Source organism: Vipera berus, assembly GCF_964194415.1.
Source record: "Vipera berus genome assembly, chromosome: 15".
NCBI classification, from domain to species: Eukaryota; Metazoa; Chordata; class Lepidosauria; order Squamata; family Viperidae; genus Vipera; species Vipera berus.
In genome coordinates this window covers 9,547,940-9,669,835 of record NC_138218.1, presented here as the reverse complement: position 1 = coordinate 9,669,835, position 121,896 = coordinate 9,547,940, and the positions used below count along the sequence as shown (strand labels likewise).

Sequence of the window (121,896 nt, the reverse complement as noted above, 5' to 3'; positions counted from 1 at the left end):
ACGTGGGAAAGAAGCAGAGCTTTTTAAGAGCAGGGGAAGGGGAAGATATGTTTTCTGCCCACTCTTCAAAATGTGAGATGCAAACTGAAAGGTTACCATCTTTTCGGAAAACAGCCGAAGAAAATTCCCCTTGCTGGGAAGATTTTTCTTCATTTCGCCTGACTTGCTTCCACTTCAACCTGAGATGTTAAGCAGGGCTGGGAGGTGTCGGGGAAGAGAAAGCACAGCCCTTTTTTAAAAAAATCCTTAAAAACTGCAGCATATCAAGATTCACAGTGATGCAGAAATTCAGGGCGTTGTTGTTGTTGTTTTTAAAAAAAGTCTCTTAATCCCGGAATTATTTTTGGAAGCATTTCAAAAGTACACCAGGGGGACTTCGGTGCTGAAGTGTCCAGTTGTGAAAGCGTCACACCAACTGCGCCTGCACGTTTCCCGTCATCCCATCGCCGCCGGCTGGCTTTTGTTGAATTTGTTGCATCCTGGCGTACGCAATGGCATCTCCCCTGTGAAACACAACGGAGGTGTCGAGAAACCAATCCGTACAACTGCTGGTGCATGCAGAACACAATCAGATGCTCACAGGAGTGGGGAAGCCTCCAGACTTTAACGGCATCTGTGATTGGTAATGATCTTGTGAAGGGGGAAAAAGAAATATGGGGCCAAACCCGCACAAGCACAGGTTCTCCTGCTTGAGCAGGGGGCTGGACTAGAAGACCTCCGAGGTCCCTCAGAACAGCTCTATTCTGTTCTAAGTGGCAGGTAATCTTTGGCTTAATGACCACTTATTTGGTGACCGAAGTCACAACAGCACTGCAAACGCTGATCATTTTAATGTCCCCAAGGGGAGGGAGAAAAAAACAAACCTCTTACTTTTTACCCAGCGCAGACAGCCCATAGAGCACGCCCGTGGCAAAGGCGATGGCGTTGCCGAGCAAGGTGGTCAAAGTCAGGCTTAGAATAACCGGGAATACGGCCATCCTGGAAAGGAGGAGAGGGGAAAAAAAAAACAACAACCCACGATTTAGCCAGGAAAGAGATTTAACAGGGAAGGGAGACAGAAAAGTACAGCTATGATCACGTTGGTTATTGTAGTTAAGCCAACCGCTTGCGAATCGTGCACTTCTTCAGCAAATCCCCAAATCTGAACGTTTGCTAAACAAATGGAATTATTTTACTCGTCAAGGGTACTTCTAGTTAGGAAAACCATTCTCCCAAGGGGTTTTTTTTTTGGAAATAACAGGAATCGGTTCAAGGTTTCTCTGGGCAAAAGAGGCGTGACTATGGCCAGGCTGAAATGCTCGGTCATTGCAAGTCATCTGAGACTAGTCATACAAACACAGAAACACCGGGCAGGAAGGGACCTTAGAGGTCTTCTAGTCCAACCCCTGCTCAAGGCCAGAGACTTTGTGTCATCTCAGACAAATAGTTGTCCCATCTTTTCTTGAAAACCTACACGCAGATAGGTGGCTCAAAGATTAGAATAGAATACAGCTGGAAGGGACCTTGGAGGTCTTCTAGTCCAGCCCCCTGCTCAAGCAAGAGACCGTATACCATTCCAGACAAATGGCTGTCCAGTCTCTTCTTAAAAGCCTCCAGTGATGGAGCACCCACAACTTCTAATGGCAAGCTGCTCCACTGATTAATTGTTCTCACTGTTAGGAAATTCCTCCTTAATTCTAGGTTGCTTCTCTCCTGCATTAGTTTCCATCCATTACTTCTTGTCCTGCCTTCGTGTGCTTTGGAGGATGGGTTGACCGCCTCCTCTTCTTTGTGGCAGCCCCCCAAATATTGGAAGACTGCTATCAATTGACCCTTGGTCCTTCTCTTCGTTAGACTAGACATTCCTAGTTCCCTCAACCATTCATTGTACAGTTTAAACCTTCGAAAGTGAGTTTCTTTTCTAAGGCCCGAGGATAACACAAAGATAACACTCACCCACAATAGAAAACTGCCTTCTGCCATGGGCGAAGCTTGTCTACCCTGGCCGAGACAACATTTGCAAATTCGACGAACTGGCAACAGAACGGAGCTTCACATAAAATGAGAATGAAGGCGTTCAACCTTAGGAATAAGAAATTGGATTCAGTGAAGAGCAATTCTCATCTAACCTCCCGCATCTTCCCTCTTGGGGAAAAAAAAACCCACCCATTCTAGCCAGCATGATGTGTATGTGTATGTGTATGTGTGTATATATATACATACACACACACACACACACACACACACACATATATATATATATATATATATATATATATGGATCTTTGGTTATTCGGGTTTTTCCCCGCGTAGAACTAAAGGTGTAGGGGCGACGTTTCGACGGAATCCCATCCGTCATCATCAGGCTGGTGGCTTTAGCTTCCTTCTTCTGGGAGAAGCATGTGGCTGTTTGTTCCTCTTTTTAAAAAAGAGTTAGAAATGCATTTCAGTCTCCCTTAATTCTTTGTTAGTAATTTACACAAATATATGAACTGTCCGGTGTGACTACAGCCTGTTCGATGGCCTTTGAGATAAGGCTGAAAACAGGAAATAAAGATTTGCCCCATGTTTGGGGCCTAGCAAGGTAATCTAAGAGTTAACATATGACACACACACACACACACACACACACACACACACACACACACACACATATATATATATATATATATATATATATATATATATATATATATCCATCTAAAATACAAATGAAAATCAAGACTGCGGGGAAAATCGGTTGAGGAAAAAAGGGAAAATAAAAATAAAACAGGGAGACTTCCAATTTTTTGGAAGTCAGGGTGGTGCTGCAAATTGCATACTTAAAAGTTATATAATCTCAACTTTTGACTTAGTAGGTAAGAATAGTAAGCGCTAGCCACTTCCGTAACAACAAAGTCTTTGATCCTGAAAAATCCAAACCCAGCTTTCATCTGTATTTCTTTCGAGCAGAAATCCAGAAGTGATAGCCAACCAACTGGCTGCGTTTCTTTCCCCTAATTAAAATTTTACCATCTTCGCCAATTCCAAATTTTTCCAATCCGTTCCTCCCTTGTAGAAATTGAGGTGTCTTTCCAGTTTTCCACATATTAAGATTCTCCCTGCGGTCACAGCATACAGAATAACAAAATTCTGAATTTCCACCCACCCCCTGCAAAAAAATCTTTATCCAATAGGCGTAACTTTCCTAGCCCTTGCTTTGAGGCTGTTGACAGGAACATATTCAGACAGTAAGAGTGGGTGAATCCAGTCCCAGATTCGACCTGGAAAATTGATTTTATCCTTACATCATCCAGATTCCGGCCGCTATGTTGAGGGGGTAAATAGTCAGGCACATCCAGAGACCGGCAAAAGCACAAGCTGAATAAAAAGAAATGAAGAAGAAGTTGAGGACAAGGAAAATCACATAGGAGTTACAGATAGTCCTCCACTTATGATCACAATTCAACCCAAAATTTCCACTGCTAAGCAAGATAATTATTCAATGAGTTTTGCCCCGTTTTTTCAATCTTTCTTGCCACAGTTTTTAAATGAATCACTGCAGTTCTTAAGTTACTGAATATGGTTGTTAAATGAATCCATGGGCGGGGGGTTTTTTTTGCAGACATTTCATTACCAAACTAAGTAACATCAGTGCATTGATGATCATCCTTGGTCATTACCCAGCACTGATGACGTTACCTAGTTGGGTCATGAAACGTCTGCAAGAAAACCACCAAGCTCAGAGAGCACCAAGGACCCCACAATGCCATGAAATTAATTGAGGGCTTTTTTTTCTCCAACTTTCCTATCTTGCCTACAAACGGCTGGGATTTCCTGATGGTGTCCCATCCAAGTACTTACCCCATCTGACTTAGCCCGTGAGATCTGCTCGACTAGAGGCTGCCATTTGATAAAAAAATGTCCCTTTTTTTAAAATTGTCCCTACAGACAGAGTAACCAGGCAGGGCTGCTACCCAGCTGATGATTGTATTCCATTATCTTTGCAACACGATCTCCGTTGAACAGAGCATCCGTTCCATTTTAGCGTAGCTCACCAAGTAACTTAATCCCGATATTTTTCAAGGCGTCTGAGCCTTGCTCAGAAGACAGGCTGAGACAGTGGCCAAGTTGACAATTAACATGTCTCCCTTTTCAAAATAATAATAATAATTATTATTATTAATAATAATAATAATAAAAATTAAAGCTCATATGGGGTCTCCAAAAACAGGTAAAAATGAAATTTGGACATTTTTTTGGCCCTCTGTCTCTCAAGACAGGTAGGAAAAAAGCTTAGCATTGTCCTGTTTAACTTCCAGCAACATTCAGATCCGTGTTTTTTAACCAGGGCAACTTGGAGATGTTGGACTTCAGCTCCCAGAATTCCCCAGCCGGCTGAGGAATTCTGGGAGTGGAAGCCTACACATCTCCCAAGTTGAAAAGCAAACCTTGCAAGGCGTGTCTTGAGCTGCTCTTTGCAAACTGGACTCTGAACCTGAAAATGAGGAGGGGCCCAATCGGTTTGCACAACGGGACAATCTCGAATGCAGGGGACAAAGTCCAGCTGTGTATGTTGTGGGTCTAAATTGTGATTCCGGTCACATATTCCAGGAAATATCAACAATGCAAACGATGACTAGCTGCGCTGACATTTCCATAGGCTGAATGTGGTGAAGAAAATAAGAGGACGGGCTCAACAGAAAGTTTGGCAAGGGCTTTGTCCCGACCTGTGACCCCTTCGAGGGGCATTGGGTGACCCCTCCCATCATCCCCAAACAGATGACCGATGGGCATTGTCCTCCAACTCAGCGGCTGGAGAGACTGTCGACAGCAGTCAGAATTGGCAAGTTAGAAAGACGAATTAAAAACCGTCTTGATAGGGTCAATGGAACCTCCTTAGCCAGGGGCAGCCTACCTCAAAATACAGGTAGTCCTGCACTAGAGAGACAGAGGGAAGGGGCGGCAGAGGAGGCAGCCTTGAAGGGAAAGAGTGCCCACAACTCAAGTTTCAAAATGTCCAGAGATGCTTGGATGGGAACAGAGACCCTTCACACAATGTTGGCTGAAACACAGCCAGCAGTATTGCCGTTTCCATCGAGAGGTAATCAATATTTAGGGGTGGGTGGGTGAGAAACAGGGGAGCAATGTACAGATTTGGATTTGTGCAAAACGGATCCTTCCATGTGCTGGCGAGCGCACAGACAAACACACCATCCCTTCGCACAACTTTTGACAAAAGCACAAAGCATTTTCATCCATTAGGTAATCGGGAATCAACATTTAAGGGCGGAGAGGGACGGGATGCGTGCCTTCGGCTGGGCAAAAGAGATCATTATACACACACACACACACACACACACACAAACGCACAAGCCGTTTACGCACCTTTGGGAAAAGCACAGCCAGCAATTTAGGTGTTTCCATCAAGAAGTAAATCAATGTTTAGGAGGTGGAGACCAAAGGAATGCAGGCTGTTTGGTTGTGCAAAACAGATCGTTTTACACAAACACACACACACAAAGCAAAGTCCCAGCAGGACCTGTTTGGGGTTTTTTGGGGGGGGGTCCCAAGAGAGAATACTCACAGATGGCTCCTAAGATGCCAGCCAGCCTGCACAACCATCTGTACCACCAAGTCATCCCATCATCCTGGGTGGCAGCGGGTGCCCCGTCAGCTTCGGGCTGCTCCTCCTGGGGATTCATCCTGCCTCCTCCTCTTCCTCCTCCTCCCTCCCCCTGCGAGATGGACTGGCCACGCTGCTAGTCCTCAGTGCATCCCTGGTGCCCAGCCAGGGGTGCTGCCCACCGGCTGGCTGGCGGACAATGGAAAGCCAGCAAGCAGCCCTGCCCCCTTTCCAGCAGCTGAGGCTTCCCCACACATGGCTCCCTGTTGCAGTGCATGCTGGGTCCCCTCCCCACGGCAGAAGGAGGGCAGGGAAAAAACTGGGCTGAGCCCCAGATGTGAAGAGTGACCTGGCCAGAGAAGGCGATGCTGCCCCCATCCCAGCTGAAATGGACCAACAGATGCACAGATGCTCCGATAAAAGCTCGCCCTTCCTTGCTTGTTTTGTGACTTTCTACACACGCCACACCTTTTTCCATCTGAAGTTAGTTGGCCAGGCACCTGATGGCACAGACCCATAATAATATATCCACTTTAAAATAATAATAATAATAATAATAATATTCAATTAAGTCAGCTCTGGAAGGAAAAAGCGCTGGCACTGGCAGTTCACGACTTACAGATTTAGTGAAAGCTGATTTATGCTACCTCCAGATCTCTCTGGGAAATCCAGAATTCTTGTGTAAAAGTGCGGAAAGCTCTTTTACTCTCCCTGCCCCAAAGATAAGAAGAGTGTAAAAAACACACCCCATAAACTGTGGGGTCCTTGGTACTCTCTGAGCTGGGTTGTTTTCTTGCAGACATTTCGTGACCCAACTAGGGAACATCCTCAATGCTAGCACTGAAAATCAAGCTGAGAAAGCAGCAAGGACCCCCCACAGTTCAACTCTGAGCTACAAATATTCTCTTACGTTGGTACTTACTAGCTGCATTCACACAATTATTTACCCCCTTGTCCCGAGTATCCGTGATCCCTCAAATCCTAAACAAACAGGAATTCCTGAGTAGAGGAGACGAAACCAAGTGACATGTTTCCCGCAAACATCAACTGTCCCTTTTGAGATGAGTTGAGATTAAACCACGATAAAAGTCAGGAGAACTGTGTTCGCCAATGGTAGCTAGACAGAATTTAGAAGCAGGGTTGTTGTTTTTCCTCCCAACTACGCAAGATGTTTTATTAAAAGGCAGCTCACTTTTTCAGAGGCACCAAGTCCAGCTTTGTGTAGGTTGATAGAAACACCCAGAGAAGACAAATCGCTTTTTGCAAAAAAAAACACCCCAAAAGATGTATAATGGGAAGGCACCTTCTGGGCCAACCTGCCCAACTTAAGCAGGGGGTTGGACTAGAAGACCTCCAAGGTCCCTTTCGACTGTTCTGTTATTTCCTCCTTTGCGACGTTTTTCCACATCAATCTATTTGATGGACCAGTACTCCGCCCGGAAGCTGACATTGGCCAGGGCTTGGTTGAATTCGATCTCGGCTCGGCTGCCCATAGATTCCCAGTAGAAAAGACGGTTCCCATGGAAGACGGTAGTCCTCAAGGATTCAACGTCTCGAATCTGGGAAAGGGAAGGATGCTCGCTCAGTCTGCCTCCGTCGACGGCTTTTTGCAAGTCCTCGGCTTACGGTCTTTTTCGGTAAGTCCTGGACTTACAACCTCTTTTGTAATTCTCGGCTTACAACCGTCGCGATGGATTTCCCCATAGTTACTGACACCCCCCCCCCCACTTTTTTGAAATTGCAACAGCCACACGCACACATACACGACACGATCACGCGATCGTGTTTTGGACCACTTGGTGGCTGGCTCACCTCGAGAGCCGTTTGCATGTCCCCCAGTCACTTGACTGGTTTGTGGGTTGTTTTTTTTTAAAGATTTTTAAGACGAGATGGGACAGCCATTTGTCTGGAATGATATAAAGTCTCTGGCCTTGATCAGGGGTTGGACTAGAAGACCTTCAGGTTCCCTTCCAGCCTAGTGATTCTACGGTCTAATGTGTCCGTACCCCAGTCCATGCTTACCGAGACATAACCGGAGTGTGTTTCGTTGCCTGCTGTTTGGAATTCCACGTACACCGCATGGACGGCAATGCGCAGGTGGGGTGCCACGTCGATAAATATCCTGCAAGCCATTTGTTGTTCCCCATCCCCTGACGGTCCTGGATTCAGGATGAGCCCCCGGGGACCGAACAGCTGCCTATCGCAGGCTGCAGAGGGAGACAAAAACACAGAACACAGAATAACAGAGTCGGAAGGGACCTTGGAGGTCTTCTAGTCCAACCCCTTGCTCAATCAGGGAACCCTACAACGTTCCAGACAAACGGATGTCCAGTCTCTTCTTGAAAACCTCCAGCGATGAAGCGCCCACAACCTCGGGAGGCAATTTCCGTCGCACTGATTACACACCTCGGTGGTGTTTCTTCTCTGCCAATCTGCTGGTGTAGCGCAGCACAACGCCACTGCCCGACAACAGCCGACGTTGCCTCACTATCAGGGTGTTGGTTTGGGTGTTGACCATCGAGAGCTTCACTTTCTTACAAGCCATCCGCCACATTGTCCGGGTTGAAAACAGTAATATTTCTCCTGGATCAAAACAAAACAACAATAAAACAAAAAAATAAGGATGGAGAACTAAAGTAGGTTAAAAAAAAAATGAGCACCGCAACTTCGCACGCACACCCGTGTGCAACTAACCCCTGGCCCTATTGGCTGGCCCGGATTAGACAAGAGTGGCTGTGGGAGAGAGGTGGGCAGGCTCTAAATTTGATGTATAAATAAATAAAATGCAAATCGGTAAGCGGAAGACCTGGAAGCTGAGTGCGAATCCTGTCCTTTCTTCAGCAAGGGAGGCGAAGGAGAAAAGAGGTGGAGAAAACGAATTTGAAGCTTCCTGTGTGGTGATCAGCTCCAGCCTGCAAAATCCTCACCTGCGCTGCAGTTCAAGGAACTCTGCAACACCTGGATTGTGAGGGTCTCTCCTAAAGGCCGGCCTATGGCGACCGTGCAGATCCTGGCTTGCACACCCGTCATGTTGATCAATCCACTGGGACTCAGCCACTGCCTTCCGCAGATGCCTGGATGAAAGAAGGCAGAGGAGGAGGAGGAGGAGGAGGAGGAGACACGGAGATTGGGAACAGGTGAGTCACACACCTTGGAAATTGAATCATGGGGTGGAACGTAAGGGTTGAAGTGTGGGGTCCTGGGTGCTCTCTGAGCTGGGTGGCTTTCTCGCAGACGTTTCGTGGCCCGGCTAGGTAACGTCATCAGTGCTAGAGGGAGTGGGCTTTGCCCTCATCTTATATTTTAGTAGTTTCTGCAGAGATCTTGATTTATCTCCACCAACTCATCAGCAGCTAAATTTCTGCAAAGGAGCAAAAAAACAAAAACACACAAACCCCAAACCTGTAAATTTTGGATTTAGGTGACCCTAAAAATCTGAAAAAAAATAAGGGGCATATAAATTCCCTTGACTCTTTTTTCCCTTGCTGAGGCTTGCCTCTTGACCACTTTGCCGTTGAGTTGACGTTGACTTCTTGGCAATAAGAAGACAGTGGTTTTCCATGGATTTCCTGAAACTGTCCTGTCGCTAACATCCTCTCGTCAAACTACGATCCCACATCAGGACTGACTTGATGTAGCTCTACGTGTGGTGGACCTTCCTTGTTGACCTCAGTGGCGCTGAGCTAGGTTGCATTTTGCTGGACTTTCCACCAAAGCTAGTCCTGTCTGCCCAGGACCAATCCTGCCCCTGATTAAAGCCCTCTTAATGACCGGCAATGCTACGTAACTGGGTTTCTCTGAGGTTTCTCCCCAAGGTTTAGCCTTGGCTTCTTTCTTCTGAAGATCTTCTCCTTTGGACCATGGAAGGTCCAGGCCCTGGTCCTGCGGTCCTTTGAGAGGAAGAGTAACCTCGGCAGTGGTCAGAAGCTCCGCCCTTGGAGGCTGGGTGGCCGTGGGGACATCAGGCCGAAGGTCTGCCTTCACCGTGGTCACCTCGAAGCAGGGCGTGACGGAGCATGTTCTGACCATCATGGGCTTAGGAACATGCATGCACAGGAGAGGGTTCACCCGTGTTTCGGTTTGCGGGTTGATGCAGAAATCCTGTCGCTTCTGGATGCCGGTTCCACAAGAGACAGAGCACTGGAAAGAGAGAAGCTCGAGGTCACTGTCATTCCTCAGCTTACGACCAGTCACTCACCCGTTATAAGTTGAGGACTAATTCTATGCTGTTTTCTTGGCTCTACTAATGCCTTTTTCCAAATAGTTTTTTAAAAAAAAAATTCTCAGCTTGGAAAATGTAAATATTAACCAGGTTAGCTGTTTAGCTTTCGATATACTAGGTAAAGGTAAAGGTTCCCCCGCACATGCGTGCTAGTCGTTTCCGACTCTAGGGGCCGGTGCTCATCTCCGTTTCAAAGCCGAAGAGCCAGCGCTTGTCCGAGGACGTCTCCGTGGTCATGTGGCCGGCATGACTAGACGCCAAAGGCGCACGGAACGCTGTTCCCTTCCCACCGGAGTGGTCCCTATTTTTCTACTTGCGTTTTTACGTGCTTTCGAACTGCTAGGTTGGCAGAAGCTGGGACGAGTAACAGGTGCTCACTCTGTTATGCGGCACTCGGGATTCGACCCACCAAACTGCCGACCTTCTGATCGACAAGCTCAGCGTCCTAACCCACTGAGCCACCGCGTCCCTTCGGACGATATACTAAAGTAGAATAAATCCCAGTGGAGAAGTCTGTAAGTCAGGGCGCTTTAGGAACCAAGGATTATCTCTGACTAAACTAAACCATCACATTAAGCTGGAATGCGGCTTCTTTGTTTGTCTGTATCCCGGCTACTACCTCCGTCCATTTGGTGAAGCCCCATTCGTAAGGACAGACGCGGAGAAGGCAGGGCACGACGGAGAGGGGCTTCTCCGCTTCCGAACACTGGCCCTCGGCCACTTCCACCTCTCGGCCTCCGGAAAGCCGCACGCAAGCCACGGATTGGGTGGCCACTCCGAGCCCACACGAAGAGGAGCAGGGTCCACGGTCGGTCACTCTCCAGCTGTGGGTAGGGAGAGAAGATAGCCGTGATGCAGGGGCAGGCAAGTCAGTGGCCCTTGTCTGTCTATTATCTATCCTTCCATTCTCTCTCTTCATCCTTCCTTCGTTCCCTTCCTTCTGTAATTCTCTATTCTCTTTCTTTCAGGCTTCTGTCTTTTTTCTCTTAATCCTTTCCTCCTTCCATCACTCTATGATTCTCTATTCCTCTTTCAGTCTTCAATTTTTCCTCTTAATCCTTCTTTCCTTCCTTCCTTCATCTCTCTCTCTCTTTCCTTCCCCCTTCCATCTATGATTCATCTTTCTCTTCCTCTTGCGGTCTTCCATATTTTTTCTCTCTCTTAATCCTCCCTTCCCTTCCTCGGAATGATGAAAGTTGCCATATCTAAAAGGCCCCCGTGGCGGACATCTGATTCTCCCAGTGCCAGACAAAGTGGGCAAAACACCAGACAGATTCCTGAATCCGGATAACTTTGGATTCACCCTCTATCTAAACCCTTCCCCACCCCCAACTTGCAAATTTTCATCCAGGAAAAAGTACTGCTGGGCTTGCAAAAAAAAAATTGCAAGAAAATTCAAACCATCTTGGGTCAAAATTGCCTGGATGTTGTTGTTTTTTTTGTGCTGGTAGCGCATTCTTTGGGCACGCTCCTTCTCACCACTCTGATGGCCAAGAGAACGGAAGATGGGCTTGCAAGCTTCCCAACGTACAAGCACAAAGCCGGTCACCTGGGGGGGCAAGGCTGCAGGTGGCACGCTTCCAGTTCTCTGGGGCGCGGGGAGGCCCCACAGGCCGTGTCTGGCAATAGGTCTTCCTCTTCCTCCTCGGTCTTTCGCGCACAGTACAAGGCCTTGCGCATAACGCCTTCGCCGCATGTAACACTACACGCACCTTGCTTGTAAAACCACCTGAGTGGAAAGGAGAAGGACAGGAGCGGGTTGAGGAAAGGGGGACGCACGCTGCCAAATATTCCCATTTCGGCCGCTGTTCAGGGGCCACTTTCCAAGACTCGAGGTCCAGGCCGGGAAGGATGAAGCACAGGTGGTCCCCGACTTAGGGCGATCGGGGATCTAGACGTTCCGATGCTAAACGAGGAAGTTGTTCATTGAGAGGTGCCTGATTTTACGGACTTTTCCCCCACGGTGAATCCCTTGCAGTGGTTAACTGAATCACATTGTCGTTAAGAAAATCTATATTTCTTATGGAATGTTCTTTTTGGAAACCAACCCGGAAGGTCATAGATGACCATCACACACACACACACAAACGGACGCTGCAACTGTCACAATTACACAAAATAATTATAGCGTAATTGTGACCGTTGCAACGTCGGTGTGTGTGTGTGTGTTTGTGTGTGTGTGTGTGTGTGTGTGTGTTCGAAATTATTATTCTACTTAACGGCCCCGGCTGTAAAAAAAAAATAATCGCAAATCCAGTTGATCACGTGGGAGATCTGATTTACAACTGTCACAGCTTACGACCGTGGCAGGCAGGTTCCATTACAGTCGTAACTGGAGGACTGTCCTTATAAGTGGGGAAAGTCCGCAGAGCCCTCACCTCGGCGGGCATGGCTCCGGGTTGCAGACTTGTAGACGGCTGGCTGGCTTCTGGGTCTGGTTACAGCGGTTCTCCTCAGCTTCCTCTTTCGTGTCGAAAACCAAGCAGACGTAACTCAGCCACGTCCGTCCTGTGGAAAGGAGCAACTGGGTGCTTTAACCAGGAGACCCAACTGGCTACGTTCTTCAAATTTCTCCCTTGGGGCGGTGGGACCAATGCAGGAAGGACATATCAACATGCAAAAGACCCCCTCATCCCAAGAAAGAAAGGATACATGAGCAGCAGGGCTGAACGAGATACAGCAAACGGATCGATGGTCAAGGAATCCAGAAAAAATATATATATATCCTCACCTCCCCCGCAGGAGACCGGACACTTTCCGGCCAAAGGACTCCAGACATAGACAGAGCGATTTCCGATCCGTTCTTGGTCTTCCAGACCATCGGGCTTCAATCCCTGCTTCAGGAGGCAGCATAAAGCACAACGGCATCACAAGGAGATTGGTGGAAAGAAGCAGGTTTTATTGACATCGAAAGGCCCCAAAAAGGAAACCCAAGAGATTAAAGACAGTCCTCAAGTTACACTGGGTTGCTTACCGGTTGTAACTTAAGGACTATGCTGTTTTCTCATCCCCAGTACAGTGGTGGTTTACAAATGCCTTTCCCCCCATCCCCCAAATAATTTTTCTTTTCAACTTCTCAGCCTGGACATTTCCAAATGATCCCCAATGCAAATATTAACCAGGTTATCTGTTTTCCATAGACTAAAGGTTCCCCCGCACATGCGTGCTAGTCATTTCCGACTCTAGGGGCCGGTGCTCATCTCCGTTTCAAAGCCGAAGAGCCAGCACTTCTCCGAGGACGTCTCCGTGGTCACGTGGCCGGCATGACTGGACGCCAAAGGCGCACGGAACGCTGTTACCTTCCCACCGGAGTGGTCCCTATTTTTCTACTTGCCTTTTTACGTGCTTTCGAACTGCTAGGTTAGCAGAAGCTGGGACAAGTAACAGGCGCTCACTCTGTTACGTGGCACTCGGGATTCGACCCGCCAAACTGTCAACCTTCTGATCGACAAGCTCAGCGTCCTAAACCACTGAGCCACCGCGTCCCTTTTCCATAGACTAGACTGGGCTAAAACTCCACTGAGCTTCAAGTCCGTAAAGTCAGCGCCCTCTAGCAATCTTACCCTTGTCTTAGCATGGTGGCTAAACAAGCCATCACGGTCAGTAATTGAACGGTTATCAGCCAAGGACTATCCCTACTTCGTCAGGCCAGAGATACGTACGGTGTTCCATCCCAGCGGGCAGACGTTCACGGAGCAAGGCTGCAAGGCTGGGGGCTTCTGATCCTCTGGGCACAGCCTCTCGTCCACGGTGGATTCCAGCCCATCAACAACCTGGACACAGGTCATGTTCCAGACAGCCACTCCCAAGCCACAAAGGGCAGAACATCTGCCCAGCTGTGATTTCTTCCAACTGGATGAGAAGAAAGAAGGAGTCCAGAATTGGGCATCCTTTTCCCTGTCTTAAGGGGATCTTCAGGAGAAGACTCTGCACATGGGCAGGACTAGATACAAGAAGGATTGCGTTGAAGTGGAGGCTTGTATTTCGGTGAGAAAGACCTGGGTTGAAGTCCCTGTTGGACCGTGCATAATTGTGAGGCAGTCCTGCTACCTTACAGCTAATTGCTTGCTTAGACCTAACTACAGCGCCACGAATCCTTGGCCACTGCTTTAATTCTGGAGGATGTGGCATCCATCTCATTCCCATTTGATGAGGGAGACAGGTTTAAATTACCCTTAGGGAATATTTTTATCCTGGATAAATATTTTTATCCTGTCACCTTAGAAAGTGAGCACTGAAGATGTCACACCTAGTTGACATATCTGCAAAAAAATCACCAAGCTCAGAGCTACTGCACATAAACAGGGAGCAAGCCACTAGCATGGATGATGTTACCTAGCTGGGTCATGAAACGTCTCCAAGAAAATCAAGCCAGCTCAGAGAACACCTAAAGGTAAAAGGTAAAGGTAAAGGTTCCCCCGCACATGCGTGCTAGTCGTTTCCGACTCTAGGGGCCGGTGCTCATCTCCGTTTCAAAGCCGAAGAGCCAGCGCTTGTCCGAGGACGTCTCTGTGGTCACGTGGCCGGCATGACTAGACGCCAAAGGCGCACAGAATGCTGTTACCTTCCCACCGGAGTGGTCCCTATTTTTCTACTTGCATTTTTACGTGCTTTCGAACTGCTAGGTTGGCAGAAGCTGGGACGAGTAACAGGCGCTCGCTCTGTTACGCGGCACTTGGGATTCAACCTGCCAAACTGCCGACCTTCTGATCGACAAGCTCAGCGTCCTAACCCACTGAGCACCTAGGACCCCACAAAAAACAGGTGAATTCGGAAACTGGCTACAAGAAGTTGAGAGGAGAACAGATCGGATGGATACTGGCCCAAATAACCTGGCTTGGCAATTCAGAACGGAAATGGTCCAAAGCTGCTTTTTACTCACTGTGGTTGGCAGAGTTTTACAAGGCATCTTTGCTGCCTAGAAGGAGGCTTTGGCCTCTTGAGGCAATAGAAGTCATCCACCTTCTCCCCTGTTGACTGATCAAAGCAGGAGTAACGGACTTGCAGGGTACCTGCAGAGTAACATTTAGGGAAGCAGACAGTGAGGACAATCAACCAGTGGAACAGCTTGCCTCCAGAAATGGTGGGCGCTCCATCACTGGAGATTTTTAAGAAGAGACTGCTAGACAGTCATCTGTCTTGAGATGGTGTAGGTTCTCCTGTTCGAGCAGGGGGCTGGACTAGAAGACCTCCGAGGTCCCTTCCAGCCTCTATTCTAATTTTTGAGCCATCTAATTTACGAAAATAAACGGGGCAAAGATAGAAAAGAAGGGAACCGTCTTAAGCACATGCCAGTTGCCAAGCGTCCAAATTTTGATCGCCTGACCCTGGGGACGCTGCAACGGTCGTCGGTGTGAAAAATGGTCGTAGGTCACTTTTTTTTTTAGTGCCGCCGTAACTTCAAATGATCTTTAACAACATGGACTCATGAAAGCAGCCTCTCTCTCTCTCTCTTTAACGTGCCTCTTAAAGCCACCACATCATCCTCAAAGCAAGACCTGCCTGCTTTGCAATAATTAATAGCAGAGAGAGAGAGAGAGAGAGGAGAAAAAAATATCTCCTTAAAAGACCAAAAGTTTGGGGGGGTTCCCCCACACGGTTAAACGGTGCGCAAGGTCCCCGTTTACTAATGTTTACTGTGTTCCCCGAGACGTTTCCTCACTCCCCAAATACTCGAGGTGCCCTGTGCCAAAGTTAAGAGATAGAAAAGGAAATAAAAGGACAGTTAAGCAACTGACCACTCCCACAGGTCGCTGAGCAGGGGCTGAAGTGGGCCGTCCATCTGTGGGTCTCTTTCTCGCTCGGTCTAAAGTAGCTGAAGGTGATATGGGGGCTGGTGGCACTCCCATACTCCTTCCCGTATTTCCTATAAACCTGGATGGAAAAGGGAGCAGACGTGATGTCAGGACCCACCCCAATCCATGTCTTAGGAAAACAAAAACTCTTGGGAGTCAGTTCTAGTCCAAAAGGAATTTTTACTAGGACATGTTTGGTTGTGGAAATACAAGACAGGACCTGGTATTGTTTTACAGATTGAAACTTTATAAGGAGTTCCCGGTTCAACCCCCCCCCCCCTTCCCTCAAACCCATTTGGTCAGCCCCCCCCATCATTTACTTCGTGTCATCCCTTTCGTGGGAAAAAGGGAACTTCGGATCTTTACGGTTATTGCCTTCTTCCTTTACAGATTCAAATGGAGACACAGGCCAGATGCCTCCTTCCCTACCCCTCCCCTTTGTTCCCCCAGTTCAAAAGGTTTCCCTTGGTCTTTGAAATAACCTAAGGCAGGCTGAATCCACATCCGCTCCTCCTTCCTCGGGAGATGGCAGAATCCAGGAGGGGGGGAATAACGTTTTAAACATACATTTATGAATGTGATATAAATGGATTCTGACACGTGGGAATAGGAGCCAAACGTACAGTTAAGTCCTCAACTTAACCACAGTTTTGTTTAGTGGCCGTCCGAAGTTGGAACGCCACTGGGGGGGAAAAAAGTGAGTTACGATAGTTTTTCACACTTAGAGCATTCCCCACCCCCACCGTAGTCCCACGATCAAAATCCAGATGTTTTGACTCATATTTTTATGAGTGCTCCGGGGGAGACCTTCTGACGAGCAGAAGTCAAGGGGGAAGCCATGATTCCCTTAACAGCTGCGGCAAGGAAAGTCCTAAAATGGGGCAACGCTCGCCGTCTCGCTTAGCGGCAGAATTTTTAGTCGTAAGTCGAGGACTAGCTGTGATTCCATCAACGGCGACATTATCCCGTTTGCCAAGATGGTTCGTTTTATTGATTCCATTGATTTGCCTTCCCTTCAGGAGCCCAGCTCCTTAGCTGCCGCGTCGTTACTATCTTACCTGTATCTCCACGTCTTCCTGGACTGGCCCAGCCATGTGAATCTCCTCCAGGCTAGGCAGATTATCATCTGTGAGAAAGACCTTGTATTCCAACCGGTGGTCTTCCAAGATCGAAGGGTAGGTGACGTTTGAAGAAATCAGCCCTTTCCCAGCCACTGTGTACTGTCCTTGAATTTTCACAGCTAGGATGAAGAGAATAACCAGAGTGGGAAGGGACCTCGGAGGTCTTCTAGTCCAACCCTCATCTCCAGTAGGAAGCCCTACAATAACGTCCAGGGATGGAGCAGCCACAACTTCTGAAGGCAAGCCACACCCTTGGTTAGCTGTTCTCTCTTATCAGGAAATTTCTCCTTAGTTCTGGGTTGGTTTTAGGATCTCTCCTTGCTGAGTTGCCATCCGTTGTTTTCTGGTGCTTTGGAGAAGGAGGACAACTAAGCTCAGAGAAATAAGCTGCTTTATTGCAGATATTTGGGGAAGAACTCCTACAGCGGGACATCAGACTCAAGCCCTGTCAGTTTGAATCTTGTCCTCCCATCCTTTAAAAATAAACCCCGAATATTCTCTTCCTTTACTCAAGAGACCAGAGACATTTGTCCCACGGCTGGCTGGGGAATTCTGGGAGTTGAGGTCCACAGGTCTTCCAAGTCGGTCTTCCAAGAGGTTGGATGCCCCTGCTCTAAAAGCTCCAAGGGATCTCCTGCCATGGGACAATCCATGGAGGTGTCCTTCTAGGCAAGCGCCCTTATCCTGTTAAACCAATTCTGGGCATCGGTGACTCACCCATGTGGGTGAAGAGGGGTTTCCGGTTAACCACGTGGATTGAGGTGATGTTAGGAGACAGCATCAGAAAGGTGGTGTACTCTGCAAGAGAAGGCAGGGGTGATACGGTAGAAGATTGTTGTGAAGACCTCAACCAGGACAATGAAGAGCTTGAGTAACTTGGAAGTAGAGAAAGTGAGAATGGAAGGAGGCTCTACATCTCCTACCCAGCCTTTGAGGTTCCTCAAAGCATCCAGTTGGCCACTGGGCCACCCCAAAGGCTGAGTGAGGGACCTTCACAATCCAATCCCGCAGAATTGAGGCCTTTGAACTCTAGTGCTGGAGAAGACTCCTGCGAGTCCCTTGGACTGCAAGGCGATCAAACCGGTCAGTCCTAGAGGAGATCAACCCTGACTGCTCTTTAGAAGGCCAGATCCTGAAGCGGAAACTCAAATCCTTTGGCCACCTAATGAGAAGGAAGGACTCACTGGAGAAGAGCCTCATGCTGGGAAAGATGGAGGGCAAGAGAAGAAGGGGACGGCAGAGAACGAGGTGGCTGGATGGAGTCACTGAAGCAGTAGGCGTGAGCTTAAAAGGACTCCAGAAGATGGTAGAGGACAGGAAGGCCTGGAGGAACGTTGTCCATAGGGTCACGATGGGTCGGACACGACTTCGCAGCTAACAACAACAAGGTTTATTCAGATGTCCTCAACTTAGAAACCATTTGTTTAGCAACCGTTCAAAGTTAGACAACACTGAAAAAAACACAACTCTACGTCAGGTCCTCACGTTTACAACCGCTGCAGCATTCCTGTGGCCACGAGAAGGAAATCTGGGTGCTTAGTAGCTGATAAATGTATTTACAAGAGTTGCAGAATTCCGTAGTCACCCCAATGCCGTTTGGGACTTTCCCAGCCGGGTGCGAAGAGGCAAAGCGAATGCCCAGATTTCCTTAATGACCACGTAACAAGTAACGTGGTGATTCAGTTAACAGCCATCAGAAAAAGGTTGTAAAATTGGGGTCGGCTGAATTAACCACCCAACTGTGGTCGTAAATCAAGGATTATCTGGACATGGGCTTCGGGGACCCAAAAAAGGGGCAATAGAGTGGATAGAATGGGGTGATACCTCTGGCTTGTCCCTCGGTGAAAAGGCCCTTCACATTAATGCACGATGTGCCGTCTCCCCCGCATACTTGACATGGATCCATCTTCTTTCCGGAATCCATCCGGCCGTCACATCCAAACGTCTGAAGAAAAAAAGAGACGAAAAAATGAGCTGAAATTATCTTGCTGGGAACAACAGATCTAGAAGCCAGCGTGGCCTATGGAGTCCTCTGTAAGTGCTGCATCTCCCAAGAATTCTTTGGGCCACGCAAGGCTGAGAATTCTGGGAGATTCACTCGCAGAGGATTAAACTGTTTCAACCTCGACTCTACATTAAGAGTTTTGGGAAGACTGAGGATTCCCGAAGCGTGAGGATTGTGGGCCAAGAAAATGTCCACGGTTGAACGGTGGGCAAGAAGGTCCCCCCACTCCAAAATATACAAGATATGGAGGGGGGAAATTACTACTCCAAAAGCCACTCTATCCTTTGATGATCTGGGAAGAGGTAAGAAGAAGAAGCAGAATTAATAAGGAGGCATTAACCGTGACTGGACATTTAAGGAAGGAAAGAAGAGAATTTGGAAGCCCTTCGCCCTTACCCTGCAGCTGCCCATCACACACAAAGCAAGCGTATCCTTGTCCGCCGGGCTGCTTTTCTTGCATCTTGTCCCATCAATGAATCGGTCCCCACGGCTCACCATGAAGTTCTTCCCAGCTGCCTGGCACATATATTGGCACAGAGCATCTCCTGGAGGTAGAAGACAATGGGGGAACTCAGATAATGGAGGAGGAGGAGGAGGAGGAGGAGGAGGAGGAGGAGGAGGAGGAGGAGGAGAAAGAAGAAGGAGAAGGGTTGCTGGAATTGGGTATGTGTAGTTTAACGAAGAGAAGGGTGAGGGGTGACATGATAGCAGTGTTCCAATATCTCAGGGGTTGCCCCAAAGAAGAGGGAGTCAAGCTATTCTCCAAAGCACCTGAAGGCAGGACAGGAAGCAACGGATGGAAACTAGTCAAGGAGAGAAGCAACCTGGAACTAAAGAGAAACTTCCTGACAGTTAGAACAATTAACCAGTGGAACAACCTGCCTCCAGAAGTGGTGAATGCTCCAACACTGAAAGTTTTTAAGAAGAAACTGGCCAGCCATTTGTCTGAAATGGTATAGGGTTTCCTGCCTGAGCAGGGGGTTGGACTAGATGACCTCCAAGGTCCCTTCCAACTTATTATTATTAAGGAAGAAGAAGAGGAAGAAGAAGAAGAAGAAGAAGAAGAAGAAGAAGAAGAAGAAGAAGAAGAAGAAGAAGAAGAAGAAAGATTTTATGCAATGAGTAGGAAGCCATCCGCTGCTCCACCAGACCCAAAGCTTCTCCAATACAATGTTCTGACCCAGTCTGGTGGCAACACTGAGCCATCAGACCTTCAGCAGACTCGTGTCCTCCATGAATTTATCCAGTCCCCTTTCACAGCCATCCAATGTACTAACCATCACCCCCACCCCCTTATAGTCATGAATCTCAGTATCCATACAGCCCTTGCTCTCTGAAAGAGGGAGAAAACCTCCCCCCACCCCACGCACTTTGCTTTCTCCAGGCCAGCTGCGATTTTTGACCCGGAGGAAGAAGTCCCTCCCTGCTTTGTCACCCCCAAACCAAGATACCTTTTGCATAGCTGGCTGCTGAAACCCACTTGTAAAAGGAAGGCAACTGCTGAGATAGGTAGAGGGGCTTCACATTGGTTGCTGAACACTGCTCATCCATGAAGTCCATCTGGGTCTTCAGGCAGGGCTTTGGGGAAGGAGGAGTCAAAAGCTCAAGGCCACATTCTCTCGCTCTTCCCTCCTCCCCCCCCCCAAGGAAGAGATGGACTTTGCTTTTGAGGGGTTAGTCCTCCCCGAGAACTTCTGACAAGGCCTGCAGATTTTTCCGTCCCTTCCAAGTGGACATATCTCCCGGTGGAACACCAGACTGCAAGTTTGCACTTCCCTTGAGTGTGTAAACAGGGGGAGGACGAACAAATGAAAAGACAGGCTGAATCTTTGCTGCGTCTACCGTCTTTTCCAGGACGTGCCCATTCTGCGTCTAGGAGAAGCCAGGTTTTGGAGCCTTCCTCGAGATACGAATGGCCCAAGGCAAATGGGAGCACACTGCTCCCCACCTTAACGCTCCTTCAGACTAAGGTTGCAAACTCATTCTGACGTGCAGGAAATCCTGCAAGGCAATCCAGGCATACGGACACCCAACCGGTCACTTCTTTAGAGATGGAAAGCGGTCAGGAAGATCCCGATCTAAAGTCCACTTACCTGCCAATTACACATCTCGGCTTGCAAGGCTTCCCCTTGGCACGGCTGCCCACCAAAAGCAGGTCTGAAAAGGAAAGGAACATCTGGATCCAGGTGTCCCTGACCTCTGGAACAGCTGTATCTCCTGGGGATTTGGATGGCCTGGACTCTGAGGACCATTCAGACGGGATCAAAGACTAGGTAGGTTGGGAATTGTAGGTCAACAACATCTGGAAGGGCAAGCATCTACTCTAACCCTTGATCTGTGCCATCTAAGCCCTGGATGAGAGGCATGTGTCAAATTGGGAAGATGGAGGTCTGGTTTTACCTGGGGTTGTTGCATTGTCGCTGTCTCGATGTGATGCCCCCTCCACAGCTCCGGGAACAGGAATGAGAGGAGCTCCAGCTGGACCACTGTCCATGCACCGTGCTAACTGGAGACAGATCTTCTAGAGAACTGCAGCGTCCTTTGGCGCACCACTGAGGGAGAATCAGCCCAGTTATCCCTCCCAGAAGCGGATCAGGAGGGAACCACAGTTTATGACCATCCAGCTTCCCATTTTCAAATTCCTTCCAGGACCACCTGGCAAGAGACAGCCAGAGCTGCTGGGCCCAAGCTGGGCCTGAGTCTGAGCGTCGTGCGGTGAACCTCTCGCCAGCAAGAAAATCCGATTTTACCTTGTTGGCCCCACATTCGGTTCCATCCAGAAGCGGGACATGGAGCCGAGAGCAGGTGGACTGATCGGCCGAATTGGTGTGGCAGGAGAGAACTCGGCACATGTCCTAGGGAAAGGGAAGGGAAGAAGACGTTCGTGACTCATAAAGTCTATTTCTGTCGCCTCCACACAAATGTCACAAAGCTAAAACAAACAGCGAGACCAGGGTACAGTCTATACTCCCCTTTCTTTCTTTTAAAAGAAAAACTGGCTCAGCCAAATATCAGGAAGGAAGGAAGGAAGGAAGGAAGGAAGGAAGGAAGGAAGGAAGGAAGGAAGGAAGGAAGGAAGGAAGGAAGGAAGGAAGGACTGAAAGATGCTGAAGTCAGAAAGGAAGGAAGGAAGGAAGGAAGGAAGGAAGGAAGGAAAGGAAGGAAGGAAGGAAGGAAGGAAGGAAGGAAGGAAGGAAGGAAGGACTGAAAGATGCTGAAGGAAGGAAGGAAGGAAGGAAGGAAGGAAGGAAGGAAAGGAAGGAAGGAAGGAGGGAAGGAAGGAAGGAAGGAAGGAAGGAAGGAAGGAAGGACTGAAAGATGCTGAAGTCAGAAAGGAAGGAAGGAAGGAAGGAAGGAAGGACTGAAAGATGCGGAAGGAAGGAAGGAAGGAAGGGAAGGAAGGGAAGGAAGGAAGGAAGGAGGGAAGGAAGGAAGGAAGGAAGGAAGGAAGGAAGGAAGGAGGGAAGGAAGGAAGGAAGGAAGGACTGAAAGATGCTGAAGGAAGGAAGGAAGGAAGGAAGGAAGGACTGAAAGATGCTGAAGGAAGGAAGGAAGGAAGGAAGGAAGGAAGGAAGGAAGGAAGGACTGAAAGATGCGGAAGGAAGGAAGGAAGGAAGGGAAGGAAGGGAAGGAAGGAAGGAAGGAAGGAGGGAAGGAAGGAAGGAAGGAAGGAAGGAGGGAAGGAAGGAAGGAAGGAAGGACTGAAAGATGCTGAAGGAAGGAAGGAAGGAAGGAAGGAAGGAAGGAAGGAAGGAAGGAAGGAAGGACTGAAAGATGCTGAAGTCAGAAAGGAAGGAAGGAAGGAAGGAAGGAAAGGAAGGAAGGAAGGAAGGAAGGAAGGAAGGACTGAAAGATGCTGAAGGAAGGAAGGAAGGAAGGAAGGAAGGAAGGAAGGAAGGAAGGAAGGAAGGAAAGGAAGGAAGGAAGGAAGGAGGGAAGGAAGGAAGGAAGGAAGGAAGGAAGGACTGAAAGATGCTGAAGTCAGAAAGGAAGGAAGGAAGGAAGGAAGGAAGGAAGGACTGAAAGATGCGGAAGGAAGGAAGGAAGGAAGGGAAGGAAGGGAAGGAAGGAAGGAAGGAAGGAAGGAGGGAAGGAAGGAAGGAAGGAAGGAAGGAGGGAAGGAAGGAAGGAAGGACTGAAAGATGCTGAAGGAAGGAAGGAAGGAAGGAAGGAAGGAAGGAAGGACTGAAAGATGCTGAAGGAAGGAAGGAAGGAAGGAAGGAAGGAAGGAAGGAAGGACTGAAAGATGCGGAAGGAAGGAAGGAAGGAAGGGAAGGAAGGGAAGGAAGGAAGGAAGGAAGGAAGGAGGGAAGGAAGGAAGGAAGGAAGGAAGGAGGGAAGGAAGGAAGGAAGGAAGGACTGAAAGATGCTGAAGGAAGGAAGGAAGGAAGGAAGGAAGGAAGGAAGGAAGGAAGGAAGGAAGGAAGGAAGGACTGAAAGATGCTGAAGGAAGGAAGGAAGGAAGGAAGGAAGGAAGGAAGGAAGGCCAGCTGTTTGAATGAACCCTTTCAGCCTTCTAAAGCCTCTTCTGTCTTCAGGGTGAGGAAGCTCCACCTAACCCAGAAGCAACAGTTTCACCTACCACATCATAGCTGAAAGTGCAGGCCGAAGCCCCCGAACCGAAGGCAATTTTGCACTGCTCCTCTGCCCCAAAATACAGGCCAGGCTTTGCTTCCGGCAGACTGCTCTTTAACACAGGCAAATCATCTGTGCAGCTTGCTTGGCCTGTACTGGTAACAAACCAGAAGAAACCAAGGTGGCCGGGTTAGTTGGAAAGAATGCAACAGGCTGCCTCAAGAATGCAGGTGGGGTCCTTGGTGGCCCCTGAACTTGACTGTTGTCCTGCGGACGTTTCATTGCCCAACTAGGTAACGTCATCAGTGCTAGAAGGGAGTGGGGTCTGTTGAGTGGAGGAGGAGGAGGAGGACTGTGGGGACCTTAGTGCTCGTTGAGCTGGGTGGTTTTCCTGGAGATGTCTCATGACCCAACTAGGTAGCATCATCAGTACTAGAAGGGAGGGGGTTTGCAGAGAGGAGGAGGAGGAGGAGGAGGAGGAAGATGGTGGTCTCTGAACTTGGCTGTTTTCTTGCAGACGTTTCACTACCTAACTAGGTAACGTCATCAGCGCTAGTGAGTGTGACTGCCTTCCTTTTTATATCTAATAACTCTGAGCAAAACATTTTTAACATAAGCAAAATGTGACTAAGGAAAGATCTTGAATCTTCTCTCTGCATCGGATGAGGATCCGCGGAAGAGAGAAAGCACAGCCTTGAACCTTTTACCTGACGAATGCCTGGAGCTGCTCTCGGCTGCAGACTGACCAGGTCAGATCCAGGCTGTTGTGCCCCCCTTCGGAGCCCATAATGTGTTGGTCTCCCGCGCAGCGGTTCCCTTCCCCATCATGGTCAATCCCAAAGCTGTCATCCAAGCAGAATCAAAGGAAGGGTCATAGTTGGCCTTGAAGGTTGCCAGTTGTCCTTCCTAGATACGGAAGGCTCATTCAGGTCCTTCTTGCCCACTCACCTGTGGGCGATCTCATGGGCAATGGTGATGCCCAAGCCAAAGCCGGTGTCCTCTGTAATGATGCAGCTCCAAGACCTTGAACAGGCCCCTCCCTTCGAAGTGACGCCTCGTACTTGCTTATTTCCATCTGGGAGCTCTAGATCAAATCTAGGCAGAGAAAGAGACGAGAAGAGAAGAGAAGAGAAGAGAAGAGAAGAGAAGAGAAGAGAAGAGAAGAGAAGAGAAGAAAAAGAAAGAAGAAAAAGAAAGAAGAAAGAAGAAAAAGATAGATAGATGATGGATGGATGGATGGAGAGAGAGAGAGAGAGAGAGAGAGAGAGAGAGAGAGAGAGAGAGAGAGAGAGAGATGATAGATGAGGGAAAGAAAAGATACTAAGGTAGGCTCAGAGTCCCACCAACTGGGCGGCTTTCAGCTAGATCTGGATTGCAGTTTCCAGAGTTAGGGAAGTTACTCAAAAGAAAAACGACTCTCCCCCCCCAGTGTTTACTCAGAAAATGGACAGTCATGTGATTGATGGACACTACAGGTGAGTTTAAATGTGGTCCGGTTGATGACTATCTGAACTATGGTCACATGACCAAGGGGAACGACCAATGGAACTCCGAATCCAGGTTGTAAGTGTTCCACACGTAGATCCGTCAGAACTTTAACAGGTCCCTAAGTGACCAGTCAGATCTACCTGCAGGGGCTACTTACGACCTGGATTCTAAGTGACCAGTTGTAAGTCAAAGACTAGGGTACGTATACTCCTAATACTTCACCCACACACCACGACGGCTCTGGAGAAGAATATTTGTCTCCCCAGTGCTGAGCTGGTTGGCCTGCTAACCGTTCCTCAGAATTAACAGTAATTACTTGGTGACGTAAAGAACGAGATCTGCATGACGAGGGTCCAGGTCATTCTCTGGGTTGACCTTTAGGCTCCATTTGCAGACGCTCAGGACCGAGCTTGTGATGTTGGTAGTGATCTGGATGCCTTCCTGGGAAGAGAAGACACATGGACCCCAATTAGACCCAAATTCCGGGGGAACCCAATTAAGGCCGAGACTCGACAAATCCATATTACAGTAACGAACTCTTCTGTGTGCTTCATTCAACCAGCATTAGCTCAATTGATCCAAGGTTTGCAGTCTGCAGGACACGCTGACCATCAATTTTCTCTCTCTCTCTCTCTCTCTCTCTCTCTCTCTCTCTCTCTCTCTCTCTCTCTCTCTCTCTCTCTCTCTTTTTACCTCAGGCTCTGTGAGGACAATCATTTTGATCAGATGAACTCGGAATTGAATACCCAGTGAGGGATCGCGAAGAAGCTCTGCTCCCTAAGTAAGAGGAAATATATATACATATATATATTCAGATGGTTTGTAGGGAGAAATTCAGAATCTGAGAGTAACACGTTATTATTTGCAGAGAAAAATATATATGCAGCTAGGGAGGGAGGGAGGGAAGAAAGGAAAGGAAGGAATTAAGGGAGGGACGGAAGGAAGAAGATGGGAATGAGAGATGAGAGAGAGGAAGGGAGGAAGGAAGGAAAGAAGGAAGGAATTTCCCCATGTGTAGCCCAAGCTTAAATGGACTCCAGAAGATGGTAGAGGACAGGAAGGCCTGGAGGAACGTCGTCCATAGGGTCGGACACAACTTCGCAGCTAACAACAACCACAAAGCCCAAGATGAACTCACAATGTTGAGGTTGGTGAGGATGTACTTCTCAGTGTCTTCTTTGTGGAACTGGTGAACATCTGGCCCTACCACCACTAAGAGCTCCAGATGTTTCACCTTCTCCTGAACCACTCTCCGAACCCGGGACGAAACCTTCCCACCTGCAACGGCGCACAGAGAAGTTGGAGCGGTGAAAGCACCACAAAACACACCAGCCTGACGTTTAAAGAAGTGGAATATTATAGATACCCAACCTCTTATTTTTTTTTATTTGAGTTTCCAAGAACTGCTGAGTCAGGTGGACAGGTTTAAGAAAAAGGAAAAAAAAAGGCTGTCCCTTCACTTCTGGATTCTCTCTCATTTCCAAGAACGGCGATCTTACTTGTCCGTGCTGACGCTGAGTCGTTTCGCAGACTGCTGAAGACGATGTGGGGCCTGGGGAGGTGGGGGTCCACCAACTGGTGTCGGTGTTGCTTCCTCACCGCTCTGATGTAAACCTTCTTGCTACGAACGCCGACAAAACCTTGCTAAGAGAAGTAAGAGGCCCTCAGAGGGCTATTGGCCAGATAATGGCAAAGAATATAAATCCTTCCATTCCCCACCATTCAATCTACAACTGAAGAAACCTCTTGAATGAGAAGTGAAATGTTTTCAAGGGAGGGGGGGAGAAAAAACCCCCCAAGGAAGTCCAGTTGCCTTTTGGAAAAGCACGATCTGGATCAAGGGTCTTCAAACTTGGCCCTTGTATGACTGGTGGACTTCGACTCCCAGAATTCCTCAGCCAGCATGCCTTGGAACAACAGTTGTGATCTATTTGGAAGGCAGGACACACTGGGAGATTTTAATGGAACCCAGCACCTTCGCAGCCTGAACCATCTTGAGATCTTACTCACCATTTGCCCTTCACAATAAGTGACCCGGCACGTTGCCCCCAGTGGCTTGAGGGGCTTCCCTCCAGCAAAGCAATTGTGCCTTAAGCGCCGTAGCAAACTAGCAGAAGAGTTTAATCTTTGGGTGCTCACGAAATACGGGGGGGTAAGAGCTTGATCTTGGGAGAACTCAACGGCAAAGAGGTCTCCTGAAGCTCGGAAGGAACAAAGCTGGACCCTGCAAGATGTCTCTCTGTCTTCGCAGGAGCAAGTCAGAGGCACAACCTCAAATTCCGGCACTGGAAAAACGAGAATAGAGAGACCGGTGTGTTGGGCCTGAACCAAACCAAACTTGGGTTTATTATATATTTTGGAGGACAGTTTCAAGAGCTTTTCTGTATGATTTTCTCTCAGATGGTTTCCAAACATTGCTGCAAAAGAGTAGTTTTTAGTATATGACAGAAGAGGGGAATTATTAAATAAATAAGGTTTTCAAGGTTTTTTTTCCCTGAAAACATTTCGCTTCTCATCCAAGAAGCTTCTTCCATTCTTTATTCTGTTCCATTCCGTTCTGTTCCGTTCCTTTCCATTATTCTATTCTCTGTTCCTATTCTATTCTATTCTATTCTATTCTATTCTATTCTATTCTATTCCATTCCATATTCCTTTTCCACATTCTATTCCATATTTTCTACTTCTATTCTATTCTATTCTATTCTATTCTATTCTATTCTATTCTATTCTATTCTATTCCATTCCATTCCATATTCCTTTTCCACATTCTATTCCATATTTTCTACTTCTATTCTATTCTATTCTATTCTATTCTATTCTATTCTATTCTATTCTATTCTATTCTATTCTATTCCATTCCATTCCATTCCATTCCATTCCATATTCCTTTCCACATTCTATTCTATTCTATTCTATTCTATTCTATTCTATTCTGTTCTGTTCTGTTCTGTTCTGTTCTGTTCTGTTCTGTTCTACTCTACTCTATTCTATTTTATTCTATTCATCTTCTCTTCTACTCTACTCTATATTTTACTATTCTGTTCTGTTCTAAATATGGAACACAACTGAGCGAGATCCATAGACTTGCCTCGTTACATCTCAACCCTAATTAAAATCAGGACAACAATAATTAAAATCGGTGCCACGCCTGGTGTCTTTTTACCTTCAAGGCTTGAATTGGTCCCGAAATAAAAGTAAACGTCCCTGGCTTCCAAACTATTCAGAAACACCTACAAGGAGAAGTGGGGGGTGGGGGGGAAAGGAAGTCAAAACCTCACAGATCAAGATCAAAAACTTCCGGCCCACAGATCAAAAGATCACGGATCAAAGGACCACAGATCAAAGAAGTCAGAGCTCCACGCATCAAAACAGAAAGACAGCTGGGGAAAAAAAAAGATACATGCAGTCATTGAAAGTTTGCAGATGTTGGATCCAAGACGGGACATGGAAAACGAATGTGGGCTGTGATGAAATTAAAGAAAACACACACACACACCCATTGTGTCATTTGCAGATTGCACACTCTCAGTGCCCCGCAGGACACTTTGCAGATCAACACACAAAGCCGACAATTAGCAGCCGTCTCTCCTGCCCCCAAATCGTTATTCGGGGAGAGGTCAAACTTACCTTGTGTGCTTTGTATGGCCAGCAAACCTTCAGAGAGAAGAATGTGAAAAGCAACTTCAAAAGACTCTTGGCCATGATTCGGGAGCTGAAGCCACCCTATTGAGCAACCAAGGGGGAAAAAAATGCTGATTTCTTTCGGGTTCTGCAAACAGGCTGCTGTGGAGCAGAAGGGATAAAGGGCCCCACATTTAAAGAAATGGGACACTGTTTTTGCTAAAGGCGCCAATGGGCAGAGGGCGGCCTTGTGCAATATTTGCAGACCAGCAACAACCAAATAATTGAGATGGAAATGAGTTTAAAAGCTGTAGAACAGAAAGGATGGAAGAGAGAGAGAGAGAGAGAGAGAGAGAGGGAAAAAAAGTTTATTTTTTTCCAGCAGTAGCCTATTATCTCTAGGAAACATGGAGAAAGCTGAGTTAATAATCATTTAACGGGCCCTGTGACTTGAGCTAGCAATAGCTCAAAATTTATTTATTTATTTTATACCAACCTTCCTTTAGTGTATAATTCTGGAAACTCGCCTACTGTTGGAGCAAAGCCACGAATATCCAATTCATAAAAAGTGGAGCTGTCAATTCTAATATTTCCTGTCCTGTCGAGGAAAATGGACAAATGTAAGAAAACTGAAAAGCTGGCTCATGCTGGACTCATCTCTTTGGGGAAACTGCCTTGGCGGGAAAGCAAGTACTTCTGTTTCAGCCTATCTCTACATTTAGTGGCATAAGGACAAGACCATAAGTCAACATTAAAATCACTTTTCCACGATTAGTTTACCCAGTCATGCCGGGTTTTTTTTGGACAAAGTGATGTTAATGAATAGCCGTTGCCTTATTCTAAGATTATTATTTTTTTCCTAACTTCTTCTCCAGCTAGGCTGGGATTTTCTGGTGCTTTCCTGTCCCAACGATTCACTTTTTAAAAAGCAGCCAAGATTAGCTACAATCACGTCTTTTAGCTGGCCCACCAATTAAGCAGCCACCAGTAGTTCCAACATTGTGGGGTCCTTGGTGCTCTCTGAGCTTAGTGGTTTTCTTGCACACGTTTCATTACCAAACTAGGCAACATCATCAGTGCAGTACAATGAAACATCTTCAAGAAATCCACCAAGCTCAGCGAGCACCCCAAAGTTCAACCCTGAGCTACCACATTCTCTTCTAGAGGTAATTCCAACATCGTCTGCTTAAATGTCGCCAAGCCAAGCTTTTCACGTTCTACCCGATCCCTTGATTAGCTGCTGTATTTGCTGGACTAGAAGACCTCCTAGGTCCCTTCCACCTCTAGTCTAGTCTAGTGTAGTTTGCTCTCTACTCTACTCTCTACGCTACTCTACTCCTGTTCTGTTCTGTTCTTGATTCTATTCTATTCTTTATCCTGTCCTGTCCTATTCTATTCTATTCTAGTTTATAATATCTATTCTATTCTGTTCTATTTCTATTTTCTATTCTATTCTATTCTATTCTATTCTATTCTATTCTATTCTGTTTATAATTTCTATTCTATTCTATTCTGTTTATAATTTCTATTCTATTCTGTTCTATTTCTATTTCTATTTTCTATCTCCTATTCTATTCTATTCTATTCTATTCTATTCTATTCTATTCTATTCTATTCTATTCTATTCTATTCTATTCTATTATTTATAATTTCTGTTCTGTTCTGTTCTATTTCTATATTCTATTCTATTCTATTCTATTCTATTCTATTCTATTCTATTCTATTCTATTCTATTCTATTCTATTCTATTCTATTCTTTCTAGAGCAATTTCCCTCATGTTGAAGTCGCCAAGATTGTGAAACTCTTATTTAGAAGACGCTGCCTTGCCGGTAGGAACGAAAGTGACCCGGCTCGTGTTTCCCACCGGCGCCCTCTGGGGGAAAGGACCTGCTTCCGGTTTCGGTTTTTCAGCGCTCCTGCAGCCACGTGGGTTTGCTGCAGGGACTGCGGGGAGAGTCGGAGGATCATCTGGTCTGTTCAGGAAGTCGTTTATGGAGCTTGGGAGTCCCGAAAGGCCAGGTGAGCGGTTGCAAAAAGAAGAAACGAGCTTTCTCTAACTCACTCTTAGCCATCATGTCTGGGCAAGTTCTAGCAGTTGCATTCACATATAAGCAGCTCTCCTTAGTAATTAGTAGCAGTAGTATTCTGTTAGGTAGAGAATGACAGAGTTGGAAGGGACCTTGGAGGTCGTCTAGTGCAACCCCCTGGTCAAGCAGGAGACCCTGTACCATTTCAGACAAGTGGCTGTCCAGTCTCTTCTTAAGAGCCTCCAGTGATGGAGCACCCCCAACTTCTAGTGGCAAGCTGTTCCATTGGTTAATTACAGAATAACAGTTGGAAGGGACCTTGGAGGTCTTCCAGTCCAACCCCTTGCTCCAGCAGCAGACTCTACCATTTCTGACAAATTGTTGTCCAGTCTCTTGTAAACCTCCAGTGTTGGAGCACCTACAACGTCTGGAGGCAAGCCTTTCCATTCATTTATTGTTTTAACCGTTAGGAAATTTCTCCTCAGTTCTACGTTGTTCCTCTCCTTGATTAGTTGCCACCATCCATTCTTTCTTGTCCTGCCTTCTGGTGGTTTGGAAAATAAGCCAGATTTAAGTTGCCTGGGTTCTTTTGTGTCTTAATATATTTTGTTAATGCAACCCACTTATTCGCTCTGTGGTACATTATCATACAGCAGCAACCCAGACAATAGATCCAGTCAGGAATCAAACTACTGTTATAGGAACGCAAATGAAAATGAGGGTTTATATTATGATGGGAAGATGGGAACTTAATCCTTGTGCCTTGTTAACCTAGGTTTGACATAACGTATGAACGCATCTTGGGGATATCCTTCCCTTATTGACTCAGATTTGTTTTGGATGTTGTGCTTAAATTACATTTCAATTCGGGGGATTTACGTTTTCATTCCTCTTTATGGAGACCTGCATCAGCCTGGTGTAAAAGGTTGGAGAAAAAGAATGTGTAATTTTGGGCATACAGGTGCTGTAGACTCTCACGGGCACTTAACCTCCAAAGTAATTATTTTAGAAGCGATTCACCGGACTTTGAAATTTAGCCCGACTTCTAAATGTATTCCTTATTCATTGGTCAGGTTGTTATGATTCCTCTTAGGTGCAGGAAGGGCTGGAGGACAAAGTAAAGGTACCTTGGTGTTTTGTTTTGTTGTTTGTTTGTTTTTAAAAACTATTTTAGTTGGTTCTCTTTCTCCTGTTTGTATGATAAAACAAGAGTCTCTTGTGTTTTCAGCTCTAGTGCTTGTGGTCAAAGCTGAATGACTTTGTCTCGTATCAACAATGACCAAAATGAAAAAGAAGGACTCTCCATCCGAAAGAGATAACTCTACCACTAAACCAGAAAACCTTAAGAATCAGAGGAAGAAGAAGAAGAAGAAGAAGAAATATATATTTTGGAAAAAGATCAGCCAAGTAGAGAAGAGAGCGAACAAAGAAACCAAAGCAGTAATAGAATTGCCTCCAAAAACTTCCCAGGAAGTTTCATCAAACTGGAAAGCCCTACAAGAGGTATATTTGGACAATGACTTTTTCTGGAAAACTTTTTTTTGGGGGGGGTGTTGTTTGTTCCTTTTTGAGGAACCGGTATTTGATGGTAGATGCCTAGTGCTGGGTGTTTTATATGTTAAATCTTTGATTAATCATATAAAAGGAGGGGAAATCTGAGATGTGCTTTGTTCATCCTACAATCCTATTGCTAACATTTCAGCCCAGACCAAGTCAAAATTAATAATGGAATTTGTACCCAAATGCTCGCAAATGAAAGACGAGATTAAAAAAAAAAAACGTGCTGCTTGGATTTCAAAGAAATACACATGTTTGGGAGGTATTATGGCGACAAAATTAAAATCCTCTTAAATCAAAGTTGATTGGAATCTCCAGCAGGTTATCTTAAATTTGAGACCAGGCTGGGGGGGAAAAAAATCACATTAAGCTCATTTTGGTTCGGGAAGCTAGGTAAATCCAAGCAACTGCGGCTTCGATGCCACAAATGTGGACATCTGGTTTAGCCTACTGTGCAAATCCAACCCGAAAACTGAACACGTACATTTGTGTACCTTTTTTTAGCTCCTGCAACAAAAGGCCAGCCGTTTGAATCCTGCTCTTCCTGCACCCAACACGTATTCCAAGAAGAAGCATGCTATTGAGGACGGGAAAACCGTTCCTCGCGTATCGGGACCAAATGGAATTGGGAAGAAGCTGGCATCAAAGGTGCAGGTTCAAAGTTTGAGTCCCGCAGGTGTCAGGAGATCTAAAAAATCCACCCAAGTGAAGAATCCACAAGAGGTTCAAGAGGCTTTGAAAGAGCAGAGAAGCGTCCAGATGGGCAACGGAGAGAAGAAGCAAGGAGATATTAAACATAAAAGAAGGAAAGAGGATGAGCCAGTGGCGGCCGCATCTATAGAGTAAGACTCGTGGGCTTCGGACAATACTCTTCAACACAGGCGAAGTAGCTCAGGTCCAACCCCAAGCATTAGTCCTCGGCTTACAACCGCAATTGAGCCCTAAATTTCTGTCGCTAAGCGAGACTGTTAAGCGAATCCCATTTTAAGGAACTTTCTGGCCACAAATTTTGGGTTGAATTGCGGTCGTAAGTCGAGGATTGCCTGAGTTTGTTTCCTCGGCTCCCTTTTATAGGTAGGCTTTACATTTTTCTCAATAAGGGCCTCCTGGCTGAATCTTGGAAAGCTACATCTTGTTGAGTCAAGATCAGTCAATCAGAATAGAGCTGGAAGGGACCATGGAGGTCTTCAAGTCCAGCCCCCTGCTCAAGCAGGAGTCCCTGTATCCTTTCAGACAAGTGGCTGTCCAGTCTCTTCTTAAAAACCTCCAGTAATGGAGCTCCCACAACATCTGGTGGCAAGCGGTTCCACCGGTTCATTGTCCTCCCTGTTAGGAAGTTTCTCCTTCATTATATATATTTTATTTATATTTATTAAATATTTATACCGCCCTTCTCCCGAAGGACTCAGGGCGGTGTACAGGGCAATAAATATCGAAATACAAAATACAAAAGTTAAAAAGAATTAAATAATTATGCCCAATATAATACAATGATTAAAACTATACTAAAACCCAAACCCATCAGACCAGGCCGGATTGTTCAAATAAATAGGTTTTTAGATCGCGTCGGAAGGAGCGAAGGTCGGGGGCCATCTGGAGCTCAACCGGTTGCTTCTCTCCTTGATCGGTTTCCATCCGTTGTTTCTTGTCTTGCCTTCTGGGTGCTTTGGAAAATAAGCTGACATTCCCCCCCCCTCCTTGTGGCAGCCCCTCAAATACTGGAATGTACCTAATTCCAGATGACCTGGAATTAGGTGAGGATTCTGGACCTGGAGTTATTTCGCAGGGGGTAACCTGAAGCCGACCTCCTCATTCTGCCTCCCATTTGGCTTTCTAGCATCTGGTTTGATGACGTGGATCCAGATGATATTGAAGCAGCCTTGGGACCGGAAGCCGCCAAAGTAGCCCGGGAGAACGTGGGCATCAAAGACGAGAGGACCCAGCAGATGGCGGATCCTGAGCTGGTGAAAGAACATGCTTTTGAAGGGTGATTATGCTTCTGTAGGTTCAGAGGGTTGAACGCTTGTAAGTGGTCCTCAACGTACGGCCACAACTGAGCCCCAAGTTTCTCTTGTTAAGTGAGCCCCCATACACACACCCCTGTGGTTTTGGAAAGCCTTAAGACTGTGTTTGAAGGCTTTTGATTTGTGGGCCCGTGTTACGTTTTTCAGTCTGGCCTATCCTGTTTTTAATTGCCATTAAACCTTTTTAAAGTGGGAGGAGGCCTTACGACATTTAAACAATAACCATTTTGCAGTTGACACGCTTCGGCATTGACAAAACCCTCATCGGTCAATTGCAAAAGACAGCATGACTCGGAACAACTTCCATCCCGACACATGACCTTTAACCCCACCAAACAACCCCAACTGCCTATCCCAGGCATGCAACTAACCCTAATAATAATAATAATAATAATAATAATAATAATAATAATAATAATAATAATAATAGCAGCAGCAACAGCAGCGACGGAAAGTTAGCAGATGTCTCTTTTTTTCTATGTTCAAACTCTTTTATCTTGGCAGGCTAACCAAAGCAGTGGCCATCGACTGTGAGATGGTGGGTGTGGGGCCCACCGGAGAAGACAGCATCCTGGCCCGTGTCTCGGTCGTGAATGTATTTGGCAAATGTGTTTATGACAAGTATGTCAAGCCTACGGAAAAAGTCACAGACTACAGAACCGCCGTTAGTGGGATTCGGCCTGAGCACTTAAAAACAGGTAACAAAGCTGGCTGATAGAAGTTTGAATGTTATGCCTGGGTTGTTGTTGTTGCCTGCTGAATCAAACTGAAGTTCATATATATAAAATGGCTACAGTAATAAATTCAGTAAATAAAAAAAACCTTTCCTCTGCAACGTTGTGCTTTCTTGGAATTTTAGGGGAAGATTTCAAAACCGTCCAGAAAGAAGTAGCTGACATCCTAAAGGGTAGGATCTTAGTTGGACATGCTCTTCACAATGACTTAAAGGTACTAAGGACTGTAGTATAAACCTGTCACGCCTTTGTTTCAGAATGCATTTCCACAATGTAGTTGGTTTTTCCGATGTATCTTTTCTTCCTCACTTGCGGGAAGAAATATGCATGAATATATATAATTTATTCATTATAATAAATCATAACTTCTCTGTGTGTAAACAATTATTAAACTAAAAGTAGGTGCCTTGTGTTTTCGTATCCATAGATTTTTCATCCCCATCCCCTTCTGGGCCTTTTAAGCCCCCCAAATTAAGAAATATTTATTTCCAGATGTGGGACTTTCAACTCCCATCACTCTTCTGTGGCTGAGATTTAAGTAAGCTACCTCATAGGTCTTCTAGTCCACTAACCACATTTTGGGGACCCTGAGTAATCGTTCCAATGGGTCTTTATTATTATTATTATTATTATTATTATTATTATTATTATTATTATTATTATTATTATTATTATTATTATTATTATTATTATTCCAGATTCTACTACTTGATCATCCCAAAAAGAAAATCCGGGACACACAAAGATACAAACCTTTCAAAAAGCAGGTCAAGGTGAGAAAGAGGTCCCTTTTTTTGAGTTCCAGGGAACCGATTCTACACAGAGGCAACTGACATTTTACAAGCTGTTTCTCATTCGGGACCAGCCATTTTAAGCGTTCCGTTTTACGCAAGTCTTGCGTAAGGTTGTTTTTTTTTCTCATCGTCTTCCCCCGTGTTGCTAAACAGAGGCTAAGAATGTATCAGCCCAGGGAAATTCAAGCCAAGTTCTTCCCCCCTAATCCAGAGGTCCCCAACCTTTGGGGCACCGAGGACCGGTTCTGTGGAGAGAGGTTTTTCCACGGACCGGAGAGTGCGTGGCTTTGTGTTCTGCCTGACTTGCTTGTTTGTGCGGACCGGTCGCTGGCGTGCCGTGGCCCGGTCCACAGACCAGGGATTGGAGACCCCTGATCTAATCAACGCTTTCCTGTTTCCTTAGAGCCTAAGACCCTCCCTTAAACTGCTGTGCGAGAAACTGCTCAACGTCAAGGTGCAGACCTCAGAGCACAGTTCGGTAAGTGATTAGAATCCAGATCCCAGCCGATAGAGCTGGGAGGATAACACAGAAGGATGGGGAACAGTGTTCTGCTCCGTTGAGACTCAGGGGGCGGGTGTCTGGGTTCCAGACATTTTTAGAAAAAGATGTGAGATTTATATCTCAGCCCTCCACCTTCTTAGCTGGCTCAGCAGTGGCAAGTCCTGCCTTTCACTCATTGCTTCTCTCTCCCAGGTTCAAGACGCTCAAGCTGCCATGCGACTTTACACTTTGGTGAAAAAACAGTGGGAAACATCCCTGAAAAGAATGCCCAAGCCCCAGAAAGATTAAATCCGGACCTTTGCATGTCCAGCTGCGTTTGCTGTAGCAATGGCTGATCGAAGAACTTTGATCAGTCCTGCAGCTTCTCCTTCCCCTTAAAAATTAGGTTTTGGCCCTTAATCGGGGGTTTACTTCAACGGAAGACTGTTTTTTAAGTTTCCCCTGCGGTCGGTCATAGATCTGGGATGCTGCTGAATTTATATTCTTCTGACTTTTAAGTCCCTGTCCAGGGTTGGCTATTGGATGTTCAAGGAGGATCAAAACTGGGGGGGGGGGGGGGGAAGGATCCTTTGCACGTCCCTGGCCAGACACCTCGCACCCTGAATCCAGTCAAGAAACATTTGCAAAACGGCAATTGATTTCCCTGTTGAGTTTCTCATCGGCCTCTTGAATTGTATTTTACTTTTTTTTTTTCAAAATAAGCGTTAAAAAAGGAGCTGATCGGCCACGGCGAGGCACCCAAGCAGCATTTGGGTGATCTTAGAAAGAGAAATTAAAACCTCACCTTTAAAACAGGCAAAATTTCCTTCTGCAGCAATCGAGACGGGTTGTCCTCGACTTAGTGACTGCCCGTCATCACGGTTGAAAATTGTGATTAATGGCAAAGCGGGTAGAATTAGGTCAGTGGCCGGCTTTTACCACCTTTTCTTCGTGGCAGCCGTTAAGTGAAACCAGGGGATTGCTGTGGGCCTGGTTTTGCCAAAACCTGGATTTTAGCAAAACCATCGCAAACGGCAGTCCCGGATGGCTTGTAAACGTAGCCCCGTTGCCGAGCACTTTCGGTCACTTGCCTGCAAGAGAGGGTGACTGTCAAATTCATCAGTGGCCCTAAGGACGATCCATTGTAACCTTGGTCATATGTCGAGGACTTAACCTGCTAGAGTATTGGCAATCACGGTTGATTGTGATTCCTTTTAAATCAACATTGTGACTTTTCCCCTGCCCAAATTATGCTTCCGATAAAATTTAACTGAAATGGCAGCCATCTTTTCTCCTTACCTCTTCTGCGTTACGCAGATGGTTTTGAAATTGCATTGAGGTTCCAAAATTAGCGGTAATATAGCAGAGGAAAGCAGAGTGTCTCTCTCTCTCTCTGCGCTATTTTGGCTTTTCTGCTTAAATCTGTACGTACGCACCCTTCTCCAGCTACTAGGTAGGTCAGAAAGTTTTAAAACAGATCCATCCTTTTTCCTTTGCTGTAGTCGACGATAGGATCTGATCCTTGCAATCGTCTGTTGAAAAAAAGACGGCTTCACTGCACCTCATTTTCCTATTTATTGTACAACCTTTAATGTGTCCAGCAAAATATAAGCTCGTTCACTTTTTGCAAATAAATACCGAAGTTCCGTAAAACAAAGCAAAACTTTGCCCTCCTGTTCATCTTGAAATAATTGATAGGGCAAGAAAAAAATAAAAGTCATCTATCAGGGATCGTGCCTTATTAGAAGCCCTGTGAAGTAAAAAAAATTGAGAAAAAAAGTTACATTTTATTTAAAAAGGCATAGTTTTAAAAGATTTGGACTTTCTTTTAGGAAATAAAAACATTTATTCAAATAAATCAAGTTAAATTTTAAAAACAATTCAGTTCACCTTTCTTCTGCAGTTTTGAGAGCGCCTTCTCTGACAGGGCAACAATTTCCTAGAGGTAAAGACACACAACATTTGCGGCATCAGAAAGTGCCAATTTCCAGGGTCATCTTGCTTACCCATCTTCTGAGTTCCTTTTCGGACCGGATTAAAATAAATATCGTTGCCACAAAAAAGTATCCCCTTAATATTCTTCCTCCTTACCAAACTAGAGGTAAATCTGGTCTTCATTTCCATCAGCATCTCGGTAATGCTTTGGGAGATCATCTCCACCACAATTTCGTCTGCGATTTAAAAGAAATTAAAAAGGCTTTTGCGTAAGTGGAATCATCTTTTTTTTGCATGGTTTTCCCTGGCTGGGCAGATGGGACGTCGTTACCATATTTAAACATCTCGTCGATCAGGACACAAATGTTCTCCACGACTTCGGGATCTTCCCTGTGGACCTGGTAGCAATCCTTTAGCAGGATGATCCCGTTACCCTTCTCGTCTGTAACTATGAATCGGAAACCGGATAACTCTGGAAAGAGGGAGAATTTATTAAATCAGCGGCTGATTCTCCCAGCAGACGAAAGGCTAGCTTTCACTCGGAGCACATCATGGTATCCCAAATAGGTGATTTACCTCCGGCAAATCCTGTCTAAGCAAGAGAGGACAACCGTCTAAGCTGGCTACTTAGAGTTTGTATCTCAGGGTGGAAGTAATCCTGTGATTTTGTATGAGTTCAAATAAAAACTGTCCTGTGTAGGGAGAGTAATCCTATCAATTTCTCCACCCAGCTCTCTTTCTGAATCCGATCTGGCTTGGCCTCTTAATATTCTTGAGTTATTATCGTTGGCAATCCCTTCCACCCAGGCCTTTTTTCTTGCCCCAGCGCAGGAGGATTCTGGCTGGACTTACAGGCTAAAATCATTCATTTAGTTGCTGAAGTTACCACCGCACTGAAAAAATTAACTTAGGACCATTTTTCAGAAATAATAATAACGATGATGATGATGACAATGATAATGAAGTTGGAAGGGACCTTGGAGGTCATCTAATTCAATTCCCCACTCAGGCAGGAAACCCTATACCATTTCAGACAAATGGCTGTCCAGTCTTCTTAAAAACTTCCAGTGTTGGAGCATTCACCGCTTCTGGAGGCAGGTTGTTCCACTGGTTAATTGTTCTAACTGTCAGGAATTCCTCCTTAGTTCTAGGTTGCTTCTCTCCTTGGTTAATTTCCATCCATTGCTTCACAGCCAATGACTTCACAGCCGTTGTGGCGTTCCCTATGGCCACATGATCAAAATTCAGACACTTGGCGACTGGCAGGTTAGCTACGACTGTTGCAGAGTCCTAGGATCATGGGATCCCCTTTTGCCACCTTCTGACAAGCAAAGTCAACAGGGAAGTTCATTGTGTGGCTAACGAGCGTCTCACTTAAAAAGGGTGGCGGGGAAGTTTGTAAATCGGAGCAGAATTCACTGAACAGCTGTCTCACTAAGCAACAGGAACTTTGGGGCTCCATATTTTGTGTGTGTGTGTGTGTGGTCGTAAGTTGAGGACTGTGTTCCATCTACCAAGTGGTGGAGCTCAAGGCCTGGCTTGGAAACCCTTACCGGATGTCCTTAGGAGGCTGGCCAAGGCCAGGCAAGCATTCTTCACCAACACGGGGCTGTCCAGATGCTGTCTCAGAGCTTCCAGCAGAAGCAGGGAATAAGGTTCATATTTGACTTCATCTACGCATCCTGCAAAGGAAACCAAAAAACATCCCACGGAATTATGACAATTATTATATTTCCAAAAAAGTGGTGCTACTGCGAAGGAAACGGAAAGCGTTTTTTTTTTAATGGACCGGCCTAGTAGAACTCAATACGTAGTTTCTTCAACGCCAGACAAGCAGTCCTCAAGTTACGACCATTTGTTCAAAGACGGTTCAGTTATGACAGCCATGGGAAAAATGACTTGTGAACTCCATGCGTACCTTACAGCTGTGGCGCGCACACACACACCGCGGTCACAGGATTGCAGTTGGGACCCTGGTTTCGTACTTACGACTCGTTGGGACACGCGATCGTAATTTGCGGGTAGTTTCTGCCCGTTTTTTGCAAAAATTAAAAAATAAAATGCGCCCTGCGAGAAGCTGTGTTGTTTCTGCCCATTTTTGCAAAAATAAATAAATCCACCAGCGGAAGCTGTATTCGCTTGACTTGCTTAAGAAACCGCATGGAAATTGTCCTAAAACTGAGTCCGCCTTGACTTACGACCAAAGCAACTTAACAGGAGAAATTCTGTTCCTGATTATGTGATTGCCTGAACGGCCCATCTTCCTCCTGGCTCCGGAGACTCACCGTGAAGAGAAAGGGCCCAAAATGCACTGATGGCCATCTCTGCGACTTCCACGTGGGGGAGATGCAGGTGGAGGATGACGGAGACCAGCTCAGTGGCGTATTTCAGTGGGCTCTCGGCCACGTCGGCCACTGAATTGACAAAAGAAGGCCACAACAGTCACCACAAAGTGCAGTATACTTGGTTCCTCAACTGAGGCCAAAATAACTTCAAAGAACAGAATAATGGAAGGGGCCTTGGAGGTCTTCTAATCCACCCCCCACCCCCCTTGCTCGGGCAGGGAGACCTATCCCATTTCAGACAAATGATTGTCCAACTTCTGTTTGTGTTGTGGCTTAGCCCTGACAGTTGGCACCCCACACTAAATGAGGAAGATGCTAGACCGTTCCAGACAAAGGGCGGTCCGATTTCTTCTTGAAGTCTTCCAGTGTTGGAGCATCCACAACTTATGGAGGCACGCTGTTCCACTGAGGAATTGTTCTCACTCTCAGGAAATTTCTCCTTACGTCTAGGTCGCTAAAAAAAGTGGCTGTAAGTTGAGGACCACCTGTACTACACCTTCCTTAATGCTCGATCAACCTGGCTGCTTTCATCAGCCCATCCACTGCCTGAGTTGCTGCCATAGTTTTTTTTTTCTCCATCCCAAGTGGCTTACAACAACATCTGGAAGAGCTAGGCACCCGTGTCCAAAGAGAGGCCATATTTTCCAGCTGCACAATCGGAGGCGTCTGGTGCCCTTTTTTTTTCTTTTTTTTCTACCCACCGTTTACAGCCAGGGTCCAAATGAGGCCACAGCAAGCAAGGCAGAGCTCTTTGTTGTGAGCAAAACGACACAAGGTGGTCAAGACCTCCGTGAAAATGTTGGCTCCCCGGAGGGCTGCAGCGGCGGTTTCTAGAAAGCGGCAGGAAAAAAAAGAGGGTGGTGATGAACAACGGGGGCAAGATGGCAGAGCTGTAGACCCATCTTCCATCATTGGAGGTGTGCTAGAATTCCCAGCCGGCGAGGCCACCAGGCTGGGTGAGAGCCCCTTACCGTTGGAGGACATCATCATAAACAAGGTGCAGATCATACACAGCAGGTCTTCGTGGTCCGGATGGGTCCTCATCGAATTCAGCAGACAGCTGAGGTGGTTCTCCGTAGCCAGAATCTCCACATTCAGGTTCTGAGCTACAGCTGTCAAAAGCAGAAATTGAGCCCGGAAACATCTGGGCCCCTTGTTAAATTAAGGAACAATAAACCATCGTTTGGGTTATCGCAGAGAACCCAACGGTGGCTGGTCTTCTCACCTCTCCCGGTGATTTCAAGCAGCAACGAAAATCCAGCCAACAGCGTCTCAAGGGAGTCGTTGTGTTTGTTCATGGCATCGATCACCGGGTCCACCAAGTGAAGGAACACCTTGACATCGACTGTGGGGGGAAGAAGTATCAACTGCTCACTTCCATTTTTTCGTGCCTAATTATAACTTTCCTGCATTTCAGCACCGATTGGCGGCTTTCTCGCTCTCTTGAACAGGAAATACTTGGAAATCCAAATTAAAACTGATCATTTGCAAAGGGATTTGGGAAACCAGACTGATAGCCACAGATTAGACCAATAGGCAGAAGCTACGGGTCGAATCCCGAGTGCCGCATAGCAGAGTGAGCGCCTGTTACCCTTCCTAGCTTCTGCCAACCTAGCAGTTCGAAGGCACGTAAAAATGCAAGTAGAAAAATAGGGACCACTCCGGTGGGAAGGTGCGCCTTCCGTGCGCCTTTGGCATCTAGTCATGCCGGCCACATGACCACGGAGACGTCCTCGGACAAGCGCTGGCTCTTCGGCTTTGAAACGGAGATGAGCACCGGCCCCTAGAGTCGGAAACGACTAGCACGCACGTGCGGGGGAACCTTTACCTTTACAGTCCCAAGACCACCCTTTAAAAAAAAAAGTGAATTTCCAGCCTGGCTTGGAACATTCTTTTGGGCAGTACTGTATCAGAAATTAATTTGAGGGTGGCTAACCTAGATCCTTTGTCCAATAACACAATAATCCTCTGCACGCATAAAGCCAGGAACTGAATTCCTGTTTTCCACTCATTATGGTGAAGTTGTTAGGTTGTATGGCTCGGCCATTGAGGCTTCTACACCTTAAATCAGGAGATGACGGCGTCTTCAGCAAAATATTGAAATATGAAAATAAACTCTCAGCCCTCCAAGTCCAGAGCCTGGGTCTTAATCAGCAAGGAACCCAATATGTTGAAATACAGGTAGTCCTTGACTTAGGTCTACAATTAGGGCCATTGTTAAGCAAAGCGTTTCTTAAATGAGTCACGCTTGATAGCTACTGTTTTGCCTTGGTTGCTAAGGCAATTGCTGCAGTTGTTAAATGAATCACACGGTCATTAAGCAGATTCAGCTTCCTCCACCCCCACCCCCACCCATCAAGTTGTTGGAAAAGTCATAAAAGTACTTTGCCCCTCGTTCAACAGGCTGTTGAGACGTTCAATGCTCTTTTCTTGCGCTTCCTCAACTTCTGGATAAGACATCATGAATTCTGCAGGAGAATTAAAAATTAAAAAAGCAACTTCCCATGCAATCCACCTTACAATTTTTTTTTAAAGTTCCGTAGAAGCTCCAGTTTCAATTCTCTGATGCGTTTACACAAATGCGCAAGGCAGGATTTTTGTTTTACCCCTGAAATCTTCCTTAATCCTCAGAGGCGTCTTTAGGATTTTCTCTCACACTTGGTTAAAAACAAATATTCAACCCACATCCTTTTATTAGAAGTTAACCCCCCCTTGATTTCCACAGGACTTATTTCTGATTAAGGATTGCACTCTCAGTCCCGTCAAGCTTACCCAGTCACGCTTTGCAACACTTGAGATATTTTTCCCCCATTAATTTCATATACAATTACTGAATTGTATACAGTATAGTTCCATATAGTATACAGTTATAGCTCTGAAAATAGCCAAACGTGACTTTCTCTATATTGTGTTCCATAAGACATAAAAAGAAAAAAGAACCCAATATGAAAGTGGTATGTTAAATTACTTAGCCAGCATTACCTAAAATTGTCTGGATCCTATTCGTCTGAACTATGTCCAGGAAACCTGGAGGAAGTTTCTTTGCCACCTTTATTAAAGGAGATTTGGCTTCAATGAGGCATTCTCGGATAAGTGGATTTTCAACCAACTCCCTAAAGTTACAGAAAAAGATCGAAACATTTTTTTTTGAATAAAACGTGGCTGAAGAATGTGTATATGTAGTCCTCAACTTACAGTCATTCATTTAGTGACCATTCAAGGTTACAACGGCATCAAAAGAAGAGGCTTAGGATAGTTTTTCACACTGATGACTGCTGTGGCATCCCCCGTGGTCACGTGATCAACATTCAGAGGCTTGGCAACTGACATGTACTTGCAATGTGCCCAGGTCACGTGATTCCCCTTTCCCGACCTTCCGACAAGCCAAGTTCAAAGGGGGAAGCCAGGTTCCTTTTGCAACCGCTTAGTCACTTAACAACTGCACTGATTCATTTAATAACTGGCCCGAAAGATCGTAAGGACAGTTGCAGGAACTGGGTATGTCTAGTCTGGTGAAAAGGAGGACCAGGGGTGACAGGATGGCAGTCTTCCAATATTTGAGGGGCTGCCCCAAAGAAGAGGGAGTCAAGCTATTCTCCAAAGCACCAGAAGACAGGAATAAGAAGCAACGGATGGAAACTCATCAAGGAGAGAAGCAACCTAGAACTAAGGAGAAACTTCCTGACAGTTAAAACCATTAATCAGTGGAACGACTTGCGTCCCAAAGTTGTGAATGTTCCAACCCGGGAAGTTTTTAAGAGATTGGAGAGCCATTGTCTGAAATGGCATAGGCTTTCCTGCCTGAGCAGGGGGTTGGACTAGAAGACCTCCGAGGTCCCTTCCAGTTCTGTTCTAATGGGAGAAGCTCAGCAGGGACTCACTGTGCCGTGGGCCTCGCCGAAGGGTCAATTTTCAGCATCAGAAAGAGAACGGAGGAGAGCAAAGGTTTCTGTTCCTTCATCTCTCTCAAAGCCTCCTCAAGAGCTGTGGCCTCCTTCTTAATGTTGTGCAGTAACAACGCAGGCTCTTTCACCTACAAAGACACACAACCCAGACAGAGTCTTACAGGACGCCTTAAGAACAGTAATCCGTTGGCTGGCAGGTTCACAGTGCAGCTAGTCCTCCATTTACGACAGATCACTTGGCACTTAGCAATCGTTCACTCTTACAACAGATCTCCCCAGCCAGGTCTTTGGCAACCTGGTTCCGTTGTGGAATGAGTGGCGCCCGATTTTATGCCCTTCCCTCCTCCCTCTCCCCCCCCCAGTTGTTAAGCGAATCACAAGTGATTCTGGCTTCCCCCACTGACTTGGCCAGCTGGGAAGGCCAAAAGATCATGTGACCCCAGGACAGTGCAACACTCGTAAGTACCTGCCAGTTGCCAAGCCTCGGAACTTTGATCGCATGACCCTGGGAACACTACAACAGTCGCAAGCATGAGGACTTTATTTCCCCAGCACTATTGTAGCTTCAAATGAATGGTCGTAAAGTTGAGGATACGGGGCAAATGTCAGCTTTTTTCTCCGCACTTAACAGAGGAACGTCTGCTAAATTGAAGGCTTGTCACCCAGTTTTCAAAAGACATTCTCTCAACCTGTGCTCGGACATCCTTTCCCCAAGCCGGAACTTGCAATGCAAATTTATCATTTAAACATTTAAAAATCACGACGTTTTCCATCTTTAAGTTGCTTTTTATCACCTTCCCTCGGCGTCATCTCGCAAGACTTAAAATTTGCAAACGTTTTATCGTGCTCTTAGCAGGAAGGGCACCACGTACCTCCTTGTGAGAACAGGCTATCATGTCCAGCAAAACAGAGCCCAGTGACCAAATATCGGATTTGTCACTAAACGAGAAATTGAGCGCCTCTGGAGCCATCCAGCATTTGGAGTCGGGCTCTGCAGGAAAGGAAAGGAAACCCACCAGGACAATTTTGAAGTTACTACAAAGAGCAGATTTGAGTTACGACACTGAGTCCAAAATCTCTGTCGCTAAGAAAGACATTTAAGTGAGATAGTTGTCCCATTTTACGACCTTTCTCGCCACAGTTAAGGGAATCGCTGCAGTTGTTTAGCTGGGAACGTGGTCGTAAATTAATCTAGCTTCCCCCTCGACTTTGCTTGTCAGAAGTTCTCGAAAGAGGAATCACGTGACCCCGGGACACCGCAACCATCATAAATATGAACCAGTTGCCAAGCATCTGAATTTTAATCACATGACCCTGGGGATGCTGCAGTGGTCGTAAGTGTGAAGAAGGATCCTAAGTCACTTTTTCAGTCTCCTTATAACTTCAAAGGGTCACTAAACTAGTGTAAGCCGTTGTAACTTCGAGCGAATGGTTTGTAAGTCAAGGATTATGTCTATTCCATCACTCCCCCTTCCCTTGAAACAAACAGGGGTTGTACAATCCGTATTTCCCCTCTTTTCCAAGCACCCCAGGCTAAATTAACCAGGGGAACAGCTTGCCTCCAGAAATCCTGGGTGCTCCATCACTGGAGATTTTTAAGAAGAGGGTAGAGACAGTCACTTGTCTGAGACGGTATAGGTTCTCCTGCTTGAGCAGGGGGCTGGACTAGAAGACCCCCAAGGTCCCTTCCACCTCTATTCTATCCAAATGCCTTTCCGTGATAGGTACGGAAGCCGCCGAGATGCGACTTACCTTCTTCAGCCCTGATTTTCCATTTTATCTCATCTGTCATGAGGGTTTCCGAGCCGAAATCGCAAAGCATGAAAGACGCCTCCCCAGTGGAAAGGATGTTAGACGGTTTGAGATTCCTGAAATATCGCAGAAGAGGGCCAGTTTCAGCCCCCCCCGCCCCCCCCCAAAACCCCCACAACTTCTAACAGTTGTTGTAAGGGGATATTGTAAGTTGATTGAGGACTGCCTACAGTAATAGCGGGAGAATCGGCACGTTAGAAGTCCCTGATCCAGATTGGGTCGGGGTAAATATTTGAGTCTCTTTCTGTACCATTTCACCCCTTAAAAACACCAGCGCATTTTCCAGTGGGCCAGACCCCCCCCCCATTTGGAACAGGGGCTGAACCCACCAAGCCACCCTCAAGCTGATGGGGGTTGTGTGCCTTCTGCTAAAAAAAACCCCCAAAGAATAAAATCCTTCTCACCGGTGAAAAATTTTGAGCCGATGGAGGTAAACTAATATATCCACCATCTGACCTAAGAACATCCGAATCACCTGAGGAGAGAAACAAGAGAGCCGGTTTAAAAAAGAAGGGAGAGTTCTTGACCCACAATTAGAGAGGGCGGGGGAAACGAAATTATAATTTCATTTGACAAATGATAGTTTCAAGTTGACAAAAGGCGTGTTTTATTGCCTCTCCTGGAATCTCTCAAGGGATGGATCCGTTCTTCCTCCAAAGGATGCCAACGAAAATTGATTGATTGATTGATTAAGGACCTTTCCAGCAGGCTTCCAATAAGCAAAGACCGCATGATTCACTCATTTAACAACCACAACGATTTCCTTATCGACCGTTGCAGAAAAAGGCCAGCTACGGCTTCCTTCGCCACCGTCTGGTTCAGCGACGTTAATTCTGCTCCTTCATAAGTCGAGGAGGGCTGTATTTGCAATTTGCAATTTAAAAGAATTTGCTGCCGTGCGCTTTCAAGTCTGAGATTGGAACTACTTGGATTTACGCCAGTTTGCAACCCTTCCCCTCTTCCCATGGATCCAGGTTAACAAAACACACTGGCTGTGTTCGCCGAGCGTGCTTAGCTCAAACAAATCCACCAGGTTCCAAGAAGTAGATTGATTTCTACAAAAAAATAAAAATAAAAAACCCAAACAAATCCCGGAATTACAAACTGATTTAAGCTGATTAAGCATGTTTGTTACAAACACAGGCCGATCTGCTTTGGCTACGGGGGAAACATCAGAACAGATTTGCAAAGATCGTGACGGTTCCGCCAGCTTTGACTTCACCTTGTGCGGAAACTTCTCGTGTTTTAGCCTCTTCTCTTTGATACGCGAGAACAGATCCTCATGGTGAGAATGGTGCATCACCAAGCAAAGGAAGAGAGAAGAAATCTGAAAAGAGAAGGGTCGCGTTGATCAAAATCCAGATCCTTGGCAACCGGCTCATATTTATGACGTGATTCCCCCCTTTCGCAGCCTTCCGACAAGCAAAGTCAACGGGGACACCTGATTCATTTAACAGCCCTGTGGCCGACTTAACAACGGCAGGGATTCACTGAACGAGACGGCGGCAAGAAAAGTCGTAAAATGGGGCAAAATTCACTTCACCACCGTCTTGCTTAGCAACAGAGATTTTGGGTTTCAGTTGTCGTAACTCGAGGACTAGCTGTGTTCAAATCCCCCAGCTCTTACACCCATTTTATTACAGCTATCATAGTGTATACAATTATCCTATCAATTCTGCTGAGGGGCAAGTCCCATTCAATTCTAAAAAAGAACCTCAGGATGCTTGCAACTTCGGGGTTCCCGTTCCTCACCTTGTTGTCCCAGATTATAAAGAATTCCTTGTAGGCACAAATATTCTTATGCTTTAGTTTCAACAGCTCCATCACCTGTAGGGGAAAAAAATGGCCCATCGGGTGGGGGAAAAATAGCCTTTTTTTCTAACTATGCTTAAGAACGACGTTGCAATGCTAAATTTGAAATCTGTGCCTAGATTCCTCTCACGTTTTTATGTGGTGCCTAAGTTGTTCGGATACTAAACCGCTGTAATAATGTCAGATACTAGTTGGCATGTCTGACAAAAGACAAATGGGAGAGAATTAAAGGTATACAATTAGTCCTGACTTAACAACCTTTTGTTTAGTGACCGTTCAAAGTTAACAAGCACTCTGGAAAAAGCAAGTTATGATGGGTTTTCACACTTAAGCGCACACATCCCGGCATATGTTTTCCCAGGCACAACAGTCAAAGATCCTACATTATTCCACTGGATGGAATTTAAATAGAGGATAATCAAAACACGCCTACCTCTTTGAGAGCATCGTTCGCCTGATTTTCATCAATGCATTCGACCTGCCCGAAACAGACCCAGTCAAAACATGTACAATCCAACACCAAGAAACAAACGCATAAAGATAAATAAAGGTAAAGGTAAAGGTAAAGGTTGCGTGCTAGTCGTTTCCGACTCTAGGGGCCGGTGCTCATCTCCGCTTCAAAGCCGAAGAGCCAGCGCTTGTCCGAGGACGTCTCCGCGGTCATGTGGCTGACATGACTAGACGCCAAAGGCGCATGGAACGCTGTTACCTTCCCACCGGAGTGGTCCCTATTTTTCTACTTGCGTTTTTACGTGCTTTTGAACTGCTAGGTTGGCAGAAGCTGGGACGCATAACAGGCGCTCACTCTGCTACGCGGCACTCGGGATTCGACCCGCCAAACTGCCGACCTTCTGATCGACAGGCTCAGCGTCCTAACCCACTGAGCCACCGGGTCCCTTAAAGATAAATACATTTCCTCTTTTTCGAATACAGGTAGTCCTCAACTTGCAACAGTTCATTTAGCGACCGTTTAAAAGTGACAACGGCACTAAAAAAAAGGGAGTTATGACTGTTTTTCACACCGAGGAACACTGCAGCCTCCCCCACGGACACGTGATCAACGGACTCGTGTTCACAACGTGGCAACGGACCCGTGTTTACGACGGTTGCAGTGTCCCGGGATCACGTGATCCCCTCTTGCGACCTTCTGACCTAACCACGGTGGCAAGAAAAGTCATAAAATGCGACAAAAATCACTTAACGACCATCTTGCTTAGCAACACTTAAGTCATAATTCGAGGACTACCTGTAAACGTTTCTTTTTCTCTGTCAAGCTGAGCATTTGACCAGGCACAATATTCATTCCTGCCAGCGGCTGCTTGTAATTCCAGTTTTATGTTTGAAAGGAGCAGAAAGACTTTGGTGAACATTAAACAGAGCGTAAACAAAAGGCTGAACGTCCACTTTAAATCCTTCAGAAGAGGCGGCAAGGCTAAACCCATCGATGAAGTCCTGGCTATGGCTAAGCTGATGGACCATAAACCTGATTTTGTTCCATTTATGAGGGAATCATAAAATCTGATCTTATTCTGAAAAATGCTCCGCCTGTGTTGTTTCGACCTGCGGGTTGGCCTCTTGAGACAATTCCCAGGGATGTCTTTTGGGGGACTGCAGCCTGTTGCCATGGCGACCCGCGTTTCCTTGCATCCCTCTCACCTTTTTCAACATGTATTTCTTTCTTGCAGTCTCTTTCCCTTTTACCATGGATTCTACCACCAGCATCGTTCCCAGAGCCCCTGGGGGCAGCTCCTTCACAATCTGCATTGGAAGCAAACAGATCCGATTTTAATAATATTATACAAGTACTCTATAATGGCCCAGCTCACGTCTGATGTGTCTGTCTGTCTACCTATCCATCTTTCTATATCTGTCTCATCTTTCAGTCTTGATCTGTCTGTCTATCCATCTCTCTTATCCATATCTATCTATCCATCCATCCATCTTATATCTCATCTATCTATCTATCTATCTATCTATCTATCTATCTATCTATCTATCCATCCTCTCTTTTTATCTCATCTAATTACCTGCCCTCTCTATATTTATCTAATCTGTCTATCTCATCTAATCTCTCTCAAACTTTACATCTATCTATCTATCTATCTATCTATCTATCTATCTATCTATCTATCTATCTATCTATCTATCTATCTATCTATCTATCTATCTATCTATCTATCTTTTGCCTAATCTAACGTATGTATGTACAGCTAGACATATACACACACATGTGTGTATGTACGTGCACACACACAATCATTGTGATTGGTTTTACACATTACACTAAACCATGGTTTCTTTAACTGTGGTTGATTGGATAAGCAGGAACACAGACTAAGGCATAAATAAATGACCCACATTATGGCACAATGTGGGGGTGTGCGATGCTATATATACTTTAAGTGGTTTTTATTCTTTTTATCCAATCTTTATTCTTTTTAGCCTGGTGCCTTCCCCACTCAACCAAATTTTTAAATCTATAAATTTTAATATCATGTAAATCTTTCGATTTTCATGGCCATTGTGTGGCTCTAACACACATCTCATTCCCAGTAGCCCTTCACACTCAGCAACACAAACCCTGCAGGAAAACCCATCCAAAGGACCAAGAGTGAGAAATTATGGCCGATTCATATTTTTACATTCCCCAAATCAGAAACTCACGTGTGCGCCTTGGGTGGCTTCGTACAACCTGCTAAACCCCGGGGCCATCCCCTCGGCTCCCCAAATCCCGGATTTCTAAACAAATCAATGATTAAAACGGCCTCCTGGCTTGACCCACCAACCGCCCAGCTGTGTGAAAGGGGTTTAAGTCTGGGTACGGAGCAATCAGATCAAACTGAACAGAGCTGGAAGGGGCCCCTGGAGGTCTTCTAGTCCAACCCTTTGCTCAAGCAGGAGAGCTGCCTAGACCATTTCAGACAAGTGGCCACCGCTACTTGAAAGAGTCTTTTCTCTTTCTTGGAAAATAAAAGGGGGGGGGAAGGGGGTCCAAAGTCCAATACTCCCCCCCCCCGCCCGCCGCGAGTTTCGCCACCCCCGACCTGGTACTTCTCCATGGCTAAACAATCACGGGGCGGGGGCGTCGGGCGTAAACGGTTCTAGCCCCCTCCCCGCGGAGATCGTTCTTTCCTGCCCCTCCCTGGCTGTTTTCTATAGCCCTCCCCCCCTTTCCGCCCACTCCCCCGTTCCGTATTCCTTTCCTAAATCGATGAGTCAACCATCATCAGTCAATCGGTCAGAACCTTCCCGGGGGGGGGGAGAATTTGAACTCGCGAAGAGGTTCGCTCCGTGGTCTGGCAAAGGTGCAAAGTGCTTTTATTGGGCTCCCCCCCCCCGGGGATCCACTAAACAGACAAACTATTTTGAGACCCGAGGGGGGGGGTCTTTTCCGTTTGGAAAACTCAAGGGGTCTTTGAGCCTCTGCAGAATTACTTGGGAGGGACCGTTTGCAAAGGAAAGCAAAATGATCCGGAAACGGGGGCGAGGGGGGGGGCAGGCTCTTCTCACTGTTAACCAGCGTTTAGAGTTTGGAAACTCTGGTAACAACAATAATAGAGGGAGGTGGAGGGAAGGAAGGAAGGAAGGAAGGAAGGAAGGAAGGAAGGAAGGAAGGAAGGAGAGGAAGGAAGGAAGGAAGGAAGGAAGGAAGGAAGTTGGAAGAAGGAAGGAAGGAAGGAAGGAAGGAAGGAAGGAAGGAAGGAAGGTTTGCCCCATGTGATGGCCTTTCTTCCCCCAGTTGGCTGTCTGTCTTGATAGGTGGCCCCAAGTGCCAAATCCAGCCTAAACATCTGGGTTGGCTGACATGAGAGGTGGATCAAAATGCCAAACTCAGTCCAAACATCTGGCCGGCATGACTCGACTGGGAATCAAAAATGCCCAAATCCCATATCCAGTATTAACATCCCGGCTGGGATGACTTGATAAGGGGTGTGTGTGTGTGTGTGTGTGTGTGTGTGTGAAAACATCCAAACATCTGCCTGGGGATGACTGACAGCTAGGCCCAAAATGGGAAAGCCTGCCCAAACATCTGGCCGGCTGAGTCGATCTGGGAGAGGCCCCATCAATATCTGACACCCCCACACACACCACCACCCCCATCACCCCCCGACCGTCCGCGATCGGCGCTTTTTCTCAGAAATTTGGGGACACCCTCCAGCCTCTCCCGGCCGAGCGGCTCGGCGCTTTTGCGTTTTTACGCGCGGCGTTTTTACGCGCGGCGCATCTCTCCAGCCTTTGGGCGCTGCAGGCGGCGGCGGGGCGGGGGAAATCCGAGACGGGGCCGGGCTTCCCTTCTCTGCCCGCCTCCGGTGGGTCTGGCCCTCCGTCCGCCCGCCCTCCCTCCCTGCCGGCTGCTCGGGCCCTCGCGCGGTTCCTTTAAGGATCGGCCTACGTGGCACAGCCCAGGCGAGGCGAGGCGAGCGCGGCGGCTCCGCCACTTCCTGGGCAATCGAGGCAGCAGCAGCGCTCCAAGAGCCGGGGGGGGGCGGGTGCTTACAAATCGGCTTTCCCAGCAGATTTTCCTTTCCTTCCCACCCACCCCCCCGCGCCCCAAAGAAAGAAAGAGGAAAAACCAGCCATGGGCAACAACGACCTGATGGGCAGCGCCGAGGATTTTGCAGACCAGGTGGGGCTTGGGCTGGATCGGGAGGGCTCCGGCCAAGTGGCAGGGCAGGTGGGTGGGTGGGTGTGGGGGGCTTTCTGGACCCTTTGGTTTGCAAAGAGGCGGGGGAGGGAAACGTGGGAGATGGGAGGGAGGGTCAGAGGGGGGGGTTTCCCGCGGGCGCCCCCCACCCCCACTCCCCACCTCTTCCCGGGCCGTTTCCATCGCTCTTTTTTTGCGTTCCACTTTTTTTTTTTTAGCCTGGAATTGAAAGTGATTGTGTGTCCATTGCCTGGACGGCTTGTAAAATTATCCCTCTGCGAAAAAAAAAATTAAAATAAACCAATACATAAAGCGAAAACGGAAGGCAGGAAGGTCTAGAGGTCCCTTTTGTAGTGGGGGAGCGGCAGGGCGTGGGGAGCAGGGCTCTCCCCCATCCAGAGCTGACCCTGCATTTGGGGAGCCGGGTGGGGTGGGGGTGGGGGTAGCCAGGCAGTTGCCCCCAGCTCTCTCTCTGGAGCTGACTGGGGAGGTTTGGCTGAACAAAAGCCTTCTTTTTTAAAAAAAAGAAGGATGATGGGGGAAAAGAGGCCCACTCCAAGCGGAAGATGGCCAGCGTTAACCGTGGTTGCTGAATAAGCTTTGGTTTAGCCTGACACACAGCCTGAGCTGTAAACCAGGGCTTCAGAACGAGCGATGGTCTAAGGGGGTTCTGCAAAATGCACACGCTCCTCTACAAAATGGTAGATCCGGCCTAACAGACCTGGCTGTTGGATTTTTTTTTTGTCTTCATCTTTTATAGCGCTGAGGAATTGGAGCCACTTCCCAGAATTTAACCTGGTTTGACGTGGGATCTAGGTTGGTTAGTTTTTCCACGCCTGCTTTTTGAATGCCCTGGATTATGGCTCTTCCTTGCTCGCAGTTAGCTGATGGGGCACACGATGGGAACAGGTGGTCCTCACCACGCAACCAGAATTGGTGTCCCTAAGCCAGGTGGTTGCTAAGTGACCGGGTGCCATCGTAACTTTGAACGGTCGCTAAATGAACTGCACGCATGCTTTGCTGGATAAGGATTAATCTTAGTTCTTAAAAAAAAAATCACGTTGCGCTGAGTAAGATAAGCTGACAAGGACGCAAAACAAGGTTTATAAAACCGTCCCGCTCAGTCTTCTCTGTGAATAAAATGAATGAAAATGTCCTCGGCTTCCTTCGCTCCAGCGTTTTAGATGGATTGTCTTGGTACAATTTGCCCCAACTCCCCCTACCCCCCACGGCATCCTATGAGCAGGGCAAAAAGTTAGGTCAGGCTGCCTTTTTTTGGCTTGCCTTTTCTTTTTCTTTTTTAAATGAGTATTCTTCTGCTGTTGAAAAGTAAACACTTACAATGAAAAACATAAAAGTCTAGTCAAGGCCTGGCAAGAAGAGCCTTGCCAATAATCTGTGATCATGGAAAGGATCCAAAAGGTGACCTGGACGGTCTTTTTTTTTTCCTAGGCTATATTTTTTTTTAAAAAAAATAAATCTACAATTTGACCTTTTCAGTATATGATATATAAACTGAATTTGGGGAGTCTTTAGGGCCCTCTGAGTTTGGTGGTTTTGTTGCAGACGTTTCAGTACCCAACTAGGTAACATCATCAGTGCTACCTGAGGCTGGTCGGATAATGAAACGTCTGCAAGAAAAGCACCAAGCTCAGAGACTACCAAGAATACCCTTCCCCAAATCCTACTCCGTTCTAGCACTGATGATGTTACCTAGTTGGGTAAACAAATGTCTACAAGAAAACAACCAAGCTTGGAGAGCACCAAGGTCCCCGCAATCCTCCCCCTCCTTCCTCCTCCTCTACACACACACACACACACACACACACACACACACAGTGCCTTCTAATACTGATGATGTTCCCTAGTTGGGTCATGAAACATCTTTTAAAAAAGCCCACCAAGCTCAGAGAGCACCAAGGACCCCTCATTTCAACCCTGGGCTACAAATATTCTCATCTATTGATAAACTGGGTTTATTTAATTAGCAACGCAGGTCTGACACCGCAACCTACACTAGTGTGCCCCATTTCGTGTCTGTTTTGTTCACTGTGGGCTAATTCACACAACATGCTGAGCCCCTAAACATTCACCGAAAAAGGTCCCTTTCAATAAATGTATGAGCTCGGCTGTCTTCTCATAGCAAACCCACAATGGCAGTAAATCTAACATTTCGAGCCGCAAAAACAGTCACAATGAACCACGTTCTCATGTCTTTGGTTTGTTATCCGTGTGTTTGCTGTGTTTATTTGTTCTTTCCTGCTGTTGATTCCTCTCCAGGCCTCTGTTTACGTTGCTAGCACAATATCAGCGACAGGAACTGCATAAAGTTAGGTTTGCCCTTAACTTGGGACAGATTAATTTATCATTAATTGATTGATCTGCTCCAGCCATTTCATTGGCAGCCAAAGAAGACCCGGCTGCTTTAAAACTGCCGTTAGAAAAATAACAGCTCAATAACTACATATAAATAAATAAATAAATAAATGCAGATAATCCACGACTTACGGCAGCCGAACCCCAACATTTTCCATTGCTAAGCAAGAAAGTTTTAAACTGAGCTTTGCTCCGTTTTACGACCTTTCTTGCCACAGTCTTTAAGTGAATCATTGCAGTTGTAAAGTGTCCGAATCTTGGATCACGCGACCACTAGGGAGACTGCAACAGCCGTAAGTGTGCAAAACCGCCCTGAGTCACTTTTTTTTCAGCGCCATTTTAACTTCAGTCACGAGATGAACTGTTGCAAATCAGGGAGCGCCCATATTGGGTTTAGCAAGCCATCTTTGCTTGTGGTTACATCTGAAGAGGCTCTCTACGGCTTTCGTTGCGTGCAGAGACGTCTTCAGCAAGATTTGATCTCGTTTCCGCTTTTCTGCTAAGCATATCTAACCGTTGTAGATGGTTGCGTCCTGTTGTAAAGTCAGAACACCTTCCTCTGTGTTTCAAAAGTCGCTGGATGGTGAGACGGGCTTAAATATCTATTTAACCGAGAAATAAAATAAAACATGTTTTGAGGTGGCCCAGGGTTAACTGTGGGGTTTGAACACGCAGATTCCTATCTGTATAATTTTTAATCCATGTGATCCATCTGTATAATTTTATCTGTTTTATTTGGGGAGTCCCCAATCTTTCCAGGAAGATGGTGCTTTTGTTCAGAGAGAATGACTTTTTTTGAAATAGGGAGTACGGTATCTGAAAAGTCTTATGATCGTGGGGATGGATCTTGGCTTGATTTTATAGAGAGGGTTTGATGACGTGAAGGAAGCCCTCAACTTGCAACGGTGTGCTTACCGACTGAAGTTGCAACACCCCTGAACAAAGTGACTTAGTAAGTCCTCGCACTTACAACTGTTCACAGCATCCCTATGTCATCAAAATGCAGGCACTTAGGCAACCAGTATTTATGATGGTTGCAACATCCCTGTGTGTGTGTGTGTGTGTGTGTGTGTGTGTGTGAGATCTGATTGCCATTTGCAACCTTCCCAAGTAAAGTGAATGGGGAAGCCAAATTCATTTAAGCGCTGCAGTGATTCGCTTAACAGCCGCGGCAAAAAGGTCATAATTTGGGCACTACTCATAATAACCATTTTGCTTAGCAATGGAAGGAAAAACAGGGGGCAAATGATAGAAACGAAGAAAACATGCATTACGTCTTTTTTTTCTCTCTCTCTCTCCTTGTGCAATCATTGTACTGTATAATTAGTCCGATTTTGCAAGCACGGAGTTGCTGGCCGTGTTTTCTCCTTGCCAAAAATCTTTTTTCAGCTACTGTACTTCTGCTGTCTGAGGCATAATCCACAGTGTAAAGGTGTTTTTTTTCTTTGTTGGGGGGGAGAAGTTATAACCATCAGGGCTAGAAACCTGTTCCTTCAAAAACCACAAATCCTTAAAGCTAATAAAAAATTCTAGTATTGATGCGAGCAAGGTGTTTCTCTCTCTCTCTCCAGTCTCTTTGAAGAAACTCAAGATTCTTCACAAATCTGATTTGGCTTCTTGGAAGAAAATCAAAATGATTGGCACGCGAAGTGCAATGCGGAGAGATTTTTGTCACCTTTGAAAACCCAGGGCAGGCTTTTTAATTGTAGGAAAGGGAGCACGGGAATTAAGCTGACGCTTTTGTAGTAGTAGCATTATAAATTGCAAATGGAGACACGGCAGAGGACTGTGAATGGCTGCCGAGCCTCCAAAATGCAAACGTGTGAATTTCAAATCCAGGCCATCCGTATCCCCAGAGAAGTCCATCAGTCATAAGTTGAGGACTGCCTGTATCCTTAAGTGGAAAAATTCCACCCTAAGCTTGGCAGTGGTAAATATAGTTATTCCTCGACTCAACTGTTCATTCAGTGAACACTGGGAAAAAGGGACTTATGACCCTTTTTCACACTTACGACTGTTGCAGCGTTCCCCCTGTGGTCACGGGATCAAAATCCGGCCACTGGGCCGCTGACTCATACGTACGACGGTTGCAGCTTCCCGGGGTCACATGATCCCCTTTGGCGTCCTTCTGACGAGAAAAGCCAAATGGAAAAACCCAGATTCGCTTAAGAACCGGTTTTACCAACTTAAGGACCGGCGATTCGCTTAGCAACGGAGGCAAGAAAGGTGGTTAAAATGGGGCAAAACTCACTTAAGCAAATGCCTCACTTGGCGCCGAAAATGTGGGGCTCGGCTGTGATCATCAGTTGAGGACTACTTAGAGTGACGCAGGAGATGTCCTCATGATTTGAGGCTGAGAATTTTTAACTGGGTTTTTATTTTTTAGGGATAATTTAATCTTTTTAAATTGTTTTTAACTTTCATATTGGTTTGGTTTTAAATACCCTGTAAACCGCCCTGAGTCCATCGGGAAAGGGCGGTATATAAATCTAATAAAATAAATAAAATAAATAAATAATTTGCACTGCCAAGATCTGACGGAGGACGGGGAAGGGGAGAAGGACCTACTTGATCCTTTGCTGATGTTTCTGGGGTTTTATTGGGAAGCAAATAGAGCACCATGGGATCCGGCCTTTCGCCCTTCCTTGATTTGTCCTTCTTTTGACTTCTCGGGACAGTTCTTGCGGGTGACGAAACAATACCTTCCCCACGTGGCCCGGCTCTGTCTGATCAGCACCTTCCTGGAAGACGGGATTCGCATGTGGTTCCAGTGGAGCGAGCAGAGAGATTACATCAACAGCACGTGGAACTGCGGCTACCTGCTGGCCTCCATCTTTGTCTTCATTAACCTCTTTGGGCAATTGAGTAAGTGGTCCACCGGGATTCGGGGTTTACACCAGCTGGGTTTCTCCTGGGGGCGCAATCCAGGAATTCGAACCCAGAAGCCGGAGCTGTGGCCCCGCCTTCTCAGGAGACCGTTTTGTTTCTTGGTTTGCATCCCACCTGTATTATTCTTACAAACAGCCCAAGGCGCCAACGTGCCTAATACTCCTTCCTCTTCCCCTTTTTCCCCACAACAACAGCCCTGTGAGGTAGGTTGGGCTAAGAGAGAAGGGACTGCCCAAAGTCACCCAGCCAGCTTTTTCATGCTAAGGCAGGACTAGAACTCGCCGTCCCCTGGGGAGTGGCCCAAAGTCACTCAGATGACCTAAGGTGGGACTAGAACTCACTGTCTCCCGGTGATTGGCCCAGAGTTACTCTGCTGGCTTTCATTGGCTAAGTCGGGACTAGAACTCACAACCTCCCGGTGATTGGCCCAAAGTCACCCAGCTTGCTTTTATCATCATCACTTTGGGTTTAGCTCGAGAGAGTGGACAGGTTCCTGGGTGGGAAACTGGTGGATATTTTATTGATGGGCACATACTGCAGCGGGCAGAGCAAGGAGGACATTTGATTTTTTTTTCTGAGTTGACTTCACAACGGCGTCAACGAAGGTCATAAAAACGGGGCAAAATCAACTGTCTCGCTGAGCGACAGAAATGTTGGGCCCAGTTGTTTTTCTAAGTTGAGCACTTACCTGCATTCTTACATTTTCCTTCTTCTAGGCGGTTGCATTCTCGTGCTGAGCAGGAATTTTGTCCAATATGCCTGCTTTGGATTATTCGGAATTATTGCATTACAGGTGAGAAACCTCGCCAATTTCTCCTTTCCAAAACCTGTCTCGGAAAACGGGATTGAAGTGGGGCTCTGAGCAGACGGGTGAATATATTTCAGGTTTTCATTGTTTTCTCTTTTTTATCCCACCCCCACCCCCTTTTAGACAATTGCATACAGCATTTTATGGGACTTGAAGTTTTTGATGAGGTATGTCTCACTTTGCGTTGCTTCACACACACTTATTCTAACCGAGTTGAGAACCCCTGGCAAACCAATCTTGTAGCACCCGGTCCAAAAACAAATAAATAAAAATTTGGGACTAGAACTCTTAATCTCCTGGGGATTGGCCCAAAGTCACCTAGCTACTTTCGTGCCTAAGGTGGAACTAGAACTCACCGTCTCCTGGTGTTCGGCCCAAAAGTCAGCCAGCCACTTTCATGCCTAAGGCACAACTGAAACTCCCCGACTCCTGGTGTTCGGCCCAAAGTCACCCAGCTGGCTTCCACAGATAAAGCAAGACTAGAATTCACCGTCACCCAGTTTCCAGCCTGGTGCCTTAAGACCTAGACAAAATCGGCTCTTTAATTGAACTGCCTTGCCTGTCAAATTTACGGTCTTTTAAAATGGTCCCCAAAGGAGACAGGAAACCCGCCCCCCCAGAAGGATATGGCATGTAGTCTGGAAACATTTTCACCTCTGTGGACCTGGGTGGAAAGGTTTTTGCGAGTTTGCTTGTGCCAAATATTATGATTTTTTTTGGGGGGGGGTGTCTCTTCTCTTTCTCCCTGCAGAAATCTTGCCCTAGGAGGGGGTTTGCTGCTGCTGCTGGCGGAGTCTCGGTCGGAAGGGAAAAGCATGTTTGCCGGGGTACCCACCATGCGGGAAAGCTCCCCGAAGCAATACATGCAGCTGGGGGGACGAGTGCTTCTAGTCCTCATGTTTATGACCCTCCTGCATTTAGATGTTAGCTTCTTTTCGGTAAGTGCCTAACATAATTGAAGGTACAGAGTTCCTGGGCTTCTGTCCCGCTCCATCAGGTCAGGCGTTCCACAAGATGGAAGGAGTCCTCAAAGTTACGATGTGTCGCTTAGCAACTGTTTGAAGTTACGACAGACAGGTATCATCTGACCTTGGTTTTTTTATTATTATAACTATAATTCTAAAATTATAACTCTGGGTGGCTCGTAATGTCCAAAACGCAAGGTGCTAAAGCCTTAGATGTTAAAATTGAACAGAAATGTGTTTATTCCATTGATAAAGAGATGCATTTATACATTTGAGACGGTATTAAATCTGAATTACAGGCGTTTGTTCCTCTCTGATGGGATTTATTTGGACTGAGTAAGCAGTCAAAACACACAGGTGGTCCTTGGCTTACGACCGCAATGGAGTCCCTAAATTTCTGTCGCTAAGTGAAACATTGCTTAAGCACGTTTTGCCCCATTTCACGACTTTTCTGGCCACCGTTGTTAAGGGAATCACTGCAGTTGTTAAGTTAGCAACACGGTTGTTAAGTGGATCAGGCTTCCCCATTGACTTTGCTTGTCAGAAGGTCGCAAAAGGGGATCACGTGACCCCGGGCCACTGCGACCATCATAAATACAAGTCAGTGGCCAAGAATCTAAATTTGGATCGCGTGACCCTGGGGGACGCTGCAACGGTCGTAGGCTTGAAAAACGGTCACAAGTCACATTTTTTCAGTGCTGTAACTTCCAACGGTCGCTAAACGGTCACTAACGGACTTCAGCGAGTCCCCAACAAGCTTGACCATTGTTGGTTGGGAAGGCCACACATCTGGAAGTTGGCCAGGTCGGAAAACCCTGAGGGAGAGGCGAGCCTTTTTTTTTTTGTGTGGGGTGTGTGTGTCCGTTTCTGCCTAGCTCTTATTCATGGTCTGTTCTTCCTGGTTGCCGCAGATCCTGCAGAACATGGTGGGCACGGCGCTGATCATCCTGGTGGCCATCGGGTTCAAGACGAAGCTGGCGGCCTTGACTCTGGTCATCTGGCTCTTTGCCATCAACTTGTACTTCAACGCTTTTTGGACTGTCCCGATCTACAAGCCTATGCACGACTTCCTTAAGTACGACTTTTTCCAAACCATGTCGGTCATCGGAGGCCTGCTTCTCGTGGTGGCCCTGGGCCCCGGCGGCGTCTCCATGGACGAGAAGAAGAAGGAATGGTAGAGAAGAACGGAGGAATGGGGAGAGAGAGAGAAAAAAAAAGGAACACAGCGTCTCGGCATCCGGGAACCGACTCAACAGTTTTGGGAATTAAAAACGAAAACATTTACAAGCATTGGCAAGCATTTACACAGGTGCTTCTCCCCTCCCCCTTTTTAAAGGCACAATCTCTTTTTTCTTTTTCTTTTTTTTTAAAAAAGGTGATTCCCATTGCCAAGTTCTTCTTCATTCAAGAACTTTTTGTCTTTCTCTTGCATTTTTTCTTGTATAATCTCCTGGGAGGGGGAAAAAAATGGGAACGAAGAAGCGGCCACAGTCTGCCACAGCTGAATTTCTTTTGACAACTGTTTTTTTCCGGGTTTTTTTCCCCCCCCTTAAATTTAAAAACTGTTTTGATCCGATAACCTTGCTGTGTACTTTTCAGTGTGATGGGTGTTCCATCTTGTATTTTAAGGGTTTTTTGTTTTTGGTTGACGCTCAAGTTGTAATTAAATGAAATCACATCCCAGATGGAGAACAGACCATCCAAGTTATAAATCTTAATGGTTAGTCCGAAAGAGAATTTTTTTACATTACTGCAGCGCTTGAAAATGTTCATTCTCTGACACGTCGGAACAAAATCAGGATCTCTCCAGCCACCTTTTAACTTGGGAAATATTCCCTGCAACAAATGTATTGTAATCCTCGACTTACGCCCACAACCCAGCCCCCAAATTTGTTGTTAAGCGAGACAGTTCTTAGGTGAATTTTGCCCCATTCTACACCCTCCTTGCCATGGTTCTTAAATGAATCGCTGCAGTTGTGAAGCTAATAATGTGGTTAAGTGAATTTGGCTTCTCCGTTGCTTGTCGGGTCACAGAAGGGGATCACATGACCCCGGGACACTGCAACCGTCATAAATGTGAGTCAAGCTGCATTTCAAAGCCGTGATTTGATTCTGAACAAGATACTTGCAAAGGGAGCTACCACCCATGGGTCCCCTTAGCAGACATCAAAATTACTTTCAAAGTCAATTGGATGCTTCATCTTGGAGCTGAAAACTCTATTAGCCAGGAGTGGAACTACAGGAAGTCTTCAAGTTAATTTAACGGTGGCAAGAAAAGTCGTAAGATGGGGCAAAAGCTGCTTGACAACCGCCTCACCAACATACATTTTGGGCTCCCTTGTTGTAAGTTGAGGACTAGCTATAATTTATCTCCTGCTTCAGTGTTCCCTGGTATCAGCTTGTCTAGGTGTAGTGACCTTTCACTGCTCCAAACATTTTATACTGCACAAAAGTTTTCAGACCTCTAATCTGATTGTACTGGAAGGCAGAGCTGGGACGTTAAAACTGAAAACATTTTGTGGCGCCTTCTTTTCCAAGTTCAAAGTCAAACACACAACTTTTGGCTTAGACACCAGGCAGTTGCTTGAGCGGCTGTTGGGTTTTTGTTAAGGTGCGCTCTTGTTTATCACAATTTTTAAACCAGCAATGTTCCCCCCCCCCCGCCGCTCCCTCTTTCTAAGAAAAATCTTAGAAAAACAAGTATTATTTGGCCTTTATCTGTAATTATTCGCTGCCTAGAAGCAGCCAGAATTAGCAATTGAATAAAAATTTGGGGTTCTGAACAAACCGGATTTCCTTGTGGCAATTTTGCCCTTGACTGTCAAAGTGAAGAATTCAGAAACGCAGTAGAGTTGAACAACTTTATATAATCGAAGAACAGTAACATGTATACAATTCCCCCTCCCACAAAAAAGGACCATGCTTAAATAAAATGCAACATGCTCAAGTTCTAACGATAGTCTTCTCGCTGCACAAACTGTAGCTTGACCCATCAGAAAGACTGAGTTCCTGTTAATGACTCTTCCGAAGCTTTTTAGATTTTCTGTTCCACTTTTTGAATTTCTTCTTTTGAGGGCTGACTTGTTTCTGGACCGACAAGAGGGGGTGAAAAAAGGCAGACAGTTAAGTGGAAACTTGTAAAGAAATTGTTCATTAAAGAAGTTTCTAAGCCTCATGAGGATGGTCCAAAGACTTACTAACTGGCAATCCAAGTCTAGTTCTCGTATATGTTGCTAAGGAAAAGTTCTCAGTATGTTTAGAATTATATGCAGTCCCCGCTCAGCTAATTTTTAAAAGAGAACCAGAGGAATGTCTGGCCTTCTGTTCCAGAATCATCTCACTACTAAAAATATTACCTTCTATTTAACCTGAGCACTCCTGGGAATATAAGAAAGGTTATTTAAATTCTGCAAATCCTGGATCGTGTTAACAGCGAACAGTGTCTTGTCTGTGTAAGAACGAATGTGTGAAGAATTGGAAAACAGCGATCACTTTTAATATATAAATAGCATTAACAGTGGGAAGGAATGGGACTATCCCCAAATTCCTAACGGGCCAGAAATGGATGCAATGTAAGCAGAGCTTAAAAGGAACCAAGCTTAGCACGTGCAACTCCTAAGTCTTAACCTAACTTAGCAAAAGGTGAGCACGAACACAACCACGGATGTCAAACTGTCCGGCTTTACCTTTCTCCTTTTCGTGGCTCTCTGCGAATCAACCTCCATCGCTTCGACCTGGCTGCCGTTTTCCACCACCGGCCTGGGGGGCTCTTCGTCACTGTCGCTCATAAATTCGTGGAGGGTGGTCTCCTTGCCCGTGGCATTTTTTCTTTCGAACAGTTCAGCTTTGAAAATAAGCACTAGACATTAATGTTTAAACATTTAACGTTAAATGTAAACATTAAAAAAAATCATCCCTTAAAATCAACACCAGAAGTTTTCTTATAATTTCTGCCTCTGGAAACCAGCCTTGGTGGCGTAAAACCTAAGAGGTTTTTCCGAAAATAGCTACGTTAGCGAGTAAGATCCCATTCCTCACAACAGAGTTAAAATATTTTTATTTATTTATTTATTGGATTTATCTGTCCTGGCCTTCTCGTCTGGAGACAACAATCCCGGGCGGCTTAGAAAACATTAAAAACCAGAAGCATTGGAAAAGATAAAACAGTAATAACATTCGTCATAGTTACAGTTAAAAGTTTTATCAGTAAAAAGGTTAAAAGAGGGGGAGAGAAGGGAACACGAATATAAATCAATGCTCGCATCCGGATGTTGTTCTTTTGGCCTTCTAGTTCACTTACCTGGGTATAAGTCGCTCAGGCTGTCGTCTGTTTCGTTGCCCCCTTCATCGCTGGCGGGAGGTTCCCAGAATGCCCCTCTCGGCTTCCCCTTCCGTTTGCAAAGGCCGTTGCCCGTTTCTTGCCGTGGCCGTCGGCGTTTCTGCAAGAGGCAAGCCGGGACGTACTCCAGCCCCTCTTTCTGACATTCCTCATCTGTAAAGGAGAGAGAAAAGGATCCGATTGGAAAGAGTTCAGGCTCTTTCAAGCCACCAGTGCTAAAAGTAGAACCTGTGCGTCTCGGGCAGTCTATCCTGCGATACCCAACACCCCTTGCCAGCTTCTCTCCCTTTGGAGGAAAGTTTTCTTCCCCCTTTATCTTTGGATACAACATCAAGGATTGGAGCAGGTGATCTAACCACCTCCTGGGGTAGGTTGACGAAGCCGAGGAAACGAAGGAACCGTTTTGAGAAAAAACGCTGTTCTTGGGATGAAAAAAAGAAGAAAAAAAACCCCACTTTACTGCCAACTCACATTGTCGAAGTGCTTTCTGATAACGCCGGCCTTGGACGTGACGGAGAACATGCTCCGGGATCTTATTGAGGTGACGCAGGGTCAGTTTGCAGAAAAGTTGATTCCTAGGAGAAAGAAAGGAAAAGGAAAAGAAGGAAGGAAGGAAGGAAGGAAGGAAGGAAGGAAGGAAGAAGGAAGAAAAAAAGAAAGAAAACTTTTACCTATGAAAAAGACTGAATATTAAATGAATACTGTACAGACATGGTCACTCGTCCACATAACCTAATCTGGCTGGGATTTTTGCAAGTTGTGATCCCAGGATGCTATTTGTGGTGTGTAACTAAAGGGGAAGGAGGAAACTGGATCACTCCACTGCATATTGTGCTACACCACAGCTAAACAAACCGCCCATCAAATCCTGCCATAAATCCATCCCACTAACTTGTCAAAAGGTTTTGCTCGATTTGAGCACAACCCATCCCAGGCTGCCTCCCGCAGGAACCTCAGTCTGAGCATAATGCACAAACTCAGCCGTTTCCCCTGCTGGGACACCATTTGTGAACCACACGTACGGATATTTGGTGCTGGGCACAATGTGCGGTTCGTACTCGCTGTAGTCCAAGACACCTGGGGCCTTGCTCAAACGCAGGTATTTCTTCCCAGCTGCAAAAGCCTGCAGGTCAGGCAACCGGCAAGGTAGCTCATGACCGGTCAACGTGCAGCGGACCTGGAGGAGAAAGGCAGGGTAAACAAAGACCGATTTGAATGGAGCTCTGTGGTTTGGCCACTCCTGGGATTTCTGAGTGGTGGCCCATCCAGGTGTCCATCGGCCCAGACATCTTGATCTTTGGAGACCAGCTGAGGCCGGCCAGGTGCTGCCAAGCCAACATGCCCTCAGGAACAGCCTGCCTAAGCCAAGACCAGTTCAAATTGAATTTTCCACTTTGGTTCAATCCGGTGGGACTTCCGATTGGTCTCCCGTCCATCAGCCCAGGTGTTTTTAGAGCTTTGGAGGCCGGACAAGGCAGGGCAGGTGCCGCCAAGCCATCCTCTCCACCAGAGTCGCCTCCTTAAGCCGAGACCAATTCGCATGCAACTTCCCAGCCTGGGCAGCAGGGATCTCCCAGTGGTCTCCCCTCCACCAAGCAGTTTCGAGCTTCCGAAGCTGGACCCGGCAGGGCAGGCGCCGCCAAGCCAGCCTGCCCGATTCAAAGGGAGGCGCCCCAGCTTGCACCAAGCCTCCCAAGCCCCGCCTCCCTTGGGATCTCCGCGTGGTCTCCCATCCAACCCGCTCGGCCTCCCCTTGCTCCGCAGCGCCGGACCGGCGAGCGCCCATCACCTTTTTCCCCGGAGGGAGGACGCGCAAACTCGGGTGCCGCTGCAGGAACCGCTCCAGCTCGGACGAGCCGGGCTCAGCTTCCCCCTGCCCGTGCGGCGCTTCCGCCATGCTTCCGCGCCGCACCGGAAGCCGCGGCTGCGCGACCCGGAAGCTCTCACCCGCTGACCCCCCCAGGCAAGATGGCGGCGTGGCGGCGGTTACTAAGCGACGGGGGATTCCAGGGCGCTCTCCGGAGGCTCCGGGTGAGGGAAGCCGAGGCGCCCCGGCCGTAATAACATCCGCCCCTGGCAGGCGGCCGCCCGGCAGGTCGAGCCTCCTTCGTCTGCCGCGATGGGGCCGTTTGACCTTGCCCGGCAGCCGCCTTGAGCTCGGCGGGGCTTGGGACGGGGCTGTTGGGAAGGCCCCCGTGGGGAGTTATGGGCATTGGAGTGCCAAATATATGTGGGGGACGGGTTTCAGTGGCATGGGTCGTTGGAAAGGCCCCGGTGGGGAGTTATGGGCATTGGAGTGTCAAATATATGGGGGGGGGTTTCAGTGGCATGGGAGTTGGAAATGCCCCCGTGGGGAATTATGGGCATTGGAGTGCCAACTATATTGGGAGGCGCGAGTTTCAGTGGCATGGGAGTTGGAAACGCCTCTGTGGGGAGTTATGGGCACTGGAGTGCCAACTATATTGGGAGGCGCGAGTTTCAGTGGCATGGGAGTTGGAAATGCCCCCATGGGGAGTTATGGGCACTGGAGTGCCAAATATATGTGGGGGGCAGGGGCTTCAGTGGCATGGGAGTTGGAAATGCCCCCATGGGGAGTTATGGGCACTGGAGTGCCAAATATATGTGGGGGGCAGGGGCTTCAGTGGCATGGGAGTTGGAAATGCCCCCATGGGGAGTTATGGGCACTGGAGTGCCAAATATATGTGGGGGGCAGGGGCTTCAGTGGCATGGGAGTTGGAAATGCCCCCATGGGGAGTTATGGGCATTGGAGTGCCAAACAATTGGAGGGCCCTAGCTTTCAGTGGCAAGGGTCATTTGAAAGCCTGTGGGCATTGGGGTTCCAAGCAGCTGGATTAACAGCCCTGCGAGGTAGGCTGGGGCTTCTTCTCAGTGAGTTGAGGGGCTGGGTTGAAGTTCACTGTCAGTGCGTGGAATAAATTGAAATGTATTGGCTTTGGGGTTTCTTTTCCCATTTTTCCTTCAACGTCTACTCTTTTCCTTCAGTTCTCCTGCCTGGATGATGGGAGGAGGTCCTTTGCCCGCTGCTGTCGGAAAGATGCCTTACGGCAACCGCCGAGTGAGTTGTGAAACAACCTGGTGTTTTGCTTTAGGAAAAAACCCTATGTTTTTTTTAAAAAAGAACACCGTTGCTTTATATTTTTATTTATTCATCCAATTTCTCTAGCCACTCAGCTCAATCAAGGGACTCTGGGCAACTTGCAATTCTAAAAATTACAAAAACCATGGAAAAAACAATCAAACAGTAAAAACATCCATGCAACAAACAAATGCAAACAGCAGCCCTGTTGCTTATTCTGTACTGCCCATCTACCTGAGTGACTCTGGGCAGCTTACAATAAAATATTCAGTGGTATGGTATTATCAATAAACTGCCCAGAGTCAGCTAGTTAAGATGAGTGGGGTAGAAATTTGAGAAATAAACCGGATGCCACCTCCGAGTTTTTACAAATAGCTTTGCCATTAATCATACTTTTTTTTCTCCTTTTCCCCGCCCCAAGAGATTTGTTGGAGGCTTTGTCCAGCGAGAAACTTTGCCTCAGCTGCTACTGCCCGCTCCACAGAAGAAAACATACTAAAATGGGGACTTCTGCTCATCCCAATAGGTTCATTTTTCCTTGGATCTTGGCAGGTACACACTGTTGAAGTGAAGGCTGGCTCTTTGGACCTTTTAAACTGAGGTCCGGATAAATTTTTGGGTAGCTTAATATACCTTATTCTCATATTTCCTTACCCTTTTTTGTGGTATAAATCAAGCTATTGCCATGTACAGAATGCAAAGGGACTCTCAACGTAAGAAAAGGATTATGGCTTCAGCCAATTCCTTATTGTGCTAAATGTGTTCTTTTCTCCAGGGCAGTGAATCTTTTGGTTTTACGTAGAATTAATTACAGGCAATTTTAAAAGCTTTGTTAATTTACTGGGTAAAATACCTCATGCTGTTGTGAGTGAAGAATTCTGTAGATCGAGATGCATTTTCTCCCCCTTCACAAGGGAACAAAAGTCCAACTTTTTGTGCTTTGTGTCAGATTCAGCGGCGGGAATGGAAGCTGAGGCTGATTTCCGAGCTGGAAAGCAGGGTTTTTGCCGAGCCAATTCCACTGCCAACCGAGTAAGTGTCTTTTGGGAATGGTAAAGAGAAATAGAATATTACTGAGATGATACTAATCGGCGGAATTTTTTTTCTCACTGGGGCTTCTGCTTTCTAAGCTATAACCCAGATTTTCCTTCCTTATCGTGCTCTTTTTCTACAGCCTCTATGAACTGAACAAAATGGAATACGTGCCGGTCAAGGTCAGAGGTCATTTTAACCACAGCAAAGAGCTATACGTACTCCCACGCTCCCCAGTAGATGCTGAGAAAGAAGCCAGGAATGCTGGCCGTATCATGTCGAACGTAGAGAGCGGAGCCCATGTGATCACTCCCTTTTATTGCACTGACCTTGGGTGTGTATATATTATCAGCTACCAGGTTTAAGGAGCTGCCTGGGTTTTAAATAAACAAATAAAATGCAGTCTTGCACTCACCCTGAGAATTAACTGGGTGGAAGTTCCCACTAACTATCTTTTATTTTTATTTTTTTAAAACAAAACAAAACTGCAGGATAACAATCCTAGTCAACAGAGGATTTGTTTCCAGAAAGCTGATGAATCCGGAGACCAGATTAAAGGGACAGGTATGTCGCTGGGTTTGTAGGGATTAGCACTCTCTGCTTAAGGCAGGGGTCTTCAAACATGGCCCATTTATGACTTGGGGACTTCAAGTCCCAGAATTCCTCAGCCAGGCACGCTGAGTTTCATAACTTCCTAACTATAATAATTCATAATTTCATAAAATGAAATTCTGCGCCAAACAATAGGTCCTTTAACTGAAATTATTAATAATGTTTTGAAACGGTTTTATTCCTTTCCATATTTGTTTTGGATTTAGCTAGTCAAGTTTTGAAGAAGAGAAATTACAGTTGGATTCTTCTGGTGGTTTTTGTTTTTGTTGTTTTTTAGATCCAAGGGGATATCGAACTCACCGGGCTGGTGAGGCTGTCAGAACCTCGGAGGCCTTTTGTGCCAGAAAACAACATTGAACAAAACACTTGGTTTTACCGTGATTTGGACACCATGGCCAAAGTCACGGGAGCAGAACCCATTTTTATTGATGCAGACTACAGTAAGTCCCCCTCTGATTTTCCTGGATGTTACGCACAGCTTTCCTAGGCGAAGTTTAAAATTTGCTAAGATCGAGATAGTTTAAGGAATTATTTGAGTGGAACAGGACTTAAGTAAGCCACTCGGTGGCCCCCCCAATACAGTATTTGAGATTTAAATGCCTTGCTAAATGCAAAGAATGTCGGACTCTGTAACCCAGCTTGCCTAGTAGATCTTGATGAAATTCAAGACTGGAATGCTGGCACGTGGCAGTGACATTAATGACCCAGAAACCATCACATGTAATCTGTGTACCTATCTTGGTTACTTTAGTACTAAATAGTGTTTCAAGAGTTATTAAAGCTTAAAACGGCTTCAAGGTGTAAACTAATGGGCAGCAATCTTTATGCGCTCCCCTTGGGAAGACATGCCAATAGTCTTAATGGCAGGGTGGTGGTCTCCCTAGAAAAGCCCAACCTTGGGACTTAAAATTCCACAAACTTCAAGGGCAGAGGGTTGGGGAAATCTTAAATCCTTGAAGCAATATTTAAGAGAGCCTCGCAGTGATTAATCTAAGTTTATTGAACTTAACGGGCAATCGATGACGCAAATGAAATCTTACTGAATTCTCTCGCTGACTCCAGGAAGCTCCGTTCCTGGTGGGCCAATTGGTGGCCAGACCCGAGTAACTTTACGGAATGAGCACATGCAGTACATACTTACTTGGTGAGTAGCAATACATTTATTTTAGCTGGCGGGGAGGGGGTCTAGAAATTAAGCCATTGTTACTGAACCAATAGGTCAACTGGATCATAGAAAACCATCCAGCCGAGTGTTCCATGTCCATGAAAATCAAACAATTTGCTCCTTTTGCAACAGGTACACTCTGTGTGCGGCCACTTCCTTCTTGTGGTACAAGAGATTCATTCAGAAGGTGCCTTTCTGAGTCCTACAATTGAAGAATGGGGGTTCAGGTGCGGTTTTTAAAAGTGGCCCGTCTAGCCCAGGTCATAGAACGGAGCATTTCAAAGACGATGTGGGACTTCTGGACGGACATCAGCAATCTTGAAAAGAACCTCACCCAAGCCAGAAGTTGCTAGAATCCAGGCAGAGCTTATTCTCACATATTTGGGTAAATATTACTGGTATCAAGACACTCATGGGGAGAGCCTTGAGGAAATCTTTTCAACTGGAGGCTACTCCGTGAACAAGAAATTAAAACTAGGGGCTTCGGCATCGGAGGAACCCTGTATTTCTGCGAAGACGAATCATGTTTCTTAAAATGCTGACTGTAAATAAAATTGTTACCCTTTTATAGTGTTCAGCTCTTCCTGATAGTGGATGATATCATGGAAAATAGTACAAAGAACGATGGCTTAAGATAATGCCAATTTGGGTGACTTTGGGCCAGTAATTAATTGGAAGAGGAAAGGTGTTTAGAATTCTATAAAAATCAGATGGAGAGCTGGGAGTTAACCCCTTTCAAGTAATTGAGGCGCACACAAGAGCCTTTTGTTTAGAATTTTATTTTTATGTGCAGAAAAAACTGACATCTATCCAAGCTTGGTTGCCAGCTCTTTAGCCTCGGGCTTTTTCAAGTTTACCAATCCGAGTGACCGATTTGGGACCCAGGATGTCCCCACCCCAATGATGACAAATCTGGAAAGGAAAAAAAAAAGCGACATTTGTTTGAAAGTGGGAAGAAATGTTGATTCTCCCATAGCGAAATTACAGTATCTTTCCAAATTACTGTGTACTGCAGTAACTCAGAAGCTAACAAAGAGTACTAACATGTAATCTAACCAGTATAACCGAGAGTCACTCTATGAAAGCACAAGAGTGATGCAAAGCAGCCGTTTCTTCAGAGGCAAGAAGGTAAAGATTAACACTAGGCCAACCAAGGAAGCGGATCCCAGTTTCGTTATTCCCTGCGTTTTTCCCAGTCCACTTAATTTATCAAAGAGGAAACGGGGGAAAGAGAGAGAAAATGTGACTCAAGTGACGTGGCTGCTTATTCCTGCCTGTGAGCCAAAAGTTTATTTTGAAACCCCAGAGAGGGGAGACTCGGGCAGTGGCGATCGCTCAGTGTTAAAAAGCTCGTCTAGTTTTGATCTCCACGGGGGAAGTCAGGTGAAGAAATTCAAACATCACTGCAATCGCCGAGACCAAGCAAATCCCAAAGGGATTTTGAGGATTGCTTTGCAAAAGATAGCCGCTTCCAGACTTCCTGCCTGCGAGCTAAGTTTATTTTGAAATAATTGTTGCTTCTTTACCCCAAAGCCTGGGACTTAACCGCTCTCTAGCACAACATTTGCAAATACAAAAGGAGTCTTCTCCATCTGCTTACCTCAACGGGGTCTACGTCGTGTGCGATCACCACCGGCTGAGCCTTCTTGTTCTCCACCAAGGCTGTGGCTGTGTTGACACCTGGAAAGAAAAATCAGTACTTAATTTTGCAAGCATTAAGCTGGACCGTACATGACGCCAACGAGGAATAGGACAACCTGCTAAAGCTCAGATAACCCTAATTTTTTTTGCCCTTCATTCAGCAGCTCAGGTGAAGAAATTCTAATCATTGCAACAGCCGGTTGTCGAGAAACCCCCAGGGAAGGCTGTTCCTTTCTAGCTAACCAAGCTTAGGAACGCCACACAAGAGATGCTCCAAGTTTACCTGCTCTCAGCACAGGCGGCCTTTTGGTTGGAACATCGCCCTTCCCCGCGGATTTCTGCTCTGCCCGGGCCAACAGTCTCTGCTTTTTCTCTTGCTTGGTCTCAGGCCTGTATTTGTGAGCCAGCTTCAGAAGCTGAGTCGCTGCAGAGAAAGACATTAAATTAGAACTGGAGGATTTCTTGGCCGGCTCTTTTAACTCTCCTTTGTGCATCAGCGATCTTGGTGGTTGGGAGTCATCAAGAAACTCAGATTATTTGCTTCCATCATCTGCACATTAGAGAATGCTTTTCCCCCCCTCCCCTTCGGGCTAAACCCAAGAGGGTTCCCTTCCTCCCTTTTCATATACCCCACATTATTTTGAATGTAGCCAGCAAATTCGTACCCTGAAATCAAATTTTTTATTGGCACGCTCTGAATTGGCAATTCAGCACCAAAAATTGGGTCCAATATGTTTACTTAACTGCTCACTTAAAGACTACCCCCCAAAGTGGTCATAAAATCAGGTGTAGTTATGTGGCGAATTGGTTAATGACCTGGACGAGTTAATGGGTGTAACTTCAGATTCAGTTCTGATCACAGCTACCTGCAGACAGGAACACACTTTATTTGTAGCCCTGAATATTGCAAACGTTAAGGTAACGTCGGTCCGCTTCCTTCCTTCCTCAAGTGATGTGCTGCTTATTCCTACCTGAGCGCCAAAGGTTTATTTTGAAACCTGTTGCTTCTTTACACCCCAAAGCCTGGGACTTAACCGCTCTCTAGCACAACATTTGCAAATACAAAAGGACAGTCTTCTCCATCTGCTTACCTCAACGGGGTCTACGTCGTGTGCGATCACCACCAGCTGAGCCTTCTTGTTCTCCACCAAGGTTGTGACTGTGTTGACACCTGAAAAGTCGGTAAACTTAATTTTGCAGCATTAACTAAGCTGGACCGTACGCGACGCCAATGAGGAATAGGACAACCTGCTAAAGCTCAGATAACCCTAATTTTTTTTGCCCTTCATTCAGCAGCTCAGGTAAAGAAATTTTAATCATTGCAACAGCTGGTTGTCGAGACAAACCCCCAGGAAGGCTGTTCCCTTTCTAGCTAACCAAGCTTAGGAACGCCACACAAGAGATGCTCCAAGTTTACCTGCTCTCAGCACAGGCGGCCTTTTGGTTGGAACATCGCCCTTCCCCACTGCTTTCTGCTCTGCCCGGGCCAACAGTCTCTGCTTTTTCTCTTGCTTGGTCTCAGGCCTGTATTTGTGAGCCAGCTTCAGAAGCTGAGTCGCTGCGGAGAAAGACATTAAATGAGAACTGGAGGATTTCTTGGCCGGCTCTCCTAACTCTCCTTTGTGCATCAGCCATCTTGGTGGATAAGATTCATGTTTCTTAAAATGCCGATTGTAAATAAAACTTACCTTTTTAGCTCTTCTGGATATCGAATGAGGTGATCATGGAAAATAGGACAAAGAACGAAGGCTTAAGATAATGCCCATTTGGGTGACCTTGGGCCAGTAATTCTCACAGGGTTGTTGTTGGGGAAAATAGGAAGAGGAAAGACGATTGAGGCACACACAAGAGCCTTTTTTGTTTAGAATTTTATTTTTATGTACAGAAAAACTGACACATCTATCCAAGCTTGGTGGCCAGCTCTTTAGCCTTGGCTTTTTCAAGCTTAGCGATCCGAGCAACCGATTTGGGACCCAGGACGTTCCCACCCCAGTGACGGCGAATCTGGAAAGAAAAAAAAAAAGGGACATTTGTTTGAAAGCAGGAAGAAATGTCGATTCTGCCATAGTGAAATTGCGGTACCCTTCCCAATTATTGTGTGCTGCAGTATCTCAGAAGCTAAGAGTACTAACGTATAATCTACGTCAAGCCCCTTAAGAGACCCGCGGACTACGTTTTTGCAAGAGAAACCCAACCAGACATCAGGCAGTCTTACCTCATCGTATCTCTCATTGTAGTTGGTCTTAACGGCTTCCACCAGTTTAGCCAAGGCTCCTTTGTCCTCACTGCACAGAGAGAGAGAGGGTCAAGGCCAACCTTTCAAAAATGGAAGTTGCACGCCAGAAACACAGAGTCCTCTACTTATAACTTTAGAACGGCGCTTGAAAAAGTTCACTTATTACCATTTTCCCACATGGCCCGCCCTTGCAGCACTGCCATGGTCCCATGATCAAAATCCAGATATTTGGCAACTGTGTGTGTGTGTGTGTGTGTGTGTGTGTGTGTGAGAGAGACGTGATCCCCTTTTGCAATCTTCTGGCAAGCAAGTTAAGGGGGAAGCCGGATTCCTTTAATAGCCATGTTACTAACTTAACAGCTGCTGTGATTCACTTAACAGCTGTGGCAAGAAAGGTCGTTAAAGCGGGGCAAAACTCAATTAACAAGCGTCTTGCTTAGCGGTGGAACGTTTGGGCTCAACCGGGGCCGTTGCTCGAGGGCTACCTGTGTCCAGCTGCTCTCTTAACGGGCCTCCAACCCACCACAAGTCTCTGATCTTCTAGCAGCTACTGAAATTACTGTTCTGCTGGCATCTGGACCAAACCCCAATTTGATCCGCTGTGTACGGAAAGCGGGCAGGACCCCCCTCTTCAAAGCTCCCTTAAGGGCTACTTACGGATTAACCTGGGTGAAGGCCACGCAAGTGCAGGTCTTCCGGTGGACGAGGCGGCCCAGCCTGGCTTTGCCTTTGATGATGCAATAGGGGACCCCCATTTTTCGGCACAAGGCGGGCAGGAAAACCACCAGCTGCACCAGAGAGAAGGGAAGCCTCTTCAATTAGGGGGCCCTGCGGCCCCTCCACCAGAGAGGGGAGACTCGGGCAGTGGCGATCGCTCAGTGTTAAAAAGCTCGTCTAGTTTTGATCTCCACGGGGGAAGTCAGGTGAAGAAATTCAAACATCACTGCAATCGCCGAGCCCAAGCAAACCCCAAAGGGATTTTGAGGATTGCTTTGCAAAAGACAGCCGCTTCCAGACTTCCTGCCTGTGAGCTAAGTTTATTTTGAAATAATTGTTGCTTCTTTACCCCAAAGCCTGGGACTCAACCGCTCTCTAGCACAACATTTGGAAATACAAAAGGACAAAGTCTTCTCCATCTGCTTACCTCAACGGGGTCTACGTCGTGTGCGATCACCACCAGCTGAGCCTTCTTGTTCTCCACCAAGGTTGTGACTGTGTTGACACCTGAAAAATCGGTAAACTTAATTTTGCAGCATTAACTAAGCTGGACCGTACGCGACGCCAACGAGGAATAGGACAACCTGCTAAAGCTCAGATAACCCTAATTTTTTTTCCCCTTCATTCAGCAGCTCAGGTAAAGAAATTGTAATCATTGCAACAGCCGGTTGTCGAGACAAACCCCCAGGGAAGGCTGTTCCTTTCTAGCTAACCAAGCTTAGGAACGCCACACAAGAGATGCTCCAAGTTTACCTGCTCTCAGCACAGGCGGCCTTTTGGTTGGAACATCGCCCTTCCCCGCTGCTTTCTGCTCTGCCCGGGCCAACAGTCTCTGCTTTTTCTCTTGCTTGGTCTCAGGCCTGTATTTGTGAGCCAGCTTCAGAAGCTGAGTCGCTGCGGAGAAAGACATTAAATGAGAACTGGAGGATTTCTTGGCCGGCTCTCCTAACTCTCCTTTGTGCATCAGCGATCTTGGTGGTTGGGAGTTATCAAGAAACTCAATTCTGATCATAGCTACCTGCAGACAGGAAGACCTTTTTTTTTTTATTTGTAGCCCTGAATTTTGCAAGAGTAATAGAAAAATCACAATTTACCAGTCTGGCGGTCCAGGGCTTGGGTGAACTGGTTCACTGCCGGGGGCACCTTCAACCTTTTGTAAAGGATTGCCCGCTGGCGCTGGAGTCGGATGTAGCGAGGCCATTTCACAAAGCGGGTCAAGTCTCGTTTGGGCTGGATATCCTGGCCTGAAAGATACAGCATTAAACTCATAGGATTGTGCTTTGTAAGCCACGCGGGCGTTTTCCCTCCAAAAGGAAAAGGGGCACCAGCATCAGAGATCTTGGTGGATAAGCTTGTCAGCACTGCCACTCAGTTAGCAAATATTCTTCTCCATCATTTGCTTGCACCCTTTTCACAACAGTTAACTTCAAGAGTTGCTCGATTGCACGGTGAGCGGCATGTACATTTCATAAACAAGACAGCAAAAGCAACAAAGAATAAACAGGTTCCATGAAGAATCAAGGGCAACAATTAAGTTTTCTAATATATAATGAAAATGTGGTCTCCCTAACCTTCAAAAGGGCTCATCCTAACAGCTGTAATAACAGTTGAAGCAGGGCAATTTCTCCTGATTGGCACAAGATACGTAGAAGTAAAAGCACACTGCTAGATCTAACTACCAGACCAGAAAATGCTAAAGTACGTAACCAATGCATCTCTTTCGGTGCTTTGCTCCAAAGGGCTTTTGAGAGAAGATCTGTTAAGCGACCTTAAGTTTTCTTTTTAAGCTGGAATGGCTAATGTTTTAACAGTTTCGAAGGAAGCATCCAGTTGAAAGCAGTAATCTGTATTCTCCAAATGGAAATATCTCCAATTTTTGTCGAATAAACTGCAAGAAAACAACCGTGCTCAGAAGCACCAAGGACTCCAAAGCAAATAAATTACGAAAACAATTCTTGACGTAAAGCATTCCCTGCATGATTAGACCCACCTTCCCAACTCACCGATGCCAAAGTTTTTGGGTCTCTTCTCAAAGAGGGGGTTGACCACCTTCTTGGCCTCCTGCTTCTTGACCACTGCAGGGGCCGGAGCTACCTTTTTCCCCTTGGCCTTCTTTCCCTTCGGCTGCAAAGACGAAGCACAAGTTTAAACCAGGATAGCTCAAAACCACCTCTCTGCTCCAGATCTGCAAGTGCACCATCTCCTATACAACTTTTTCCAAGCTTTCTGACCCCTTCCCCAAATGGCTGTTCCCAAAGCTGGTGACCAGACTAGGCGCTGGATTAGAACTCCCAGCATCCCAACCAAGTGCGGATCCACTTGCAAATATCAATTTTAAAACTCCCCCCATTAACGCCCTAAACTAGATTAAATATTAACCTTTCTCCAACAAGCAGGCATATACATAGAATGAAGGCTACTGCTAAGCTTGTAAGCCGCCCTGAGTCTTCTGAGAAGGGTGGGATATAAATGTAATAAAAATAAATAAAATAAACTAAGACTTCCGTTGCTCTCAATGGGGGGGGGAGAAATCTCCCAACTTGCCGACTTTTTAAAACTTGCACTTAACTCCCAGAATCCCCTAGCCAGCGTGGCATGACTAGGCTTGCTGGGGAATTCTGGGAGCTGAAGTCCAATTGGAAGATCCCTGGCACTCTGCCTAATTCTGGGGGATCCCCAACCTCGGCAAAAGCATTAAAACGAAGTGGACTTCAATTCCCACAATTCCTCAGCCGGCAAAGGACTAAGTCGTTGGCTCTGCCTCCCAATCGGCATGGCTGACATGCCTTTAAGCAGCAGCTCCATAGAGGCCGAAGCTCCAGCCCAGCCAGCCCAGGATCGGCTTCCCATTATTTCCCCCCCCATAGGAGCCGATCCCGGTTCGGTGGGGTTCCTGGCCTTCTGGGGCGCGGTGAAGCCGCCCGAGTCGGGCCTCCGATGGGCGGATGGCACCGGATGAGAAGATCCGGTAAACCCGACGCATCGCAGGGACTCACCATCTTGGCTGGAGAAAGAAAAGAGAGAACGGTGCCTTCTGGGTAGTATATCGCAGTCCCGCCGGTTCTCGCGAGAGGTGGGCGCTGAACCACGCGGCAAGTTGCGGAAGAGGAAGACCGATCTGATTTTGTTTCGTTTTTTTCAGCCGACCTTCACCAGAGACAAGCGACCATCCGGCTTCTGCAAGCTCCTAGAGTGTCCACCTGTCCAAGGCCTGCAGGGACAAACCCAATAGAACACGGAAGAGTGTTTCCTTCCCCGAACAGCCAATCATCTTTCAAGATGGGTTAATTCGGCCAATCGTGAGAAAACTCCCTTTTCGGATGGGAAATGCTTGATTTAAGGAGTGGAAGTAAGAAGGGTGGATGTTGGTAAGGTAAGAACGTGGATTTTTTTTAATTAAACAATTGCATTGCAGTCTCAAGCCGCTTTTGCAATACTTTGCCCCTGGCCTTTTAATTGTGTGGAGCAAGGCTCTAGTCCTCATTAGCCTTATTGTCACGGCGCCCACCTTCATTTCATGGTTAATGGGAGGCTATATTTGGGAGGGAGGGAATTTGCATTACACTCTGAACCCTGAATTAGCTACATGACCAGGAATCGTTTGAGCCAAACGGGACGTGGTTAGTTTATTTATTTATTATATTTTTATACCGCCCTTCTCCGGAAGGACTCAGGGCAAAATATCTATCTATCTATCTATATATAGTTTGTGGTTCATTGTGTAGTATGAAAGCAGCCTTTCTTCCACTTCTGTCCCTTGGTTAGTTAAATAAATTTGAAAGATAATAATAATAAACCTTTAAAGTACAAGTGTACATTGAGATTAGCTGAGCCTCCCCCCCTTGCTCTCTCCCCCCAACACACAGTGACAACATACCTGTTATGTATCTCCGGTTCCCTCGGCATTGAACGAGGCAGAAGTGTTGAAACAGAAAGCAAGCTTTTAAACTCAGAACAGAGGCAGCCCTAAAGCCTGCTGCACAGCTATTTATACGGTTAGCCTCTAGGCGGCAACCAATAGGTTTAAAGTAACGGTTTCTCGCCCCAAACCTAAATATCAACTCGGAGACAGCCAGTCTGGCTTTCAAGTGACAGCAACCGTTAAAAAACCGTTAATCAATACAGCAATCTAGGTCAGACATTAAGCAAGCGATTTAAAACACTTTGGGCAATACATGACAATACCGTCTTCTGCGATTTGGTTTTCAGCTCCTCAATTTTGATAGATCTGCCTTATCAAATCAATCAAATCTTCTATTTGTCTACATGCAGGTTACAAACACAGACCGACATGCACGCATGTGCACCTGTGTGTATTTATGAATTTAGACTTTTATCAGTTGTTGGATTATTTGTGGCCTCTCTTTTTAATTTTCTTGTTAATATCGATGGGCAGTGGAGGTAATGTGTGGCTGACCTTGACACAAAGTGCAAATTTTAACTCTGAAAACTGAAATGCACTGTTTATGGGCAATGTTTCATTTAAAACAACAACAACATGGTTTTCAATTTTGATTTTTAATGCATTTTTTCTTTGAATCCCGGGACTTTGTAATTTAGTGATGCCATTTCTTGGTCCCTTCCTTTCCCAGCCATGGCGCAGCAGAGGGTCCTACCCCAGAGCAAAGAAACTCTCCTCCAGTCTTATAACAAGAGACTGAAAGATGATGTCAAATCCATCATGGACAACTTTACAGAAATCATTAAATCTGCAAAGGTAGATATCTGGGAAGAGACCTTTTTTCCCAACTTCCCCATTCTTCAAACCTAAACTTTGGCTCATTATAAGCCTCCGTGGTTTCTTTGCCATATTCCTCATGCTTTGAAAATGTCTCGTGAGCAAACAACATGGCATAGTGCAAAGAAACAGAAAAAGTGATTTTATTAGCAGAGGGGAAAATTCTTGACAGCTTTTTAAAAGACCAGAACATTGACTTTCATAGCAGAAGGAATAAAATGATCGTTCCTGCAAATCAAGCAAAGTACAAGTAACCCTTGACTTAAGTATGTCATAAGTGTGAGGACCGGTTGTTAATCAGTTTTTCCAGTGTCCTACCTTTAGGTTGCTCAACAAATAGTTGTAAGTCAAGGAGTACATGTAGACACTTGTGCAGGAAGATAGCCTGCATTTTGAGATGAAGCTATCAGCTTGGATAAGGGAACCCTTTCATTGTGGTTCACACATCAAGTGTTTTTATTCTTGCATATCGGGAAAACGCCCAGATTCTCAGATTTTGTTCCTGCTTCCTTTTTTCAGATTGAAGAAGAAACGCAAGTATCTCGTGCAACGCAAGGCGAACAGGACAACTACGAGATGCACGTCAGAGCAGCAAATATTGTGAGTGGGCTGGATCTGAGAGTTCTCCAGCCCAGGGTTGCTTTGTGATGCCTGCCTTTCATTAACTTACCTTTATTTAGGCATATTATTGATAAACAACTAGATAAAATAAACTGAATTAATTTCATTAGCAAGAAGAGTCTGCCAGCCCACCCTCACAAACAGGGTTTTAATTCGGTCCCACCAGAAAATGGGAAGGAAATAAGCCGTGACCGAAATTGCTAATCGCTCTGATAAAATTTGGCCATGTTTTCAAATTTTTCCATCAGGTCCGAGCTGGCGAGTCCCTCATGAAGCTGGTGTCGGATCTGAAGCAATTCTTAATCCTTAATGATTTTCCTTCGGTCAATGAAGCCATCAACCAACGCAACCAACAACTGCGGGCTCTCCAAGAGGAATGCGACAAGAAACTGATTGCGCTGCGGGATGAAATCTCCGTCGACCTCTACGAACTGGAAGAGGAATATTACTCTTCCAGGTACAAATAAATCCACGGAGAACCTTTTATAACCACACCGTGGCCTCTTTTTTGACCCTGGAGACAGAGGCTGCGCTCTGAGGCTTCTTAAAACTGATTTTTTATTTTTTTTTTAAAAAAACTGTTATTTTAATATTTCCAGGGTGGTTCTGGCCATCCTCAAAAAAAAAAAAAAATCAAGCGACTCGTATTTCCTTGTTTGCAATCCCATGTATTTAAATGGTTGGGGTTTTTTCCCCCCTTCCTCAGTCTGAAATAGCCAGTTCTTATTTTATTTAAACGTTTGATGATGTTCTTAGTTTTTTTTTTTTTGTATATCTCTAATAGTATATGAGAATCCCCTAAATGAATGCTGCAGCTAGCTTGTTTGAGAATCGCCTTATTTCTCCTGCTGTCTCTTAATGCTTGGCCTTGCCTCTTTTCCGCAACTTGTCTGCATTCTTTTTGCAATTTCTGCTGGCTTCTGAGCAGGGCTTCTGGTGGAGAGAAGGAAGAAGGTGGGGCAGGATTTGGGAGATTTTAACACAAACCCCCTCTACAAAATACAGATAGTCCTCGACTTACGGCCACATTTAAGCCCAACATTTTTGTTGCTAAGGGAAACATTTGTTGGGTGGGCTTTGCCCCCCCCCATTTTACGACTTGTCTTGCCACGTTTGTTAAGCGAACCCCTGCAGTTTTGTAAGTTAGTAACCTGGCTGTTAATTGAATCCGTTTTCCCCCCAATGACTGTGATTGTCGGGAAGTCTAAATGCCAAGTGTCTAAATTGTGATCATGTCGCCACAGGGGGTGGGGAATGCTGTAAATGCTAAAAACAGCCATCCCTTTTTTTTCAGTCCCATTTGTCGAACAGTCCACCCGTTGTAAGTCAAGGACTTACCCCTAGGATGAATTTCTTTTTTTCTTCTAAAGAGCCCCATCGCCAAACCCTGGTTCTGAAAAGGGGAAAACACCCCCCACCCCCCACCCCCAATTTGTTGCTACTGCCTTCTTAAACGTGTTGCTGCTGTTTTTTGTAACGCCTTTGCTTCTTTCTTTCTTGCTTTCTTCCTTTCCCTCCGGCCTCTTGTCTCCCTTTCCTTGACGCTCCTCGCTGCCTTAAAACGGGCTTCTCGTTCCGCCAAGCTACGGCGTCTGCGATGCCACCAATCTCTCTCTTTCCGAAGCCTACTGGAGACAGGAACCAGCCGGGTCACCTCTGGAAAATCTCGTCAGCACCTCCCTGGCTGCCGCCAGCGCCAGCGCCATGGAGCAGAATCTGCCCAGCTCACAGGGCTCAGGGCCTTTGCATCCGCACATTAATGGGCACGGAGTGGGTGCTCCCGAACACCCCTAAAAAAGGATCCCCTGCTTCCACGCAGACGGCATTGGAACAATAAAACTTTAGCAGCAGAAACTTTGGTCGTGAGGCCAGGAATACCTTGTATTGCATAGGAAACCTGGCTGTTTTCGTTGGGCCTTGTAGGCAGTCCTTGGCTTATAACCATTCATTTAGTGACCAAATTTAACGGCACTGGGGGAAAAAAAGGGACGTATGCTCGTTTTTCACACACGACAGTTGCCGCATCCCTGTGGTCATGTGATCCAACTTCGGGGAAGCGATTCGCATAACAACGCCGGCAAGGAAGATCGTACGATGGGGCCATGCTCAGTGAGCCAGTCTCCTTTAGTGACAGAAATTTTGGCCTCCGTTGTAGTCGTAAGTTAAGGACAACATATAAAAAGCTGTCTCCCTCTCGTTCGTGGTTGCAAAACAGCTTTGATAATTCTGGAAATGTTTTCTTTTTTTCCTGTGAGATATTTTAACATCACAACTCAGACATTTCTTTAAGGAGATGCTCAGATTAGGAAAATGACCGGTGTGGTGTTGTGAGGTCTATTTTTCTGGGACTCTTGAGAAAGAGAAAACATCGGGTCCCCAAATACTGTTGAGTTACAAACCCCGCAAAGAATCCAGCCAATGGGGTTTAAGGTACCAGTGATATTAAGAGACCCACAACTTTTCCACTCGATGTGAGATGTGATTTCAAAAATCAGATAACCTTAGACAGACAATTTACCTGTTGAGCATGTGAAAGATTTATCCGTTAATGGTAAAATTTACTGTTTCTTTTTTAAGCGTATGCTTTTCCTTATTGTACGAGGCTGTTGAAATAAAAGTAGCCGAGCTTGGCAGTGCCCAAGTTCTTTCCAACACTTAAGACCTGAACCTGGAGTGTCTGTGTCGGAAGACTTGTCACTAAACTGAACTCAGAAATAAAGACGTTTCGAAGGACGTCACAAAACCCAATTGCAAAAATGAGACGTTGGTTTTGATAGGAGAGCTTATGTACTGAACTGCAGAATTAAGACCGATGTTGGAAAGAATGTCACAGCGTGAAGGGCAAAACAAGATATCCAAAGTTTATTTTGCTGGGTTAATTTATGTCCTGGTGGTGTAGTGAGTCAGCTGCAGAGGGCAGATCAGTTTTACAGCTTTCAAAAATATGCTTTTAACAGTCACACTGGCGCCAAGCTATTGTTTTAAGTTAACAGGATGCCCTATAATCAAAAGCTAAAAATATAGGTGAAGCCTGTGCTAAAACGATGGCTGCTTTGTGGTTTGCTTAGTTTAATAAAATAATAATTTGGAACCCTGAGTCCTAATGGTTCAAGGGGTTCTGCTTAGCCCGGTTCTCTGGGCTGAAAACCCTATTTTTCCATTTTTGGAAGGGGCAGGAGAAGCATCGGGGCAACCAGAAGCCGTGCAGATGCGCGATCCCGGGCAAGCGCGCGCAGGGACCGCAAGCCGGTGCCGCTTTGCGCGCCAGCCTGCAGCAAAAAAACAGGCGCGCAAAGCTTCCTCCTCTTCGCCCCGCCCCTGCCTTCCTCTTGACCCACCCTTCCGCCATCCCATAGTATTCCCAGGCTGCAAGCAATCGAGCCCCGATCTGCTTGCAAAGAGATCGGGTGGATCGGTTGGCGAGCCTACCTCTCCAGCCACGTGGGTCAGAAGCTGCCCGAGCGCGCCCCGCTTTTGCGCGCGGGGTTTTCCTTTTGCGCCCACCCTCCTCCGATCCTAAGCCCGCTTCGGACAACCTCCTTCCCCCCCCCCAGTAGGTAATGGATTTCTCTCCCCAGCCCCTGAAGACTCCTAGCTCTGGAAGTTTGGGTCTTTGGCTTGCTAACTGATCTACCAACCTTGCCCTCTTTCCCAATTCTACAAAAGGGAAGCTAAGAGAGAGAATGCAAAACCCTTTTTCACCTCCTCATCTATTTTCTTTCCTTCCTTCCTTCCCTCTTTCTTTCTATCAAGTGATTCTAGGGATAAAAACGACAAGATAAAAACATCAGACAATAGAGGTTAACATTCCTCTAGGTTGGCCTCAAGTCTTAAAAACATTTGATCAATTGAATCTTCCCTCTGCATTTAAAAAAAAAATACGGAAGGCCAACCTTATGGCTTTGCACTGTTCCATCAGTTGTTTTTTTCTTTCTTTGCACAGGATTTCATCTCGGCGGCAAAACAGATGAAGGGCCAAACGGCGACGTGAAGCCCCCCATCATTTCAGCGGTGTTTTTTTCCCTCTGGAGAAAACCTGGTTTGATCTTGGTTGGGCATTGCTCTAAAATGGCCAGCTTAGTTGCTACGGACTCTTACTTGCAAGCGCTGGCAAAGAAGATTTGCACCCAGGAAGTCCACGAGCCAGCAAAAAGGAAGTTTGGTACGTTTATTAATTACACCAATTTAGCTCACTGCTATATATTGGAATTTAGAAGAGTCACGTCCTGACTTTCATTTGTGGATTAAATTTATATGCCTCCCATCTGTCTGTTCAGTGACTCTGGGCATTCAAAGGAAGGTTCTGATAGAATACTAAAGTTGCTGTTTTTAAAAGGATCAGGCAGAGGACTAGCGGATTAGGCAACCCTTATTTTTCTCAGAGATTAAAGTCATTTAAAATTCAAATTGCAGCTTTCTATACAAAGTCACTGCTTTTCTTCTTTCTCTAACTGATCATCTAATTAAATCTGAGACCTTGGAAATACTCACTTTAGAGCCTTGAAAAAGGATATTTTTCTAAAATGGGCAGGTAGAAGTGGTTAGACAACGGGAACTGATTTATCTTCATTTTCTCTCATTGAGTGGGAAATCTAGACATCCAGTTTTGTCTACTGGTTAAGGCACCAGGCTGAAAACTGGGAGATCGTAAGTTCTGGTCCCACCGTATCCATAAAAGCCAGCTGGAGTGACCTTGGGCCAATCACCAGGAGATGGTGAATTCTAGTTCCGCTTTAGGCATGAAAGATAGCTGGCGATCTTGGGTCAGTCCCTCCCACTCAGTCCAAGCCACCTCACAGGATTGTTGTCCAGACAATAGGAGAAGGAAGGAGTACTAGATATATTAGCAGCCTTGAGCTATTTGTAAAAATAATAAAGCCAGGGTATAAATTAAATACATAATAAATCCATTGGTCTGTTTTCAAAGGAGCGCCGGGAAGCAGGCTGAGGGACGAGAGCACCCAGGCCAGGAAGAAGAGAAAGAAAGAAAAAAAACAGAAAAAGAAAAATATGGTGGGGGCTTCTGGGAGCAAACTCAGCCAAGCATCGCCAGCCAAGCCAGCAAGTTCCAATGCTAAGAAGCCAGACTCAGCTACTCCAATCACAGCTGGTGCCAATGCAGAAGAAAGAAATGGGAAAGAAACATCGGTAGCACCTGGTGTTACAGGTAAGAATGTGGTCGGAGGGGAACTGGGCCAGCCTGGTCTAATGGTGAAGATGCTGGCCTAGAAAGCAGGAGACTGGTCATTCTAGTCTTGCCTTAGCATGGCTAGGTGACTTTGGTCCAATCACCAGGAGACTGAGAGTTCTAGATCATGTTTTGGGCACGAAAGCCAGCTGGGTGACTTTGAGCCCATCCCTCTCTTTCTCAGCCCAACCCACCTCACAGGATTGTTGTGAAGTTGCACGGGTGGGCTATACTTTTTCTTTTTCTTTTTTTTAATGTACCCAGGTGGTAAAAAGACATCTGACACGAATTTTGCAATGGATTTCTTGCGGCAGAGGCTACACAGCAAAATTCAAGAAATATCTGGGAAGGTAAGATGGAGACATAAGTTTAAAAAAAATATCTTTCCAGGTCCAGGAGAAAATGAGTATTAATTTGACCTTCAGGCTTATATAACTTATCTGGGAATATAGCCATTGACCTCTGGACAGGTACTGCAATAATTCCACATCTTTTCACACCCTCATGGGGAGTGTTTAAAATACAGATAGTCCTCAACTTACAATAGTTTGTCGTGTGATCACCTATTTGTTTGGAATCTCTGGAGTTACCACATTAGGGACAAGGTTGTCTACTTGAGTGGAGCAGATCAAAATGACTTTCTGGATCGTTTCGTGTTTCTTGCAGGCTGGTGCCAAAGCTCTGTCACCCACCGTGCTGGAGAAGCGCCAGCGAAGGAAATACGAACGAGAAAGAAAGAAACGCCGGAGGAAAGAGATCAAAATGAAGGAGAAATTAGAGAAGGAAACAGCGGAAGAGGCGTCGTCCGCCATGGACTCAGAGACCCAGCAGGCGGAGAGCAAGGCTGACATCTTGTTTAACAAGGTGGAGGTCCACGCGGAAGAGGAGCTGAACAAAGCGAAGAAGAAGGAGGATAAAAGAAAATCCGTAAAAGGCAACATAACGCCACTGACTGGCAAGAATTATAAGCAACTCTTGAACCGGCTGGAGTCTCGGAAGACTAAGCTGGAAGAGTTGAAGGCCAAAGATGAGGAGAAAGCTAAGGAGTTGGAAGCAAAGATGCAGTGGACAAATGTTCTTTACAAGGCAGAAGGTGTGAAGATCCGTGATGACGAAGAGAAGCTGAAGGCCGCCCTGAAACGCAAGGAGAAGCGTAAGGCCCAGCGTCAGAGGAAATGGGAAAAGCGAACAGAGCAGGTGGTGGAGAGAATGCAGCAGCGCCAAGAGAAACGTCGCAAGAACATCCAGCAGAAGAAGCTGGCCAGGATTGAGAAGAAGAAGGCTAAAGCTCGGAAGAAAGGCCGCATTCTTCCTGAAGATCTCAAGAAAGCTGGCTCTAACTGAAACTGGGTTTTAACCCAATCCGGGTTTGAATGAGTAGTGTGATGGATGTTAGAGAATCCACAAAAATCTTCCTCTGAGCTGATGGGGCATGGAGATGATGCAACCAAGTCTGTTTGGGTCAACCCTTAGTTTGAGAAGGACCTTCTTTCTGAAGTCTCTCAACCAAAGTTGAGCCATTAGATGGTCTCTTTCCACACGTCTATCAATTTATCCTTTCCTGTTTTGGGGAGTGAGACCTGAAGTCCTATTAATGTCCTCTTAATGCTAGGAATAAATTAAAGGAAAACGGGGATTATTAAATTTTCTATTCTAGTCTGCATTCTCAGCTTGTTTGTTGGTTTGGTATATTGTTTGGTATAATACATGAAACTATAGAGGACAGGAAGGCCTGGAGGAACATTGTCCATAGGGTCGCGATGGGTCGGACACGACTTCGCAGCTAACAACAACAACATAAATCAACCCAGTTGCCTGGATTTATACAACAGGTTGAAATGCAAACAAAAATGGACATTCAGTTTTGTAACTGCCTAGATTTTAAATGACCTGGTTAAACATATTACGGGATGTAGATTTTTGTCGGGAACTGGCTAGTGGATAAATATTTTGGTTACATTTCCAGAAAATGCATCCCTCAACTCAAATGTGCTTGAGTTTAATGAAGCTCAATTTATCCTGTTTTCAGCAGTGGTCACTGAAACACACAATTGGTTCCTCTATCCAAGCTTGATGTGCCAAAGTGAAGCATCTTTGAATTCAAATAAACACATCTGACACATAGTGCAGAACTAGAAGCCTGGTTAAATTACACATCTTTAACCGAGATGTTTTTTGCAGTTTGTTCTTCTATAAGCTTATGAGAATCTGTGCTGGTGCAATACCAGTGGGTGGTTGTTCATTGAGCGACTTGATAGTCAATGCAAACATACATGAAGGAAATTTCTGCCTTGTTTTCAAGTCTTTTAGGATGGAATTACATCTGTACTTGGAAAATCACTGCTTATCAAATCAGTAGTAATAGAGGTGCACCAATTCATTTGTTGCTGTTAACATTTTTTTTAAAAAAAGCATTGGATCAACCCATTGGGTGAAAGCGGCTTCCACCCTAAATAATGATTGGCTTAATTGTGGTTTCACCAAGTAAACCATCATTAGCTGTGTGCATAATGGGTTTTAAACAAACTAGTGTTGCCCAGCACATAAGCCAAAGCAAGCCATGCTGTGGCTGTGTTCGCATAACGTGTTTAATCTTGGTTGTAATTTTTAATTAAGATACTTGCAATTATAAACAGTTGGACATGGGTGTGCCAAGGTGATGGCTTGACCTTCAGCTGCATTTATATAAGGCCCCTAACCTGGTTGGTGAATTATGCCCCTTGCATTGAGTCACCAACAGCAAAATTAACATTACCCTGATATAGTATGTGATGCAAATAGTGGTTCTGGCTTGTCAGTGAGTACACATATGTCTTGTTTGCATTGTGCTGTCATTGGGCAGATCTTGGCTTTTGAAGGAAAAATCTTGGGCAGGAGCTCTGGCAAACTTGGAATCAGCCCTCCCCTGCCTTAGTCTGGATAATAATCTGTTGTCTGCCCCATCCAATGGCAGGAGTAGTTTTCCTTGGGCAACGTATGATCCAAAATGGATAAAATGCTGAATTTTTGGCATTTGATGCAGGGGGTGGAGAGTGGGGGAGGACAGTGGTTACCAGATGGTATGATGGACGGCCCATAAATTTTATAAATTTGTTTATTTATCCCTGGCATTATTGACTGTTGCCCAGAAAAAGGACTAAGCCGGAGCCGAGAGCATCCTCGCGCTCTTTTCTGTCTCCCCCTAGCAACCGCGGGCGTCTCCAGGCAACGGGTGGAGAGGGGACGAGGAAGCCGGCTCGTGATTCCCGCGGGTTCTCGCGAGACGAGGCCTCTCCGCCTCTTCTAGAGTTGTTACCAGGGAAACCGGAGACGCGGGTTTCGCGAATTGGAGGTGGTCTTGGGGATGGTGGGTCGGCTCTGTCGGCGGGGGGGGGGGTGAAGGCCGAAGGTTTGACAGGGCGGGGGGGAGAGAAAAAAATATTTTAATCCATTTGTTTCTAACCCCGTCCACTTTCTTTTGCGTTTTCTTCAGTTAAACCCGCGATGTGCAAATCCAGCAAGAGTTCACACGTGCTTCCCATCGCCACTACGGTGGGGGTTGCACGTGTCCTCCCCAGCGGGAAGGTCTACAGGCAGATCTTCGATGACGAGGTGCGAAGACTGCAGGAGCCGAAAAGGGGGAAAAATGGTTCCCACCACCTCAGCTTTGTGGCCTATTTGTGAAATTCCTTCTTATCTTTAGGGGATGGAGGCATGAGGGATGGAAATAATAATAATAATAATAATAATAATAATAATAATAATAATAATAATAATAATAATAATAATAATAATAATAATATGAATAATATGAATAATATGAATAATAAGAATAAGAATAATGTTGGAAGGGACCTTGGAGGTCATCTAGTCCAACCCCCTGCTCAGGCAGGAAACCCTATACCATTTCAGACAAATGGCTGTCCAGTCTCTTCTTAAAAACTTCCAGTATTGGAGCAATTCACTGCTTATGTTTTATTCTCCCCCCCCCCCCGTCAAAAAAGGGGGGGGATTAGTCAATGGGATTTGGAAGAAGTTTGCTTCCCCCTCCCTTTTTAGCTGGAATTCCTTCCTGCCTTTCTTCCCTCCCTCCTTCCACCTTCTTTCTGCTATTCTTCCTTCCTGTCGTTCCTACCCCTCCCTCTTCTTTTATGTATTTATCTTTATTTCTTTCTGTATTTTATCCCTTCTTCACTCCCTCCCTTGCATTCTACAAATGCACACAAGAGAACTAGGTTACTTCTGTAACAAATATCTGTAACCTTTTGCTCTTGAGTTTAATAAGCAAATAAAAACATAAACATATAAAACTCAAACGACACCGAGTATTTCTGTAGAAGTAGCAAATCGAATCACCAAATCCCAGAATCAAAACTTCATTTTTGTCTTTATCCAGCAAAATCTCCCAAAGTGCTCTCCATCCAGAAAGAAAAATGGTCATTTTTTTAAAAAAAAAAAAATCTTTAATCGAAGCGGCCCGTTGTGCCATTTTACTAGCCTTATCAATGTCTTGTCTTTTTTTTTCCCCCCTTGTTTGATTATTTTATTTTGGTTTTGTTTAAATTTCCTTTTTTTACTTCTTTGTTTTTCGTTTACGGTTGTGAGCTGCCTAGAGTATCCCCACAGCAAGATGAGGGGGGTAAATAAATATAATCCTCATGACCATCATCGCAGCCAGTTTTATTTTTCTTCCTTTCCCTTTTGCTTTGCCAAGATCAACCTGGTGCACGCTCTGGGGAGGGCTAGGAGCAAGATCAGCCGGCACAAAGTCCTTCCAGGAAAGATTCCGCTAGTGAAGGATTTGGAAAAAAGAACCAGCTATGGATTCTTGTCCGAACGCCAGCAGACGTGGATCGAGGCAATGCCCAATGATCAGCTCACTGAAAATCCAGTGCAATACAAGTAAGGGAGGACAATATTAAAGAGGTTGTTAAGTACAAACAGTCCTGTATATACAACAGTTCATTTAGTGACTGTTCGAAGCTACAATGGCAATAAAAAAAAGTGGCTTACAACCGTTTTCCACACTTAACGACCATAGCAGAATCCCCCTGGTCACGTGATCAAAATTCGGATGCTTGACAATTGACTCATGTTTATGACGGTAGCAGTTTCTCCTTTTATGACCTTCTGACAAGCAAAGCCAATGGGGGAAGCCAGATTCACTTAACAACCGTGTCCCTAACTTAATAATGGCAGTGATTCACATAACTGTGGCAAAAAAAAAGATCGTAAAATGGGACCAAAGTCACTTAATGAATGTCCCACTTATCAACAGAAATTTTGGGCTCCATTGCGGCCGTACATCGAGGACTTTACCTATAAATCACGAGGTTGTTAAGGGAATCCAGCTACGCCTACTTGATTTTGCTCGTGGGAAGCCATCTGGGAAAGCCGAAAACGGCAACCTGTGTTTTCTAAGAAATGCCTCGGCTAAATTTGAAAGTTTTCCGTTTTCTGTTGCAGGGAGGCTATGACTGTGGCACGTGTGAAGGCTAAAGAAAGTGAGAATGTAATTGCCGCGAGGGAAGTCAGAGGCCTTGCCGATGTCATCAGTAAATATCAACATTTTTAACTGGACATTGCTGTGTGTGGTGAACTGAAACATCCTTTTTTAAAATTTAGTAATATCAGTGCAAAACCCCAGTTTACGTTTAGGAATATGGGAGAAGAGTCTTATGGTTGTTTTTTTAAGATTTAGTTTTTATCGTGCCTTTATTGTTTTTATAAATCACTCAAAGTAATGAAAGTACTTAATACTCTTTCCTCCTCCTACTTCCCCCACAACAGCAACCCTGTGAGGTGGGTTGGACTGCGGAGGAGTAGCCCAAAGTCACCCAGCTGGCTTTCATGCCTAAGGCAGGACTAGAACTCCCAGACTCCGAGTGGTTGACCCAAAGGCTTGTGTGCCTAAGGCTTGACTAGAACTCACCATCTCCTGGTTTCTAGCCTGGTGCCTTAACCACTACACCAAACTGCCTCTTGAATCTGACTCTTTTTCCTATTTTTGTGGCTGGTAAGAAGTTCAGGAAACAGCCTTTTTCCCCCAAATCCAGCCTCTTATATTTAGACAAATAATTAAACCAACCAGGGCTTCGCCCATTAGCAGGAGGAGCCTGATCAGTGTCTGAAATCCATCCTTCCAGTTTCAGAGAAAAGAACCAGCAGTCTCGTGGAGCGTATCTACGAGAACAAAAAGTTGTCTTACGAAGAAACTGTGGCACAATTCAGGCAGGAGCTAGCACGCGTCGGAAAGGTGAGGCGGCTGTTTTAAGCCCTAGCCAGATTTTTATTTTTCCTTCTACAGGTAGTCCTCAAGTTATGGCCGGTCGTTTTAAATGGCCAAAAAACAAAAAAAACCCAGAAGAGTGGATTCGGATTTATAACCGCGAGGTTCACCTAGACAACTGCCGTTAAAAAAAAATGGTTGAAAAATCAGGTCGGGTCGACCAAAACTACTTAACGGCCAGAATTTCGGTCCCAATTGAGGTCATAAATTGAGAACTACTTCTAATGGTGTCATAATCCTCTGTCATGTGTCAAAACCCTACTTGGTTTTGCTTCAGGAAATAGAAGAACGTTACGTGAAGCCTGGGCAATTATTGTTGACCCAGTTAGAAGAATCGGATCAGGCTTTTGAATCCTTTTTTCGTGCCTCTGAAAGTGACGTCACTTTAATCTCCTACACTATACAGGTCAGTGGGTGCTTCCTTTTCCCGAAAATCTCAGTCGCCACTGCTTCATTTTCCCACTTTTGGGAGCAGATAAACCAGTTTGATCCAGACCATTTTTATTTTTATTTTTTTATGTTATTCTTCCAGCTTTCTGCTGGAAAATTGTCCCTTGCAGGGTGTTTTTAGTTCTAAAGCTGCTGATTGCTGCCTCTTTCTGGGACAAACAATACATGGAATCCTCGACTTGTTTAGTGACCGTTCAGAGCTACTCACAGCAGTGATAAAAAAGAGATTTCGGACCGTTTTTCACACGGCCGTTGCAGCATCCCCAGGGTCACATGATCCAAATTCAGACGCTTGGCAACTGACTCCTGTTTAGGACATTCGCTGTATCTCCCGGCATCATGTCACCCCCTTTTTGTGACCACTGTGGAAGTCGGCTTCATTCACAACTGTGTGACTCATTTAACAACGGCAGCGATTCGCTTAACAGTTGTGGGAAGAAAGGTTGTAAAATGGGGGTAAAATTCACTTAGCAAACAGACGTTTGGGGCTCAGTCGAGGTCGCGAGCTGAGGGCTCTCTTGTCGCTGGGTAAGAGGCATTTTTCCATGGAGAGCTGAAGTGAAAACTATTCCGGATGTTCCTCCTAAACCTGTCTTTCTCCAGAATAAAATTTAATTTAATTTTAATTTATTAATATTTCTATACCGCCCTTCTCCCGAAAGACTCAGGGCGGTGTACAGGGCAAGAGTAAAATACAAAATTACAAAAGTTAAAAGTAATTAAATATATGCCCGTTAAAAGAACAATTAATACATAATAAATAACCCCAATAAAATAATAATAACCCCCCCAATCCCCCCTCAGGCCAGGCCGGCTTGTTCGAACAAGTATGTTTTTAGGTCGTGGCGGAAGGAGCGGAGATCGGGCGCCGTCCGGAGCTCAACTGGTAGCTGGTTCCATAATTCTGGGGCGCCCACAGAGAAAGATCTCCCCCTGGGGGCCACCAATCTACATTCTCTGACCGGTGGCACCCTGAGGAGGCCCTCTCTGTGGGAACGCACAGGGCGGAGGGAAGTTGATGCCGGCAGCAGATGTTCCCTGAGGTACTCCGGCCCCATGCCATGGAGGGCTTTGAACACCATTACTAGAGAGGAGAAAGAGGAGGAAAATTAAAGAGACTAGCTATGTCAAAGTCTCGTCGCAGAATGTTTTGTGCCGTTAACGCTGCCGGGCTACAAAGACGTCACTTGTGAATGCAACGGGTGTCACGCCGCATTTCTTCTTTCCAGGACTTTGAGAAAATGTGGGGTCTTCTCCTTCAAGAGACCCAGCAAAGAAGGCAGTGGATTCAAGAAATGGATGAAGCTTTACGCCAGGCCGAGGTGGACCGAGCAGAACAGGTGAGTCGCTGCGGAAGAGGAGGGCTAAATATATAAAGAGGAGACAGAGAAGAGGGAGCTGATCCAGTCTCCAAAGCCCCTGAAGGCAGAACAAGAAGCAACGGATGGAAATCTGTCAAGGGGAGGAACAACCTAGAAATAAGAAGGGGGGGGGGAAATCCCAATCCATCAGTGGAATGGCTTCCCTCCAGAGGTTGCCGTTGCTCCATCATTGGAGGTTGTTAAGATAAGATTGGCCGGCCATTTCTTCTGTAAAGGTTTTAAGAGTCTCCTGCTTGAGCAGGGGGTTGGACTAGAAGACCTCAAGAGGTCCCTTCCAACTCTGCTTTTCCGTCATATTGCTTGCATTTCCAGATCACAGTCACACTGAGCAAATACACCAAGATGCTGGAGGACCTGGCCTATCTCTTATCCTCGGATGTCCACAGATTCATACACAAGGAAGCCATGGTAGAATCCTCCTTCTTAAGATCTTGGGGGTGGTGTGTGTGTGTGTGTGTGTGTGTGTGTCTGCAGTAAGCACCACTTGAAACATCGTACAGTCGTCTTCCGATCGTTCCTTTACTGACCATGCAAAGTTAACAACGGCACTACAAAAAGCGACGCATGGCAAGTTTTCAGAGTTACAACTGTCGTAGCAGCCCGTGGCGATGTGACCAAATTCAGACGCTTTGGCGACTGGTGTGTATCTACGACGGTTGTGGCATCCCGGAGTGTGTGTGTGTGTATGTGTGAAGTGATCCCCTTTTGCAACCCAAAACAAGGGTGTATTCCTCTACTTACGAGCATAGCTGAGCCCAAAATTAGCGAGAGGGTGGCTAAGCGAGTTTTGCCCCCTTTTGCGACCTTTCCTGCCACCGTTGTTATTAGGAACACGGTTGTGAAGTGAATCTTGTCAGAGGGTCGCAAAAGGGGATCACGTGCCTGCAATGATCATAAGTGTGACTGCAACAGTCCTAAGTGTGAAAAATGGCCATAAATCACTTTTTCCAGTCCTGTTGTAACTTGGAACGCTCCCTAAGCGACCTATACAAATAAATTATTTATTACGGTAATAAATAACAAATAAATAAATAAATAAAATATACACCTAACTGGCTGTCTCACACCTGCCCCTAGATGATCAACCAAGCTCTCCTGGCCAATCGGAGGGCGATCTCTAGGTTGTTCCTTAACCTGATGGAGGCTGAGCTCAAGCGGGATTCCTTTTATCGCCGTCAGCTGGAAGAGAGGAAGGAGATTTGGAGAGCCGTGCAGAAGAAGCACATCATTTCCAGCTTCCGGTGAGGAACGGGCCGAGGCGAGAGGGCAGGGTGCAAGGAAAACTTTGTGGAAGGTCTTGCGAAGCCCACGAGTGGCAGAGGTCAAGACTGCAGTCCAGGATAGAGGAGGATCTAGCGATCTCTCTTAACACACGGCCCAGGTCACGGGGGATTCGGACTTTGAAACGGATCCTTGGATTTTGCTGCGTTGGCAAGCAGCTTGTTTTCCACACACACACACCCTTCTTGTTCAGTTGCTAAATTGTGTCCAACTCTGATTTCGTGGACCACACATGCCAGCCCCCACCCCACCCCGCCCCCACCCCCGGTCTTCCACTGTCTCCTGGAGTTTGCCCAAATTCACGTTCGTTGTGTTGATGACCCTATCTAACCATAAGCCGCCCTGAGTCTTCGGAGAAGGGCGGGATATAAATGGAATTAAAATAAAAATAAAATAAATAAATCTCCTCCTCCGGCGTTCCCTTCTCCTTTGGCCTTCCCTCTTTCCCAGCATCAGTGGCTTCTCCAGGAAGTCCTCATTGGGTGGCTTGCCCAAAGTTGGCTACATTTGAGTAAACCTCCTCCTCCTCCTCCTCCTCCTGACTCTGCACCCCATTTGGCGTCTTCTTTACTTCTTTTAAGAAAGCCAAACCATCATCTGTTCCTCGTTCAATCTCATCGGAAGTTTGCTTTCCGTCTTGCAGAGAGTTTGTGGAAAGCGAAAGAATCCAGAACCCCAAAGCTGTGGAAGGGGAACTGGAGAGCATGCTAGAAGAGCAGAGGTCGCTGGCCCAAAAGAGACGGGAGCATTTATTCTCTCTGGGGTAGGCGAACCTAGAAACAGGGTGCAGCTTCTTTTATAGAGGGGGCCCAGACCCTCCCATTCTTCCCATTTTTCCGAGGGTGCTCTCTTACCCTTCCACCCAAGGCTTTTGTGTTTTCAGTTCAGTGAAGCCCTCCCTCTCGTCAACACATTTTCTTTTCCTTCCCCCCCCCCCCCCCCACAGCTACTTGTTGCCTTTGAAGCACACCAAGGCCGAAGTCAACGAATGGTACGAGTCCCTGGTGGACTTAAATAAACAAATAGGTAAGGAGCTGCGCCCTCTGGCGATCGCAATGATAAGGACGACCACGGACGGTTTGTATCCCCCAACCAGGGGGCTTCCCTGATTCCTTCCCTAAAACAACAGCCCTGTGTGGTAGGCTGGGCAGAGAAGAAAGAGTTGATGACACCAAAGTCATCCCATGGAGCTGAGACTTGAGCTTCCTTTCTTGTAAGTCAGCACCGCTACTGGCATATTGCACTGCCTGCCAGTAGCCTAGACTTTAAAAAGGCTTTCCCAAAGTCACTCTTTCTCTCTTGTTTCCTTCCTTCTTTCCCTGCTTCCTTCCCTCTTATTCTCTCTCCCTCCCTTTTTTCCTTCCTTCCTCCCTTCCCTCCCTCCCTCCCTCCCTCCTTTGCTCCCTCCCTCCTTCCTTCCCTTCTTCCCTCCTTCCTTCCTTCCCCCTCCCTCCTTTCTTTGCTCCCTCCCTCCTTCCTTCCTCCCTCCCTCCTCCCTCCCTCCCTTCCTTCCCCCTCCCTCCTTTCTTTGCTCCCTCCTTCCCTCCCTCCTTCCTTCCTTCCCTTCCTCCCTCCCTCCCTCCCTCCTTCCTTCCCTCCCTCTTTCCTTCCTTCCTTTCCTTCCTTCCTTCCATCCTTCCTTCCTTCCTTCCCTTCCTCCCTCCCTCCTTCCTTCCTTCCCTTCCTCCCTCCCTCCTTCCTTCCCTTCCTCCCTCCTTCCTTCCTTCCCTTCCTTCCTCCCTCCCTTACTTCCTGTCTCGCCTGAAGACACTCACAACGTCCAGTCCATGATGAGAATTCGCCTCCAGTACGAGAGGGTCTGTCAGGAGTGTTTGGAAAAACTCCAGGAATGCAAGGTGAGCTTTCCCTATGCTGGACTGTCACTAAATGAACCGTCGTAAGCCGAGGACAACCCGGGCTCTCAATCTAAAACTTATCAATTAGGCTATTTCCGTTATAAGTGAATGTAAGACAACCATCGTTCTTCCTTTGAATAAAACGCGAACTTTTTTTTCCCCTGGATCCCAGGGGTGTTATGGAAACAGCTAGGATGCCTTGGCTGCTGAGAAATTGCAGGCCAACAACTCGGTTCTTTTTTTTCTTTTTTCCCCCTTTTTCTCCCCCCCTCCCCTCTCCCTTTAGCAAAATCTGACGGACATGAAGATTTGTAGCCCCAAAGAGGCTGAGAAGATTGTAAACCCCAATTTCTATCAGTTAATCGGGATGTTGCAGACTCAATTTGAAGTCAAGATAGAGAAGATGGACGTAAGCGTAGCCTTCTTTCTCCCATCAGTGGGACAGGAAAGTTCATTAAAAGAAAGGAAAAAATTGGGGTGGGAGGGATGGAAAAAAAATATCATTAAAAGAAATGGGAAAAGAGCCAGTTTGGTCTAGTCTAGTGGCTAAAATCCAAGGCTAGAAACCTGATGAGAGTGAGTTCTAGTCCTGCCTTAGTCATGAAAGCCAGCTGGGTGACTTTGGGCCAGTCCCCAGGAGACTGAGAAGTCTAGTCCTGCCTTAGGCACGAAAGCCAGCTCGGTAACTTTGGGCCAGTCACCAGAGAACTGGGAATTCTAGTCCTGCCTTAGGCACGAACGCCAGCTGGGTGACTTTGGGCCAATCACCAGGAGACGGTGAGTTCTAGTCCCTCCTTAGCCATGAAAACCAGCTCGGTAACTTTGGCTCAATCACCAGGAAACTGGGACCTCTAGCCCTGCCAGCCACGAAAGCCACCTTGGTGACCTTGGGCCAGTCCCCTTCTCTCAGTCCAGGCCCCCTCACAGGGTTGTTGTGGTGGAGAAAATAAGAGGAGGAAGGCACCTTACTTACGTTGACTGCCGTTATAAAAATAATAAAGGCTGGATCATCATAACATTTTTAAAAACTGGGAGAAAATGTCTTTCCTTGGGCCACTTTGTTTGTTTAGATTCAGCTTTTTTCCTCCTCTCTTGGGTTTCCCTGCTGAGGACCGTCTCCTTTCCCATCGCTTACGCGGATCTTTTCTCCTTCTTCTTCCCGATTGTTCCAGGCTGACTTGGAACACCTGGCTAAAAATACAGAAATCAACTGCAGGCACCTCTATCAGTACTTCCAAGAGGTCTTGGGCCTCTTTGATGTCCACCAGCAGAAACTCACCCAACAGGAGAACGATCTTCAGAAAGCTTTAAACGACTGTCGGTGCAAGCACGAAAATATGAACAAGGTCAGAGCACTGGTCCAAGTGTTTGTGTTTGTGTGTGTGTGTGTGTTCGGGGTGTGTGTGTGTCCAGGAGGAGATTCTACAACTTCTTTTTTTTTGCAGACTACAGAAATTGGATCTCCAGGGAGTAATTTTTCTGCCCTCCTTTCTGTCTAATTTGAAAATTCTCTAGAAGATGCAGAACGCTCTCTCTCTCTCTCTCTCTCTCTCTCTCCTCTTTTTGGAGGATGCAAAAAGAACCAAATTTATTTCGGGGTGATCTGCTTTTGAACATAGGCATTGGATTATGGGGCTTTGTTTTGAGGGGTGGGAGGGCGAAATGCCAAACGGCCAACTTTAGAATTATTGGGAAGAACATTTAGAAGAACATTTATTTGCAGGCTGATTATTACAGCGTGCTCCCACTGTACGTCAGCTAAAATCATTCTAACGTGCAGCTCTTTTTTGTTGTTATTGTTATTGTTATTATTATTACTGTGAGATGGTCTCACGAGGCCGATGTTTCGTTAAGGTGCTTCCAAGTAAAAAGGCATCACGCAGGGATGCAATCATTCAAAGCTTTATTTAACGATAAAGTAAATAGAAAGAGTTCCCTGGCATGGAGGCATCCATGCCTGGGTTGAGCTCATGGATCAGCAAGCAAGCAAGCAGAAGAAAGAACAAAGAGAGCAGAGAGAGAGCAGCCCCTGAGCAGAGGTTTTTATGGGGGGCCTCGGCCCCTCCCTTACCAATTAACTCTCTCCAATGGGGCTGCAGGGGCCGGGGACCCCTGACCCACCAGTGGGAGCAAAGAAGCCTTTTTGCTCCCATCTGATGACCTTTTTGGGGAACTGCCATGGCTGGCACAAAACATCTAACAATTACGCCTCTTTGTTTTCTGTGTGCGCAACCAGCTAAGGGAAATGAATCTGGATATAGCGGTGGACAAACTCAGGATGCAAAGCACCGATGAAAAACTGAAAGCTTATCTCGAGAAGGTTTATGGTGCCTTGGACATCATTCGCAATGGGTACGTGAAGGCCTGCCTGAGTCGCTGGGAGGGATTTGGGCCCATAGGCCGGAGAATGGCGGAAGGCTCGTTCTGCCACTAATATTGTTGTTGGGACAGTTTGGAGGAAGGAAAGGTTCATTCTGCTGTTTTTATTTTCTCAAGGTACACAGTCTTCCATCAAGATCTCTTGTCCAAAGTGATGGCTTACCCAGGCCATGTTCGGCACCAACTTCTTTCCTACAGTGCGACCGTCAGTCGCTATTTTTACATCCTGGGCAGCTACAAAGGGGTAGGCAGGAAAACAGATCTGTTCATAACGACACGCGTGAAGCTTAGCCCAACTGTGCCCTGCTTCGTACAGTGGGTGAACCCAGCCCCCAGCGGTGTTCAGAGACAGCATTCCCAGTCCTTTTGAATCCTGGTTTCGAGCAGGGGTCCCCAACCCCCGGTCCGTGGCATGCCAGCAACCGGTCCTCACAAACAAGCAAAGTCCCATCCGTGGGATGTAGGCAGCATACAAAACCACACACCCTCCGGTCCACGGAAAAACCTAACTCTCCACATAACCGGTCCCTGGTGCCTGAAAGGTTGGGGACCTCTGGTTTAGAGGACCGAAAGAGCAGAATACAGAATAACAAAAGTTGAAAGGGACTTGGGAGGGACGAGCATTTTAACAAATGCGTTTGAACTGCGGTTCCCCAACCACAAGTGCAAAATTACAAACTAAGGCCTGCTTTGCCGTCCGAGTCTAAGCAGATCGTTCCAGTCTCTTTACCCTAACCCTGGGACTGATGAATTCCATCGGTATCGCTCGATGGGCGCATCGGCCATTTATTGAAAGCCACGGCAGACCTCCTCTTAATTGTTCCTTTGCTGACCTTGCGGGGAAGCAGTTGTGGTTTTTCAAAGAGGTGACTCCCTTTCTCCCGCCCCCTCCCCTTTTATTTTCTCCATTATTATTTTTTTAGAAGACATTAAGGAAACCAGGAGGCTCAGGTGAAGAAGGAAAGGAAGAAGGAGGTAAGGACTACTTCCTATAAAGTCCTTTTTCAAAAACAGGTAAGTCCCCGACTTACTAACTGGAATCGGGACCAGAATTTCTAACGCTGACCATCTTGGTCGTTAAGTGACAGTGGCAGAGTCCTGGGGTCACGTGATCCCCTCCGTCAGCCTCCTGACAAGCAAAGTCAGTGGGGGGGGGGGGGAAGCCAGATTCATTTTAACTAACTTAACAACCACAGTAAATCACGGTTGCCGACCACTGTGGCAAGAAAGTTTGCAAAGCGGGGGCCAAACGCACTTAACCCCTTAGCCGCCCGAAATTTGAGGCTCAGTTGTGAGCGTAACCCATTAAAATTTTATTTTAATTTTATATTGTATTGTTTTTACATTTTGCCTTGTAAAACCGCCCTGAGTCCTTCGGGAGTAGGGCGGGTATATAAACCGAATAAATAAATAAATAAATAAATAAATAATAATAAATACCCGACATGTGTGTGTTGGCCACTGCTGAGAGGATGCTGGGAGTTGTAGTTTAGCAGCAGCTGGAAGGCCTCTAGAGCTTTGACTGGGCTGGAATCCCCCTTGTGCGCTTTGACCAGAAACAAAGGAGGAGACCGAAGAGACAGAAGAGGCTCTGGAGGTTTCCTTGGAGAAAGAGAGTGACGAAGGGCTGCCTCTGGAGGAGATGGAAGGAGTTGATCACACCGAGGAGGAAACCGAGCAGGAGGACATGGAGACCTCTTCTCCCAAGACCGACAGGGGCGGCGCTGGTGGAGATGACGTAGAAAGATCAGAGGAAGGCAAGGCCTCGGGGCCCAAGACTGAAGATGCCACAGAACCGGCTCTGGTGAGCTGGGATTCTCCTGGAGGATGAGCGGACACCCCACGCTTCCTTGCCCGTCGATTCCAAGGAGACGTTCCCGTCCCGTTTATTTATTTAATTTGTTCCGAACCCGCCTTTGTCGCCTTTACAAATGACTCAAGGCGGGGAGCTTATCCGACACCCCTTCTTTCTTCTCTTATTCCCTACAATAACAACCCTGTGAGGTGGGTTGGGCTGAAAGAGAAGGACTGGCCCAAAGTCACCCAGCTGGCTTTCATGCCTAAAATGGGACTAGAACTCACCGTCTCCTGGTGACTGGTCCAAAGTCGCCCAGCTGGCTTTCAGGGCTAAGGCGGGACTAGAACTCACCATCTCCTGGTGACTGGTCCAAAGTCGCCCAGCTGGCTTTCATGCCTAAGGCAGGACTAGAACTCACCATCTCCTGGTGACTGGTCCAAAGTCGCCCAGCTGGCTTTCATGCCTAAGGCGGGACTAGAACTCACCGTCTCTTGGTGACTGGCCCAAAGTCACCCAGCTGGCTTTCATGCCTAAGACGGGACTAGAACTCACCGTCTCCAGGTTTCTGGCCTGGTGCCTTGGCCACTAGACCCAACAGTCTACCTAAGGGGGTGAGAACGTAATCTCCTCCTCCTTCTCACTCCTTCCCCAGCCCTTTTGTATAAAGAAAAGGGAGAGAGCCTGCTCCTTCTGTTTTGAACTCTCTCTCTTTTTTTCCTTTCAAAAACCAGCAGCTCAGCCTCCCCTTTCCTGTTTCCTCCTTCTGCAGACAAAGGATTCGGGCGAGAAGTCCAAGCGGAAAGAGGTGATTGAGGAATTCTTCAGCACCTCCAGCGGAAACACGTACAAAGTGACGGAGCACTTGAAGAAGTCTAAGCTCCGGAAGGCCGAGAAATATCACCTGGGCAAACTGAGAAGCGGTTCTCTGCCTTCCTACCTGGAGCAGGTGTATCTGTCGGAGGCTTTCTTTAGAGACGTCAGAAGACAGTAAGTGCAAACCTCTCTCTTTCTCTCTCCCTCTCTCTTTTTCTTTCTCCCTGTCTCCCTCTTTCTTTCTTTCTTTCTTTCTTTCTTTCTTTCTTTCTTTCTTTCTTTCTCTCTCTCTCTCTCTTTCTTTCTTTCTTTCTTTCATTTTTTCTCTCTCTTTCTCTCTTTCTCTTTTTCTTTCATTCATTCTTTCTTTCTTTCTTTCTTTCATTTTCTTTCTTTCTTTCTTTCTTTCTTTCTTTCTTTCTTTCTTTCTTTCTTTCTTTCTTTCTTTCTTTCTTTCTTTCTTTCTTTCTTTCTTTCTTTCTTTCTTTCTTTCTTTCTTTCTTTCTTTCCTGCCTGGATGTTTTCCATATTTTTCCTTCCTTCCTTCCTCCCTCCCTCCGTCCTTTTCTCCTCCTCTCAGAGTCGGAATCTGGATATGTGGGTTCCACTTCACTTTTCTTAGGTTTTTCTTTTCTTTTCTCCAGCAACATGTACCATAACATCTGGAATACAACTCCCCCCCTCTGCTTTTCCTTCCTATTGTTACTGTATTCTATATCCAGCACTTTTTGTACCGCTGTAGAGATATCTTCCAGCATGTCCCCCTTTTTGCCTTCGGCAAGAGTCTTTCAGTTGTAGACACTTCAGCCCCCCCTCCTCCTCCCCCGTCCCCCAAGGATCTGCTCTCCAAGATCTTCTCAACCAGCTTGGTCCTTCCTTCCTTCCTTCCTTGCTGTGCTTTTTGAGACAGGACCAGTGCGCGCATACACACACACACACACACACACACACACACCATTCTCCTCAAACCGCCTCTTTCTCGCCCTCCCCTCTGCTCCGCCGGCAGTATCCGCCTCCAGTTCTTTGAACATTTGGAGAAGTGGTTTGATGACACCTTATCCAGCACCTGGGTGGTGGTGGTGGCCAAGAAGGAAGAACTCAGCTCCGAGCTACAGCTGCGCCTCCATCTTCACGAACCCCGGCGGGAGCGCATCGAGAAAGACGTATACAACGTCCGGATGGGTACCTGTTTTTGGGTTTTTTTTGGTGTTTTTATTTTTAATCCTGTAGCCAGGATCCTTTCCTACCCACCCCCAGGAGTCAACTGGACTATTCTTGCTTTTCCTTTGAAGACATTTCGCTTCTCCTCCAAGAAGCTTCTTCAGTTCTGACTGGACGGCGGGGGAAATGGGAGGATTTATATTGCTTGCTTGCTTCCGCTTCCCTCCCCATCCAGTTAGAGCTGAAGACGCTTCTTGGAGGAGAAGCGAAACGTCTTCGGAGAAAAAGCAAGAATAGTCCAGTTGCCTCCTCGGCGGGGTGGGGGGGGAGGGGGAGAGACACCTTTGGGACCACCGGCACCACTTTTACTCCTTCCCTCACTTTAAACTTGGGAACGTTTCGTCTTTTTCTCTCAGCGGAGCTGCGGATTCACAGCGACCGCCTGAAGCGTCACTGTGCCGGCTTGGTCGAGTTGCTGAACAAGGAGAAGAGCGCCTTCCTCAAGATTCGGGAAGACCACAACGCCATCAGCAGATCTTTCCGAAACCGGATCATAGACATGGAGAAAGTCTTCCAGATGGAAAGCCGGGCCGAAAAGTCAGTTTGACAATTCACCTTGGGGCTGGCTGGTGCTTCTCAAGCTTGAGGCCGGCGTGGCTTGGTTTCTCATCCCTCCCCCTAATTCCTACATTCCCTCCCCCACCCACCCCCGTTGCTAGTGTCAGGTTGTCAGCTGGCAGTGTTTGGCTAGCAGAAGGACAGCCATGACACCAGCTCCCCTTCAGAGGTGATTTCAAAGTTTTTTTTTAAAACAAGTTTTATTGGGGGGGGGGTTTCAGTTAAAATCTACATATTTAGAAAGCATCACGATGACTGGGTAATCAGAGATTCAGTAACAAGAGTTTTCCGTACCTAATTTCAGGTTAACATTATCCAAACATCCTTCTCAATTTCCCACCTTCAGAGGTGATTTTGAAGTCAGGGCTTCTCTATCCGCTCTCTCCTTGGTAGGGTGATGGCCCTCACCCGCAACTTACACATGGAGTTGCTGAACCACGTGGAAGTACTACAGGTCTCCACGCGGAGCTACCGGCAGTATCTGGAGGAAACTTTGGGGAAACTGCGCGATTGCAACACGGACTTCCTGAAAGCCTGCAGGTACCTAGAACACAGAACACCGCCGAGTCGGAAGGGACCAGGGAGGCCTTCTAGTCCAACCCCTTGCTCAAGTGTACCATTCCAGACCCAAATGGCTGTCCACCTCCCATGACGGAGCATCTGCCACTTCCAGAGGCAGGCTGTTCCATTGGTTAATTGTCCTCCTCCCTGTCTGGGAATTTCTCCTTAGCTCCAGGTGGCTTCTCCCCATGATGAGTTTCCACCCGCTGCTGACCCCATCCTTGTGGGGGGGGGGGTTTAGACTGTTTTCAGATGGTGGGAACTTCTCACCCGAGGAACTGGAGGGCTTCATGAAACAGCTGCAGAAAGAGAACTCGCGCATAGAGTTTGTCGAAGGCTTGATCATGATCGACATGGAGAAAGCAGAGACCGGCTACCTGGAGCAGGTGAGCCCCTGAGAGCCTCGCCCAAACTGCCGGAGTTGGCTTTCATTCGATGTCTGTTCGCCGCCTTGGACTCGGCCCTCAGCGGGATGGGCGGCTTGCAAGTTTGATCAAGAAAGTAAAAAAAGCAAATAAGTAACGATTGTCCACAATCAGCTTCCTCGGGGGGGGGTGTGAATGAAACCCTCCTGCTGGGTGACGGGGTCCCAATTCCTCCCAACCAGGCAACCGAAATTATCAGCAAGTTTGAGAACAGGTTTCGCTATCTGGCGATGGATCGAGTCTTCTTGGAGAAAATCCAGCGGTTTCTGACCAACATTCAAGTGAAAATCAAGACGGAGGTACCCAGAGAAAAAGATTCCTTCCTTCCTTCCTTCCTTCCTTCCTTCCTTCCTTCCTTCCTTCCTTCCTTCCTTCTTTCCTTCCTTCCTTCCTTCCTTCTTTCCTTCCTTCCTTCTTTCCTTCCTTCCTTCCTTCCTTCCTTCCCTCTTCTCCCCTCCCTTCTATCTCAGTTCCCTCTTCTATTTCACCTACTTTTTCTTTCTTTCTTTTTCTTTCTTTCTTTCCTTCCTTTTTCTCATCTCCCTTCTATCTCTAGCCTTCCTTCCTTCCTTGCCTCCCTCACCTTCCTTCCCTCTCTTCTATCTCACTTCCCTCTCTCCCTCCTTTTCTTATCTCCCATTCCTTCCATCTCTCTACCTTCCTTCCTTCCTTCCTTCCTTCCTTCCTTCCTTCCTTCCTTCCTTCCTTCCTTCCTTCCTTCCTTCCTTCCTTCCTTCCTTCCTTCCTTCCTTCCTTCCTTCCGTATCTGAACCTTCCCGAGGGAATGCGGTCAGTCTGGCAAGATTCTGGCGACATCAGGGACTAAACCATAAGCCTTCATGCCTGGTTCTTCTCCCTCGCGCCTGGCTGAGGACCAGCTAGAGAACACCTTTGCTTTCTTCCGTGAGATTCATCTAACTGTGAGGTGGGGGGTGGGGTGGGGTCTTTTCACTTTCCAGGTGGCCAAATCCAACTGGCAGACCCAGACGTTGAATAACTCCTTGGAGAAGTTGGTCAAGAGGATCGATGCCTGTGCCCACCCAAATGTGGACAAGGAAGTAAGTCTGAAGGGGGCCTGCCTCAAAAGACCAGCATGAGACCACAGTCCGGTTCGTTCTCTCTCTCTCTCTTTCTTTCTTTCTTTCTTTCTTTCTTTCTTTCTTTCTTTCTTTCTTTCTTTCTTTCTTTCTTTCTTTCTTTCTCTTTTTTCTTTCTTTCTTTCTTCCTTCCTTTCTCCCTTCCCTCTTTCTTTCTTTCTTTTTCTTCCTTCCTTCCTTTCTCCCTTCCCTTCCTTCCTTCCTTCCTTCCTTCCTTCCTTCCTTCCTTCCTTTCTTCCTTCCTTTCTCCCTTCCCTTCCCTCATTTTTCTTTCTTTCTTTCTTTCTTTCTTTCTTTCTTTCTTTCTTTCTTTCTTTCTTTCTTGTCTTTTTTTCTTCTTTCTTTCTTTTATTTTTTTCTTCTTTTTAATTTTATTTTATTTTTATTTTTACTTTCCTCAGAGCATCACTCCAGAAAGACTTTACGAATTTGCCAAGCTCGTCATGGAAGAACTGAAGAAGAGATGTAAATACCTCAACTGTCAGCTCCGGATACAGGTGACAATATTTCTGCTGCGACGGTTCGTCTGCTCACCGTTCTCGCATTTATGGCGGTTGCCGTGTCCCGGGAGTGGTCAGGCGATCCCCCTTTCGGGACCTGCTGACGAGCAAAGTCAAGAAGGGAAGCCGATAAACTTAACAGCCGCGTGACTGACTTAACCCCTGCAGTGATTCCCTTAACCCAGAAAAGTCGTCAAGTGGGGCAAATGCCACTTAACAACTGTCTGACTTAGCCACATAAATTTTGATCTCAGTTGTTCCGGCCTTCTTCCTTCTCCATTCTCATCTCTTAGGAACCAGAGATCATTTCTGTGCCGGTGATCTTCGCCCAAGACTCCCTCATAAGCTCCACCCCATCGGCTATTTCGCTTCCGGACAGCAAGGTGACCGTGATGGGCATGGAGTACACGCCCGTCCTGAATCCGAGCAGAATGGGGAAGCCGGCCTTCGATGACGCCTCGTTCCACCTGATCCGAAATCTCACCGGGTGAGCCTCCAGGGAAGACTTGACCAAGCCTCGGGGTGAAAACCACAGGGACTAGAACTTTGTGACGGGTTCTTTCAAGTACTTAACAGCCTCGACTTAACAGCCAGGCATTTAGTGACTGAGAAAAGTGATTTCATGAGCCTTTTTCACATGCCCGTTGCAGCGTCCCCATGGTCACTGAGATCAAAATTCAGACCTTTGGCAACTGGCTCATACTTACGACAGTCGCAGTGTCCCGGGGTGACGTGATCCCCTTCTGAGAAGCAAAGTCAGAAGGGGGAAGGCAGATTCACTTCACAACTGTAGTGGTTACTAAATAACCAGTGTGGTGATTCGCTTAACAAATGGGGCAAGAGTCACTTTACAACTGTCCCACTTAGCAACAGAAATTTTGGTGTGCGTAAGCCGAGGACTACCTGTAGATCCACATCAGTGGGCTCCAAACACAAGAGAGTCAACACAACAACACAATCTCAGGCTACTAAAAGCTTATCAAGTTAACGGCAGCTTACCTGACTCGCAAAGACCCCGCAGCTTATTGTCTTCTGGCCGAGAGCCGGTCAAATTGAAAGTTAGCCCAACCTAGGCGGGACACTCTCTGCCTCATGATCAAGCATTTCCTCGCCTCAGATCAGGAGGCCGAATTTGGGAGCGATGACATTTTCCTGTCTTCCGTTCATGCCAGATTTGTGCGTGGGAGAAAGATGATGGATGGTCAGCACGAAAAGGACATTGCAGGACAGCCTGGAACAGACCGAGCAGGTGAGGAGCAGAACCTGGACGCAGGATGCGGTGGCTTAGCCGTTCAGATGCTAGGTTTCTTGACAGTTTGAGACCCCGGCACCGTGGGATGGGGCGAGCGCCCGGTCCTGCTTCAGCTCCTAGCGCTTCGAGAGCAAGCAAATGCGAGTGGATGGGTGGTCCATAGGGACCACTTTGGTGGGAAGGGAACAGCATTCCTTGGACCTCGGCCTACAGTCATGCCGGCCACATGACCACGGAAGTGTCTTCGGAGCACGCTGGCTCCCTCAGCCAAGAAACGGAGGGGAGCACCTCCCTTAGAACTGGAGACTGCTGGCCAGCGGGAAACCTTTTTAAGGGCAACGAAATTCAGGTCCATGGCTGCCGAGAGCAGACTTTGCCCAACAAGCAGAGAGTCCTTCCATGGATCCGCTGGTTGGATCGGACGGCGGGGGGCAGGCAAGGCAAATGTTGCCTTAGATACCCACCCAGCGTAGACAGAAGGAGACTCTTTCCGTTGGGTCGTCTTGGAATCCTCGGCCGCCATTTCTTGGATCTGGGCTCCCCTGGCTGATCCCTTGCCTATCCTGCTTAGTTCCATCCACCTTTTCCTCTGTTATTATTTCAGACGTTCCCAACCAAGCTTTACCGCCTCTCTTAACTGGGGGCGGTCACCGTGAGAGCCTTCCGTTGGGAGCATCCTATTTACCGGGCAAGAAGTCCAGTTCCAGTACCAAAGTCTCGGAAAGGTAAGGATCCTTCCTCCTCGGATGAGGTAACCAGGTACATCTAGTCTTGCGAAGAGAAGGATTGGGGGCACGATGGCTGTCTTCCAGCACTTTGAGGGGCCGTCACAGAGAAGAGGTGTGTGTGTGTGTGTGTGTGTGTGTGTGTGTGTGTGTGGACCTATTGTCTGTCCATCCATCCATCCATCCATCCATCCATCCATCTCTGTCAATCCATCTCTCTCTATCTCTATCATCCTCTATCTATCTATAAGTTTTCGATCAAGAACTGGACATTTGTCTGAGCTGATATAATGTCTCTGCCTGAAACAGGGCATTGGGTTAGAAAACCTCCACGGTCCCTCCCAGCCTTACAATTCCACATTCTGGGTGAAAAGCGTGTCCTGTTCTCTCCAACCCGCTTTATTTTCATTTTTCCCTCTGGAAAAATTGTCCACGATCCACGGGGGCTTTGATGTGTTTGTTTCAAAGCAGATACGCTTCCCTTGGAAGATTCAGTGGGCTCGCTGGATCCTTTTCTTCCCCAGGAAGCTGGCCCAAGTTTTATTTTAATTTCCAGAGTTTTATCTGGCCTGTGGCATTGATAAAATTAATCCACTACTGGATTAAAGTGTTGCTGGGCTGACAGGCTGGCAGGGCAGCTGTTAAATTGTCTCCTTCGCCATGCAGCGGGAACTCCATCCAAAAATACACCAGGCTCACCAAAGCTGACAGGAAGTTGATGATTTTCGGAGGGCAGCCGAAAGAGACCGAGTAAGTCCAGATTATTCCTTTTGAGACTCCACAGATCTGGAGTTTTATCTGAATTAATTTACTTCTCCAACATGCCACCTTTATTGGCTGGATTTACATATATCCTCATGCAGTTTCTATAGGTGATCAGGTCATCCTCAACGTATGACCACGGTTGAGCCCAAATTTCCATTGCTTAAGCCAGACCGTCGCTAAGGGAGTTTTGCCTCATTTTTTATATTATTATTATTATTATTATTATTATTATTATTATTATTATTATTATTATTATTATTATTATTATTATTATTATTATTATTATTATTATTATTATTTTATTACATTTATATCCCGCCCTTCTCCGAAGACTCAGGGCGGCTTACAAGCTTAGCAGTATTTTATGACCTTCCTTGTAGTAGTGACGCTGCATAGGTCTTTAAGTGTGAAAAAATGCTCCTAAGTCACTTTTTTCAGTGCCGTTGTAAGTTTGAATGGTTACTAAACGTAGTTGTAAGTCAAGGCTGTAAAGTCAAGCCATCCCACCTCATCCCATAGAGCTGCTTAGCCACAAAATATTTTTTAGGACGAGAGAATAATTTTGCATTTGATTGGCCTGCCATTTAAAAAAAAATAAATTATTTTTTTTTAAAAAAAGTCTACTCTTAAGTCATTTTCAGGTTTATTTTGGCACTTTTTCAAAAAAAAGCAAAATATGATAAGATCAAGAAGTAATGCCTCCTTTTCAATTGCTTGTCTAGTTCGGATTACTTTACCGGGATTATCTTCAGCATCATGTGGGACAATTTTGATAATATCATGAACGTTGCTGAGGTAGGAACTTAATTTTTCCCCCCGTTACTATTATTGTTAGTCCCTCCAGTTTTCTTGGCAAGGTTTTTCAGAAGTGGTGGGCCATTGCCTCATTTCTTGGGCTGAGAGAGAGGGACATGGCCCATGGTCACCTCGTTGGCTTCCTGCCTAAGGCGGAACCTGAATTCGGCACCTCCTCGTTTTTAGCCTAGAGAGCCTTCACTGTTTTTCCAAGCTGGCTTACAATTATTAGCACCCTGATTATCATAAACCCCCAGTAAAGCAATTTCAAGGGGAATAAACATCAAGCAATAGATTACTTTAATACACAGCCCTAAGATGCTAAAACATCCAGTTTGTCACTCTGGAAAATATGTGGAATTGTAAAAGTACTTAGGAAAAACAGGAAACACAAACAGGCATGGACTCATCTGAGCCATAATATACGTGAGAGCTGGCTGGGTTTAGTGGTGAAGACTACAGGCCGGAAACCAGGAGATGGTGAGTTCTAGTCCTGCCCTATGCATGAAAGCCAGCTGGGTGACTTTCGGCCAAGCACCAGGAGACGGTGAGTTCTAGTCATACCTTAGGCATAAAACCTGGCTGGGTGACTCTGGGCCAATCACTAGGAGATGGAGAGTTCTAGTCCTGCTTTAGGCATGAAAACCAGCCGGGTGATTTGGGGCCAGCCCCTCCCTCTCAGCCCAGCCAATAAATGCTCAAATAAATTTTAAAAAATACATAAGGCAATTTCCTTTTTGTGCAGAGTCTCCTGAGCAACTGCGAAAAGCAGCTTTCCTTACTCCGAGACGCTCGCTTCTTTTTAATCCTGGTTTAATTCCCCCCCCTTCTTCCTTTTTTTTTAAAAGGAATTCTACAAAAAGGACAAGCATCAGATTACGAAGCCAGACTGTCTGCAGGAAACCTACGACCTTTGCATTGAGGCGTTGGGTCAGAAGATGCTGACCTACCTTTTCCAATCAGAGGAGTACCACGTCGCGTGCATCTCCGGTAAGACCGCATTGATAAACAGGGATTGAGCTGCCCAGGGTCACCTGACCGTGAGAGGGAGGGCATGTAAATTTAATGAGAAAGAACAAATGAACGAACGAACGAATGAATTCTATTTCTCTTTGTGTCCAGTAGTCATTCTGGACAGGTCTATTTCTCTTTAAGCAAATTCCTTCTTGGCATTTTCCCTCTGGCCTTAAAGCTCTCTGAATCTTACGGACATTGCTTTTTTTAAAAAAAATATATTTTAATATAACATTTCTGAATAGTCCCAGGGTTCGGTCACCTGGTTGAGAACTATGCACCGTGCATAATTTCACAATGATGCTGATGCTGATGATAAAATTGGAAGGGACCTTGGAGGTCATCTAGTCCAACCCCCTGCTCAGGCAGGAAACCCTACACCATTTCAGACAAATGTCCTGTCCAGTCTCTTCTTAAAAACTTCCAGTGTTGGAGCAATTCACCGCTTCTGGAGGCAGGTTGTTCCACTGGTTAATTGTTTTCCCTGTCAGAAAATTTCTCCTTAGTTCTAGGTTGCTTCTCTCTTTGGGTTAGTTTCCAACTGTCGCTTCTTGTCTTGCCTTCAGGGGCTTTGGAGAACAGCTTGACTCCCTCTTCTTTGGGGCAGCCCCTGAGATGCTGGAACCCTGCTATCATGTCCCCCCTGGTCCTTCTCTTCATTAGGCTAGACACATTTGCATGACGGATACTGTTTTCTCCCAGGCATGTTGAGCTAAATTGTGGTCATAAGTCGAAGATTACCTGTATCCCCCCTGGTAACATCCCCAACCATAAAGGCCAGTCTCAACACAGAAATCTTCACTTTTTCAGATGACCAAACTCTGATTGCCCCCAATAACCTGACTCCGTTTCCATTCCGTGAAATTTGTCAGAGTTCCGAGTTCAGCTGAAAACGTTTGAGGAAGAGCTTCCTCGTGTCATCCGTCTGGCCATCGGCAAACTTCTGAAGGATCACGAACAGCTCCTTGCCGAGTCCACGGAACAGATCCGGGCTCACCTCCAGGACCAGCTGAAAAAATGGACTGCTATAAAAGTAAGTTATTTTTCAAGCCTCTGAAATATTTTAACCGCCTTCTTTCCTCCCGAGTTTAAAAAAAAATATAAAGTCCCTTGGCAACCATCTTTCCCATTACTGGCCAGAAAGAGCCAGTCTGGTCTAGTGGTGAAGGGAGCAGGCTAGTAACCAGGAGACGGTGAGTTCTAGTCCCACCTTCAGCAAGAAAGCTGGTTGGGGACTTTGGGCCAATCGACCAGGAGACGGTGAGTTCTAGTCCCACCTTCAGCAAGAAAGCTGTTTGGGGACTTTGGGCCAATCGACCAGGAGACGGCGAGTTCTAGTCCTGCCTTAGAACGTGAAAGCTGGCTGGGTGACTTTGGGCCAGTCCATCTCTCTCAGCCCAACCCACCTCACAGGGTTGTTGTTGTGGGGGGAAAATGTCTCTGATGGCCATCCAAGCAGTCTTTGCCCTTTCAATTCAAGGACAAAAACATGGCCCAATTGCATACCAGTTTGGGCCACCCGGACAACATCCCTCTGCTGGAAGCCTTGTGCCAAGAGGAAGAGAAGAGACAAGAAGAGCAAGTGGAGAGCATCCTGATCTGCACCAAGAAGCTGGAGGTACCTCAGAGTCTTTTGACCCCACCTTCCTCAAGGCAGCACTGAGGACCTTTTCAATAGCCTGCAAAGAAACAACCAAGCTCAGAGACTATGTAGGCCCGGAGCCCCGCTAGCCATCTCTTTGTGTGCCATCTCCTTCACTGTTCTGACGGTCACCCCCCACAGGTCTGCGTCATAGAGTGCGCCCAGAAGTTTGTCTCCACCTTGGCCACTTGCACCGAGACCATCCTGATGGAGCTGGACAACAGCCTCACCATTGACGACGTCCAGCTGGGAAGTAAGTCCTAGCCGCTTGGCCACCTCAGTGTCCAGCGCGCACCGAGTTTTGCTCGGGGAAGCAAAACAGACCTCACCCACCCCTTGTTCCTAGGGGTTAGCACCCCTGTTTGGACAGCAAAAGAGGGGGGAGGAAGATAATTTATACAGATAGCCCTCAAACCTACGAGCCCAATTGAGCCCAATAACCCTGACATTTGTTCAGTGGGTTTTGCCCCGTTTTACGACTTCAGTGGCCACCCTTTTAAGTAAGTAACAGGGTTGTTAGGTGAACCTGGCTTCCCCGTTGACTGCTTGTCAGAAGGTTGTAAAGAGGGAAAGTGCAGCCGTCATAAATGTGAGCCAGTCGCCAAGCATCCGAATGTAGATCACGCGGCCCCGGGGACGCCGCAACGGTTGTACGTGCCAAGTACGGTCCTGTCGCGTTTTTTCCAGGGCCGTTGTAACTCAGCGAAGTGTTGAAAAGTCTGGGACTGCCTTTCAGTAGCTTAACAGGCCAGGTGGATGGATTGCAACAAGGGGGTCATCCAAAGGCCTCTTTCTCACCCGATCTTTGTTGTTCCCCCCCTCCCCCAGAAACGGAAAAAGTCAGAGAGAAAACCCTAACTCTGATGCGCCGTAAAAAAGCTGGCCTCTCCTTAGAAGTGGAGGAACGGAAACTGGTGGCCGAACGGGGCAGCAGGTGACGTATCGCTGCCCTCTTTCGGGGGCACGGGGGGGGCGTCCCTCAGCTTGGGAAGGGGGCCCAGCCCGGGACCAAGACCTTAGGTGATCAAGGGATCCTTGCCTCAGCTAGTCCTCGACTTAACGACGAAAATTGAGCCCCGAATTTCCGTTTGCCGAGCAAACAGTTGGAAAGGGAGGTTTGCCCCAGTTGACGGCCTTTTCTTGCCGCAGCTGTTGAGTTAGCAACGCGGTCGTTAAGTGAATCTGCCTCCCCCGTGGACTTTCGCTCGGCAGAGGGTCGCCAAAGGGGAAATCGCGTGACCCTGGGACGCTGCAACGTCTTCAGTTGCCGAGCGTCTGGATTTTGATCCCAGGGATGCTGCAACGGTCCTAAGTCCCTTTTTCCGTCGCTCTTGCAACTTCGATCACCAAGTGGTTGTAAATCAAGGACTGCCTGTATTGTTCAGCCAGTCCCTGTTCTCGAAAGAGGGGTGCTTTCCCCTGAATTGTATCGGAAGAGGGATGGGAGGGAAGAAAGGAGAGGAGAGAGGGAAGAGAGTAGAGGAAGGGGAAGGAAGTAGGAAGGTTGGAGGGAAAGAGGAGGAGAAGTGGGGAGAAACGGGAGGGGAGTGGTGAGGAAAAGAGGAGAGGAAGAAGAGGGAAGTAGGAAAGAAAGGAGAGAGGGAGAAAGAAAGTAGAGAAGAGGGAAGAGAGAGAAGGAGGGTGGATACAGTGAAAGGGGAAATGGACGAGCAGCACCCAAACTTACGTCTATGTATTTATGTATGGTGATATATAATACCTACAGCATTACTGATATAACAAATGTTAAATACCTGAAAAAATGTTTATGTTTCATTGGTAAGTTTGTGGTATATTAAAGGAACTGTGGGGGGGGGGAAAGGGGGTGCTCCCTGGCCTGGTGCCCTTCTATGTTTGACAACTTGGGGGCCTTTTCGGATGATGTTGCCAAGATCCAAGCGTGCAGCAAAACAGGCAACAGGCTTGCATAAGCTTTTAAAAAGAGCAGTAATGTTATTTATCCCTTCGGGACCGCCCCCGCCCCTCCTTTTTTGGGGGGAGAGGGGCTGTTCCTTTGCCTTTTGCAGAACTTGGCCTGGCATCCCGCAGACCACCATCCCAAGTCTCCCGAAGCAGGTGATCTTTCAAGAAACGGCGTCCGTGACCACAGCCAAAACCACGCTGGGCCACGTGGCGGCCGTGGAAGAGCGAGACGCCGTTTATGTGGTAAGCAGCCGGGCTGAACGGTCTCCTGGGACCAGAGAGGGCTCAGCGGGGAGGGAGAATCCGTTGGCTGCAAAGTTAGCAACTTGGGGTGAACAAAAAATGTTTATTCATCACAGTCACCGCAGCCATTTGGTGTGGTGACTCGCTCCCCGGCTCCTAGCGGGCATCGCTAGTGGGGATGGGGGGGTATTTATTTTACGACGATTGGCTTATTTATTTAAGCCACCTATCCCTGCTTCAGCCTTTACTCAGTTAGTGTAATAATACGTGTTGCAACAGAGGCTGCCCAATGAGGAGGAGGAATATGGGCAACTCTGTGGCCCTTAGTGCCACATATTTAATCTCTTCTTGGTCCCTCTAAATGCCAAATATAACCGGATACCTATTTTGTACTTCGGCTTACATTAGAAATTCAAGGAAAAGCTGGAGCTGGAATTTGCTAGGATCAAGGAAGAAAACTCGTCTCACCTCATGAAAACCCAACACTGGGCCCACTGGTGGAAGAAGTCGGTGCAAAAAATCAAACAGCTCTATTTGTGAACCCCGTTTAATCTCCCGGGATCCATGTCTCTTTCCCTTCCCTCCTTTGCGCGGTATAGACCTATAATTTATCCCTGTAGGAAAAGGAATGTTGGTTTGAAAATAAAAGGCTTGAAAATAAAAGTTTCCCAAACTTACCCCTTTTAAGACCCGCGGACTTCGACTCCCAGAATTCCCCTGCCAGCATCGAGTCAGTAATAATTATGACATCATCACTTTTTGTATTTTCCAGGTAGGGGTAGTCCTCAACGTACAAGCAGAATCGAGCCCAAAATTTCCATCGCTAAGCGAGGCAGTTGTTAAGTCAGCTTTGCCCTATACGACCTTTCTTATCACCGCGGTTGCGTGAAATCACCGCAGTTGCTAAATTAGTAACGCAGTTGATTTCGCTTAGCGGAAGGTCGCAAAACGGGATCACATGACACCCCCCAGGACGCTGCGACTGTCATAAATATGAACCTTTTGACAAGCGTCTGAATTTTCATCACATGTACCGTGGGGATGCTGCAACGGTCGTAGGTGCGAAAAAACGACCACAATCACTTTTTTTAAAGTGTTGTCGTAACTTCAAACAGCCACTCAATGACTTGTTGTAAGTCGAGAACTACTTGTACTTAGTAATCCTTATTAGGGCACTATCGCTATTTGTATATTCTAAGCCAGAGGTCCCCAACCTTTTGGGCACCAGGGATCACCGGTTCCGTGGAGAGAGGTTTTTCCGCGGACCGGAGGGTGTGTAGTTTTGTGTGCTGCCTGCATCCCGCGGATGGGGCTTTGCTTGTTTTGTGTGGACCGGTTGCTGGCATGCCGCGGCCCGGTAGCGGTCCACGGACCAGGGGTTGAGGACCCCTGTTCTAAATACCATTTTTCTTGACCTTGTGTTTGGTGGTCCTTCATGCACTCACAATTTCCTGTCAGTGAGAACAAATTAATCAATGGAACTGGGGATGCTCCGTCACCGGAAGTTTTCAAAAACAGACTGGACAGCCCATTTGTCCAGAAAGATATAAAGGTCTCCTGTTTGAGCATCAAGTTGGACTAGACTAGAAGACCTCCACAGGGTCCCTTCCAATTCTGTTACTCTTGTAATTCTGTTACGGAAAATTTTGAAGAGGAGTTGTAAAGATAAAAACAAAAAAACCCCACAGGATCTGCACCTCTTTGGAAAAATGCAAAAGGGCAACGAGACGGGCTGTCATCTTAAAAGCAAAGATAGTTGCATTGCTTTTATCCTTTCCAAATGGGGTGGTTTTTTTCCCCCGTGTGCAAATTGACTCATCGTCAAACATTCTGTGTTTCATGCTTTTGGGAGGGGTTTTTTTTCCCCCTCCCACAAGAACTCTACTAAATATGGAAGTGGATCTCTCCACCGAGAGATAGAGAAAGCAAGAGAGAGAGAGAGAGAGAGAGCAAAATTAAGATTTAAACTTCTCTCTGAGCCCGCAGTGTGAAGATTAAAATTAATTGATGGGGCTTCATCACTTCGTCTGGGAGGTTTAAATATTTCCAACTTAGCTCTGCCATCTTAAAACTGATGGGACTTTCAATGATCTGTTTTCATTAGACTGGCTGCATGGATTACGTTCAATATTGCTTATACTTACCAGCTGAAAACAGACTCCTGGAGATTTGTACCAAATGTTAAATATGAAACCGAACATCTTCAAAAGCAGATACAGCATAACTTCAGAGAGCTTGAACCGAGTTAGCCGTTTCCTTAGCTGTTAACCACTGGGCACGATGAACGTTGTTCGTTTAGGTTGTTGTTGTTGTTGTTTTGCCACAGTCCTTAAGTGAACTTGCCACTGTTATGTGAATCGCCGCAATTAAGTAATTGCGCAAATCCGCCCTGTGCTGGGAGGGTCACAAAGGGCGACCGCGTAACCCCAGGACGCTGCGACCCCCGTTGTAAGTGTGAGGACCAGTCCTAACTCACTGTTTTTCTTTCTTTTTTTTTGGTTTTGCATCTTTCAGCGGCGGTCCGCAAACTGCTGTCCCCTTTCTTTCTTTCTTTTTTTCCCCCTTGCATCATTCTTTTTAATTTTATTCGGAAAACAAAAAAACGCAAAATTCAAAAGAACGTGCTTTTTTTTTTTTACAAAGAGAAAACCAGAGAAAAACATTTTTTAAAAAGTAAGCTTTTTTTTTTAAAAGCAAAATAACTCAACCAGATCACCGCACGGAACAGGTGACGCTTAGGTCACGTTCGGGATCCCGTGCATTTCATAGGATTGCATCTCTTTGCAGCTGTGGCCAGCTGCAGCCTTGCCACTTTAGCATAAACCAGTTGATTTAGTTAGCTTCGCTTGCCCACATCCGTTGTTAGCAGCCGGGTCAGCTGGTAGATGCAACTGGCAGGTTTTTATGCCCCAGAACACACAGACAAAGGTGGTTATGCAAATGTGCTAACACAAAACAATGCAAAGAGGGTGCTAAGGCAAACTCTTTGAGGCTGGCCTAGCCTCAGCCGCAATGTTGAGCTGTGGCTGAAAAAATTTAAGAGTCACAAAAATCACCTTAGAGAATGGACCAATTGTAGGAAGTCCTCGACTTAGGACGTATGAGTCCAAAATTTCTGTTGCTAAGCAAGACAAGGGGAACGTTGCCCCGCTTTAACGGCCTTTCTTGCCACAACTGTTCAGTTAGTTAAGTGAACCCGGCTTCCACCGTTGGCTTTGCTCGTCAGAAGGTCGCAAAAGGGGATCACGTGACACACACACACACACACCATGATGCTGCGACCGTCATAAATGTGAGCCAGTTGCCAAGCGTGCAAATTTTGATCAGGCGACCGTGTGGCATGCTGCAACGGTGGTAAGTGTGGAAAACGGCCATCCATCGGTCCCTTTTTCCAGGGCGGTTTTAACTTCAAACGAAGTCGCTAAACGAACTGTTGCAAGTCGAGGACTTCCTGCACGGTCAGTTACGATTTGGTAAATGAAAACCCTCGAGCTATTTTTCAGTTCATCAGCCAAGGTTTCTGACTCATCCTGGGTCAAGAATAGCTACAGTCACAACACACGCGCACACACACACACACACACACACACACACACAGAGACATGCGCACCCCACTCGGAACTGATCTGTACAGTGGTCGTACTCAGCCACTGCTGCTCAGTCGCTTCCAACTCTTTGTAAGCCATGAATAATTTTCCAACAAGGCCCAATCCCAGTGAAGGGCGGCTTTGAATTCTTGTCGTTCTTTGGGCGGGAGGGTGGGGGGAAACCAGCCACTTTCTCCCCTGTTGATTTTTTTTCTAATTACCTTTTGATTTTTTTCCACCCCTCCCCAAGCAGAGAGTCTTTCCATTATGCATCCAAGCCGTGGGAGAATCAGCTTCACCTCCCATGTCTGCAGGGGACCATTAAACTTCACCTCATCTGATGTTCCGTGTATAGTTCTCCTTACACACACACACCCCACCCCCCACCCCCATGGTAGCCTTAATTGTGTTCTCCAGCAACACAATCTGGAGGTTCGGATTTTATTTCGTTTCATCTTTCTTCTCTCTCTCTCTCTCTCTCTCTCCCTCCCTCCCTCCTTCTTCTAATGGGAAAATTGTCATGAAAAAGAACATTTGGGAGAGATTTATGTAAGGGGGGGGAACCCAAGGAAATTTGCATTTAAACTGCTTTCTGGGGGATTTTCTAAATATACAGTGCTTTCATAATTTCTAAAAAAATATTTTTTTTCCACTTTGTCATTATGGGGTATTGAGTGTAGATTAATCGGAAAAAAAATGGATCAAGCGCAGAATCAGGCTGCAGCGTTTACAAAATTGACAAACTCCCTTGTGTGTCCCATCGCACTTCACCAATACAGAATAGTCTATTGCTATTCTATTCTGTATTTTATTCTGTTCTGTTCTATTTTCCTTTGTTATTCTGTTCTATTGCTATTCTAAGCTGTATTGTGCTATTCTATTTTCTATTCTATTTTCAATTCTATTCTGTGTTTTATTATTCTATTCTACTCTGTATTCTATTCTATTGCTGTTCTGTGTTGTATGATAATAATAATAATAATAATAATAATAATAATAATAATAATAATAATAATAATAATAATAATAAAGTTGGAAGGGACCTTGGAGGTCATCTAGTCCAACCCCTTATTCAGGCAGTTAACCCCCATACCATTTCAGACAAGTGGCTGTCCAGTCTCTTCTTAAAAACCTCCAGTGTTGGAGCATTCACAGCTTCTGGAATTCCATAACAGTTTATGCTATTCTATTTTCTATTTTCTATTTTCTTTTCTGTTTTTCAATTCTGTTCCGTATTTTATTATTCTACTCTGCTCTGTATTATTCTATTGCTATTCTGTTGCATTATGCTATTCTGTTCTCTATTCTTTTCTATTCTATTTTCAATTCTGTTTCTACTGCTCTTCTATTCTACTCTACTCTTTTCTATTTGATCCAATCTTGTCCTAACCCATCCCATCCCCTTCCTATTCCGTCGCTCTTGTATTCTATTAAAATAAAATAAAATAAAATAAAAATAAATAAAATATTCAAAATCAGATCGATTTAGGCATCCTCTGTCCCAGAGCCCACTTAGAGACTACTCTTTCCATTTGGCTTCTTGCCGTTTGACAGACTGCAGCGTAAAAATCATCCTTTTCCAACCCACAGTAGGAAAATATGAGAGAAGCGTATGATTTTCCACCCCTCCTTCGCTCCTCTGAAGCACAGACACTCCGCAGCTCTGAGAATGTCAGCCTGGATTAACTCTGCTGGCTCTTGTCTGCAGAGATGTTTATATGCTGTGGGAACGCCAGCTTTTTAAAAGCAGCCCAGGCAAACTAATCCTGTTTTGTCTTTAAGCCCATGTCGGCTTGCCAAATGCCATCATCGTTCCCCACAGGTGAGATCAAGGGATGCCATGGAGACGAGTGAGCAAAATAGCACCTTCCAGACTCTCTCTTAGGCTGACCAGACAAACCCAACTAGGATCGGCATGCTGTGTGTGTGTGTGTGTGTGTGTGTGTGTGTGTGAATCCAGGTTTATTTGGCTCAGCCAAAAACCTTTACTGTGGATGCAGCCAGGTTCCCATTGTGCGATTTGCCCCTGCAAGGGGGAGGGAAAAAAAATAGCCCAAAACACGGGTCCAATTTTGCAAACTGCAACTAATGTGGGCTATTTTGTTCTCCTTTCCATCTAGGGACCCAAGGATCTTTTTTGCAACTTTTTTTAATCCCTTTGATGGGTACCCATTTGGACTCTCAAAACAGGAAAAAACAACACCTAGAATAACAGAATTGGAAGGAACCTTGGAGGTCATCTAGTCCAGCCCCCTGCTCAAGCAGCAGACCCTCTACCATTCCAGGCAGGTGGCTGTCCAGCCTCTTCTTAAAAACCTCCAGTGATGGAGCGATTTCTGGAGGCAAGTAGTTCCGCTGGTTAATTGTCCTCACTGTCAGGAAGTTTCTCCTTAATTCCAGGTTGCTTCTCTCCTTGATCAGTTTCCATCCGTTGTTTCTTGTCCTGCCTTCGGGTGCCGTGGAGAATAATTTGACCCCCTCTTCTTGGTGGCAGCCCCACTTTGCAAAATCTTAGGTTGCAGAGCCTGGTGTTTTGTTTCATTTCCCCCCCCCCAAAAAAAACGGTTTTTGACCTGTCATGTGGTGTGTGGCTTAATTGGGAACCTCTTCTTGGTTGCTTGTAACCTGTTGTGTCGGCTGTTCTGAAGAGGTTTGAGACAGGGTGTAGATCCATGCAGGTATAAATAAAGGGATAAATAAATAATATGGCTTAATGAGCCGAGAAATATGCATGGAACCTCTTCGATATTATTCTGGGCAACGTATGGAGGCTGCTGGCGTAAGTCTGCCTGGGACAGTTGGCTCTCTCTATACAAATAGTTTTCATTCATTTCGTGACCGTTTGACCTTATGACGGAAAATGCTGGGAAAAGTGACTTACGACCGGTCCTCACGCTTATGACCCCAGTCATGTGATCATTTGATTGGAGGCATGTATTTATGACTGGATTTGGCTGGACTTGCTTAGCAGCCGTGCGGTTCATTTAACAACCGCAGATTCACTTAACAACCGTGGCTAAAAACCCAAACCCGAGAACGTTGGACGCAATTCACAACTACACAATTAACCAGTGGAACTCCTTGCCTCCAGAAGTGGTGAATGCACCAACGCTGGACGTTTTTAAGAAGAGACTGGACAGCCATTTGTCTGAAATGGCAGAAGGGCTTCCCGCAGGAGGTCATACTAGAAGACCTCCAAGGTCCCTTCCAACTCTGTTATTCTGTTAACAACCCTCTCGGTTAACAGCGGAAGTTCCAGTTCCAATTCTGGTCATAAAAAGCAGGAGGATCTGTACAATAGGCAGGTTCAGCTTGGGATGGATTATTTAAAAAAACTTTAAATGGCTCCTCCGAATGTGAGCTAATTAAATTAAAGAGACAGAGTGGGCTCGTTTCTCTGATAATAACACAGGCCTAAACACTGACCCTCCAAGATGAATTCCTGAACTCCCAACACTGTTTGCGTTGCTCACAATCTTTTAAATCCCCCCCAATTGTACACGTGCGTGCACACACACACACATACATATTAGAGTCTTCTCGTCTCCATAGCAACACCCACCAGTCCCTTGCCCAAAGCACCAATGACCAAAATTAAATTTAATTTTTTTTAAAAAAACCCCACAAAAAATGAAATGAAATGAAAACGGCATGGGCAGGAGGTTTGCAATGACTTCCCGCAAGCATCTGTCTGAATAGACACGAAGCTTTTGGGGTGTGAGTGTGTGGGTGGGTGGGTGGGGCATGGGTTCAATACCGCGGGGGGGTGTCATGAGCTGGAGAGCAAGCATCCTTGTTGTTTTGAGGTGGGGGTTTGGCTAATTGGACTGGAGAGAGATCTCCTGTGATCTGGAAATGGATCAGGGACCCCTTGCAAAGCACACTGTGGCATCTTGAAGGTAAAGGTAAAGGTTCCCCCGCACAGGCGTGCTAGTCGTTTCCGACTCTAGGGGCCGGTGCTCATCTCCGTTTCAAAGCCAAAGAGCCAGCGCTTGTCTGGGGACGTCTCCGTGGTCATGTGGCCGGCATGACTAGACGCCAAAGGCGCACGGAACGCTGTTACCTTCCCACCGGAGTGGTCCCTATTTTTCTACTTGCATTTTTACGTGCTTTCGAACTGCTAGGTTGGCAGAAGCTGGGACGAGTAACAGGCGCTCGCTCTGCTACGCGGCACTCGGGATTCGACCTGCCAAACTGCCGACCTTCTGATCGACAAGCTCAGTGTCCTAAGCCACTGAGCCACCCCGTCCCTCTTAAGGACAGATAATTGGATTAGGTTTCCAGGCTTTGTAGTGGGCGATTTGTTGGCATCCAGGGGTCACGAAGCCCCCTCTTTTTTCCTCCCCGTGATAAGCAGGAGACCCCCACCTCGTGTGAAAAAGCAGGCTCTGTGTGTGTGTGTGTGTGTGTGTGTGTGTCCCCTCAGGGTTTTGTCCAGCCAAAGTCAAATAGCT

General features: G+C 46.4%; 12 protein-coding genes across 18 annotated transcripts; 6 read left to right on the top strand and 6 right to left on the bottom strand.

The window, feature by feature from the left end:
• Positions 1-311: 311 nt before the first annotated feature.
• Positions 312-5,663, bottom strand: CACFD1 (calcium channel flower domain containing 1; the record flags this gene model as incomplete). Its single annotated transcript, XM_081340073.1, has 5 exons — positions 312-503; positions 871-978; positions 1,936-2,061; positions 3,267-3,339; positions 5,546-5,663. The coding sequence occupies 5 exons, from the start codon at positions 5,661-5,663 to the stop codon at positions 407-409; spliced, it is 522 nt and encodes a 173-aa protein (XP_081196199.1). The 3' UTR covers positions 312-406.
• A 1,067-nt stretch (positions 5,664-6,730) lies between these two features.
• Positions 6,731-30,484, bottom strand: ADAMTS13 (ADAM metallopeptidase with thrombospondin type 1 motif 13; the record flags this gene model as incomplete). The annotated part of the gene is made up of 33 exons (XM_081339498.1): positions 6,731-7,143; positions 7,607-7,791; positions 7,991-8,167; positions 8,512-8,734; positions 9,368-9,724; positions 10,426-10,630; positions 11,356-11,535; positions 12,185-12,314; positions 12,538-12,640; positions 13,469-13,707; positions 15,545-15,680; positions 16,660-16,841; positions 17,440-17,520; positions 18,547-18,667; positions 19,124-19,297; positions 19,939-20,060; positions 20,179-20,305; positions 20,821-20,884; positions 21,128-21,279; positions 21,478-21,582; positions 23,310-23,457; positions 24,010-24,144; positions 24,251-24,397; positions 25,107-25,231; positions 25,484-25,567; positions 25,929-26,068; positions 26,290-26,434; positions 26,801-27,075; positions 27,954-28,020; positions 28,418-28,513; positions 28,943-29,009; positions 30,277-30,385; positions 30,475-30,484. The coding sequence occupies 33 exons, from the start codon at positions 30,482-30,484 to the stop codon at positions 6,997-6,999; spliced, it is 4,758 nt and encodes a 1,585-aa protein (XP_081195624.1). The 3' UTR covers positions 6,731-6,996.
• REXO4 (REX4 homolog, 3'-5' exonuclease) lies at positions 30,181-37,908 on the top strand. Of its 2 annotated transcripts, XM_081340051.1 has the most exons (10): positions 30,371-30,431; positions 31,533-31,562; positions 31,668-31,942; positions 32,501-32,838; positions 33,834-33,983; positions 34,525-34,718; positions 34,880-34,968; positions 35,453-35,527; positions 35,952-36,026; positions 36,243-37,908. In XM_081340051.1, the coding sequence occupies exons 3-10, from the start codon at positions 31,715-31,717 to the stop codon at positions 36,336-36,338; spliced, it is 1,245 nt and encodes a 414-aa protein (XP_081196177.1). In that variant the 5' UTR covers positions 30,371-30,431; positions 31,533-31,562; positions 31,668-31,714; the 3' UTR covers positions 36,339-37,908. The 2 variants fall into 2 exon arrangements, with proteins under 2 accessions (XP_081196176.1, XP_081196177.1); XM_081340050.1 differs by lacking the exon at positions 31,533-31,562 and having other exon boundaries at positions 30,181-30,431.
• On the bottom strand, positions 37,418-50,550 carry STKLD1 (serine/threonine kinase like domain containing 1; the record flags this gene model as incomplete). The annotated part of the gene is made up of 20 exons (XM_081339497.1): positions 37,418-37,779; positions 37,920-37,968; positions 38,121-38,200; positions 38,296-38,436; positions 39,518-39,646; positions 40,250-40,378; positions 41,011-41,139; positions 41,281-41,461; positions 41,512-41,654; positions 42,694-42,777; positions 43,292-43,422; positions 44,191-44,342; positions 45,087-45,205; positions 45,967-46,082; positions 46,431-46,501; positions 47,249-47,353; positions 47,779-47,853; positions 48,272-48,316; positions 49,495-49,596; positions 50,503-50,550. The coding sequence occupies 20 exons, from the start codon at positions 50,548-50,550 to the stop codon at positions 37,754-37,756; spliced, it is 2,055 nt and encodes a 684-aa protein (XP_081195623.1). The 3' UTR covers positions 37,418-37,753.
• A 1,715-nt stretch (positions 50,551-52,265) lies between these two features.
• SURF4 (surfeit 4) lies at positions 52,266-60,886 on the top strand. Its single transcript, XM_081340078.1, has 6 exons — positions 52,266-52,465; positions 57,538-57,724; positions 58,465-58,541; positions 58,680-58,723; positions 59,308-59,494; positions 60,433-60,886. Exons 1-6 carry the CDS (start codon positions 52,418-52,420, stop codon positions 60,697-60,699), a joined length of 810 nt encoding a protein of 269 aa, XP_081196204.1. The 5' UTR covers positions 52,266-52,417; the 3' UTR covers positions 60,700-60,886.
• Positions 60,887-61,117: 231 nt separating this feature from the next.
• On the bottom strand, positions 61,118-65,777 carry SURF2 (surfeit 2). 2 transcript variants are annotated; one of them, XM_081340055.1, is made up of 6 exons: positions 65,650-65,777; positions 64,883-65,037; positions 64,332-64,435; positions 63,822-64,013; positions 63,208-63,365; positions 61,118-62,608 (listed from the first exon to the last, which is right to left on the bottom strand). In XM_081340055.1, the coding sequence occupies exons 1-6, from the start codon at positions 65,755-65,757 to the stop codon at positions 62,534-62,536; spliced, it is 792 nt and encodes a 263-aa protein (XP_081196181.1). In that variant the 5' UTR covers positions 65,758-65,777; the 3' UTR covers positions 61,118-62,533. The 2 variants fall into 2 exon arrangements, with proteins under 2 accessions (XP_081196181.1, XP_081196180.1); XM_081340054.1 differs by having other exon boundaries at positions 63,822-64,435.
• A 43-nt stretch (positions 65,778-65,820) lies between these two features.
• SURF1 (SURF1 cytochrome c oxidase assembly factor) lies at positions 65,821-70,115 on the top strand. 2 transcript variants are annotated; one of them, XM_081340059.1, is made up of 9 exons: positions 65,821-65,891; positions 66,864-66,936; positions 67,379-67,509; positions 67,913-67,989; positions 68,132-68,323; positions 68,481-68,553; positions 68,879-69,041; positions 69,664-69,745; positions 69,899-70,115. In XM_081340059.1, exons 1-9 carry the CDS (start codon positions 65,829-65,831, stop codon positions 69,963-69,965), a joined length of 921 nt encoding a protein of 306 aa, XP_081196185.1. In that variant the 5' UTR covers positions 65,821-65,828; the 3' UTR covers positions 69,966-70,115. The 2 variants fall into 2 exon arrangements, with proteins under 2 accessions (XP_081196185.1, XP_081196184.1); XM_081340058.1 differs by having other exon boundaries at positions 67,907-67,989.
• A 420-nt stretch (positions 70,116-70,535) lies between these two features.
• Positions 70,536-73,035, bottom strand: LOC308675079 (large ribosomal subunit protein eL8-like; the record flags this gene model as incomplete). Its single annotated transcript, XM_081340070.1, has 5 exons — positions 70,536-70,678; positions 71,367-71,446; positions 71,691-71,823; positions 72,499-72,578; positions 72,825-73,035. The coding sequence occupies 5 exons, from the start codon at positions 73,033-73,035 to the stop codon at positions 70,598-70,600; spliced, it is 585 nt and encodes a 194-aa protein (XP_081196196.1). The 3' UTR covers positions 70,536-70,597.
• A 223-nt stretch (positions 73,036-73,258) lies between these two features.
• On the bottom strand, positions 73,259-77,460 carry LOC308675073 (large ribosomal subunit protein eL8). Of its 2 annotated transcripts, none has more exons than XM_081340061.1 (8): positions 77,357-77,460; positions 76,364-76,484; positions 75,455-75,604; positions 75,114-75,254; positions 74,788-74,867; positions 74,301-74,431; positions 73,623-73,692; positions 73,259-73,411 (listed from the first exon to the last, which is right to left on the bottom strand). In XM_081340061.1, the coding sequence occupies exons 1-8, from the start codon at positions 77,357-77,359 to the stop codon at positions 73,307-73,309; spliced, it is 801 nt and encodes a 266-aa protein (XP_081196187.1). In that variant the 5' UTR covers positions 77,360-77,460; the 3' UTR covers positions 73,259-73,306. The 2 variants fall into 2 exon arrangements, with proteins under 2 accessions (XP_081196187.1, XP_081196186.1); XM_081340060.1 differs by lacking the exon at positions 77,357-77,460 and adding an exon at positions 76,740-76,775.
• A 71-nt stretch (positions 77,461-77,531) lies between these two features.
• On the top strand, positions 77,532-81,648 carry MED22 (mediator complex subunit 22). Of its 2 annotated transcripts, XM_081340065.1 has the most exons (5): positions 78,260-78,355; positions 78,953-79,077; positions 79,618-79,698; positions 79,968-80,176; positions 81,303-81,648. In XM_081340065.1, exons 2-5 carry the CDS (start codon positions 78,955-78,957, stop codon positions 81,511-81,513), a joined length of 624 nt encoding a protein of 207 aa, XP_081196191.1. In that variant the 5' UTR covers positions 78,260-78,355; positions 78,953-78,954; the 3' UTR covers positions 81,514-81,648. The 2 variants fall into 2 exon arrangements, with proteins under 2 accessions (XP_081196192.1, XP_081196191.1); XM_081340066.1 differs by lacking the exons at positions 78,260-78,355; positions 81,303-81,648 and adding an exon at positions 77,532-77,733 and having other exon boundaries at positions 79,968-80,459.
• Positions 81,649-81,658: 10 nt separating this feature from the next.
• Positions 81,659-86,563, top strand: SURF6 (surfeit 6). Of its 2 annotated transcripts, none has more exons than XM_081340048.1 (5): positions 81,659-81,876; positions 83,663-83,881; positions 84,647-84,886; positions 85,172-85,257; positions 85,574-86,563. In XM_081340048.1, exons 1-5 carry the CDS (start codon positions 81,822-81,824, stop codon positions 86,249-86,251), a joined length of 1,278 nt encoding a protein of 425 aa, XP_081196174.1. In that variant the 5' UTR covers positions 81,659-81,821; the 3' UTR covers positions 86,252-86,563. The 2 variants fall into 2 exon arrangements, with proteins under 2 accessions (XP_081196174.1, XP_081196175.1); XM_081340049.1 differs by lacking the exon at positions 81,659-81,876 and adding an exon at positions 83,078-83,272.
• A 966-nt stretch (positions 86,564-87,529) lies between these two features.
• On the top strand, positions 87,530-114,510 carry CCDC180 (coiled-coil domain containing 180). The gene is made up of 38 exons (XM_081340006.1): positions 87,530-88,253; positions 88,380-88,498; positions 89,601-89,788; positions 90,353-90,441; positions 91,033-91,142; positions 91,453-91,581; positions 92,855-92,965; positions 93,320-93,415; positions 94,085-94,248; positions 94,932-95,051; positions 95,235-95,314; positions 96,056-96,144; positions 96,431-96,553; positions 97,317-97,490; positions 98,381-98,496; positions 98,641-98,767; positions 99,447-99,498; positions 100,080-100,327; positions 101,091-101,308; positions 102,141-102,316; positions 102,712-102,892; positions 103,307-103,453; positions 103,716-103,860; positions 104,082-104,198; positions 104,859-104,957; positions 105,398-105,493; positions 105,790-105,983; positions 106,669-106,745; positions 107,353-107,473; positions 108,140-108,223; positions 108,961-109,033; positions 109,882-110,023; positions 110,920-111,080; positions 111,528-111,665; positions 111,831-111,942; positions 112,518-112,623; positions 113,717-113,855; positions 114,264-114,510. Exons 2-38 carry the CDS (start codon positions 88,391-88,393, stop codon positions 114,393-114,395), a joined length of 4,782 nt encoding a protein of 1,593 aa, XP_081196132.1. The 5' UTR covers positions 87,530-88,253; positions 88,380-88,390; the 3' UTR covers positions 114,396-114,510.
• Positions 114,511-121,896: the final 7,386 nt, after the last annotated feature.

Excerpts from the sequence above, each read along its gene's own strand:
- REXO4 (XM_081340050.1), top strand. The coding sequence starts at position 31,715 with ATGACCAAAATGAAAAAGAAGGACTCTCCATCCGAAAGAGATAACTCT. Across the intron at positions 34,969-35,452 it reads CTCTTCACAATGACTTAAAG|ATTCTACTACTTGATCATCC; the intron begins GTACTAAGGACT and ends TTATTATTCCAG. Across the intron at positions 36,027-36,242 it reads AGACCTCAGAGCACAGTTCG|GTTCAAGACGCTCAAGCTGC; the intron begins GTAAGTGATTAG and ends TCTCTCTCCCAG.
- SURF4 (XM_081340078.1), top strand. The coding sequence starts at position 52,418 with ATGGGCAACAACGACCTGATGGGCAGCGCCGAGGATTTTGCAGACCAG. Across the intron at positions 57,725-58,464 it reads TAACCTCTTTGGGCAATTGA|GCGGTTGCATTCTCGTGCTG; the intron begins GTAAGTGGTCCA and ends TCCTTCTTCTAG. Across the intron at positions 58,542-58,679 it reads TCGGAATTATTGCATTACAG|ACAATTGCATACAGCATTTT; the intron begins GTGAGAAACCTC and ends ACCCCCTTTTAG.
- SURF2 (XM_081340054.1), bottom strand. The coding sequence starts at position 65,757 with ATGGCGGAAGCGCCGCACGGGCAGGGGGAAGCTGAGCCCGGCTCGTCC. Across the intron at positions 65,038-65,649 it reads TCCTCCCTCCGGGGAAAAAG|GTCCGCTGCACGTTGACCGG; the intron begins GTGATGGGCGCT and ends TTTCTCCTCCAG. Across the intron at positions 63,366-63,821 it reads CCTGAGCGACTTATACCCAG|CTGAACTGTTCGAAAGAAAA; the intron begins GTAAGTGAACTA and ends TTATTTTCAAAG.
- SURF1 (XM_081340058.1), top strand. The coding sequence starts at position 65,829 with ATGGCGGCGTGGCGGCGGTTACTAAGCGACGGGGGATTCCAGGGCGCT. Across the intron at positions 65,892-66,863 it reads GCGCTCTCCGGAGGCTCCGG|TTCTCCTGCCTGGATGATGG; the intron begins GTGAGGGAAGCC and ends CTTTTCCTTCAG. Across the intron at positions 69,746-69,898 it reads ATGCAGTACATACTTACTTG|GTACACTCTGTGTGCGGCCA; the intron begins GTGAGTAGCAAT and ends CTTTTGCAACAG.
- LOC308675073 (XM_081340060.1), bottom strand. The coding sequence starts at position 76,766 with ATGTATATGCCTGCTTGTTGGAGAAAG. Across the intron at positions 76,485-76,739 it reads TGCCTGCTTGTTGGAGAAAG|CCGAAGGGAAAGAAGGCCAA; the intron begins GTTAATATTTAA and ends TCGTCTTTGCAG. Across the intron at positions 75,255-75,454 it reads AGCCCTGGACCGCCAGACTG|CGACTCAGCTTCTGAAGCTG; the intron begins GTAAATTGTGAT and ends CTTTCTCCGCAG.
- MED22 (XM_081340065.1), top strand. The coding sequence starts at position 78,955 with ATGGCGCAGCAGAGGGTCCTACCCCAGAGCAAAGAAACTCTCCTCCAG. Across the intron at positions 79,078-79,617 it reads AAATCATTAAATCTGCAAAG|ATTGAAGAAGAAACGCAAGT; the intron begins GTAGATATCTGG and ends TCCTTTTTTCAG. Across the intron at positions 80,177-81,302 it reads GAGGAATATTACTCTTCCAG|CTACGGCGTCTGCGATGCCA; the intron begins GTACAAATAAAT and ends CGTTCCGCCAAG.
- SURF6 (XM_081340048.1), top strand. The coding sequence starts at position 81,822 with ATGCTCAGTGAGCCAGTCTCCTTTAGTGACAGAAATTTTGGCCTCCGT. Across the intron at positions 84,887-85,171 it reads GGTAGCACCTGGTGTTACAG|GTGGTAAAAAGACATCTGAC; the intron begins GTAAGAATGTGG and ends TAATGTACCCAG. Across the intron at positions 85,258-85,573 it reads TTCAAGAAATATCTGGGAAG|GCTGGTGCCAAAGCTCTGTC; the intron begins GTAAGATGGAGA and ends TGTTTCTTGCAG.
- CCDC180 (XM_081340006.1), top strand. The coding sequence starts at position 88,391 with ATGTGCAAATCCAGCAAGAGTTCACACGTGCTTCCCATCGCCACTACG. Across the intron at positions 105,494-105,789 it reads ACTGTCAGCTCCGGATACAG|GAACCAGAGATCATTTCTGT; the intron begins GTGACAATATTT and ends CTCATCTCTTAG. Across the intron at positions 111,081-111,527 it reads AAAAATGGACTGCTATAAAA|GACAAAAACATGGCCCAATT; the intron begins GTAAGTTATTTT and ends TTTCAATTCAAG.